Below are 122,461 nucleotides of genomic sequence, written 5' to 3' on the forward strand. Positions count from 1 at the left end.
CACAATCCTTCTCACTCTCCGAGCCTCCCCTAGGTGTTGGGTTACGGCCCAAACCTCTCTCTCTCCGAAAAAACCTCTCTCTCTCCTCCAAACCGGAGGAGAAATCACAGTGGGCTGTCTGTGGGCTCGCTTCCTATTTCACTTTGAAGTTTCCTTGTCTCTCAGGGACATGAGCCACAAAGCCCAACTGGTGTTGGGGGCTCCAGACCTCTGTGCAGGGGCTGGGGGGCTTGGAGGGATGGGGGTAGGGGGGAAGGATGGGATGGGAGGCTTGCTTGCTGTCTCAGTTGCTTTGGATTGTGGTCGGTTGAGGACTTTGTTAGCTTAGCAGTCTGAGACTGTAGGAGCCCAGTGAGATGTGTGTGTGTGTGTGTGGAGGTTACTCCCTAGTGTGTGTGTGAAGAAGGAAGGATTAGAGTGGGTGGGGCCATAGGTCACCTATGGCCCCATCCTTTCCAAGTGGATGAGCAGCCGTCACCACCAGACGACAGGCTTGGATGTATCTGACAGCTTGGCTGTTATTCCATCTTTGGCTCCCAGTGAAAATAAACCCTAACCCTCTTGCCTGTGCTTGGGAACCTGAAAGGCGTGCCTTGGCAGGCTACATCTGGAAGCACTTAGCTAATAAAAGGCACCTAGAATACTATAATAGAGGCTACATGGAATGGTGCTGAAGCACAAGGTGTTTGTGAACGTGTGGGTGGGTGGAAAGATCTTGGGTGTGGAATTGAAGGCAAGCAAACGAATGCTGCAGGAACGCTTTTACGGACTGCATGGCAACCTTTTAGCCAGGAGGAAGTCCAGGACCAGACCTTATACGGTGACAACTATTTACCAGCCTATGTACTATGTAAGGGGAGATTTAAGTAGATTTTTGGAGACGTCTGTAATGTACAGCGACTTTCTGGATGGTCACTGTGTCTGACGGATGTAGTATTTGAAAAGAAAGAAAAAATGGAGATTGAAGCACTCCCACACGAACGATCCTTTAACAAAGTGGTGTTTCTCTGGGTCCTGGCAGGTATCTGAACCACGTACGAGCGGCCCTGCCCCCAGACACGGCCGGAGGATACAACTCAGGGCTGGCGTGTCATCGAGCCATCCAGGACGCCTTCAGCGGGATGTTTCCTGCACTGGGCTGACCCCCCCCCCCCCCCATCGGGTCAGAGGGAGCACCTCCACCAGGTGTGGGGGGGCAGCTCCAACAGGGGTGGGGCGGGGGGGTGAACTGGCTGGGCTGGATTCAGAGCGCCTCCCTGCTCTGGAGGGAGGGCTGCCACATCGTGGTGTGACTGCTACCATCAGATTGTACAGATTATCGTTTTGTATTTTTTTTTCTTTTTTTATATATAAAGACAAACCATTAAAACACATTTTGTTTGTCTATGCCAGTTATTATTCAAACACAAGCATACGTATAACATGTTCTTGGCTTCATGTTGATTCACCATGACACCCAGCAATGACGCTTTATTGTAAAAGAAAAACAAGCAGTATTTAGTAACGTGGAAAAATGTACAACACGAGTTCTGTCTTCTGTGGCGTTCAGTCTGCAGTCTCTTCGCACTTCTTCCTCTTCGGCGCTGGTTCCTCTGGGGGCTCTGAGGAGAGGGACAACAAGTCGTTTAGAGAACACTCATCCTGCCAGTTACTCAGCGAGTCAGCGTGTGCTTGTGTGTTGATCCTCCATGCAGTGTCAAATGTGCTTCTTACCTGTCTGTCTGCTCTTGTTGCTGAGGAGGACCTCTTTAGGGAGGGTAAAGCTCACGCACATCATCTCCTTATTGGGCGCTACGTTCCTCACCAGATGCACGGAGCACCTTCCTTCGAGGGGGAACCCGATGCTCGCAGAGGCCCTCTCCAGCACGTCTTTATGGGGGTCGTCCTCCTTAGAGAAGCCGTAACAGTGCACCTGAGGGAGGGTTACGTCACAGGAAAGGTCCTGGTCTAACAGGCCTTTGAAAGCATCCAGGAACTCCAAGGCTAGCGCGGGCAGATTCATGACGATGTGAACGGCAGCTGCTCCCTTCAGTAAGGCAGGCAGCTCCTGCTTCAGAGGGCCCTGGATGAAGGCCCGGCCGTCCAGGTTGAACGTCCTGACCTTGCTCTCTACCTTATTCAGCTTGCAGTTGTGTTTCAGCCAGCGGTAGGACTCGGGGTTGAGGTCGTTGGCCAGCACTGTGGAGCCGCGCCGGGCCGCAGGGACGGCAAAGGGACCCACGCCGGCGAACACGTCCAGGACGACGTCCCCTCGCTTCAGGAGAGCCACCACGCGCTCGTGCTCCGTGCTTAGACGAGGGTTCCAGTAGACGCGGGAGAAATCGAACTCGTAGGTCACGCCGTTCTCTTTTACCTGCAACAGAGACGGACGTCCTGTCGTCTGGAAAGCGCTAGTTTGATAGAAAGGTGGTAAACACAGACAGATCATAGAAGTTCATTTAAGTTGATTCATCTCACTTTGGCCACCATGTTCTCTTCCCCGGCCATGACCTCCATCTTAAAGTTGCGGTAGGTGGAGTCGATGATGTTGGTCTTATTAACCACACAGGTCACCCCAGGGTTCTTATCCATTATGACTTGGCCTGCAAATGGGAGACAGCAGACAATTATACACACTGACTGAAAGCAGATGAATCAGCACTCCCTTTATCCCCTCTTATACTTCATGTATACTTATCCTTAATTGATCATCCAGGAAACCCAATCTCATGTGTGGTCAAGAGTAAGAAGTGCCTTTGATAATGGAACATTGATTATGCCAACAACATGTTTGGTCTAGAAGAAGGATACAGCTATTATGTCTCACGCCAATGATGAGGCAATAGCTCAGTGGTTGGAGCATGGATTAAATAAATAAAAATAAAGTATGCTAAATCAATACATTATTATTACCTATGAGGTTTCTGTATGGCAGCTGGTGGTCTCTCAGGTTCAGGTGAGCAATGTGTCCTACCCGGCTGAACCCCGACGTCACATCCTGTCCCTCGGGAAGCACCGCTCTCAGCACCTCCTCAGTCTTCAGGTTGTCATAGGAAAGATGCAACTCGTACTGCTGCAGCTCCGGAGCTACGTTTAACCCCTTCAGCACCTCCGCCTCAGCGTCACTGAAAGAGCTTGGTGACGACACGCTGGCCGGATCCAACAGCAGGAGACGGTATTTGCCCCCGCCTTCTCCTGTGTCCTCCACCACTCGCGTCACACCCGGTCTCTGGAGAGCCACCTTTTTGAGACTCTTCACCAGTTTGTTGAGGACTTCCTTGGGGACACGCAGAGCTGGGACAACTATAGTCTGGGCAAATGCCTCTTTATCGAGGCAGGTCATGCCGCGGACCTCAGGAGGGGCAGTGTAAAGTCTAGACTCCATGACATAAGGTTGGGGCTCGGGTATGTGTCCGGGAACACTAACAGAACACGTTTGCTCTGGACGAAAGACGCCAGAACACAGGGTGTGTCGTAGATGAAAGAACCTCACACGTTCCCGAGTTTGTACACTGTTAATTATTCTGGAAACAATCCTGCAAAGACATGCATGCGTTTTACAAACATAGAAACTACCTAGCTACTGAGTAATGTTCTTGTCATTGGAAGGTAACCTAGAAGACAAAGTTACTGACGTGGTTATCGTGTTTCAATAGTTTTTTAGAATAAATGATGCCACAAACATGTTTTCCGTTCCCTACGTCAACTTGAATCATAACAAAAAATACATTTTAAATTGCATTTGTAGCTATCATATGATCTTGTATCGTCTCACCTCAACATTGCCACCGCTTCCTAGTGCACATGTTCATACGTAATCAGTCATTGACATGTTTAGGCTAAGCCTATTGGTTGGTTAGATTTCACGGGCTTTGATTGGATAGAAGTCTCTCTACGTTGTATTGTGCGACGAGTGTTAAAATCACATGACCAACAGTCAGCTGAGAAGTTGCAGATGCTACAAAGTTTATTTAAACTGCCCGAGTCGGCAACTCCGGTAACTTTAATTATACAAATGCTGTAGCTTGCATCTAACACGGCGTAGACGTGTTGAGGCGTGTCGTTGCCCACTTCTAAGTCAGAAGTTCCAACAGCTCGCTCGGAGACAGAACACTGTAGGGAAATGAATGTAAATGGAGATGATACCAGTACCTCTGGGGACGCCGAGGGGAGCGAGAACACCCCTTTATTGGGAAATGTGAGTGAGGACCCAGAGAATCCTGCTGCGGAATGTCAGTTGGTCGGCTTTTAGATCGCGAACATTTGAACATATTTGTATTCATAAAGTGACCATTCGATCACAAATAATTATAGCCTGATTAATCGACGATAGACCTCTCTTTCAGCATCTTTATACATGTCTTCTATCCGAATGTTCATTCAAATAACTGACCAACTACCCCCCTCGTTTTGGACGTCGTCGTCAACAGATGCAAACCCTGATATCTAGAACAGAACAGGACACCCTAACTTATTTTCATTTTTCCTCCATCAGCGCTTTGCATATGTCCAGTGTGCTGGCAAATCGTAATACTCCATAATAATATGAATACACAAGACCACAAAGTGATTCTTAGTTTTCTACTGTTGGCAAAACAAATCGTTACCATAGTTGGAGGGTTAGCTGTGCTCTATTTTGTCTAATCACATCCCATTCAACAACATCAGTTTTTCTCATGTTTTTTTTTTACGATTACTGATTTATTCAGGGGCGTAGGTTTCATTCTACACATTATTTGTGTACACAAATTATATTTAACGGCCGCATCCAGTTATTTAAAAAAAATCTGTCCCACTCAGGATTGAAAACAAACCTACGCCCTTGTTTTTTTTATTTATCATAATGCGTAATTGAAGCAAAACAGGCCTTTTTTTTGAAGATCTGCGTGGAAGCGCAAATTGGACATTGCTGTCGTCTTTAATCCCATTGGTTTGGCGGTCTGACCCCAGGTTTGCCTTGTTTCAATACCGCTTCTACTATATCCCTGCATCTATATATATACATCTGCTCTGTCTTAGTGTAGTCTCTGTCATCCTCGACTTTAAATAAATCTACATCCGATCTGGAGGGCCAGGTTAATCCCTGACACTACTGTGACACTGACACCTGGGCTGGACTCAGTTCTCATCAGGATATCCCCTATTAAGAGGGTTCAGGCAGAGCCAGGCAACACTGCTGTCCCCAGTCCAGGCAGCTGCTCTGCAGCCGGGGCCTCAGATCCCTCCTCATCCTCTCCCGTGCCCCTGGTAGACCCCAAAGAGCGTTCCACTGCTGGGTTCCTCCCTCAGCTTTAAGTCATCACCACAGTTGTCCAGTGCAGCGTACGGCTTCATGACAGTCTGTTGACTTTCAAAGTCTTGGTCTGTAGCCTTCTTAAGTCCCCCCCCCCGTTACTTACCTCAGTTGTCTGCCTCTCGCTGTAGGGGGCGGGGCCAAGCAGGCCTAAAGGAGCCTCCTTCACGTCCTCTGTCTTCAACCTGATGAACGCCATCATGGGCAGTGGGGTTCTGGGTCTCTCCTATGCCATGGCGAGCACGGGGATCGTTGGCTTCTGGTGAGTATGCAGAACAGGTGTTCAGTCGCACGCACACACCTTCGCTGTAAGTCAGCTTGCTTCTCTCTTGACTGGTTTCGGCACCTAATGTAGATTACAGTGTTTTGTTGAAGTTGTTTGTCGGTAGTTAATCTTGTTTGTCGGTAGTGAATCTTTTTTGTCAGTCGGTTATCTTGTGTGATTCAGTAGTGACTGTTCTTCCTGTCTCTCGGCAGTGTCCTCCTGGTGCCAGTGTCGTGCCTGGCAGCCTACTCTATCCACATCCTCCTACTGCTGTGTGACCTAACAGGTGAGCTGTGCTGGATCTAAACACTTCCGGAAAGAGCTATGATTAAGTCAGCATTGTTTCACTTGGGGGAGTTAGATTTGGCCCGAGGGAAGATTTGACGCCATCTTGAATTTTACGGCTCCTCAGTATGAGTCCTGTTTGCACTGTGTGACAAAGGTGATCTCGTTGAAGCTGAGGAGTTTGTGGTTGCTTCGTTCATTCTTTCTCACAGGTATCACTACCTATGAAGAACTCGGAGAGAGGGCATTTCAAAAGCCAGGCAAAGTATGTTTCACTTTTTTTTAATTTTTACGACAGGCAAGAAACGGTTCCTTTGAATTATATATTTTTTCAACGTAAATTGCATCCTTTGTCTTTCTATAGATTCTGGTGGGATGTACTATTCTGATTCAAAACCTTGGAGGTAAGGTCACCATCGTTATAAACCGCATTCCATGTTCTTCGGTGGATGCTAATGTTGGATTCTTAGCAACACTGGCATCATTATGAGGTGTCATTCCTGCCATCTTGAGACAGACTTGACCTTTGTACAGTCTCTTTGATGCCAGTTCCCAGAAGTGCAGAGAGGAGGGGGGCATGGGGGAGGGTTGGGCTGGACTCTCCCGCTGTCGTCCTGCTCCCAACCCCCCCCCCCCCCCCAACCCCCCCAGTTTACAACAGAGTCCCGGAGAGCCTCCTGCTGGAGTCCACAGGGCTCTGCAGCAGCCTGCCAGGCTGGATATCCCCGAGTCACTGATAACCTCTGACCCCTAGCTGCTGTCCCCTCTGCCCCGCTCCATCTGGGCCTGAAATTAGACTTCTGCTCTAATTGATCACTGATGGCAAACCCACCCTCAAGCCTCCAAGTGTTGAGTGACCTAATGAGAGCCCCTTCCCCTCCCCCGTCCCCAACTTCCCTCCTCCAGCCCCAAGTACCTCTCCCCCAGATGGGGGCTGAGGTGATATGTCCTCCACAGTCATTAGGCCGTAGTCCTGAGTGGATTACGGCCACAACCCTCTGGTATGTTGGTGGTTTGGCCAGCATGGGGCAGTGTGTGTCGTGTGTGTGTGTGTGTATGAATGCCAGCGCTCCACCAGTGCCCCCTGTGTCTGTCCACACCCCTGGTCCTTTTATAAGAGCGCAATTAGCCCCACTCAAAGTAAACACTCTTGTGCTCTGCTAAAGGCTGATGGGCCAATTGACCTTAATTACTGTATAGCCCCTGGCTCTCCCACACACTGTGGCCCCTCCCCTCTCTCTCATAATGAAATGAAAGTGTCTCTGTCTTATGTTAAATGCTCTTCCCTGCTGTGTCTGGTGACCGCATGCTCTGAGGGGCTACTCTGACATGCTGGCTCCCCCCCCCTCCCCCATGTTCTTTGATGTTATTATTTCAAGTAGGGTGTGTATTGATTGTTACAATCTTCTTTACTTCAGGGGTCTTATGTTGAAATGTAAGTATATTCGCGCAAGGAATGTCTGCTTGGCAGTGCGTGTGTGTGTGGTAGACTTGTGCAGTGTGTGAACTTGCAGCCTCCCAGTGCATGACACCAAGGCCATGTCATCAAGTTTCATACGTGACCCTTGTGAAACTGTGTATGGCCCATGAGAAGCCAAACGCATGGTCTATAAGTAGGCCCACGTTTCCATGGTGACTGCAGACGTTGACAAACGACAGGCTACAGGGGCTGTCGTTTACGTTCCCTGTGCGGGCAGCTGAACTGGGGGTCAGCATGGTGTGAGGGAGCATGTCACTAGTACCGCTGGGCACATTTAGCTCCGTAAAGGGGAGGAAGGATGCCCCTCTATTAACTCCTCTGAATGAAGCAGCTGTTCAAAGTTGTAATGCTTGCACATAGGATGTTGGGGTTCCCCTTATACAACAGTGTGACCACCCCTGTGCTGTTATAATCACATTATACAGTGTTTGTGTTTGGCTTTGTGTCCTCTCCAGTGACTAAGTGGGTGTCCATGCTTGTGCCTGTGTGGGCAGGAGGGTTATTGGAAGAATTTTTAAACAAAAACAATTACTGGATCTGAGGGATTATGGGCCAGGGTTAGTTTAAAGGAGCCGGGAAGACCAGCCCCAGGGCTGTTTGGTCGCAGCTAACCTTGGCTCGCCCTCCTTCCTCCACTCACACCCCATAACTGTGCTTCCCTCATCCCAGTTTATCCCTCCCATCTCCCTCTCCCCAACACTAGCCCCCTCTAATGTGCTCCCTCTCTGTGTGTGTCTCTCTCTCTCTCCATATCTCTGGTATTGGTGGGCCCAGTCGGACACGCAGGAAGTGACCTAAACCCCTGTCTGATTGGCTGTCTTAGTGTGAGTTGGAGTGAGGGGGCCCACAGGAGACTGTGGCGATTTCCTGTTTCGTAGGAAGCTAGGGGGGGGGGGGGGGGGGGGGGGGGGGTGATTAGCGTCAGGGAGCATTATTGTTAGCATTCTTTCCCACTTTCCTCCGGCCGCCACCTCTTGGGCTTCTGCATTTGGAACATCTGCATAATGTCTGCCTGTCGGCGCTGAGGGCTTAGCGGGCCCTCCCTCCAGCTAGCTGCCCGCCTTGGTCACCTCAGAGAGAGAGGGAGGGAGAGACTCTCAACTTGTGTTCCTTCTCTTACCCCTGGAAACAACGTTACCTTCAATCTCGTCTGTCTGTGCTTTCACCGGCCTACCTATCAGCGTTGACGCGTGTTTTTGTTAGATTTTCACAGACAATGTCAATGTTTCAGTGTTTGTGCTTGTGTTGCTTGTCGTACAGGCGTCCATTTTGTATTTGTGGCTCTCTCCCCAGCCATGGCCTCCTATTTGTTCATCCTGAAGGAGGAGTTGCCAGCTGCCATCACCAGCTTCCTCAGTCCGGACGCCTCAGAGTACGTGCCTGGTTCTCCCCTCTCAGTCACAGTCGAATAACGCTCAGGAGAAATCCTCCAAGCTTCTCCATCCATTCACACCCCATATACAATTCCCTTCTCTGTATGCTCCAGCCGAGGATAGATTGATTTGTGTCAGTATGGCGTGTAGATCCTATGTCTTTGGCCATGGCTTTTAACTGATATAAGACTTTTCTAACCACAAGGCTTCTGGAAATGGGCAAGTGGTCAAAGAAACATATGAGAAATGCGGTGGAAGCAATCTCCCCGAACCACAGTACCCTAATGCACTGTCTGCAAGGAGCCATATTTTTAGTGAAGTGGAACAGTGAGCAGGCCAGAAGCAAACACGCGTACGAGAGAGGATCATTCATCAGCCGTCATCATCCCCCAGCATCCTCCTCCACACCACGGACGACCCCTCCCCTCAACCCCCCTGAGCGCCCCAGAAAGACGTGCGAGGCCAAGAATGTAACTTCTGTCACTTTATTATCAGTTGCACTGACCGGAGTGAGAGCTGTGTCTGGTCTCGGCCCGATCCGTCAGAAGACGAGCTTTCCCTCACAGCTGCTTTCTGTTAGTGTTCTCCTCCGCCTCAAATCTCTCACACATGTTCCTCCGGAATCAGAGCGATACAACGGGATATCGGTTCTGCCATTCTAATTACCGCTCCTGCGGCGGGAAACAAAACAGCCGGTTAATGAGTGGCTTTTGGATGGCTAGCAGACTCTGTACTCAACCCAATTAAAGGCTAAATGATTTGGTTGATTTATATTTAAAAAAGCATGTTCTCTTTACAGGCTCGTTTGTCTTGGTTTCCCAGATTGAGGTGTATGGTTGTAGACAGTCTTGGGGAGATTCCTCCTTGTTACAGGCCAGTGACAGAGCCAAGGTCACGGACAGCTGGGTTGGGTTAGTGCTGCTTCAGCCAGATTTATGCTAATCTCCAACACTTGGTGGAGATTGACTCATTGACAGGGACACAGTGGAACGTCCTGAGTCCTATCCTGCAGCTTGTTATACCGTGAAATGCACAACATTTCATGGGTATTCCAAGTATCTTATTTTTTTCCCCCTTAAGTCGAGCACTCTTAAGCTGCCCTCTGTGAATCTCAACATGTTCCTACATAACAGTCGAACCTCCTCGGTTTAACCAGAGGAAGGTTTGCTCGAATGTGAATGTAGGTTTACTGGATTTCTCTGCTTAAGTTAAGGTGTAGCGCTGGAGCTAAGGCCAGCGACCGAGTGAGAGTTGGGGTCGTGAGAGCCATGACTCGACCAGTTAAAGACCAGCCCCCATGCAGACAGGGAGACAAGGCCATCGGCTACCAGGCTAACCCCAGAGCTGTGAAACTGCCAAGGAAGGGCCAGTGGGTGTTGATGTGTCCAGAGCAGGTGCTGCTGGTTGTGGGAGCCCCATAAACAAGCCTGGAGCCAGCCCCCCGTGACCCTGTGCAGTGTTCCCCCCCTCCCCCCCTCCTTGGCACATAGTGGCGCCCCTACAGCACCCCTCACCGCGGCCAACACTCAACCTTGCTGGAGCCAGCATGCCTTCCACATGTGTCACTCTGGAGTCCCCCCTCCCCCCCCCCCTGCCTCCCTGTATCTCCCCCCTCTCCCTAACTTCCCTCTCCTGAACAAACCACCAAGGCTATCCCTCAGCAAAGGAAAATATTATTCGCCCCTAGAAAAAACGAGTAAAATGTAGCTCCGTCTGACTAAGCATCAGAACAGTTTGCATGCGAATTACATAACTGTTATGGTTTGCGAGGGCTAAAGCCCTTTAATTTATACCACATGATAAGGCTGTCTTTTTGAATTGGAGCACAAAATGGGGACACATTTCCATGGCCGGTCTATTTCCAGACAGAGTAATGGGGCTTAGGAGGAGAGAGATTCATTTCTGCGCTTCTCATCACATCTTGACAGGGGAACCGTGAATGATGTGGGGATGTTGCTGGGAAAAACAACTTGTCCGTTGTTACAAGCCTTGTCTCTTGTCCTCCTCGTCCAGGGAGCTCTGGTACGAAGATGGCAGGACGTTGCTGGTTCTGGTGACTGTGTTTGTGGTTCTGCCTCTCGCTCTGATGCCCAAGATCGGTGAGGAGATGAGGTGGTTGGGGGAAAGGGAGACAGTCATTGATATTGGACATGGATCACAAACCCCCACTCTCTTCTCACTCCCAGGTTTCCTTGGCTACACCAGCAGCATTGCGTTCAGCTTCATGCTATACTTTGCCATCGTGGTAAGCTCCTTATCATTCAACTAAAAGTTGTCCATCTCCACTCTGTGCACGTCTGCGTAATCTACACCCTCCCCCTCTCAGGTTGTGATCAAGAAATGGTCCATCCCCTGTCCCCTCCCGCACAACGCCACGATATATCACCCAGACCACACTCAGGTACGACCTCACTTCACCCCACCCTGATCCAGTCTCACCTCTGCTCTGGCTGAACCCGGGGCTGGAAGTTTGAGCCCAGAGCCACGGTCGAGAGATTTAGGTGAAATCCGGGAGATTGAGTTCCTGAACCCCAGGCTTTGGCAGCTGACTCAGTCAGTTAGACGTGATGAAGACCAGAAGTGTCCCAGAGCCTACTTCCCTGCGCTGTGTGCCACTCCTGAGGGGGAGGAAGTTCCTGTGACCTCGACTAAAACCTGGAAGTGAACCTTGACCTGGTAGAATATACAGGCAGCAAATGCTTCCCTGTGTGTAATCAAGGAAGGGGTTAAATTAGACTGTTGTTTACCTGTCCTTCCACAGCCGAGACTAGGGAAAATAAGATACTGACTGTATATTGTCTCTGTCAAACCTTGCCTCGTCTGTGCACTTTATAAATACTCTCTCCTCTCTCTCCCCCCCCACAGTTCTCAAATTCCTCTGACTCAGACTGTACGCCAAAACTGTTAGTCCTCTCCACAAAGGTATGTATGTCTCAGCTGTCTCCATCTACCCCCCGTGCTGTTTGCTCAGACTGGGTCCTGGCGGGCAGAGTTAGCGAGCACACGGCCCCTTCGTTTCCCCATGATGCATTCATTGTTGTCATGCTGCTTCATGAGGATTTCAGCGTGTGTGCAGTGTTCACGTGTGGATAAAATCGTCTAGGTTCACACTACCCCAACAATGTCCAACAAACACCAAACCTTCTACTGTTGGTCGTTGGGTTTAGAATGTTTGGATAAGATAACTGTCATTTTCACACTGCCCCCAATAAAACACCAACTGTTGGTGTTTGTTTGAGCAGTGTGAACTGGCCTTAACAGTATTAGCTGCTAAGTGGCTATGAGGGCATGTTTTGACTGATGCGGGTTGCAAAGATGGGAAATAACAAACTTTTATTTTTTACACAAATAACTGTTCTTCCTACTTATTACATTTCAAAGCCAGACTCATTACTAAAGTTTGAATCAGTATATGGTGCCTGTATCTTGCCTTTTTTAAATTTCCTGTTTCTAAAAAAGGTTTCGAAATCAGTCCTTTTGCCATCTGTGGTGTGTTGCAGAGTGCGTACGCTATCCCCACCATGGCCTTCTCCTTCCTCTGCCACACAGCCGTGCTGCCCATCTACTGCGAGCTGGACCGGTCAGTGTTTGAACAACGCTGTGGATCAAAGGCGTCTGATACAATAAGAACATTTCTGATGTAGTGCGTCAGTGTGGTTCGTCCTCCTCGCTGTTTTCATGTTGATGGGAAGAGGGATTAATCCTTCACACCCCCATATTGTGTGTTTTCAGGCCCAGTAAGAAGAGGATGCAGAATGTGACCAATGTGAGCATCTCTCTGAGCTTCCTGGTTTACCTAATCTCCGCCCTCTTTGGCTACCTCACCTTCTACGGTAAGCGGTTAGGGACACACCTTACTCTATTTCTGTAAAAATCGTGTCTTTTGAATTGGGGAGGAGGGTTTAATAAACCTTTGTTCTGGGTCTCTCTCTGATAGGTCAGGTAGACTCTGAGCTGTTGCTAGGCTACGACGCGTACATACCACGTGACGTCATGGTGATGACAGTTCGCCTGGCCATCCTGCTAGCTGTACTCCTGACCGTGCCCCTCATTCACTTCCCTGTAAGTCAAACAACCATGTCATCCCTGCTTGACTCCAGAGACCAGGGTTTGCCCTAACCCAAACCTCACCAGGTGAAACCCTTGACAGAAAAACAGGTTCCTCTCGGGGTGTGTGTGAGTTGTGTGAGATGTGACGCTGTGTCGCTGTGCCCCGCCCCTCAAGGCCCGTAAGGCCGTGTGTGTGAGTTGTGTGAGATGTGACGCTGTGTCGCTGTGCCCCGCCCCTCAAGGCCCGTAAGGCCGTGTGTGTGAGTTGTGTGAGATATGACGCTGTGTCGCTGTGCCCCGCCCCTCAAGGCCCGTAAGGCCGTATGTGTGAGTTGTGTGAGATGTGACGCTGTGTCGCTGTGCCCCGCCCCTTAAGGCCCGTAAGGCCGTGTGTGTGAGTTGTGTGAGTTGTGTGAGATGTGACGCTGTGTCGCTGTGCCCCGCCCCTCAAGGCCCGTAAGGCCGTATGTGTGAGTTGTGTGAGATGTGACGCTGTGTCGCTGTGCCCCGCCCCTTAAGGCCCGTAAGGCCGTGTGTGTGAGTTGTGTGAGATGTGACGCTGTGTCGCTGTGCCCCGCCCCTTAAGGCCCGTAAGGCCGTGTGTGTGAGTTGTGTGAGATGTGACGCTGTGTCGCTGTGCCCCGCCCCTCAAGGCCCGTAAGGCCGTGTGTGTGAGTTGTGTGAGATGTGACGCTGTGTCGCTGTGCCCCGCCCCTCAAGGCCCGTAAGGCTGTGACCATGACGCTGTGTGGGGACAGGCCCTTCTCCTGGGTCGCACATGTCTTCATCACCTTCCTGCTGCTGGGCATCGTGCTTCTGCTTGCTGTCTTCGTCCCCGACATCAGGAACATGTTCGGGGTAGTGGGTACGTGTCTAGCCCAGCCAGCGCTCTCTGGGGAAGAACTGTACAGTACTGTTTAGCTTTGTAGTTATTGTTAAGCTCCTTAGTATAAGACTTGTATGTTTGTATTTATACATTCAACTAAAGAAAAATTACGACCCGTGTATGTTTATTGTATGAACCTTCCTGCCACAGTAAATTCAGTGTTTGCCATGTAAAACTTACATGGCAATGAAAACTGATTATGATTCTGAAGGAAAAAAAAGTGTGTATGCTAGATGAATCGCTGCGAGCAACTGGGGTCTGACTGATCGTCTGTCTGCTCCAGGCTCCACCACCTCCACCTGCCTCCTGTTCATCTACCCCGGCATGTTCTACCTCCGCATCAGCAACCAGCCTCTCACCTCCCTGGGGTCTGTTGGTGTACGTGTCATCGCCTGCCATCAGCGCTCAGTTCGCTGGCTGATTTCAAGCCTGTAGCTGCCATCCCCCCTCTGCTTTACTGTCGTACTTCTATAAGAACACATCTCTGTTCCTCCCTCCTCCCAGGCTGTGGCTCTGCTGGTCTTTGGTCTGTTTGTGGGTGTCCTCAGCCTGAGTGTGATCGTAGTCACCTGGACACAGAGCCCCTGAGCTGCCCTACTGTGGAAGGATACCTGAAGGGAGACTGGATGAACACAGGGAAACAGAGCAGGAGATCAGAGACACTAGTCTACATCTGTTGGTAACAGTGCCAAACAATCATGTAGGTGACACAAATAATGTTATGATTACTGACTTATTTATTACACTCAGTGATGTGCAACGCAAGTCATATTCTCATTGACTTTACAAACTTTCAAAACAAATTCTGGTGAAATTGTTTTGTTTCTGATTATTCTCTGGCACACTGGTCAGACTCATGGATGTTATCTTGAGTAAAATCATTCGATGTTCACTAATAATTTGGTTTCAGTGCTAAATACAATCACCACACATACCATGCATACATGTATGTGAGCTGAAAAAGTGAGATTTTGATTAAAGATGTGTTATGTCATGTTGTGCTTGATGTTTATGCTCCATCCATGTGATTGTCTGCCTGTGATGGAAGGCACTGTACAGTAGTATAGAGGAATTATACACCTCAAGATCTTTATAAAGATTCATTTAAACAATGCTGGTTACAATGGCATCTTTTTTCACTCGTGACTTCAGTGCTTGTTCGACAGATCAAAATGGTTTTATCCTGTAAAAATGTATTCCAAACGTGACTGAAAGAGGAACATTTTGATTTGTATGTCCAATTTTGGTTTTTTTATTTGAGCGCTACAGATTTTTTATATTTATTGAGGAATGATAATTGCTAAAACGTGTGTGTGTGTGTCTGAGAGTGATTGACAGGCATAGTATTGACGTTGGTCCAGTCGCTCCAGACTGGAGCTGGAGGTCCTCTCTAGCTAATGAAAGCCAAACGTTTGGCCAATACGTGTACTGCTGTTTACATTGTCTTCGTGCTCCTTCTGGAACCCAGGGCCGTCAGACTGCTGCTTCTAATCTGAGGAATTAGGATGACTGGCCCCGTATCCCTCCCAAAAGCAGGGGGACCGCCCAATCCTTACACCACCTCAAAGGAGGGTCCCCAATCCTGGAAATCTCCCCAGCCTGTCTCTGTTACTCTGAGGGACTTTCCTGTTCACGAGAGATGGAATGTACCATTTCCAGCTTCAAGAGGGGCGGACTGAGTAGGAGTATTTTAGCTAGCTAGAGATTGAAGTGTGAATAATGGCTTATTTCTGTAGTTTGAATGATCATAGAGATTAAGTCGCTTTCCTGCTCGTGTGATTCATCTTCCGTGGATGCAAAATAGTTTTCTGAAAAGCGTGGGGACAGAAACACAGTTGTTAAGCAATAACAGAAATCCAGGCCTGTGTGGTTCACCACTGTTGTCTGTTCGAACATACGTTCTCTCTGATAGGGTGCTAATCAGAAACACAGCACCCCCACACGCGCACACACACACACTGATGACAGCCCTGCTCTGGTTCCCATGGGAACCAACCCGCAAACTCTACAAGGTTCAACCACTGCACAAGATCGCCACCTAGTGTTTGAAAATACTTTAGGTCACACCTGTTTCACATCCACTGGAAGTGAAGGCCAGCTTTTCAACTAATTCCTGTCCCCCCCCCATTGTTGACTTGGTGTGTTTGATTAAGCGTAAACTGCTGGAGCTGCATAAGAAAATGCCGATTGTTTTCCGAAAGCGAGATGAGGTCGAGCTGTTTTCTAATGCAGAGTGGAGTTGTTTTAACGGCCGGCCCAGCTTTGTGTTCCAGGCTGAGGGAGGGAGTGTTTTTGTTTGGTTAAACTCACTCACACCCCTGGGCCTGGGTCCAGCAGTATGACAACACTGTCTCCTAGGGGAGAGGGGGAGAGGGGCAGAGGGCCCAAATTAAACCCCCATCGACTACCCTGGCTCTTATATTATTTCAAGAGGTGTTGGTTGTGTTCTTTGAAAATTGTTTTGTGTTGTTGAAATCCAGGACACATGGTACCTTTGGTTCCTATCCCCTGTCCCAACTATGACCTTGTGTGTGTGTGTGTGTGTGTGTGGATAATAGACATGTATATGCCTGTGAATGTGTGCATGGTGTCTATTTCTCCCAGCAGCATGAACCAGATCCTTGTCTGCTTACCTCAGGTGGTGTCTGCTAGTTCCCTCAGGTGGTCTTTGCGAAAGTGCGTGTGGAGGTCTGGAAGATCACGTCTCAGCTGCTGAAGTGAAGTGCGCTCTCGCTGTCGCCCGTGAGCACAATGCAGACGCCTCACTTTGTGTTCCACGAGAGTGCGCGCGGCAGACGAGGCTCTGCAACTGTAGCACGTCTAAAAGTCTGGACAGAATCTGGTTACTGTTTACGTTTACAACCTGCTATAACCCGTGGAAGTCACTGTGACTGGACGAGAGGGTTTCGTTCGGGCCCGTTCACCTTCGCTCCTTCGCAGGGGTCGCTACAGTTGACTTGGAACTATCATGGAATGCGCTGCAGCAGCTAATATCACCCAATGTATTATCGTAGATAATGGGATCTCCCCCGATGACGTGTTTCTCTAACTCTCTGTCTTTATGCCCTGTCTTCCTTTCTCTCTCCAAGGCTTTCATCCCTCCCCCGACTACTTCTTCATTTCCAATCAATTTCCACGGTCTATCACTAACCGTGCTTTCCATGTCACAGGAAGAACATTCCTCACTCTGAAGTCTCTTTTAAGATCACAGTTGCCTCGTTCACTTACGCTGTTCCAGTCATAGAAGCAGCTTTTTCTTCTTCATGTGAACACTTACTAAAATCCGTTTTTGTAGAGTCGATCTCTCCTGATTGAATGCCCGCAACCACTGAGATTGAAAATAAATAGTTGCAACAGTGTGATAGTTATGTAACTCACAAAGCCCATAAGAGGGTATTCAAACTCGTTTTACTTGTGTGTGTGTGGTTATAGCAGTCTCTGTTTGGTCAGTGTAGTTCAATGTCAGAAAGTGTGTTATTGTCATCTGGTATTTTCTTTTACTTGAGGATGTTTGGGACTCCTGGTTGAATGACTGCGTAGGGAGCTGTCAAATACACTAAAGTTTTGAGTGACAGTGGCTTCTCTCCCCTGAAGTCTCGATTTGAGAGCCGGGGCTCAATATAGTCCTTTATAGCGCAACATCCTTATTTGTCTTCTCAAGTGCTTTACCAATGTTTACTGCTTTCTGTCAATGCTGGATTCAATAACAATTGTTGGAACGGTGTTGGGAGAATGTTTCTGCCCCTTCGTTCTCCCACCACAATTAGGGCCGGCACAATAGCAACACAAAGCACAAAACAGTCCTATGGTAACACTGCTGTCGCCATAGAGACCAGCACAATAGACCCAGACGAGGACACAGGAGGTGTCCATGCGGCGCACGTATCGTGTTGTCCTCGTGCTGTACGTCAAGGTCAACACCACCAACAAAAGCCAAGCAGAAAGTGAAGCAGAATTTTCAAACACAATTTCCCCACTAGAAGACCCCCCCCCCCCCCCCCCCCCCCCCCCCAGACAGGGAGCAGGGGGGTTCAGGGTGTGACGGGAGGTGGAGGGGGTAGGGCACGATGGTCAACCGCACAGTATGGGGCTTGGCAGGCTCTGTTTTGGAGGAGGGGAGGAGGGGAGGAGGAGGTCTTGTCTCTCCCAAGATCCCATCAGGCCAGAGCTGAGCCCTTAATGCGGCCCTGACGCCTCGCTGGCGCAGGGGCCACGCTGCCTCACATCTGGAGCCAATTACCCTCCGCCTCGCTTTGCTGTCCTGGACGGCCGGCCTCACATTCACATTCCTCTGCTTTTCACAACCCGACTCTTTCTCCATCCCCTCCGCTCCACCTCCCCCTGGTTCTTCCCAGTAAAAAAGCTCTCTTCTCCCAAACAAACTTACAAGACAGCTTAGTCAAAGCTCTCACCCTCCCCTCTCAGGCTCTCTGCCCCACTGGCAGCCTCCTCCTTCCTCCGCCTTCTCTCTCTTTACCGTCTCTTTCCTTCCAACCTGGCCCATTTTCATCTCTCCACGCATTCGTCCTCAACCTCCACGACTACGGTGTTACGTTTCTCTGTGGCCAAGTGCCGGTAATAAACACAGACTTGCGAATAAAGGGACACTTAGCACCAAATCAGCTTTTACGAGAGTTAATTTATGTGGCTGGGTTCCTTCATTTCATTTTTCTGAACTGCGGTGTGTGTGTGTGTGTGTCTCTGTTTTCCTGTAAGGGACTTAGTGAGGCTCGCTCGGGCGGGTGGTGAACAGGACTAGAGGGCTCTCCCCCCCAACTGGAAGGACTGGGGGTCCAACGTGGTCATAGGTGAGGGGCACAACAGGGGGTGGAGCTGTTGGTGCGCCAGGCCGATGAGTGATGGAGGTAATTGGGTTTGGGGTGATGCAGGAGGCAAGGCGTTGGTATACTAGCCCCTGGGGTCTACCCTCACCGGGGTCAACTTTGAGAGCTGGGAGGGGGCTTCTCATACCTGGACCATATTCCCCTTAGTCCCCACTGCCCAGTTTGGCACCAATGCTATGGTTCATTAGCTGCAGCTATAGAGTGGGCCTGGGCAGAGAGCCAGATAATAGAGATGTCCTGGGTTTCAGGAGCATAAATTGGACTGAGGACTGTGAAGGCATGTGGAAAAGCTGCAGGTGGCGGACAGTTACTCAGTCGTACAAATGAATACCCTGGACTGTGTTCCAGGAGTTCTCGGTAGCTGCCTGTCTGGTCATGTGTGCAGGCATGTTATGACCCTCTACGTCTAGGCAGAAAGACACGGTCATCACATGTTAACGTGTCACATGTCAGACATGATTGTCTATGTAGATGCGTGAGTGTGTATGTGTGTATGAGTGTGTTCACTGAGGTGTGTGAGGTTGATGATGCATACTGGCATACCGCATTCGTGACACACTTGAGTCTAAGAAGTCTCGAGATTTGCCTCTGACAACAGCTGAAGTAAGTGGACAGTGAACCCTGGAGAGCGGGGGGGGGGGGGGGGGGGGGGGAGTGAGAGGAAGAAAGAGAGAATGACAGTTGGGAAAACAGAGAAGCCAAACAAATCATCGTCCGTGATCGTAAAAATGCCATCGATGGCACCAGTAAAGTGGATGTGAGAGGGGGGGAAGACTTGCTACAGCTTCAGAAGAAATACCTCTGTCATGATGAAGAATTGGGAAAAGAAGCATTTTACATGTATACTACAATTGTTGTACGGCGATGAGATCATCGAAGGAATTTAGTAGTCCTATCCTGCCCTCTGCTGGCAAGACTTCAACAATCACAGTAAACTCTATTTAATGTCCAAACATAGATATACTGAACATATTAATGCACTAAATTAGTTACTGTCCTCCTAATTGACCATTTGGATCATCATAATAAAAGAAAGACAGGGAAATGTATCTTTTCTTTGTGTATATATATTCCTTCCTTGTCTGAAGTTACCAGACGCCAACATTGTACATTTTGTGTTTCAGGTTGTATTTTTTTGTGTTACTTTGTTCTGTGTATTATTGTTTGTTTACTGTCTGTCAGTATATGGGACTGCAATATGGTATGTGTGATTGAAAAAAGGGAATACAAATGAGATAAACATAAGTCTTCTATCTCCTATTCATTTATCCACGCTCTTCTTTTATAAGGGCAGGTTAAAGCTGTTATTTATAGGACAGACCATATCCAGGGGATGTGTCAGAACCATGTTAAAAGCTTTGGCTTTTATCACCACTTCTATACACTGGGATCTGTAGTTTGAATTCAAACCAGGTGGGGATGGAGAGGAGGTTTGCTGACATTTGGCAGAAGTGGGGTGAGAGGTCAAGTCTAACACTAATAACGTCAAGACTTTGATCGTGGCATTTATGGATGGACTAAACCCTGCCAACAGCACACCACTGAGATGGTGAAGGAGGTCTGAGAGAGAGAGAGACAAAGATAGAGAGAGAGAGAGAGAGAGAGAGAGAGAGAGAGAGAGAGAGAGAGAGAGAGGGGGGGGGGAGACAAGACAGAGAGAGAGAGGGGGGTAGAGAGAGAGGGGGGGGGTGGGGAGAGAGGGGGCGGGGGGAGAAAGAGAGACAGAGAGACACAAACACACAGAGAAAGAGATTCACTTCAGATTGAAGAGGGTCTTTTCACTGACCCTCTCCAAGGTTAAGCATTAAGTGTGTGTGTGTCAGAAAGAAATACTGAGAGGAGAGGGAGGGTCAAGGAGAATGGAAGGGGGGGGGGGGGGGAATGGCCATTATTGCATAGGTGATTTACAGCTATTTATATTATTTTGTCTGATGACTAGATTTGGTTTGATCAGTAAATTAATCAATGATTTAATATTTTGAATCTTAATATCAAGAAGGAACTGCATAGGCTATTATCTTTCATCTTTCATGTACAAACATCCTGCAAAGCCGGTAAACCCCAGCCCAGGTTAATTCGTTGATACATTCTGACAAAATCACTGATCTGATGGCAGGACTAACATTCACAGATATATTTTTGTGTCTTAATGAACAGAATATCTTTGCAACAGAATAGGGTACATGCTTAAGTTCAAATAGAATCAGGTTGTATGACGCCACATCGCCCGGTTTTATCCTCCAAAACCCCACATGGTGGCGCTATTTCCTTATCTGTTGGCTAAGCAAAGGTAAATCGTTATACCTGCATGCGCATAGCAGTGCACTACGGTCTTGAGATTTTAAAACAAAATTATATAACATTTTAACACGATTGATTGACTCACCATGTCTTGACAAGACAACGCATAGGCTATCTAAACTTAGCTGTCACGGATCAGATTAACACACGTGGGAAAGTCTTTGGGAAATATCTGACTAATTCGAAATCTTTTACTTCCTTTTTTTTTAAACGAACATGCACAGTGCTTCCTTGAAGAGAAGTTGTTCACAAGTGTGCAGTTACTTTGCGACAGTCGTAGCAGACCAGCTGCTCGCTGTATGAGGGACTTGACAGTCGCTCCAAAACCAGAACGTAGGCTACACATCGCCTGCAAATGGACAGCATGAATTCTCACGGACACAAGATTGGACTCCAAAACATTGATTTATGCTACTTCTAGTATATTGTTGTTATAAATATAGATATTTTTTATGTTGATAATTTTTTTGGTTTGTTGTGTGTCATCTTTTACGCAAAAAAATGAAGTTCAACGGGTATTTGAAACTCAGAATTGGAGAGGCCGTGGACCTCAAACCCACTAAGTTCTCTCTTCGCCACTCAATCATTTTTAACAAGCCGCCTGCCACACTAGACCCTTACATTGTGATAAAAGTGGACGAATTCAAGATTGGGCAAACCCATACAAAGCAAAAAACCAACATGCCAACCTACAACGAAGAGTTCTCCCTCAATGTTAACGATGGGAAACTAATAGAGCTGGCTGTCTTTCACGACGCTCCTATAGGATACGATGACTTTGTTGCAAACTGTACTATCCAGTTCGAAGACTTGATTAAAACTTCCAACACGGAGACTTTCGAGGGATGGGTAAGTAGGCTTTGCACGAAAATCCTATGCACTGTGGGAGCGTGTAGAGAAAGAACTACCTGTCAGTTTACAATAATCAATTTCCCCCCAGAAATAGAAAATATTCCGATCCATGACATCACTTGTCTGTCACTGGTCATTATATCTCACCCTTCACCTCTGGTCTATAAATCCATCGATAATATTAGTCACTTAACCTACAACGGACTCAATTGTTTTTACCCTCGAGCAGGGTACTGTTACCGTTGGATATTACATTTGAAGAGACAGAACAGCAGACAGGTCCAAGCACACACCTCCGCTACTAGAATAGCTGTGACGTTCCTGCACAAAGATAGAAGCAAGTGCTCCCGAAACCACTAAACATTGTCTACAGACCTGTGACTTCTCTAGAAAAACAAGCTTCTAATGCTTTATCTCTAGCTCATCTATACGTTTCATGAAATAAGAGGTGAAACAATACGATAGAAAGAGAATAACAAGGTGGTGTTTTTTTCCTCTGTGACCACATAGGTACCTCCCTATGAGCTTGTCTGCCCAGTAGTCAAAGTACACTGTTAACCAACCCAATCCAGAGTGAAAGACAGATTACACAGTAACAGTCTTGGAAATAGACTTTCTATGGGTTGAGTAAATGACTGTGACCAGTAAGTGACTTTAGTCCTTGTGTTCACAGCCTTTTTCTGAGGGCATGCAATCTTACTCTGCAAGGGATTTCGCCAGGCTGGAATCCCATTCTACAGTACGTCTCTGGAGGGCAAAAACCTACTCTCAGAGTTTCATCTCTCAGGTTTACTTTCGGTTGTGTTGAGGAAGAAACGGCTAATGTCTACAGGGAGTAACCTGAACCTTTTCAGGCCCTGGGTTTGGCAGAACGAGTATCGAGACATGCCCGTTCTCTCTGCACCTGTACCCATAATTACCTTATGCTCGTGTTTGACTTAAAACCACTGTCTCTCTCTCTCTCTCTCTCTCTCTCTCTCTCTCTCTCTCTCTCTCTCTCTTTGTCTTTAGTAAACCAATATACTTCCACGTGTTTAGGTAAAGTTCCTGCACGTGTCACGTCAGCCACAGAGTATGGAAATCAACGAGAGACTTGTTTCAGCCTGCTTGCACAGATTGACCCTCACATACACACGTCGCTTCCTAGACAGCCTGCATGCATACGTGCACCAGCACGGTTAGCTTGCACTCCTCGGTCATACATGCTGGGGGTTTGTGTGGATCTGAACGGTGGAGGTGCTTGCGTTAGCTCTTCAGGTGAAGCCCTGCGGTGGGTGCTGTGGGCTCCCAGGCAGAGACACGAGGGAGACACAGGTCTCCACATGCCCACATAACTGCTCCGGATACTTTTTCACTGTCTGACTGAAGCTGACTTCCAAGTCTCTTCCCAACACCTCTCAGGTTAGCAGGCTGTGTTGACTCACAGCCACACTGTAAACAACGACGTGAACTCTCTCCCCTTGGCTATGTCACTTGTCTCTGTCTCTGTCTCTCTCTCTCTCTCTCTCTCTCTCTCTCTCTCTCTCTCTCTCTCTCTGTCTCTCCGTGTGTCTCTCTGACTCTCTCTCCCCCCCTCTCCCTCTCTCGCTCTTTGATTAGATGACCCTGGGGAGGCCTGTCTGAGGTACACACCTGCTTCTTTTAAGGAGCAGCTACAGTTGGGAGTCCATGACAGGCTGTTTTGGCTGATGTGTTCTCGTGCAGGCCTTCAGAAGGTTCGAGTGACCTCGTAGAACGCCTCTACTGACCCCACTGTAGCTCAGCAAAACTAGCATCAACGCTTCTCTAACGCTTCTCCGACCGCAAGACAGCGGGAGCAAGCAGCTCAGAATAGCACAAGACACTCATAGCTGTTGTGTGTCAGGGGCTATGTGGTTCAGTCGCTTGTGCTGCCCACCCACACCATCCCCTTTGCGGGACACTTTCCACTGCCACACATACGCTACCCTAATTATGTACATGCAGTGTAGTGTGTTGTTAGTGACCTAAAGCAGATATTACTGTATCGGTTCACTCTCGCAGTTGGGTTTTTCACACCCCTCCTCCCCTTCTAGAAGAAGAAAGACACTTCCTTTGTCACTGTATCCCTCTCAGTCAGCTCTGTTGGTTTCTGCTTTTTTCCATTTGAATGTTTAATATTTATCTTGTCATGTCAGCATCCAAGCCAGATTTGGAATTGAACTGAAGTCATCTTACTCATATTTCGGGCTGTCTTTAGACACGAGCAGAGAGAGAGGGTATGAGGGAACTGGTTATGGAGAAAGAGAGAGAGCTATGGACATTATAATGGTAAAAGAATGAGGTTGCTGTGGTTTGTACAAGTTAATAGGTGTGGAATATATGACATTGTATGAAGATGAATCTCTGGCCTTTGATTTAGTGAGGTGGCATGATGATGGAGGGAGAGATGACCCAACAGATGCAGCAAACTCCTTTTCTAGCCCTGACCAGTCTGACGAGCTGAATGATCGGGTGACAATTGAATGATGTCATTAGAGTTGTGGGATCCCAACTTTCCATTTGGTTATTTGTGAGACATCGATGTTTCTGTCAGTTGGGCTTACCACATTCTCCATTTGGTGGTTACAGTGAAGCATCAAATACGGTGGATTCCTTTCATTATCTCTCTCTCTGTCTTTTTTAGTTTCCTTTCATTCTCTCTTTTGTTTCCTCTCTCTCTCTGTCTCTCTCTCTATCTCTCTCACTTTGTTTCCTCTCTCTCTTTCTGTTTCCTCTCTCTCTTTCTGTTTCCTCTCTCTCTCTCTCTCTCTCTCTCTCTCTCTCTCTCTCTCTCTCTCTCTCTCTCTCTCTCTCTCTCTCTCTCTCTCTCTCTCTCTCTCTCTCTCTCTGTGTCTCTCTCTCTCTCTCTCTCTCTCTCTCTCTCTCTCTCTCTCTCTCTGTGTCTCTCTCTCTGTGTCTCTCTTGGTCTGTGTCTCTCTCTGTCTCTCTCTATTTCTCTCTCACCCGGACTTTATCTTCCCGTCGGATGTCCGTATTTGTGTTTGACTTCTCCACTTCTGTGTATGAGGAGTCATCTCCAGCGAGGCATGGTGACATCAAGCCGACTCAACCAGCCAGACCAGCTCTCCATTCTGTCTGGCGTGTTTCAGATTCCCCTCGTGTCACACATCCACTGGAGCATTCACAAGCACACACCTACAGATCAGCATCACCTCTCTTTCTGTCTCTGTCTCTGTCTCTCTCTCTCTCTCTCTCTCTCTCTCTCTCTCTCTCTCTCTCTCTCTCTCTCTCTGCGGCTAGGTGGACCTGGAGCCAGAAGGCAAGGTGTTCATCCACATATCGCTCACAGGATCCTTCATCGATGGTAAGGCCCCAACGCATGTCACTGTTCACATGCACACGCTCCATCATGCCCAGGCTGCTGGGTCAGTACCCCAACCACCCGTGCCACCGTCCTCAGCCTTCAGCACTAGTCTCCTGCTCTCTCTGTACTCTCGGACAGCCCGCCATTGTTCTGCCCCTAGTAATGTCCATCTGATGTCTAATAAGACCCACAATGCACCTGAGATTACATCAGCCAGAAGCGTCGATGTCTAATACACAATGTCTAATCATTACTGATGTGTGTGTGTATGTGAGTCTAGAGGTTAGATGTGCGTTGTATTAAAGGAATCTGTGGTCACGGTTTTGTCTCTTTTGGAAAATGGGTCATAGCTTGTTTCTGTCACCTTGGGTGTCACGTCCATTGTGGTGTGGCGTGAGTGCTGGTCTCCTCCCGGCTGGGGCTTGGTCTGTCTGGCTCGTACATAACAGCCGTAGTCAGGCCCATTCCTCACCAGCCTCTCTCTTATAAGATCCTCGACCCCATTTTCAACATCCAAAGTTAAAGGCAGGGTAGGTAAAGTTGAGAAGGACTTATTGTCATATTAGCTGAAATAACTTCACATCCTGATAGCAACCAATACATCTTAAGGTTTGACAGGATAATGACATCAATCCGATATCTGTGGGCATCGTAGGACTGTAATACACACAACCAATCATTAAGGTCGGACCTGCACTAATGATAGGACGTCAGTCGGACCAAATGCAATGATTGGACGGGCTACTTGTCTGTCTGTCTACCCGTCTGCCTGTCTGCCTGTCTGTCTGTCTGCCTCCCGCAGTAGTCAGACAGCGAGTTCATATGTGTTGAGGTAGTGTCTTTCAAGGGATATTTTGATTTGAATCCTTTCAAACTCAAGTCAAAATTGCTAGGTTTGCAAAACGTACCTATCCTGCCTTTAAAAAAAAGAAGAGAAAAGGTGAGCTACCGGGGTGCCCCAACATGAATACTTTTTAGTTTCTAAGTGGCAACTGTGTTGTGTCGGAGATGTGTGTTGAAGGGGCGATGAAGAAGCAGGAAGGGGGCTTGGCCTCCCACCTCCATCCTTCAAAATGTCACCCTCAAGTTCCTCTTTTGGTACGCTAGTACAGTTCACTCAAAGGGTTCTGCTCTTTCAGGATTCGCCAGCTGATATTGTTATAGCTGTTATTTCCCCCTGTTTATGTATTTTAGCTGATGCATTTTGCGTCGCTGACCTGCATGGTGCCAGTCTATGTGTTGTGTTTGGTTTTTACACACAGCCTTCAGTGTTTTTTTGTGGCTGGATGAAGATAGCACACAAGGCAAGTCGCATGACTAAACTTGACCTTTACCTGCTGTGAGGTGATGAGGGTAGCTCAACCGGGAACTACTAAACAATGTAGTCTAGGCTATCAGGCGTGCAGACAGTGCTTTTGGTGGGTTATCAAGGCTACCTGATCACCAGGCCTGGGTGTAATCTCCCATCTGTGTGCTGTTCTCAGGGGGCGGAGGAGCCCTACAGACCAGTTTCCGCTCTGTCTGTGGTTTTCAGCGCTTCGCGTAGCCCCTCGCATGCTGCTAGCACATTTCAACTGTGCTGTAGAAACATACAGAATATGTGCAGCCTTGCTATGTTTAAGTAGCATTCCCTCTTACACATTACAAACACTCACTCACTCACTCACTCACTCACACTCACAGAAAGACACACATTTTCTGATAACTTAACAATGTTGAAAAGATTAGAAGTGCAGCTGTATTGTCATGCATGCGTGTGTTTGTGGAGCCGCTGTGACTTCACCGTGTCCTCTCCGTGTCCTCTCCGTGTCCCGTGTCCTTTCTGTGTTCCCTGCGTCCTCTTCGTGTCCCCTGGTTCCCAGACGACGCCACCGCGAAGGAGAAGCCCTACAAGCAGTTCACCAGGGAGCGCCAGGGTGCGGTGAGACGGAGGATCCACCAGGTCAACGGACACAAGTTCATGTCCACCTTCTTACGGCAGCCCACCTTCTGCTTTCATTGCAAGGAGTTCATTTGGTGCGGCGCACACACACACAGACACACACACACACCATGTACAGTATATTTATACACACGCACTCCGTGTTTTAGATTAGTGTGTTGGTGAAGACTATAATGTGTATGTAAATAATATAAATAAATGCTTTCTCTTTTAGGGGGGTGTTTGGAAAGCAGGGCTACCAGTGTCAAGGTCAGTTACCTTAAAACTCCAACCATCCTCCCCCTCCTCCTCTCCTCTCACTGTCTTCTCCTCATCTCCTCTCACTCTCTTCCTTTGCTCATCTCCTCTCTCTTCCTCTCCTCTCACTCTCTTCCTCTCCTCTCTCTTCCTCTCCTCTCTTTTCCTCTCCTCTCTCTTCCTCTCCTCTCTCTTCCTCTCCTCTCACCTTTCTTCCTCTCCTTTCTCTCCTCCCACTCTTCTCCTACGTTTGACTGGTTTAGCACTCTTTGTCTCTCCCCCCCCCCCCATTCTCTTCTTTTTGTCACTATGTTTCTTGTTTCTCACTGTGCGACCACAAGCCCCTGTTCAGACAGGAAGTCGTAGCCCTACCTCAACCGCGACAGAGCAGTGTTCACACGCCCTGGCCTTGTCTCTAATAGACGTGTTCTCCCATGTTCCTCAGCCTGGCCGCCACTTCACAGTCACTCACATTTACATTTAATCATTTAGCAGACTCTCTTATCCAGAGCGACTTACAGTAAGTACAGGAACAGTCCCCTGAGGCAAGTAGTGAAGTGTCTTTCCCAAGGACACAACTTCATTTGGCACGGCCGTTGAATCAAACCGGCAACCTTCTGATTGATAGTCCCTAACCGCTCAGCCATCTGACCCCCACTTACCTTCGACACATTGAAAACACACTTAACCTCAACCCCAAGTCACACACTCTCTAGGGGGTGGCGATGGAAAGAATGTTTGTTATTAGGATTGTTGATGTTTGTCCTTTTCTTTCTCCAGTGTGCACCTGTGTGGTGCACAAGCGCTGTCACCAGCATGTTGTGACAGAGTGTCCTCGGATGAAGAAGCCGGCCAAGGAACCGGTGAGGGCACTTAGGCATGAGCACTGTGGCGTCAAACAGCATTTACCCTTACACTGACATACACTTAACATAACACTACAGTACATTTCTGCTCTGACATATAGGCCTGCAATTTTTGAATTATTATAGTGCATTTCCCATTTGGAAGTGTAAAAGACTGTTCAAAACAAGTCAAACGACAGTACAAATAGTTAAAGTATTTAAACTATGTCATAGCCCCGCCTTTTTCAGATACTTAAGAGATGGGCAGATCATCCGTTGTGGAGTGTTGTATTCTCTGAACAGTGGCGACAGCAGTCTGTCTAGTCATATGGGCCTAGTCACACATGCAGGGCAAACTGATGTGTATCAAGAACAACAGGAACCATGTATGGGTTCCTGTTTGTGTCAATGTGTTCAACCAGGCAGAACTATGTGTTCCATTTGCCATGTGTGTGTGGGTGTGTGTGTGTATAATGTAGAGACTGAAATACACACGGGCATAGAGACTGGTCTGCAGGCTACTGTTTACTAAATCTAGGCTCCTTGCTGAATGCAGCACTGAAGCAATTATAGTTTTATAAACATAGCTGTCACAGAAGTATTAAGTGATCACTGAAGAGAAATAGGAACTAACCATTTTGACACAAGTCAGAACAACCTGTTCCTCTTAACATTGAAAGGCCCTGTGTGTAATCATGGATGCCCCCTGCTGGCCACAGGGTGTTAAACACTCATCTGTTGCTGACCGCAGCTCTTTTCCTCTCTCACACCCAGACCATCAACCAAGGCTTCAGCATCAATGTGCCTCACAAGTTCAACATCCACAACTACAAGTCTCCCACCTTCTGTGACCACTGTGGTTCTCTCCTGTGGGGCCTGGTCAAACAGGGACTGCATTGCAAGAGTATACTGCTTTTATTTGTTTATTATTATTAAGTCAAAGTCTTGTAGTGTTCGGCTCATGTTCTGTCACAGGACGGGCACTCTACAGTAGGTGTCTAAGCAGAGCTCGTTATCTGTGTTTCTCTCAAGTCTGTAAGATGAACGTCCACATCCGCTGCAAGGGCAACGTGGCTCCCAGCTGTGGGGTGAACAGTGTGGAGCTGGCCAACAAGCTGGCGGAGATGGGTCTGCAGGCCGGGGGGATGTCCAAACGCAACTCCCTGGTAGTGAGACGCGTCAACACACACACACCATCACATACATACACTATCTCACACACACACATCATCAAATACATACACCATCACACACACACCATCACACACACACCATCACACACCATCATACACACACACACATCATCGTATACACACACCGTCACCCCCCCCCCCCCCCCCCCCCCCCCCACACACACACACACACACACAGCTGCTCTGAGGCTTCCCTGTGCTGGGCTGTCTGCAGGCTAACGGTGCGTGCGGGGACCAGGTGCGGGCCTCTTCTGTGAGGAGGGAGAGCACCCAGTCCCAGCAGCACACCAGGAGGCTGGGGATCTCCGACTTCATGTTCCTCCAGGTCCTGGGCAAGGGCAGCTTCGGCAAGGTGAGCTGCACCAGACACAGCACCCATCCCAGACCAGGACTTGGGAATAATCTGAACCAGGGGGCTCAAACCTCCGACTACGTTTTTGCTCTGGCTTCTGTTGTAGCTAACCTGATTCGACACGTCGACCTTGTAATTATTAGATTCAGGTGTGCTTGCTGAGGGTTGGAGTGAAAACCCGCAGGGAGGTAGTTCTCCAGGATCAGGGCGTGGGAACGACTGATCTGGACCTAAACAGTTGGCTAATACGTGTGCGTGTCTGTGTGTACTTGTGTCTGTGTGTGTTTATCTGCTTGTGTGTGTTCTTCCTGGAGGTGATGCTGGCGCGGATGAGCGGGGGGGAGCGGGTGTTTGCTGTGAAGGTGCTGAAGAAGGACATCATCCTGCAGGACGATGATGTGGAGTCTACCATGACTGAGAAGAGGGTGCTGTCTCTGGCCAGCTGCCACCCCTACCTCACACAGCTGCACTGCTGTTTCCAGACCCCGGTAACACTCACACACACACAAACACTCTCACACACACACACACTCACACCCTCGCTCACACACATACACTCACACCCTCGCTCACACACACACACACACTCACACACACTCACACACACCCTCGCTCACACACACACACACTCACACACACTCACACACACACACACCCTCACTCACACACACACACACACCCTCGCTCACACACACACACACACCCTCGCTCACACCCTCGCTGACACCCTCGCTCGCTCACACACACACACTCACACCCTCGCTCACACACACACACACTCACACCCTCGCTCACACACACACACACACACTAACACCCTCGCTCACACACACACACACACACACTCACACCCTCGCTCACACACACACACACACTTGGGGTGGGTGTGGATCAGAAGGTTGAGAGGGTCATCCACTGATTGCAGGGTTGGTCGTTTGGTCCCTGGCTTGAGTTCAGGTAAAAAAGCGCTCGATAAAGCGCTCATCCTCACACATGTAACATATTTACATTTTACATTTAGTCATTTAGCAGACGCTCTTATCCAGAGCGACTTACAGTAAGTACACGGACATTCCCCCCGAGGCAAGTAGGGTGAAGTGCCTTGCCCAAGGACACAACGTCATTTGACACGGCCGGGAATCGAACTGGCAACCTTCAGATTACTAGCCCGATTACTAGCACGATTCTCTAACCGCTCAGCCACCTAACATATCCACACGTTGAGAATCCCAGCTCCCATGTCAGACCCACCTGCTGCAAAACACATACTGTCCTGTTGGTGGCAGCAGGCCCATGATGTCAGGCTCCCTGAATGGCAGGCTAGAGAGCGTGAGTCAGAGAGAATGAGTCTCACGTCACAGTTACTTCCCAGGCCACAGACTAATCGGCTTAGGTAGTTTGGCCTCCCACTGCCCTGTTAAAGTGGATCAAAGCAAAGCCGTGTTGATTGAGACTTCATATATAGACCTTCTACTCTTCCTCCACCGTCTCTCTCCCCTACCATGTCCCTGTGAAGCCCCGTGTCTCACCCACACCCAGACCCTTTGTCTCAGGGTACTCCTGCCTCTCTACAGCCCTGCCTGTTTACCTTCTGGAGGTTTGTTCCTGAGTCATTCTCAGGGTAAACAAGACCTGATCTAACTTGAGACCACACGCACACCACTCTCTCACGCTTTTCTTTTCCTCGTGCCAAAATTGTAAGATTGTGTGGCCAAATACATCCAAACCACTTCTCTGGAAGTGTAAACAAAGCAAATCTCCTAATCTGTGATTTAAGGCCAGATTCTGTACATCAGGCCCTGCCAGATCATCGTATTCTGTACCCATGTTCTGGAACATGAGTTTTCTAGGACCTGTAATGAGAAAAGTGATTTGTGGATCGAAAGCGTGTATTTCTACTCTAGCCTGTACCCAGCGGTGACAGTCGCACATGAATCTGTTATATGTGCTCCTGGAATTTATGAGTAATAAACAACACGTTAGACATCACCCCTGTGTGTCTGGATGTCATGGATGTTAGCATGTCCTCTGTAAGAGTACACAATGTTCCTGTCGAACACGCACACACTTCCCGTGTGTCTGGTACCAGGTAACGAGGGGGGGGGTTCTTTACGTGTCTGTGTTTTCAGGACCGCCTGTTTTTCGTGATGGAGTTTGTGAACGGAGGAGACCTCATGTTCCACATCCAGAAGTCCAGGAAGTTCGAGGAAGGCCGAGCTCGCTTCTACACCGCTGAGATAACCTCAGCTCTGATGTTCCTGCACAGCAAGGGCATCATCTACAGGTACCTCTCTCACACACACACACACACAGACATGTTAGAGCAGTGGTTCTCAACCCTGGTCCTCAGGGACCCCCTGTCCTGCTTGTTTTAGATGTTTCCCTCCTCCAACACACCTGATTCAAATAAAAGGGTCGTTATCTAGCTCTGTAGAAGTCTGGTAACGAACATGCATTTGAATCAGGTGTGTTGGAGCAGGGAAACATCTAAAACAAGCAGGACAGGGGGTCCCTGAGGACAGGGTTGAGAACCACTGTGTTAGAGTACTAAGGATATACTGTGGTGGGCCCACATGACGCAGAGCACTAGCTTGCCTTCTGCTGTGAACAGCAGGCTGTGTGGTTTCACTCCACTCTGCTGTTGAATGCATTGCATTATCCATGGTCGGATGCCCAAACTCGTACCTATGAGCTATACCAAGGTGACAGAGTCCCGCAGGATGAGTGAGAACGTGTGGTCCCTAGATGGTGCTTTGTACGGTGCCCTTATTGTCTTACTGTGCTGGAAAACACATTGAAATCTCTGCCAAAGTCCACAATGATAAAGGGACATCATGTGAGACTGGGTAAATGTTGAGTTATAATTAGAAAGCCCTTCCATGGTAGCCCCACATACATAGCATGACTGCTAACCACATGTGACTGTCACGGCCGATATACTCCAGCCCTGAAATAGTCCTGAACTTTGACTCAAATCTCTGTAGACATGACAGTATACCTACTTACCATAAGGCCACATATGTAGTCCAAGTACTTGTTTTCTCAAAACTTTATCTGTACAAATTCTACGAGGGGAGGATGGGGGAGACTGACCACCATTTTAACAACGACTGTTTCTCTATCAGCACTTCCTACACTACATTTCATAATTATAATGATTAATTTAGCAGATTCACACATCCGATTTAACCGACGAAACATTGAACGTGCGATCTCTTGATCTGCAGCCGGACGTCCTCAAACTGAGCTTCACCCTCTCATTTAAAGGAAGCTCCTATTTCCACTTATGACCTAATGCTGGGATGCAACAGGTTTCAACTCTCAACTAATCAATGCTCCGAGTCGTCATGTTACTCTCGGCCCTGCCAATTAGGAGACAGTCATTGTGAAGGTTAAGGACAGGCTTCCAGGTGTCTGGTGTCTCACCACACCCTGACCTACTTCTGAGAGATGAAAGACCTCTGTCAGAGCAGCTGACGTAGTATCGCTGTGGCAGGCGAAGACTGTCGAAACCACCTTGGTGAAAACTGGGTATTTGGTAACTCCTAAACACAATGAAACCTCAATAAGAGGAATGTGGTTTGAATCCATCTGAGGTCATTTCCTGTCTGTCTACTCCAGGCTCTCTCTCAAGCTGTCCCATCAAGAAGTTAAGATGAAAAAAGCCTAACAATTTAAACAAGGAAAAACACAACACCATGTTTTCACCTGTAAAGACTAATGACCTTAATGCTGTCTGATGTGTGTCAAAATGATGTGAATTACTCATACACACGACATGGGTTCCACCCTGATCGAACCTTAGGAGAGCGGTGTCACTCAGCTTGGCATGTCTTACAGTATGAAATAAAGGCACAATGAGGAACTTAGTCACTATTTGTCATTTAACTGGAAGAGAGCAAACCACCTTGTGTGTTGGTCTGTTTCTGCATGCTTGTCTACTTGCAGTGATGCAATCACTTGTATTGTGTCTCAACACCACACAGAGCTTTTATTGGCAGGACACACCTTGGTGACCGCATAATCCCATATTGGTCCCCCAATCTTAGATAAGCATTTACAAGGCTGGTTAATCTGTCTGTCTGATTACCAGAGGGACTGAATGGAGGAGTTAGCCAGACTGACAAGGGCCCAATTTCTAACACAGGAATTTATTTTTGAATTTTCACATGAACTTGTTGTAAATATTTGTTTTCTTAGTGACTGTGCAAAATTCTTACCAGTACAAGAGTGATCAGAACTGTAGAGTTCTAACACTAAGATTTGGTTAGTGGATCGGCTTGAAATCCTCCATGAATTTCCTTTTTTGACAGGTAAATATTGACTGTTTTGCACAAGCCCAGTCCCTCGCTACTTGAGTTCAGTTATGGGAATATGACAGACTGGTCTGGGCTGCAAGTGATCAGTCCGTCTCTTTGGTTAGGCCCTACAGAACTGTTGACTGTTGTAGTCGCCACTTTCTCTAGACAGGAAATATCTGGCCACAACAGAAAGGTGTGAAGCAAGTACTTCTCCTCACGCCTGTCAAACGATTCTCAGAACTCGTAAAAAATGTAGTTCCTCTTGATGTTAGCGACGTTAGTGGTCAGTAGGTTCCTCCTTGTTAAGCTTAGAGCAGCTGTGTGTGTGTGTCTAATGTGTGTGTTCTCCCCCCCCCAGAGATCTGAAGCTGGACAATGTGCTCCTTGATAAAGATGGACACTGTAAACTGGCAGATTTTGGCATGTGCAAGGAGGGCATGCTTGATGGTGTGGCCACGGGTACATTCTGTGGCACACCTGATTACATAGCTCCAGAGGTGAGAGAAATACTCATGTTTTTATTATGCAATATAATTTTTAATCGATCTCATCCAACTGCCAGTTATCCCACAATTAAGCCTCTCTGTGCTCCAAGATGGCATTTTACCTCAGAAACATTTAGGAAGATCCTTCCTTCAGTGAGTCGATGATGGGTCAAATGAGTTCACATTCTGAAGTATCACGCCACCTCTACAAACACAGTGACCACAGCTCATTTCTCCAGACTCTCTCAGAGTAGCATACCTATGTTGATCTGGCCAGCATTCATCTTGTTTGAGCTCTGTTTGCAGAGTCCCATCTGACTCAGTGAGGATGTCTGTGAACCTCTTTTACAGCACACACACAGACAGGTCTTCTTTGTCAAGTGAATTACATATTTTCGGTTCTCTTCTAAATGTGTGTGCTTGCACATTTCTGAATATATATTCATGGCTTGGTGGCTGACTTCAACTCAGTCTAGCCCACTGTTGAACAGCTAAATCAACAGCCTGACCAACTGGTCTTGGAGCTCTGTGGACAGTGCCAAAATACAGATCCAATATCCGCTGTGAGCTAACATAAGATCACTGCTTTACAGGGAAATGTGTCATTTGATATCAATTGTGAATTCTCAGATCCTTCAGGAGTTGCTGTACGGGCCATCCGTTGATTGGTGGGCTCTCGGCGTGCTCCTCTACGAAATGTTGTCAGGCCACGCCCCCTTCGAGGCAGAGAACGAGGACGACCTGTTTGAGTCCATCCTGAATGAGGAGATCATCTACGCATCTTGGCTAAGTGTCGATGCTGTGAACATCCTGAAAGCTGTGAGTTCATCCCCTATATTGAGTCTGTCTAAAGTTCATACTAAGTCCTAGATAACGCACCATAAAGTAACACGAACCAGTACACAACAAGAAGGTTTGAAGATCGTTCCATGTTCCACGGTCTTTGACTTTTTATTGTGTGTAAATTCCTTCTGGGGGTTTTCACAGGTTGTTTTGTAAGATTGGGATTGGAATAAACATCACTGGGCATGTTACATAAGTACTTTTGAGCGTCAGCCAGCTTCTGTTCAACTGTTCTTAACAGCATACATCTGCATTTCAGGATGAGATGGGTCAACTAGGTGGTTTGTTCCCATGCAAGTACATTTACATTTTACATTAGTCATTTAGCAGACGCTCTTATCCAGAGCGACTTACAGTAATCACAGGGACATTCCCTCCGAGGCAAGTAGGGTGAAGTGCCTTGCCCAAGGACACAACGTCATTTGGCACGGCGGGGAATCGATCCGGCAACCTTAGGATTACTAGTCCGACTCCCTCACCGCTCAGCCATCTGACTTTAAAGTACTACTAGCCATCAGCCACCACTGACTGCCATAACATGCTGTACTACAATAGACTGGTGGCATGAGGATGTACAGCAGATCCAGCACATACAGGATAGAGGGGAGTTTGGTGTTGCTAAGCAGGATAGAAAATCCCAGGCCGTGCTGTGTGCATGCAGAGGGACAGGCTGATGTACACAGCTTGGTCAGACAGCTGTTGGGCCTGTGCTCTTACATAACTATTTTAAGACATGCTCTGCTGACCAGCTCGAGTCACAGAATAGGCTATAAATACAGACTCCTCCCCACATCCTCTTATCTCCCCCCCAGTATTGTTACTCTCACATGTTTCAGGAAACATAGGTCAGGGTTTAACCCTTGGTTTGCTTCTAGGTTGTTAGGTAATGACAGTGATGTCACATCCCAAGGCTCTCGTGTGGAGATGGTTTAACATGTTGCATTGTTTACTGCTTCTCCACAAAAAGCCTGATGCATGTTAGATTCATTCAGTATTCGTTCATAGTAATTTGTTCTTCGGTTGATATGAATTGTTTTATGGTTGGCAGGTGCTGTCCAGGTAGACAGCCTTTTTGATAAGCAAATGACTGTGTGACTGCATGTGTGTGTGTGACATGAGTGAGTGAGGCTGTTGCTGTGTCATGTTTCACCGTGGACAGTTACAACCTTAATCCTGCCAGAAGAGGTGGCAAGGCCTCAATGGAATCATGGAAAAAAAGATGTCAACTCAAGCAGGATCGCCACGTTTCAGCTTTGTGGTCGGGAGAGGTAGAGGAAATTATATAGTGGATTTTCTCTTGCCTCATGAACTGGATGAACCTGTTTCAGTGGGTGTCCTGCATATCTAAGGCAGGATAGGTACATTTTGCGAACCTAGCAATTTTAGCTCGAGAAAGCGACAGGCAGTGTAGCGACAATTTACCTTCAGCGACCAAAAATTGTATCTGACGACAAATCTGACGGCTTTTCGTTACTTTGGCAATCTCCGTTTTTGATTAAGAACAGCAGAAAAACAACTAATTGTACTTCTGTTGACTCGCACCCCAACCCCCCCCCCCCCCCCCCCCCCCCCCCCATATGTCGCATATGTGATTGTTTAACTCGCATTGTAGAGGGTTGTTTTACTGTCAGACTGTCATTACTATCAGGATGTTGAGTTTATTCAGCAAATTTGACAGTCCTTGTCAACAACATTACCTTTCACTTCCCTCTTGTCTTTGCTATTGACCATCTCTTGGCTTCTTTCTGTGTTCTCTTTGACTATAAAACCACAACACGATTCACAGCAAAGTGGAATGGCGTTGCTTTGACCTCAATAAGCTTGATGTTTAATCTGAAGGTGGACTGGCTACTGAATCTGGCCTAATTTATCCAGAAAAAGGGACCCTGTAATTTGTTATTGCTGACTGAATGTCAATGAAAGCCTAAAGGCATGTTCAGACTGCTCAGCTAAGAGAAAACAGTACGACACACATTCATTTGTCTCCCTGGAATCACCCTCCAGGTAGTCTGGAGACACAGGTTTTAATTTCGTTTTGGCTTAACGTTCAGGCCTTTCTCACCCGCCAACATTGTGTATTGATCTGAGAGAAAAATGTTCATGATTTCAGTCTGGGAAATGGTGTGTTTGTTTTTCTGACTCGCATTGCCAGAAAAACCCATAGCAACCATCCTCACACCCATAGCAACCAAATAATACCCTAGCTTTGCTTTTTTGGTGTTAATACATGTGGGATGTAACATCCAGGCCCACCAACCAACCATTGCCACATCTCATGAGTGTGAGCAGAATGAAACAATATAGACCTTCTAAAAATACATTAGTTATACGTGGTATGAATCTTGGTAAATAATCTGATACTTTTGCTGTCTCTTCAGTTCCTGACCAAGAACCCTGCCCGGCGTTTGGGCTGCGTGGCTGCAGAGGGGGGGGAGGACGCCGTGACTTCCCACGCCTTCTTCAGCGACATCGACTGGGAGAAGCTGAACCGCAGAGAGCTGGAACCCCCTTTCAAACCCCGGATCGTGAGTAACCCTCACCTGGAATATGCAGGTTATAGACCCACGGGCTGAGACGTATAGGAGGAGAACCCCTTCCTGGAGGATGTTGTTTGTAAACCCATTGTGTCTTCTTCCAGAAAACATCTGAAGATGTCAACAACTTTGACCCAGATTTCACCCAGGAGGAGCCCACCCTCACCCCCATCGACGAGCCCCTCATACCCTCCATTAACCAGGAAGATTTCCAGGACTTTTCCTTCACCTCTCCGGAGCTGCTTGAAGACTAAGGGGGTCCTCTGTGTGACACGTGAACCCCACTGGCCCCCTCCAGTCCTCCCCTGCCAGATCCCTTTTTCCTGCTACGGCCCATGTGACCTTTATCTGACCTCCAGCTAACTTTCTGTGTCTTTACGTCTATTTTGAGTGACTTCCTGCCCATTTCAGAGACAAATGACTAGGGATGGAAATGATATGGACTTAGAACATAAAACAGCAACACCTGCAGCTCTGACGAAGAATAGGGTATTCCACCGTATGAGAATTGTTCACTGACTTCAGCACTTCGTGTCTGTAAATGGAGCGTATTAAACAAGTACACCCAGCTTGGACATGTCAAATGAACAGGTTGGCATTGCCAGAAGGTAACTGAATCCTTACACCTCCTCAGACGAGTTGGAGAGATGACAAAGAGGAGGATCATCTAATTGAGTTATTCCCTTCCCTGTTTCCACTTCAACAACAGGATGTGTTTTTTCCTCAGTGTTTTTACAGAATGTTACAACTGTATGAAGAAGCAGTCCCCTGCTTCTCATGCACCCAATATGATTTTAGCTTTTAGGAACTTTGGAATGAATATAAGCACTTTTTGAAAATGCGTTTTGAAATGTTTCGCATGAGTTATTTGATTGTGGCTGAGTATAATGTGGCTGCAATGTTATTGTTAAGTCAATACAAAGTGTCTGAATGACGGGTTCTCATAGTGAGTACTGTCAGTATTTACCAGAACAGTTAAGCAGTAGGTTCGAGTCCTGGAAACACTGCAGAGAGAGAAAGAGAGAGTGTTTGTGAAATAGTTTCTCAGTGATGTGGTTGTCACTCTTCTCTAAAGATCCAAAAATACACACACAAACACACATATAGAAAATGTCTGCTTTGCTTAGCATTTTATCACTGAATTTGTTCATTTTACACTTATTTAATCTAAAAAATGCCAGTTTTCTCTGGGTCATAAGTCCCTCATATGAAACAAGCTGACAAACCATATGAAGGTATGCCGCAACATTTCAATCGAACTGAGTCAAGAAATTGAGAAATAATAAAGTGTTGTATCTTGCTAAGACTTCTTGCTGTCGTCACGGGTGAGAAGGAGATAAACAGGAAACCACACAGCGTCAACGGCAGACCTTCTTGATGTACTCCGGAAGTTACAGAAAGGGGATATTACAACTTGTTGTAAGCGCCTCCGGACTTTGCCAAGTATGCCGACAATGACCCACTGGATGAAGAATCGATACCTCAGCGGTTGGTAGATGTGGTGAATATGCCCTGAATATAATCCTAACCCTATATGCCCTGAATATGATCCTAACCCCATATGCCCTGAATATAATCCTAACCCTATATGCCCTGAATATGATCCTAACCCCATATGCCCTGAATATAACCCTATATTCCCTGGACCTGTGCACAACCTTGACTGCAATAATACACTGTAATCAGATGGAAACAGTTAGACGGGAATTCTAAGTCTCCTCTAAATTCTCTATTTACTATGATGTAGAATTTTCTAGTTGACATTAATGACCTAAAATGAATATACAGTATGTGTGTATCTCAAATGGGATACAACGTGCAAGGGTCATTAGTTGAGGTCTACTTAAACGTCAGTTCAGAGTTTAAATAGGTGCTCTGATCTTTGGGCATTAGAGCAGTGTACTAATGTACTAATCTGGTTTAATCTTGCTTTAACTAACATGGAAGCCTTGTGCAATGTGAGCACAGGACATTGGCTTACAACTTGACTTTGACTTTTCTGTCTTTGTTTACCTAGTCATGTCTCCCCTACAGCTCAGAGACAGTGGATTAATACTTTTCCCCCAAAACAACTCATTATTCTGCTCTGATGATTTCCCTCAGTATGGTTGTTCCCCCCCAGCCAACATTTTAGAAAGACAAACACAACACTATTACCAGAGATTAAAATTAAGTATGTATAAAAACCAGTTGAAGAGTTATAAATCCTTTGGAAATCTACAATAATTTTCCAATGTTGAATCACAGACAGAAGTTGTTCCAATGCATAATGCTCAATTTCCACTGTGGTCAGACTGACTGGACAAGCCGTAACCAGTTTATTGCTCTGCCAGTAACTGCTACCACCAAAGATCATGAAATCATGGTTTACCAAAAGCATACAACTTTTAAGAAAACAAAAGACTGAATACCGGCCTATATAAAATATGGAGCATATTCCAGGAAAGGGCAATCTACACGGACATTTTTCTTATAATACTATTTCTTGTTAGTAAATAAGGAATATTGAAAAGGCAATGGATGGTAAATACTTGTTTACATTTTAAAGTAATTCTGTGTACAGTTACAGTTAGGCTAGAAGTCAAAGTAAATGCCCGTCCCCGTCCAGAAGCATGTGATTGCTCGTTCATGAGGAGGCAGTGGGAGGGCAAAGCTAATCTGCTAGCTAGCTTGAACATTGTTTCGTCAAGTAGGCTAACCTCTACACTGTGTGGCACTGCATACTTTTAAAGGAAATAAATCGATTCTACTCACACTTTCGATGGACGCGTGATATCTCATGAAATACATTGATGAAAGAGTCTTATGTGATAATACATTGAGTATTCGAAGAATTTGTCACGTTTAAACGTGGGATTTTGATTATCTTTCGGCGAGCGGAGGAAAGCTTTTAGGAGGCTTCACATAGGTTCTTCGTCCTGAAATGGACACAGGAATTGTCCCCGAAAAGAAAAGGTAGGGTGATTTTGTTGGTAGCTAGCCTGCTATCTAGCCTCGTGGACGTTATATTACGCTAACCTGATTATTTAATAATATTTGGTTTGGATTTATACTTTACAATAATTTGGCAGGTTGTTCGACATGCGGTTCGCTGCTAGCTAGCTCTTAGAGTCTTAGCTAAAAACTATCATATTGGCCAACGCAGTTAGTCTAGCTATCTATTACCACTGCTATACTGTACTAGCATCGTTATTCTTTTTTTATTGTTCACATGGTGACGCATTATTTAATTGATCTAGCCAGAAGTATTATGCCACGCGGTTATAATATTTTGTCCGGCATCATTGCATTGATAGCGTTTGGTGTGTGACGTGGAGTGCCTCGGCGATGTTGTTGATACTGACAGGTCTTAAGGCAAGACGCTGCTTTGTGTCGAAAAATAGTTATTAATAGTAATTTGTGCATTTGAGATTTTAACCGAATGGGGCCATTCACAAGCCTGTAGGGGTTAACTAATGGGAAACAAGTTTGGTGGGAAATCAGCACTTTTTTTATGATATATTTTTCTTCTATGAAGTTTGAAAATGGTTGCAAAATGTTGAATGCAGTCATGAATGTCAGTTTTATTTTTTGTAATGCTGAAATAACTTCCGAGTTCAGGAAAAGTTGAACTTAAATGGAATCGATGGATTCCAATGTAACCTTATCTTTATTTCAGACGCATACATCCATATAAGTGCATTCATATTTAACATCGTCTAGTTTATAGGCTAACTGTTGCTTGAAAATAAAATAAGATAATCCTTTATTTCGTCCCGCAGTGGGGACATTGCAGTTTGTAACAGCAGCAGGGTACAGGACAGCACTCAGAGTACAATTAAATATAAAAAATATAAAATATATGAGATACAAAATAAACACATTGATAAGTAATTTGGTTGCATTTCAGTTGCGAGAACAAAGTACGTCTTCAGTTAAACTATTTCCCTCAAAAAGCATGAATATGACTGTGTCACTAATGCACTCAACACACAGACCATAAGAACATTTAAGCCCAGGCCCACACAAATGCACACTTCCCCAACTATTTACATTGTTTTACAGGGCTTTTTATGAAGGTGATTTAGTCAATTATCATCTGGAATTTCAAGTTAACTGACCTCACTCACTCACTCACACTTCAGTTCACAACATACCATGTAACGATGTAGCTAGCTGTAAGCCTATAGCTACATTAGGCAGTCTGTGGGTGACCTTGTCACTACCTGATTTGCCCCTATAGGATCAATACTAGGTTGAATATTTCAATATCAGTGTTTCCCACACATAGACTAATTTGTGGCGGTGCGCCACAGAATCAACACCGGCCGCCACACATTGCGTTTCGTAAAACATTTTTTTTATCGCTATTTAGGTAAAAACACGCAGCGTATTCGTTCAGCTGCATTTCCTTTCCCTGCTCTCCCTCCGTCTCTTTCACGCACGCGTCTTTCTCACATACACACACAGTCACTACGTCAGCACACGTTAGCAACAATGCATACGCCGTTCTAGTGAGACCGACAGCTACATCAGAGAGCCTTCAGCATTAGTGCCGTAGCTAAAGGTCTAGGAAAGTTGAGGCTACTTTTCGCTAGGTACCGACGGACACGTCTTAATCGAAGGTTCCCCTTCGTTCTTTTGGTGAGAAGTTTCAAGAGCTAGCTACTTACCCGGCGTCATGGAGCCGACCAGTTAAATAGTTATTTAGCACCCTGTATGCAGCGTCACTACCTGCATATGCAGAAATTATTTGTTTGTTGTTGTTGATTTAGTGAATTATTTCGACCCCCCCCCCGCCACATATAGTTTTCTAATCTGTGGGAAACACTGAATATTAGTATCAATGCAGGGAGGACAAGCCCATTGTTTACTTCACTCTTGTGTTCTTGGTTGTATATCCCGTATTGACTATTCTCAATAGTAGCATTCTAAATCAGAATGAATTCAAAATATAACAATATTAAATTGTTCATATTATAGAGGAAGTGATATTAAGTGTGTCACTTTTTAGGTCAATGTTTTTTTTATACTGCTTGTTGTTCAAACAGTGCACTACTGTCCACTGGGGAAATTTACTGACTGAAACGAGTTACGTAACACAAGAGGCTGGGTAATGTTTACTGTCTCAGCAAACACTAGTGACAAAACCCCTGATATACTTACAGGAGAAAGCTGGCTGTCCCTAATTAGTAATTTAGTAATTAATCAAGTAATGAGATTACACACAAATAATTTTTCTTGTGAATTCTTCTACTTAAGTTCACATATTTGTGTGGAGTGAATTTTAAAAGAAAATAGTTTACATGTATAATGAATTGCATGCATTTTGAGAACACAAGCTTAGTAGCAAGCTTTTCCCATGTTTTGTACCAGAGTGTATGGCCACTGTTTGATGTCCTTTGGAGGATAGGGGTCAGTTTTGTTGTCTTTGGAATGACCTTGAAGGCCTGGTAGAAAGAAATGTACAATCGACACATTTCACCTTGTAACTTTTACTGAAAGTGAAGAAAGGTTTTGGGAGAGACGCAGCACTAGAATTGGAGGTAGGACTTTCCAGTCTGATGCAACTGCTCCACGCAGACTATAGACTGAGACACTGAGTATGGGCAGGAAGCACTTCAGTGACGAATGTAGTATTTAAATGTAAAGTAGAGGGGTTGATTCTAACTGACCTACTGACTAATCTCAGTTTGCACAAGTGAGACGTTGGTTCATCCCTGATGTTCATCATTTACATTACATTTAGTCCTTTAGCAGACGCTCTTATCCAGAGCGACTTACAGTAAGTACAGGGACATTCCCCCCCGAGGCAAGTAGGGTGAAGTGCCTTGCCCAAGGACACAATGTCATTTGGCACAGCTGGGAATCGAACCAACAACCTTCTGATTAATAGCCCGACTCCCTAACCGCTCAGCCATCTGACCCAATCATTAGAGGGGTTGGAGAGGCTGGGTGGTTATTTCTGCCACTAGAGTGTTTTCAGGTTGGGAAGTGTGCTGTTGATGCTATTCAGAAGTGGTCACGTAAGGGTCAGGATTGGCTTTCAGACACCCTGGAGAGACTGCCGTTCATGTGGTCTGTTCAGCCTGACAGAAGATAGTGTAAATATTTGGACACCACTAACCCAGTGCACTGGCTGTCTGTCATCGTGATAGAGTGACTATATGACAGTGTCTCTCTGTCTGTCAGGCTTTGGAGCTGTTAAATGTCTGTTGGATTTGAGAATCGATAGTACAATCTTTTGGGCTTCGACAAACTTTTTTTAATTTTTTCGAGAGGACATGTTTAGATGGTTTGTCTTTCCAACAGCAAAAGAGCCTTTTGATAATTACATTGCTGGAACCATAGGTCAGTTCAGTACATCAAAGTTAATCTAATTAACATTAACCAAATGCAGTTTTCTAGTGCAGTTCCTTGGTGGGCTAGGCTTTGTTGTAACTGTAGAACAGATCAATGGCAATGAGTTCAGTTGATTGTGTTTAGCAAACTAACATAATGACATCTTTGTTTTCATACCGCACTGCTATATAGAATGTCATACAGATTCACTGTGCTACGAGAAATTAGCAGGGCTGTTGGTCGGGTAATGGCAAAATCACTGCTTCTTGTGCCCCCTGCATATACAAAATTATATCCACTAAAATACAAGTATCAGAATTAAAAGGCTTGAATTGGGCAATGAACACGCTGAATGTACGGGGTTGAATCAAAGTCTTTGTGTTGGATGAATGTTCCAATGAATGTGTCCTTTCAACCTTTTGTTCTTTGTACCAATGGATTTTCGTATTTAGCACTTCTAACTAGTGATGCAACCAAATGAACATTCTGGGACAAAACCAAAAATGTAAGATACACTTGGCCATTTCTAGTTAGTTTTTTTTTCTTTCTTCGATTGGCCTAATTGTATTAATATTTAACTTTTTAATCGGCACATACTCCCTGCTTAACCAGCGCTGCAGATTACAAATTACATGACCAAAGGTGTGTACAACACGTTTCATTGTTATTGGGTTATCTAAAACCAGTTTTGGAAGTTTTAAGACTAATGAATAAAGAGCTATTGACATTTTAATACAAATAAGTTGTCACTCTGTTGTTGTTCCTTAACTGTTGGTAGAGGATGTAAGGAAACTAATGGGGAGTATCTGTCGAATATTCAACCTAAAACTATTTTTATCTCAGGCCTCTTGATAAAGGCTAGATCGAAGGAGAAATCTGAGCACTTTGGGGCGGCATATCTTTTCTGCTCATATTTTCGTCTTGTTTTCTCTTTCATCTGAAACTGCGAAAATGAAATTTTTGACGGACCAAATTTCGGTGCATCCCAAGTTTTAACATGGGTACTTACCTTGGGGCACAATTGTTTTGTTACATGCCTCTAATGACGACTGTATTGTGCTTGAGTACGGAGACAATTAGGTTTTCAATGAAAGACCTCTTAACTAGTGACCAGTGCTCTTAATTATGGAAGTGTTCCAGAAGGGTGTTCCACCAAAGCCTTTTCCCAGCAGACTGCTGGCTGGGAGCCTAGGCAGTAAATGTCAGAATGATTGGTGGAAAAGCTTGGCTGAGCACCAAGCAGGCAGGCAGACTGGATTCCCATCACAGGTCCAAGCCCCCCTTCTCCAGCCAATCACGCCAAGGGGGTTTACTGTGCTTCATCTGGTCGGCAGCTAATGAAAGCAAAGACCCAGGCTATTTATGTAAATTAGTTTGATGTGGCAAGGCGGTTGGCTCCTTGTGTGTTCCAGTCAGACCTCCTCCCCTGTGCAGTCCTGCTTAGTCTTCCCTTGGCAGAGCGCTATAGACCAGACTACAGACAAGGCGGGGCAGGATGCTGATGTGTGTCTCTGGGTCTGAAGACCAGCTGTGGGACCAGCCCCCGTCTGACCGACCTCCTGTTTCCTGCAGGGTGAGCTCCGAGCGCAGGAAGGAGAAGTCTCGCGACGCGGCGCGATGCCGCCGGGGGAAGGAGTCGGAGGTGTTCTACGAGCTGGCCCAGGAGCTGCCCCTGCCTCACAGCGTCAGCTCCAACCTGGACAAGGCCTCCATCATGAGGCTGACCATCAGCTACCTGCGCATGAGGAAGATGCTCAACACAGGTCAGTAGCCTGGGACAGGGGGGAGGGGGGAGTAGCCTGGGACAGGGACAGTGTGAGGTGGTGGGGAGATGGAGTGGAGGGTGTGCTGTGGTGGTTGTGGTGTGTTGGACACATTGAGCCAGCGGCTCTGGCAGATCTATAGCTAAACATGGAGGCTAGAGAATATAGATCTCTTGCCTGTGGCTACTCTTGTTTATGTGTCGCAGTGCCCTGCCCAACATGTATGTGCTTAAAGCTGCACGGTGAATTGCAATCCTCTGCTTTAGATTTCTAGAATGAACATGTCTTTTTAAAAATATTTTCTGGTATTCCATTCCTTTGGCTCCTTACCCCTCCACTCCCCTCCTTCCTCACCTCCACTCCCCTCCTTCCTCACCTCCACCCCCCTCCATCCTCACCTCCACCTCCCTCCATCCTCACCTCCACCTCCCTCCATCCTCACCTCCACCCCCCTCCATCCTCACCTCCACCCCCCTCCATCCTCACCTCCACCTCCCTCCATCCTCACCTACACTCCCCTCCATCCTCACCTCCACTCCCCTCCATCCTCACCTCCACCCCCCTCCTTCCTCACCTCCACCTCCCTCCATCCTCACCTCCACCCCCCTCCTTCCTCACCTCCACCCCCCTCCTTCCTCACCTCCACCTCCCTCCCCTCTACAGTCGACCCAGCTGAAGTGGAGGAGTCAGAGCTGGACTGCCAGCTGAACGGCTCCTACCTGAAGGCTCTGGACGGCTTCCTCATGGTGCTGTCGGACGACGGAGACATGATCTATCTCTCCGACAGTGTCAACAGGTGCCTGGGCCTGGCACAGGTACTGTACTGCCCTCCACCGTGAGTCTGAGTAGCCGAGCCGTGGGGGGGAGAGAACCGCTCCACGACAGGCCACACGCCGACACTCACCGGCCCAGAGAGAGAGGCTCGTGCTGGGTGCGTGGTGTTCACCGTGGTTCTCCTTCTCTGGTCTGTTGCAGTTTGACGTGACGGGACACAGTGTGTTTGACTATACACACCCATGTGACCAGGAGGAGCTGAGGGAGATGCTGGTCCATCGGACAGGTGACTAGGAACCCACTCCTGACGGTCCACATAAACACTGCCGGGAACCAAACTGTTGACCTCTTTGAGTTCTGTCAGAATCAGTCAAGCTTGTAGTGTTTTCTGACTTAGTCTTTGCTCTGTGTAACTGGTACTTCCACTTTAGCAGGACTCAACAAAGTCAGGCCTCAACAGGGCTCTGCATATTTTAGAAACCTGTCTCTCTCTCTTTATCTATCTCTCTCTCTCCTTATCTCAACTCCTCCTCATTCTGTCCTCTTCCCTCCACAGGATCTTCTAAGAAGTCCAAGGAACAAACCACTGAGCGCAGCTTTTTCCTGCGCATGAAATGCACCCTCACCAGCAGGGGGCGCACTGTCAATGTCAAATCGGCAACATGGAAGGTGAGTTTAAATACTGCCCCGAAAACCACAAAACACACAATTATTAACTAAAGAGTAAAACACTCACAAATATTCTGACCAGGAGCAGAATCAGAGGAGCAGTTTTCTTACTAAAGACCTTTGTGGAATTGAATCGTATCCTGTGGCTCAAACAGGCATTTGTGGAAACGTTAACATGCCGACGCTACGTTGTACTTAGAGAGCTGTCTCCCCCCCCCCCCCGGTCCTCTCTCCTCCAGGTGCTCCACTGCTCGGGCCACATGAAGCTGTACGAGACCCCGGCGGAGCAGGGCTCTTGTGGGCACAAGGCGCCCCCTGTGCCCTTCCTGGTGCTCATCTGCGACCCCATCCCCCACCCCTCCAACATCGAGGTCCCACTGGATACCAAGACCTTCCTGAGCCGCCACACGCTCGACATGAAGTTCACCTACTGTGACGAGAGGTAGCTCTAACCCAACCCCCACACGCTTCAATTAGTTTGTTTGAAAATACCTTTTTACGAGTCTCCTTTGAGATATTGGTTTGTGTGTGTTGCTTCCACTGTAGTAAGGAAATGACGCAAAGGTCTGCATATAATGAATGGTACAAAGGTGATATTCAACTTCCTGAATATTGCACCCGAGAGCCACCTAGTGGTCACTCTGGGGAATAGCAGGTGGCTTATGTCAAGCTGCCATTTTATGCAATCTGTTGTCTGCCCTCCAGGATCACAGAGCTGATGGGCTACGATCCAGAGGACCTTTTAAACCGCTCTGTGTACGAATACTATCACGCCCTGGACTCAGACCATCTCACCAAGACCCACCACAACTGTAAGCCTGTCCTACTGCACCCTAACACCAACACAGGCCCTTTTAATAGCATTCTAGGTTTCAGGACGACCACTGAGGTAGGAAGTGTGACAGCTCTCTGCTCTCCCTCCAGTGTTTGCTAAGGGCCAGGTCATCACAGGCCAGTATCGCATGCTGGCCAAGAAAGGAGGCTTTGTGTGGGTGGAGACACAGGCCACAGTCATCTACAGCAGTAAGAACTCCCAGCCACAGTGTGTGGTCTGTGTCAACTTTGTTCTCAGGTACAGTCAGGGATCACAGCCTGGGTTTTCATGCTTACAGTAGGACCAGCAGACAAAGATACTTTGAAGCAGCTTAAGATACTTTGATAATAATTACAACAATATTTAAATAATTTTTAGCCGCTACCATGTGGTGGAAGTCTGTAGATGAACAGGGTTACCTATGCATGGGAACAGTGTGTGTAAGAGCTGGTCTGGGAGCTGCTGATGTACTTTCATCACCCGCAGTGGCGTCCAAGAGGAGCAGCTGATTCTGTCTCTGGAGCAGACAGGTGCCGTCAGGCCTGTGAAGCAGGAGCTCGTTCAGGGGAAGGTGGAGGAGGAGGAGGCAGCTGTCGTGGAGGAGGAGGAAGTGGTTCAGGAGGTTGAGGAGGAGGAGGAGGAGGAGGAGAGCAGCAGCAGCCAGACAGATGTATCCATGGAGGAGACCCAAAGCCCAGAGCTGGATGTGATCCAGATGTTCACCCAGACGGTGGAGACCTCGTCCCTGACCAGCCTGTATGACAGGCTGAAGGGGAAGCCTGAGGCCCTGACCCAGCTGGCTCCGGCTGCTGGGGATGCCATCATCCACCTGGACTTCAGCTGCCCCGGTCAGTACTGCAGACTCACACACCCCACCCTCACCAGGGGGAAGTCATTGATATCTTAGCTGGTCCTAACTTACCCCTGGTTCTGACCCCTTCCAGACATCCATCTGCAGGAGGTTCCCCTCTACAACGATGTGATGCTGCCCTCCACCAGTGAGAAGCTGGCCCTGTCCCCTCTGCGCCCCAGCGAGCCCCTCTCTCCCCCCTCCTTAGTGGTCAAAAGGCAGGAGGACTTCCCCTTCCCAGTGTCCTCTGCTCCAGAGACCTCCAGCTCACCGGGCAGCAACAGCTTGGAACGCAGCCCCGCAGAGGTGAGAGGGACGGTGCTTTCAGAATGACCTGGAAACGGTGGTTCTTCCCTAGATCTTCAAGGTCCGCAGGTCTGACGTGTGGTTCTTATCTCCAGCCCGACAGCCCGCTGGACTTCTGCTTCTCCGTGGACTCCGATATCAACTCTGCATTTAAGCTCGACCTGGTGGGGAAACTGTTCGCCATCGACACGGAACCCAAGACTCCTTTTACCGCGCAGGTAAATATTCAGATGAACGCACGTCCACAAGTCCGTTGACGGAGAGAGGAAAGTCAGTTTGACCTTTTGGATGTTCCTCTCCTTCGCCAGGCTATGGACGACCTGGATCTGGAGATGCTGGCCCCCTACATCCCCATGGATGATGACTTCCAGCTGCGCAGCCTGTCCCCAGAGGAGCCCCTGTCCTGCAGCCCCTCCCAGCTCCTGGAGGGTTCCCCTCAGAGCCTGGCTCACGAGGTCAGCTACCCCGGCTCTCCCTTCAGCGCTCCCAGTCGCACCGCCTCCCCTGCACCCCCCTTACCCCCACCCCCAGAGACAACAGAACATCTTCATCTTGTCACCAAAACCCAGAGGTAAGACTGTCTTCACACACACGTTCAGTATTTTAATGCTTCCATTACATGTTTACAACAGGGGCGAAGGTTTTATTATATTTAAACTTTTTGAAAACGGCTGCCCCCATCACTTTTTATAAAGTATAAACCTGGTTCACAGTGTGTTACCCCTTCTCTCTCCTGGTTTCAGGGCTCCCCAGTTGGACAGTGAGATCTCCCTGAGAACTCTGGCCACCCACAACGCACAGCGGAAGAGGAAGCTGGAGACCGTGACCTCCCTGTCCCAGGTGATGGGACTGGTAAGTACGGCTGGTCTTCAGAGAAACGTCAGCAGCACCTCACCATGGCTCACACTTGTCTCAGGGCTGACGTGAGCTAACTGTTTCCCTCAGGGCACGGTGCTCCAGGGCCCGGCTGAGCAGGGGAAGAAACCCAAGGTGTCTGAAACGTGCCGGCCAGCGACGCTGTCCCACAGGACCATACTGCTCCTGCCTACAGGTAGCGGACAGCAGAGGACAGGGGAGGGATCAGCTTAGTGGGTAGAGCATTTGACCGCAGATCAAGAAGGTCAAAGGTTTAAATCCTCCTGATGTATGTTGCTTTGGATAAAAGCATCTGCTAATGGAATACACTATTTTTATAATTTGTATTATTATTATCATCAGCTTTTAAAAGGTTTCATTTTTTGTTTGCTTAAAAAAAAAGGGGGGGGGGGGGGGGGAACTTTTGTTTCTAGACATTGTGTGCTCGGTCAGGTTTTGAACCCCTCTCTTTCTCCCAGACCTTGCCAGCCGTCTGCTTGGCAGCTCATCCGAGGGCAGCGCCTCCCCCTTCACCCTCCCCCAACTCACCCGTGACGACTGCGAGGTCAACGCCCCCGTTCTGGACCGCCAGCACCTGCTACAGGGGGAGGAGCTGCTGCGAGCTCTGGACCAAGTCATCTGAGACAATGCTTCGCCTGCCCACTGCTAGACTAGACCGGACACTACAACCCCCACCCCTCTGAGCCCCCCTCCACCCCAACCTCACCACCCCTTTATTTATATCTCGTCTGTTTTGATCTGTTAAGTTTGTCTGCCGTCTCTGCACACCCTGTGGCCTCCTCTGGTTCTCCACCCTGAGGAACACCAGAGTGAGTTTGAAGCTGGTGGGGGAGGCCCAGTGGTGTTGGCCCCCCTGTTTCTCTGTGGGGGGCCATTTTCTCCCAGACGGCACACAGAGCAGCGCCTCAAAGCAGGACACCTGTCCAGGTGTTCTCCTGAGAACAAGGCGCTACTGCCAGCAGTGTATTGTAAGCTTCAGTCGCACAATGTATATTTTCTTAATAAGAATAAATATTACCAGCAATATATATATATATATATATATGAAGCCTTTTTAAAGTAGTCTAAATGGGATTTTAACCGTTTTTAGTTTTTCTCCTTTCTCTTCTTGGTTATAGTACATCTCCTAAAGTCTGTAGTTCTGAATTTCTAATTCATTGCTTAAACGTACAGTTTGAATGTTAATCTCATATAATGGTCTTTGAGATTAATGCATTTAATATGTAGCTGTCAGTATCTGTCACTTTATTATATTATTCTACCTGTGTGGAGGCCAGGTGATTGGATTTTAAGACACTTTAAGTGGACTATTACACTCTAAATTCAATAGACGCGAGAGAGTAAAATATTCTAGATGCATTTAGATTCTAGATGCAATTCTAAGAATCTAGATGCAATTGATGCTATGTTTCTTATCAAGGAAGATTGGCCACTTAATTTGATCCAACAACTTAACTGTTTTGTCACTTTGTTACCAAATCAGGCACTCCACTTAAAGTGAAGAGTAATTCATAAAGATTGATTACTTTATTATCTCATAACATGTAGATGTGTGAGTAGCTCAAGAAAACCTATGTTCTCGGTTTTAGTAAGTTGTATGTTATTGGTCTGTGTACTGCAGTGTTGGGTTTCTCACATTCATCTTGTTGCTGTCTAACAATAAATTGCTGTAATAAAAAATGTGCCATGTTGTTTATTCAGTTTCAAGTCGACTAAATGTCAATGAAATCGGCAGCTTTTGGAGAAAAAAATATTTCATTTCTTCATAGACGCTACATTACTCATGTAAACCTGCTCAACCTTGCAAAGCTTACATACAGTTAATGCGTAAGCATGCTGCAGCAAAACTACATGACTGCGTGATGCTAGACAACTAACAGAAGGGATCAACACAAAAGCATACACAAAGGAAAAAAGTAAGAATCAACCAGAAACTGGTGGACAGGACAATTAATCTTAAAACATACTTCCTTTGTGGTTTGAACGTCACAAGTTTGTCTGAAATCCCGTCATGTAGTCGCGATGACGTTCGATGATCAAGCTAAGCTAGCTGGCTAGCGAAATGTAAACGTGTGCTGGCGTTTGTATTAAGCATAACTAAAAACCTTACTTAAATACCAATTCGTAAATGATCAACTATATAAACTACATAATCTATAGGAATGGAGGCAACAAGGTATTGCAAAGAGCAGGTAAATGCGGACATTGAGGACATTCTGAGTCGCTTTCAGCAAACGGAGTCGGTGCGATATGAGCAGTTTTCGGCGATATGGAAAGAGATGAAATTCTCATCTATATTTTAGTAAGATTTTTGTTCTTATCAATATTGGTAGTGTGTTTCTGAATGCATTAAACGTGCTTACTGGTTGTCATACATACGTGTTCCCTCCTTTTCTCATCCCTTTGTTACAGTGGCAGATTGGAAGTTAATGAGACGAGAAGTTTTAGTCGCGTAATACTGTCCACAGCCTTCAGCTACCTGCTTCCACCATACACCTTTCAGATTAGAGTTGGGGGACTTTACCTGCTCTACGGGTTGTTCAACTCCCAACTGATTACTCCGAGAGAAAAGGTTTAATACTATTTTGCTCTCTAGAATCTATGCTCTATGCTGTAGGCTGCTCGCTCCACATATAATATTCAAATGTAAATTCCCTGCCCTGCTGCCAAAAGTTTGGTCAATTCTAATTCAAGTCATGGTTTGTGGTTGTCTGCAGATAAGGCTTGCACTGAGAGATTGGGAGGACATAAAGAAGTTTGAACGGGATGCAATCAACGCTCAGCACTTTGATGTTGTGTACATCTACAGGAAGCTCCTTGCAGAGAAAGCTTTCCACTTCACTGCCACTCCCGTGCCTGTAAGATATAACCTCCTACTGCTCCTATCACGTAGTCGACTGGTAACATCAAAATAGGAATGATTGTGCTGAACACATCAGCAGCGGAACTATTTCAGTTTCGGAGATGTACTTCCTGATTCAGAGACTCTCCTTGTGTGTTGCCCCCGGCAGTTGTGTTTCCAGGTGAAGAAGAAAACCAAACGGCAGGAGCTTTGTGAGGAATTCATGGACCGAGCGATGCGGCCTCAGGAACTGGTCAGCATGGATATGCTGGAGGTGAGTGGGGGTAGGGTCTGGCTGTTTTAGTGGCGCATTGATTGTGTGGACAGTTTTTTTTTTTCAGGGTGACTTTTCACCTCTGCCGATACGACACTGAACGTCGTTAGTTCTGTAGGTAGTGGTTTTGCTGTTTGCCTACCTAGCAGTGAGTGATGTCATACTGTGATGTTGTTTTGCGTCCTTCAGGAGGTGTCCAACGTGCACCAACACTATGAGCAGTTAAAGACAGCTATCTCATCCACACCTGGACAGCCAGACCCGGAACTGCGTCTGGTTAACAAAGACCTGGTTCCACATCTTCGCAACGCAGTGGTGGAGTACTACCATTGGCAGAAGAAAAGGGTCAGAGAGAGCACTATACATGGGCAGCACCTGTACAGCTGTGTTTTTGTGTGTGAGAGGAACATGTTTTGATCCTTTTTATGCCATTGTGTGACTAGGGATCTCAAGACAGAGATGATCAAGTTTACGAGGATGGCGGTGAGGGGCCTTCAGAGCAGCAGGAGGTGATTTTAGGCCAAACAACAAGCTCCATGAGCCAGTCCGAAACTCGGATCATTTTATTGGTTCCCCTTGTATCAACACATTTCAGCAGCTGTTGCCACTGTTTTTATTTCCGTTCTTGTTTTTTCCCCTCCTCAGTCTTCTAGGAGAGCTTTGCTTTTAGCATCTATCAAGTCTAAGTCATACGGACAGCAGGTGGAGGTGAGTCTTCGGATCCATTTTTGTATTAATATGATGTGAGGTCCAGTTACCAGCATGATACTAAAACAGGTATTAATAATGACTACTTGTTACTTATGTCAGAGCCCATACTACTTTACTTTAACTTGAATGTGAAATCGCAGTCAGTAGTGAAGTGAAAGAAGACCAGAGTCTTTTTAAACATGAGTATCTGTAGTTCTACTTGAGTGAAAATTGTGTGTACTCTTGCCCTCTCTGCTGAGTGGTTCGTAACGTGAGTAGGTTGACGTCCGTGTTTGAGGTCTCACCACTTCCTGCTTCTCAGGCCTCCAAGTCTCGGAGACATCGTCAGGTGGAGACGGTGACCAACGCCAGGGAGACGGAACCGAGGGTGAAAACCAGGAACACCTTCTCATGGAAGGAAAAGGAAATCAAAAGAAGGATTAGAACACTGAAACAGAAGACCTGTAATGCCCTGAAACTCACAGGTAAGGTCCAACAACTGCACCCTTCCTTTACCCCTGTAGACTTGGTCACCGGACCGGTTTAGTTTTGATTAAATATCACTGATGAACATCTTTCCAATAGACGAACAAAAGGATGACCAAAGTCTCACCAAACCAAGTGAAGCAGAAGCCAAAATTATTATGGGTAAGAAACATTGTTCAAGGGGTGAATGACCACTTACATATCCAATATCTGGTCAGGTGTTGAATGGATCAGTTGTTACGTTAGATGTATTATTCTCTGACATACTTATCAATGTTCCCTCTAACTGTTCCTTGCAGCCACGAAAAATAGAAATCGATTCCAATGGTGAACTCAGAGAAGAGAGATACAGCTTGCCGGTTTTGGTTTGCCTGAAGATCATCTATTGGACGCTCTTTCACAGGACTCTGCTAGAAGTTTGCTAGAACTCATTGTTTTCAGCTAGCCATATTCACCTAATTGGGTGTGCCCATTGCAGAGTATGTATGTATGTGTGTATGTATTTTTTTTTTTTTTGCTCTTTAAATCGTATCACCTGGCGAGCATGTGAGGGTTTCCACTGTTGTATTTGACTATGTGAATCTTTGACAACATATCTGAAATATTTTACATGCATATAGCTGTGAATCATTGTGTCATGCACTATCTGGTACTTATGTTTATTGTTGATAAAGATGTTCGGTGATGTCATATTTTCATTGTTCACTTTTGTAATAATATTTCAAAACCATCAGACTTTAAACATTTTGGTATGTTTTGACATCCCTTCTTTAAAAAAAAAGTGTCTATGATCAGTTACTGTGGGGATCTATCATACTAGTAAACATGCCTTTTTACAACCCTTAAAAATATCAGTATCAAAGTACCAAACCCTTTTTTCTTTTTTTTTTTTACCTACATCTCAGTCAAATGTTTGGAAGTAGACCTTCAAGGGCAGTATCACTTTTCAGCTGATCAGATAAAGTCACAAGGAAAATATATTTGCAGATGCTTCCTCTGGTTTGGGGGAATAATATAGGCCTACTGGTTTAGTGTTTCATCAGATCTTTTATCGGTTCATCTATGCTCTCAATTTTACTATGCTTTTATCCTCCCGTTTCTTTGATGTCAGCCAAATCCCCAGTGTTGCCATATCAATCTAAGGAAGTCATCATCTTGTGTCGCTTCTTCAGTGCCTCGACTGTGACACGTGTTAAGCCAGGGTCATTCTCCATGACCCGCTGGGTCTTCAGTCATTAATGGACACTGCGAATAGCAGAAAGCAGTTTATGGAAATGGGTTACTTCTCATTGTCTAAAGTAATAAAAATTGTTTTCCTTTACGTTAAACTTTGTGTAGTTAACTAGAATTGATCTTCACTCTTATACCACTTACTCCAATGCCGTCAGCAAACTGCGTTCTGTGAACGTTCCTGGAACTGGGAGAGGCAGCTGTGAAGGAAGGGCGCCAAGTTATCAAGAACTACTCAAGAAAGCAATAGCTCTTTAACAATTAAGACATGTATCTTTACAGTTACTTCTAGGAGCGGTAAGTGTCACATTTATCGTTTTCTAATGCAATCCTCTTGAGGTTTCTCCAGCCCGCTTTTGTATTGATCTGTAACCAAATAGCGTATAGGTCCTGGTGCGCCGAGAGGTCAGTGGTAGCCGTTGAGACAACGTGATAGGTAGAGTGGCCAGCACCGGAACAATATCGAGGAATGGCTTGTTGGAGAGGCGTCAGGAGGATGGATGGGTCCATCATACCGCATGCGGATAGAAAGAACGGGGCAACGTCGGAGGGGAGCGAGGAGCATCCCGCTACCGTATCCGACCGATTTTGATCGGCATCCAGGAAGAACAATGTTGAAACATAAGATGCGTTAGTTAACCTACGCAATCCGACCAAATCTGTTTTCAATCATGGCCTCAGACAGTAAGTATTGGAAGCACTGAAGTTATATATTTCTAACGGGGGTATGGTATTATTATCCATTGTAGTGCAGCGCCTATATGGTGTTTCTATTTTTACAATAACTGTTCTAGCATATCGCATAAGCTGCAACCAGAGATGCCTTATCTTTTACTTTATGGTGTATCCAATTGTGCACGGCATTATATTTGACTATTGTCAAAACATGTAGGCTAATAATTCATCTTTGAGTGGATTACCTGCTATCTGATCGATAAATGTGCACCAGAACATCATATTAATCGTCTGCTTATGGTAGCCTACATTGTTCATGATGCGATAGAAATATTAGCCTACGACAACATAGGTTTCAGAGGCTAAATAGGTAAACATAAGTTTGGTTTACAAACGACAGAAGACGATGCAGCCAATTGAGCCCACCTTTAGTATAGGCTAGTATGATGATCATTTGGTTTAGCAATAGTCAAATATTATAAATAGTTTACACACATTGCTGTCTTTTGACTTACGTTGTTAAATTATTTATGACGCACTGTAATGTTTTCTTTGGCGTGTTTTTGAATTTAGCATTAAAACCCACAAGTTGACGAGGAAAAATGTGAGAACAGTCTCTCACACAACAATTAAGGTTTATTTCTACACTTACATGGAATAATTAAATCTGTATAGATACTTGTTCACTGTACTATTATGACTCACTGCTGTCATGTGTTGGGATATGTGATGCAAATATCCTCCCTTCTGATTTTATCACTTTTATTTTAGAAATATGCATGCAAAGAGGACACTTAAATACCATCCAAGGCCATTAGAATCAGTAGTTTAGTTGCCTGTTATCAAACATAAAATATCTATAACATATTTTCTTTACTCGTGAGGTATAATAACAATCCAAGAAGCACTGTCTGTAGTTTACTGAATCACACCCATACCTGTCTGACCATAAGTTCAATGTCCTAAGTGGCCACTATAATTAAGCAATTGCCTGGTTTGATGGCCTGTTAGTGGTAAGGTATAGTACATGCAGTGGTGATTATAGTCACTTAGGATCTTCCAATATCCCCATGCCAACTAGTCTAGAACTGTCAAGTATCATGTCACAGCATAGCACTCAACCAAGTTCTAGGATAAGGACCACCAGTCATTAAACTGTGTCAATACTGTTAATGAAACCTCGGTTGCCTCTCTCAAGTTAAGCCCCTGAGCGAGACTGAAGATATACTGTGTAACGTCTCATCTCTGTATGTGGTCCTTAGTGGTTCAGTAGAAGGCTCATGGAGATTGTTGAGTAAAGGGATAGTTATACTCAGTCTACTGCTCACTCTGGCCTAGTTACAGTGAAGACCATGCTTAATTCATGCTCCCCTTTCCCCCTGCTGGGCTGTAGGGGATGGGGGGTGGGGTGAGGATGATGAAGGGGGAGGAGAGGATGAGGGGTGGGGGGTGGGGTGAGGATGATGAAGGGGGAGGAGAGGATGAGGGGTGGGGGGTGGGGTGAGGATGATGAAGGGAGGGGAGAGGATGAGGGGTGGGGGTGGGCTGAGGATGATGAAGGGGGAGGAGAGGATGAGGGGTGGGGGGTGGGGTGAGGATGATGAAGGGGGAGGAGAGGATGAGGGGTGGGGGGTGGGGTGAGGATGATGAAGGGAGAGGATGAAGGGTGGGGTGGGGGGTTGGTGGAAAGTGCTTATGTTTATCACATCCACTGAGGCCTGATGAGTAATATCTAGTGGAGAAGATTGAGAGTGCATTTCAGTACAAACAAATGAGCCGAATTAAGAAACCGAATCAGCCCTCTTCTTTTTCTTCTGTCGATTGATTTGCTATGTTGTTTAACCGCTCTGTATGGTTGCTAATAGCAGACATTAGCTGATGGAAATATACAGTCTGATGATTGTCTTTTAAGTGAGCAAAAATGTTCTTGTGGTTAACATGTGATATCTGAAGAACAGTTGATCATTTAACAGTTGGACAGTGTTGGGTTTAGTTGTGTCCAGGCTGAAAGGCATTGTACTTTCATCGCCTCTTGTGTTGTTGGGCCTCAAAGCGGCATTCAGGAAGGGTGTTCCATTTTGCCCAGCGAGACAGGAAGCAGGAAGAACACTAAGAATGACTGAGAGACTCGGTGCCTGGTCAGAGAGCAGAGCCAGACGCAGAGGAAAGGGGGGTTGAGAGACCAGAGACCAGTTCTGGAGACCAGAACTTGATGTGAGAGCAGAAGCTAGACTTCTGGATCCTGATGCAGGGAAAGCATGGAGAAAGAAACAGGATATTCAGACTCACAGGACACACAGACTCCTCCTGGGATCCGTAAGATGTTGTTATTATGCTTTTATTAAGAACTGCTTTAGTTAGAGATTTTTGGGGGTCTCTTTCGTAGAATTTTACGAGAGAGTTTCCTTAGAGAAAACATTTGCTTCATTTGAACTCTCTCTTAGCAACCATCATCTTGTTAGTTACATTTACATTTATCCAGAGCGACTTACACTAAGTACAGGGACATTCCCCCCGAGGCAAGTAGGGTGAAGTGCCTTGCCTAAGGACACAACATCATTTGGCACGGCGGGGAATCGATCCGGCAACCTTCTGATTACTAGCCCGACTCCCTCACCGCTCAGCCATCTGACTCCTAGTTAGTTGACCAACAAACTCGTCAACAACACCTCAGCAGATTAATTATGGAAAGATCGTTAGCCTGAAGGGTTTTGTCATGTTTATAGATTGAGAATCAGATCTGTTGGTTTTCAATGACTGAAATTAGCCAACAGGTGGAGCCATTACATTTGGTCACATTACATGTCAGTTTATGTGGAGGGTGCATCGACTGACGGTAACCAGCAGAGGGCGCTGGATATCAACATTGTGATGGTACAGCTATGATAGGCCTTATTACTATAACAGGAGTAAAAACCTTCATGATCTTAAAGCAAATAGCATGCAATCTAGCCTGTAAAGTCAGAAGTCGCATGCTGATTGTAAAAAATAAATAAACTGATAAAAATACTGCATTATCAGCAGCTCAACTCACAATCTCATAGTGATTAGTTTGTGTCTATAGAGACAAGATTGTTATGGTCTCAGGCTGAACATGTGTATTGTTCCTAAGAGTCAATCCCAGTGAACCCAGGACAATGACTCACCTCTGTCACTTGAACCTCCTCTTCCTGTCCAATCAAGGCAGGACTGACAGCGCCATGGTAACATGGGTCCTTTATGTGTGTGGGCAAAGGAACACACATTATTATCTCTTAACAGAGCCGTTGGGCAGTTTCCAAGGAAACCAAGTGTGATTTTCAGGTGTGTGTGTGTGTGGTGGCCAATGGGCTTGAGGTTGTGGACACAGAGGAAAGCACATGCAACCAGGTCCAGTTTGGCCGCTTTGACCCCTGTGATTCTGTTGACACAAACACATCCACCTGTTCATGCATCACAAACGCTTACCATTGTGCCACGATAAATAATCAGCAGTATATTTTTGTAACAAGGATTAGACTTGGGGGGAGGAAGGTGCACTACATTCATATTCTCACCAACACACACACACACATACACACACACACACACATACACACCTGTATCTGTGCCTGGCTTGCGCCACACCTGTGCCCTCAAACAACAGGCTCACTCATACTGAACAAACACACAACATACCAGAGTTCTCCAGGCCCTGCCTCTCTCCCAGCTACACACCTGTGTTTGTCTGAGTTTTCTCTCTCCCGAGCCTGGCTAATGAGTAGAATTCACTGCTCCATCAAAAGGACTCTTGTTCTGAAGTGTTTTGATTCGACTTAGGCACGTACAGGTGAGTGTTGATCTGTCTCTGCTGTGTCTCCCTGTGTGCTCGAAGCCAGAGGGCAGAGAGTTGGCTGGGGATGGGAGATTTCTGTTGATGGGCGTTGGGATGCGTCTGAATATTAATGCGTGTGCGTGGTCCCGTTTTTTAGTATTCATCATGTGTCACGACGTGAGGTGGGGTTGGACCCAAATGCAGGGGAGTACCGAGGCATAGCGAGGAACACAGGTTTAATTCTCAAAACGGGAAACAGACAGGGCACACGCAGGGACAAAGGGTAATGCTAAGACAAAGACTGGACACAAAGCAGGAACCTAAATACACAGAAACAAAGACACAGGTGAACACAATGAAACTAACGACAACTGAATGACACAGGTGACGACAATGACAGGGAAACACTAGGGCAGGGCAAAACCAAAAACAATAGGGGGGCACGGCTGTGGCCGTGACATCATGTGCATGACTGCCAGGGTGTCAGCGTGCTTATGTGTGAATATTACAATAGCTTGATTATTATGCTGCTGACTTCTCTACCCAGCTTTGAAGTCAAACTAGCGAGTGGAAAACTGATAACTCTTTGATGTGTTTCCATACGCGGGGGGGGGGGGGGGGATCGGGGGGGAAGAGAAGAAATGTCCAGTACAAGAGAATAGTCCAAATGACGGCTCATTAGTCCATGAAAGTTATTACAACACAGAGCCGTTTAAGGGATGTGATTGGTGTGCGAGAACAAAGGGGCTTGGTGCTGCCTGCCTGTCTGCTGTAAAGTCATTAATGTGGGTGATTAGCTCCTCTCCTCTGGGCTGCCCCTGCCCCACTCTGGGCATCCCTCATCTGCCCCTCGCTTTCAAAGGCAGCTTTTGAAGTTCCACCACTTTCTGACTCACATGGCAGTGAAGGTACCTCTGCCTGTGAGGTCCGCTGTGATGCGTTAGCTCATCTGATACGTGTGTATGTGTGTGTGTCTTTCCGTGGTTGTGTGTGGGCTCGGCGCGCGCATGCGTGTGAGCGTGTGTGTGTGAGTGTGTGTGAGTGTGTGAGTGTGTGTGTGTGTGAGTGTGTGTGTGTGAGTGGGCTAGATGGCAGATTGCACTGCTGCGGGCTCTGTAGGAGTAGCAGGTGTCTGGCCAACCCCTGACCCAGGACCATTTCCTGTCCATCTGCAGGCAGACACAGGGGGCTCTGAGAGGGGGATAGTGAGGTGTCTGTCTGTGTGCAGCTCCGACGGGAGCCCCACATCGCTTGTTTTGGGGTCACACTACCAGTGTCTGCTCTGCTCAGTGCATGTTGATGTCAGTGCGGGAATACTGGAGTAGTCTGTGCCTACACGGCTTGAAGATCTACACAGACGTGAACACAGAGAGAGAGAGGAATACGCCCACCCAACCACACACGACACAGTGGAATAACAAATGTGGACCTTGGGGGTTTAGGAAGAGGCTGAGAAGTGCTGCAGAGAATTCAAAAGACTTCAAGGAGAGAATGATGGGTTTAAGACATTGACAAGGGGATTGTAAAATATGCATCAGTGTCTTTTGCATGAGAATATACACACAAATAGGGGCATTCACCCACACACACCTACGCTAATCTGTTCTTTAGTGTTGACATGATGCCAGTTGGGACAGTTGTTTCCTCAGGGCATGGAGTCATGGTAAACCCCTCTTTTTTTTCTTTCCATTGATTCAAATCCACTTTGGAGGTTGTCGTGGAAACGACCAAACACGGCACCCTCTTGTTTGTGTATTCATCTGCTGGAGAAGGGTCTGTCTGCTCATTCAGACTGGAGTGCTCTCTGTCTCTCCTCCTCTCCCTACATGACTCACCCTTTCTCTCTCTCTTCTCTGTCTCTCTTTCTTCTTATCCTATCTTGTTCACTGACTCCTCTCTCTCTCTCCTCTGTCTCTCTTTCTTCTCCTCCTATCTTGTTTACTGACTCCTCCCTCTCTCCTCCTCTCCTGTCTCTCCCTCTCACTATCTCTTCTCAGTCTTGTCTCTCTTTTCTTTCTCTGTTTACACAAGTCCCACTCACGGTCTTTCTAGGACAGTGGCCAGACCCTTTACCCAGGACACTAAACAAGCCCTAATAAGGGGAGGATTGTGAAGATGAGGACCACAGCTTCTCTGCAGAATCATTTCACAATAAATGAAGCGGCTTCTCAGTAGAAGGGATGTTACAAGAGTTGGACTATGCATTGTCTCTATGTTACTGACTAAAGCATAGTCACCATCACCCATCCCATCAAATTTCATATGATTTGTTTGTTTACAAGTTCACTGAATGTAATACTAGCTGATACAGTTCAGCCAACAAGTGTTTTAGATCAAAACAAACCACTTGATGCAGTATCCAGAAGCATGTTTGTTAACCCAAACATCCATTTTTTTCCTCTCATGTTTATCAAATGATTCTTGTAGCTCTGATAATAAAAGAACTTCCCTTTCTGTCTGTGTGTGTACCTTGTGTGTGCCTGCGTGTGTGTGTGTGTGTCCAGACTGTCTGTTTGTGTGGTCTGATCAGTGTGTCATCGTGTGTCCTCTGTCCCTCACAGTCACCCCCGAGGCCATTGGCTTCCTGTCGGCCGTCGGGGTCTTCGTGGTGGTCCTGGCCGTCCTTTTCCTCTTCATCAATAAGAAGTTGTGCTTCTCACGCGTCGGAGGGCTGCCCTGCCTGGAGCAACACGGTCGCAAGAAGGGCTCTCGTAGCCGGCCTGGGATCCGCCAAGGGCTGGGTGAGTGGACCGCCTCTGGAGGGGGTTGGGGGGGAGGAGAGGGTAGAGGGAGGAGGAGGAGGGGGTAGAGGGAGGAGGAGGAGGGGGGAGGAGGAGGAGGAAGGAGGAAGGGGTAGAGGGAGGAGGAGGAGGGGGTAGAGGGAGGAGGATGTAGGGATTCTGGACAACTGTGGGCGATGGGCGGTGGGGTTGGGTTGGGACTGCCATTGAAGGATACTAATGTAACATCACTGCTCATCAGTATTGATCCAGTCAGTGCTCTTTTATTATACCAATATATATATCTCATCACGTATACCAGCTTCCTGCTAGGCTTACTTAGCTTGGAGAAATTGACTATAATGGCATGACTAATATAATATCCTGGAAAGGTATGCTCAGTACAACTTATGACACACGTCATCCTTATCTGTCCTGTCAAACACCTCCCTTAAGCTAAAGGTAAACCACGAGCTCTCTGCGAAATCGTAGCTGCTTAGGACTCTTGCTTTTCTAGATAGTTCCTTAAGCAAACATCTCCACTGAGACATTAGTGTGTTAGGATGCCTTGTTACACTCAATTCAGTGAAGATTTGAGCCATTACATGACAGCTCAGGTCAGATTCTGATGTAGGTTTTTGGATATCAGTTTTGGAATTGAATGTTTGCTCTCTCTCAAACACAAACATCCAGTGTACCCAGAGCTGTTATCCTACCTGTCCAGGATACTTCCAGGATAGGAACATTACTGTAAACACTGTTCAGGGCTGCTTGGAAACACACACATACACGCATGCATGCACACACACACACTTAGCACTACCCACACACACACACATACATTACAGATACAAGCTTACAGGTTCACACCCACATACACACACAGATACATTACATTTACATTTAGTCATTTATCCAGAGCGACTTACAGTAAGAACAGGGACATTCCCCCGAGGCAAGTAGGGTGAAGTGCCTTGCCCAAGGACACGTCATTTTTACACAGCTGGGAATCAAACCAGCAACCTTCTGATTATTAGCCCGATTCCCTAACTGCTTAGCCACCTGACTCCTACATACATAGATACACACGTCACCCTTACAATGATTCCTTGTTCATCGATTAGCTGTAAAATGACAAGCTCTTTGAGTGTTACCTGTCAGGTCTGTGGTCTGGAAGGACCATTTCAGTCGGGGGAAATGGTCCAACCTCTTCTGAGACAGCCAGCTGCTGAACATGACATCTGGACTGTTGTCTCGACAACCTTTCTCATCACCTCGGAAACAGCACAGCGGTTCCTGAAACATTGAATGAAACACTTCACTTCACACATACCTATTCTTGAGAGAGCATTGTGCCTGCATTAGTCACATTGAGCGTAGCCAGCTTTTAAAACGCGGGGCTTTGAGAAAGGCCGTCTTGATAAGCCCTCCTGGGTGAGCTGCTGCCACGGTTGCATAGGAACAGAGAAGCCTGACAGTTCCTGAAGGTCAGCACAGGTGTGCTGCTCCTGTAGTCAGGAGAGTTATGGAGATTGAAGCCTAGTCTTTCCATGCCTGCTGTGTGTTCCAGAAACCTTTTTTTTCGAACACGTGGCGCTGTACTGTACGATCGAAGTTCATTTCGTCTGAATGCGCTCTCACTGTGATTTGGTTGAGGTTCTGGCGAAATGAGGGGGGCATCAGTGTGCGTGGTTATTGAGGCGTTGTGTATGGGTTCAACGTGGTCTTTGTGAGACGACAAGGTCTTTGAATGATGCTCATGTGAAAGGGAAGCGTTTTGATTACTAGCATTCAAGTGATAATAACGGAGTTAGTAGGAATAGGATCAGCAGACGACTGCAGGTTAGACAGCGCCTCAAATGCACACACACACACACGCGCACAGACACGCACACACACACACACGCACACACTCACTACGTTCCTGGAGACGTGTCAAGCACCAGAGGTGGGCGGGACCGTGGTAAATCAATCAGCTGCCATTCGCCCACTCACCGGCGCTATCCTGTAACCATGGTGATGGCTCAGGTAAAGAGGTACATGTCATGCTTGGTGACCTGCTCTGATCAATGAGACGGGGGTGATAAGACACAGATCTCTATTAGAACGTCAGTCTGTCTGTTGTCAGCCAATTATAAACTCAAGATGCTAGTCTGCTAACCAGGCTGAAGATTTGAAGATTACAGTAGCTGTTACTCTATATTGGCTTTGTGATCTAAACATGGTTCCTCTCACTTTCAGATCCTTCATAGCAACTGCGTTTGGCAGAGTTCAGAGAGCTTTATTTGTGTTGATTTGCTTTTCTCTTTTTTGTCCTCTGCTTTCCCTCTTGTTACTTTGCAAACTTCATCCATCACCTCTCCTCTCTGCTCTCCTTTCCTCCTCTCCTCTCTTCTCCTCTCTCTTCTCCTCTCTTCTCCTCTCCCCTCCTCTTTTTTCTCATCTGTCCTCTATCTGTTTTCCTTCTCTGCTTTCCTTCCTTCCTCTGTGCTCTCCTCTCTCTGCTCCTCTCACCTTTCCTCAACTCCTCCCCTCATCTCCTCACATCCTCTCCTCTATGTTTGAGTCCTCAGTAACTTCTGCCTGCTCTAGTCTCTCCTCCCCCCCGCATGAACCTTTGTATGTCTCTGTGTGTGTGACCCCTACAGTGAACAGCTATGGGGATGACGAGGATGACTCCAGCTCGTCTGACAGTGAGGAGGAGATAGTGAAGCAGTTTGAGATCTCAGTGTCGCGATCCCAGAGCTTCCGCTGCACAGCCACCTCCGAGGCACTATCCCAGCCTGCACCGTGTCAGCGGCCCTTCACCCGCCTGCTGTCGGACCAGGAAGAGGGTAGCACAGAGCCCTCCGACTTTGAAGGTACCGGGAAACACACACACACACACACTCATTCACATGCTCACAGTCACATGTGCACTCACACACACACCCCACACACACACATACACACTAACACACAGTGGTCACTAAGATAAGCATAGATACCTAATGTAATGCTCAGAGGGCCCTAAAGAGCAACCACTGTACATTCATTTGACACCACAAAACACAAAACTGACATATGGACACTTGTGTGTATATAGTTGTGATCCAGCAGGATGATTCAACCTACTGACCTGAATCCCAAATACCATTTTCAACACGGATTACTGTCTGTAAAGAGCTTAGCTTGATTGGACCACTCTGTTGCCAGATCAACATAGGGCAGATAGATAGCCCCCTGGGTCTTCTGATTCATTAGGAATGTATTGAGATGGGCTTGGGGTGTCTTAAACATGGTATTAGAAGGATCAGATTATAGTGACTGCCTACCAAGGCAACATTATACATATGGTGGGGATACTGAAACCAAAGGGAAAGAGACTTATCCTTAAGACATCTTCTCAATCCGTACTGAATCCTCACTTCTCACACACACACACACACACAGATATTCACACTTACACTGTCTCCTCTGGATCCTGTGGTGCCGTGAGATTCACAGCAGCTTTTCCTCGGCCATCCCATGTTGTCTCTAGCATGTTCTTCCCTTCAGCCAGCATGTGAGAGCCTGAATGACATAATAGCCAATCGAAACCCCAGGACACGCTCTGATGAGTCAATGTTGCCATGGTGAATACTCACTTACAACAATGACATAATGAGATACTGAATTGGAGTTAATTGTCATTGATCAGACTGAGGTACAGTTTGTACCAACCCAGCTCTGAATGGGCCATAAAGAGTTGCATAACAATATAATTGTATGTGCATAAGTGGGCCAATCACGTGGTCTGTGGATGAATAGGGATTCAATTACTTTGTGGTTGCTTGCAAACGTACAGCACATCGCCAGGCAACCTGCTGACATAAGATCCATCGATCGTGGATGTGTACATAGTTGCAAATCACCATGTCACAATCTGTGTCCTTCCCCAGATATGGATGCCCAGAGCAGGCTAAGTTACCAGGACCCCCTGGATTCCCAAGGTCCCAGAGTCCAGGACCCCCTGGACGCCCAGGGTCCCAGAGACCCGCTGTCTCAGCAGGGCGAGAGGCCTGGCTCCGTGCGCTCCCAGATCGTGGACGAGGCTCTGGATGGCCCCCTGGGGGAAGGCTCGGTGGGCAGGGGGGTCACAGAGGCCAGCCCGGCCCCCGGCATGAGCCGACGGGACACGGAGGGAAGCCTGGAGATGGAGACGGCCGTAGACGACCAGGAGAACAACGACACCACAGACAGCTCCTCCACATGGAGCCCCGAGGTACTGCAGATGAGAGGCCCAGTCACCAACACGAAGCCCAGAGAAAAGTTATGTCTGAAGACTAACAAGACCTGTATCTGCATGGGACTCTGAGTTTCATCAGGGGTCACAGTGGTGAGGGATTTGTTATGGAAAGAAAAGGAAGACAGGGTTGAGTCAGAACTGACAGTTAGAGACTTGGAATTTTTATGAGACATATTTTTCAGCTGTGTTTTCCAACCTAACTGAATTTGGGCACACCAAGACAAGCGTGGCGTAACCCCCCCTCAGGCTGTCTGTACGATACACGACTCCTTCCTCAAGCCTTGTGTAACAAACCTCATGAATATGAATCTGACGTTTGGAATAGCAAAACCCAGCCTGTTAAACCAAAGGGGTCTGTGTGTGTTGCTAATGACGACGCGCGGTGTCAGTGTGTTACTGTGCTAAAGTACTAATGTGTCATGATTGATTATCGGCCTAGTTAGAGAGAGGTGATAGTGAGTGGGTGGGAGATGTTGGCCGGCGTCATCGGCACTGGGCCCAGTGCTTACCCGAGCCCAGACGCCCACAACAGCTTGTTGGTGTGCGATGGTGTGTGTTTGTTTGTGTGTGTGTGTATTTGTTTGTGTGTGAGTGTGTGTGTGTGTGTTGATGTGTGTGGTAGCATAAAAGTGCCTCTTAGCCGCCAATCCACACAATAGAATTGGGAGCAATCCGTGCTTAGAGCAGACCCCACTTGTTTCATCATCTTCACATGGAAATGCGAGGCGTCCGTCATTCTGCTGTGAAGATGACCATCATCATTTCGAGATTTGTGGAGCCAAAGATCTGTGGTGCTTGATGCCCGATACGCAGCTTGAAGAAGAGCCCTTCACCTGACATGTGCTGTACGCTCTGCGCGGACGACACTGTGATTATCTTATCTTATCCGCGGTCGCCGTGCCAACGCCAACACTTCTCCCGCTCTGTCAACATGGTGACACGATCGCCGTGGTGTTTGTTGACCCTGTTAGGTGCTGCTTGGCTGAGGTCAGACTTAGGCTTCATTGCATTGATCTCCTTCTATTCAGGTTCCATGTGGCAAATGTTATCATTCATGTGATTACTGTCATCAAATGATGATAATGCCCTATTAAAATGCACAGCGTTTCTAGTTCGATTATCTCATTGCCATCCCGGTAGATCTGTGTTGAGTTCATAAAAATCCCTTTCGTTTTGCAGGCGCAAAGCGTCATACAAGAGGTCGGGATTAGAACCTGCAACCTCTTAGTCTGCAGTCAAAAGCTCTGACCCGCTGAACTTCCTGTTTTCTCCCTCCCTCAGCAAGAGCATCCCCCAGGGGAAGGGTCCTCTGCCGCCCCTGCAGCCCGCTCCCGCCCCCCAATCCCCAAATGCGGGGATCTCATCATCGCCCTGGAGCACAAGGCAAACGCGGAGAAGCTGCTGGTGACCGTGGTGGTGGCCAGGGACATCCCCGACAAGGAGCGCAGCGGGATGGACTCCTGGCAGGTGCACGTGGTCCTCCTCCCAGCCAAGAAACAGCGGCATAAAACCTCCGTCCAGAAGGGGGCGCTGCCCCACTTCAACGAAACCTTCCGCTTCTCCCGCGTGGAGCAGGCCGACCTGGCGGTGTCGGCCTTGAGGTTCCGACTGTACGCCCTGGGGGGGCGGATGTCCCGGGAGAAGATGATGGGGGAGAGGGTGCTTCGTCTGGCGGGTTTGAACCCTGAAGGGGGCGTGACTGAGACCACTCTGGTGCTGGAGCCTCGCAGCAACATGAAGGTAAGGCCACAGCTGGTGGGTGTTGCTCAGCGGTTAGAGCATTTGACGGCAGAGGGAGCGAGAGCTCACAGGTTCAGATTCCCCCTGTGTGTCTGACCTGTTTTTATGAAAGCAAACTGCTTAATGAATACATGATTATTATTACGGCTATACCATGACAGCACAGGCTCACTGGAGCATCGCAAAGTTTATCACCTTCTCACCTTCGATATTCTAACGTTGTCATGGTGTCCGTCAGAGTGTGGACTCTCAGCTGAGCCTGTCTGGGGTGTCCCAGAGCGACAGTGCGTCTTCGACTCAGTCTCTGACTCACGGGGGGGTCCCAGAGCTGCTGGTGGGCCTGACCTACAACGCCACTACAGGACGCATGTCTGTGGAGCTCATCAAGGGCAGCCACTTCCGCAACCTGGCCATCAACAGGCCCCCCGGTAAGCCCCCTTAAGCACACACACACACACACACCAAACACACAAAAACACACACACGGAAACACACACACCACACAGAGACACTCAGACCACAGAAACACACACATAGAAACACTCACACACGCACATAAACACTGTCATATTTCACGACATGGCGCCTCCTTCCACTCTGGTTTCCGACAGACACGTACGGGAAGTTGACCCTGCTGAACTCGGTGGGCCAGGAGATCTCTCGCTGCAAGACGTCGGTGCGCCGAGGCCAGCCCAACCCCGTCTACAAGGAGACGTTCGTCTTCCAGGTGGCTCTGTTCCAGCTGTCAGACGTCACCCTCATGGTGTCCATCTACAACCGGCGCAGCATGAAGCGCAAGGAGATGGTGGGCTGGATCGCCCTGGGCCAGAACAGCAGCGGAGAAGAGGAACAGCTACACTGGCAGGACATGAAGGAGGGTCGCGGCCAGCAGGTCTGCCGCTGGCACGTGCTTCTGGAGGCCTGACGACCAGGGCGGGGTCAGGAGAGGTGGACAGGGAAGAATGTAGTCCCCACAACCCTGTTGGTTTACTCTCACACCTGTCTCTGGATGTTACAGGGCTGTTGGTCTGCTCTCACACCTGTCTCTGGATGCTACAGGGCTGTTGGTTTACTCTCACACCTGTCTCTGGATGTTACAGGGCTCCATCCTCTCATTCGGCTGCCCCAGACGATGGTTTACATTATCTGTGGGCGAAGTTTTGTAAAAACGGACAGAGCAAAGAAATCAGGTGAAAAAAAGAAATCATGCAGTCATGATGACTCAGTTTTGAAAGATCTTTACGTTTAAACCTGTGAAATGAATAATGACAAATGATCACAGTGGATCTACGTTTCACTGTCAAATATCTAGTTATTGTAAGTAGTGGGAGAGTAGTCTGCACCGACTACAGTTTGAAAATGTCAAAGATTGTTTGGGCAAAAGTACTGTTATGTAAAAATGTTGGTTCAATGATGGTTTTATAGATTTCGGAATCAAAGACTCGTTCACCTTCCCCACATTCAGTCACTAAAATACTGGTCTGCTACCTCCCTGTTCTCAATCCTCTGCCCCCCCCCCTCCTCCTCCTCTGTCTCACCAGAAGGACTGGCAGCTCAGCAGACCTTGCCCTCATTTGACGAGAACATCTGCCCTCCCTGACAGTCTGTGTATCAGACGAGGTATGATGAAGCAGTAGGCCCTTTCTTAGCGCCTAAGCAATGTATTCCCTGGGCAAAGCTTATTTAAACACCCATCAATGCTGAGCTGAAAAGAAGCTTTAAATATCTCAGTGCAGCTGTTAATAACATGCGATGAATTACCCTGGCAGTGTGTGATTTTTGGGTGGTAATTGGTGCTTACGGTCCTTGGACTCCACAGCCTGATGATGCTAATGCTTCGGCTCTTGGCCCAGCTTCTCTTGGCTTCATTGAATCATATGGCAGCCGTTGCACTGAGTGATTACATTTGTTTATGTAGCTAGTCAACCTCCAACCCCCCTAGGGTCATCGTCACAGTTTAACACGGAGGAGGATGCTGAAGGGGTTCTGTACTGGAACAGCAGAGGGAGGCAAGGTCTGCTGCCCCTTTTTAAGGAATTGAATTTGCAACCTTTAGAATTGATTTGATAAAGTAGGTCAATCAAATGACTCGATTTACTTTGAAATGACCCCCGTATAGAACCACATGTGACCCCTTACCAAGTTAATTTCCAACGATTAATCACTCCACCTCAAAGTGATTGGCAGGGATTGCTTTGACAAATACTTAATTTATCTTTGATGCTGCTGAAACCTTCTTTGAAAAGAGGGGGGAGCAATCGTCTGTCAATGTTTTCATTCCTATCCAAGATTAAAACTACTTAATTCATCTTCAAGTGAGAACAACATGCCACCATTTTTTGAGTGTGCAGAGATTTACTATGCCCGTAATGTTCATCAGAGTGAGACCACTGTATGTAACAGATGTCATGCTTTTACAGGAAGAGCCTATGTTGTTTTAATGACTTGATAGTTAATAGTTGTTCCCCATATTCACAAGTTCAATTTATATATTTGATTGTTATGTACTATATTTAATACACATATTTTCATGTATTTATGCATGTCGAGAGTTGCTGTACATAATCCTTATATATTTTTGAAACGCTTAGTGTACCTGTAATAAACCAGTGAGTTTTACTGCATGCTTATCTAAAACTACAAGTCTGACAGTCTGATGAAGTTAAGTGCCTGTAATGTAAGGATGATGTGTATCCATTTATGGAGGGAAATCTAGCATGTGATGCCTATACTTTGGTGTTCCTCTGAATGCAGTTGTAGGATTGCAATTGCATGCATAAACATTTGATCTTTTAATGTTTACATGGTGCTTGGAAAACGCATGTAAAAAAAAAAGAGGCACAGATCACTTTTGCACACAGGTTTGTTCTTGACAATAAAAGGATTGCTGTTATGTTAGATGTCTGACCGTTTGCTCTTTGAATCTCACTCAGCTTCAGCCAAGTGTTGGATTTTTAGTTCTAATAGGTTGGCCAAAATGCTCCAAGGAAATCACAGACACACGATTAGAGGCGATTAAGAATACAATCTTGCGATTCCAAGGATGAGTAGATCTGACATATGCTTGATTGGGTTAATTCCGGGTATTAGCGAAATAAATATGAGATGCAGCTGCCCATGTTTACCAACATCAAATCGTGTGTACAACTGCTTTCCACAAACGTGGGTGATTTAATTGATTTGATAGCATACACCACTCGTCCAGAAAGATGTCGATACAGGTTTTGGCTCCAACACCGCGCCAAACGTATAGTGAGGTTTGGAAACCAAGGAGAGCATTGAGAGGATGCAAGAATAATGGAGCCTGATGATGAGGCGTCATCATTGCCTAGTGACTCTCCTAGCAACAGGAAACATCTGCTTCTGTGAGGACCAATGAGGTTTCAGAATGAATGGTGTTATTGCTTGTTGCACAGGGATATTTTAAGACCCAGGAGTCTGAAGGGATTATTAAAACGGAGATACGGCGACTGGGTGTGAAGCACAAACTTCAGGCAAAGCTTGGAGCGGGGATAATTGGCACAGACGGTAAATGTCGCACAGAAGGAAGGTCACTCATTGGACAAGTAAAGAGCGATTCTCACGGGCAATGTTGAATAGAGCTTTTACCGACTAATTTGGAACGCATTTCATCTGTTGAACATCAGTACTTTAAGGTAATTATCCTAATCGAAATACATTGCTTGCATTTGAATGTGTGAACTGTAAACATGTAACCAAATAGCGACCAAAAAAAAACATTTTTTATTAGAAAATGCGTGTCACTTTATTACACAAGTGCGCTAATAAAGCCAACTTATCAGTTATTTTTGAAGACGTGCCATTTTACTGTTCACTGCAGGAGCAATTGATTATTTGTTTACAGGTGTGTGTGGGATCAGAATTCCCTATTGAACGCACATTAGGCATGTGCTTCCCACGCACGCACTCACTTAACCCAGTTTTAAGCGTTTTCAGATCCCCCAAACCTGCCTGCATTTGGCTGTATCCCAAGATATCTTATCTTCATCCTTTATGAGCGCCCGTTTTTTATATGACAGCTAGTTTGGTATATGCTGCAGCTACTACAGGAAGCCTATTTGTGGAATACAGTTGTGAATGAACCTAAATGTTTCCTGTATGGCCTGACACAAAATGTTATCTATCATATCTGGATTGTGTCGTTATTCCAATTGGTCGTCTCTCTCCATTGTTCTTTTCAATTTAACTCTCAAAATATTCAAATGTATGCTCACCTACTCTCTTTTCTGATCGTGTAGGGGCCCTGACGGCAATGTGTGAGGCTCAGAAAGGAGTAGCCCAAGCGATCAGGACTGCAGATAGAGAGCTCTTTTGTGGCTTTGGACAATCATCATCAGGTAATGGAGCGTGGATGGGACTCCACCACTGGCTGTGGTAGTTGCGTAATATTTTGTCATTCCACTGATCGCATCCCATGTTGCAATTGTATGAGAGAGATTGTAATTGCAATGTTTCTGATTGTGCATTTGAAACAGTCCATTCCTACTAAGAGAGATCAAACCATTCAACAACGTCGAAAGTTGCTTACTTCAAGAGGAAATATGCGGAAGAGGAGGATTTACATGGAGACCTACATGGATATTTTCAAAAAGTACGGACGATGGCTTTGTGATAAAGATGAGTCGATGCTATTGTTCTGTTCCTCAGTCGGTCATCATGTCTGAGATGGCTAAGATAACGTGTCTGACAAGGTTTCCTTCTCTGACACACGTATTCACTCCTCTGCGTCCCCTCCCTCCTCCATTCGCAGCACCTGATACTACAAGAGGATCGCAGCTGCATCCTCAAAATCTCCCTGGAAAAGCTGAGGTATCTGGAGGATCCGGAGGCGTACCTGCGACGCTCGGTGCTCATCAACAACCTCCTGAGAAAGATCCACCATGAGGAGGAGGAAAAGAAGCAAGGGGCTGGCACCAGGCCGCCCACAGGGAAGAGACTTCTCTACCCAGACAGGAAGCGGGTGAAGGTGGTGGTGGCAGACTGCTGTTCTCCATCCTTTGGGCTGGAGGAGATGCCACACTATCACCTGGTGCCATACCCCTCTTCAACCTGCCTATACAGTCTAGGCACCTGCCCCAGCATCACCCCCAACCACAGCCATCAAGTTCTGATCTATAAACTGGATGACAATGGGTGACTGTTTTTTTAAATGTTTTTTTATTGCTTGAATAGGAAGCTGCTCATCAGTGCAGAGTGTGGTTTACTGTGATTTAACCTTCAATTTCACACATAGATGAACCGCAGCCTGAAGGCTTCCCCTTGTAAGATTTTCCACAGGTTTGGTCAAGACAGTCGAAATCAAGGTCTGTTGTCCTCAAAGGACGTTTTATTACAGCTTCACTGCCTTTATATGCTGATGTAGGAGACTCCATGCAGAACTTTGTTTTTATTGTCGATGCTCATTAAAAATGAGCCTATTCAGGGAAACTCACAGTACAAATAATGCATCTTGCCTTGTTTCGGAAGGTTTGTATCTGCTGGTATGTTTCTTTTATCATCAGATATGTTCTTGTATATTTATGGAATAACATGTGTTTCTCTAAAATGTCCTAATTCAGAGTGTCATCACAAAACCCTCAATTTTGAAACATACATATGCAGAGGTACTGCCGGTGCAATTTAGCTCTTTTGTGTGTGGTGTTTCGCTCTCTTCATAACCCTTTGCTGCCCTCTGCTGGTCCAGAAGAAGATTTGACCGCATTAGAGATGCTCATCTCATTCATTAGTTACCAAGTTTGAACAGATATGTTTGAACCTCACAGGTGTTTTACTGATTTATTAACCTGTGTTAAGAAAAGGTTGCAAGTGTTGTTGCTCAGACTCTAATTGCATGCAGTGCGGTAGCTTTGAACTACCTTATTTACCTTATTTATTTACCTTATTTACAAAAGACTCAGTGCTCCTGTAATGATAACATTACTAACCAGTTATCATGCAGGCTTGCATGATTGCCCAAATCTCATTTGGTAAAAAAATATGTTTGTTTAGGTTGGCAGAAGACATGCTATGTCAACGCTGACCCAACTGAAGTTTTAATCTAAATGAAATCCTAGCTAGGATGAAAAATTGCTCTTTTTCTATGTGGATTCAAGATTTTGTCTCATTTTTCTGTATTTGAGTGAAATATATTCAGTGGGAGAATTGTTTCTTTGTTGCAGATTAATGTGTAATAACAAAGATCCTTACTGTAAAATAACCTTTTGATCTAAAGGAAAATATTTTACAAGAAATTATATTTTGAGAAAAATGGGCATGTCCCACATACATGGATGTCTATTTTGTCAAAACTGGAGAAGATGGCACCGTTTATCTTTGCTGACAATTCATAAATAAAGTATGTCGATCCTGTCATGTTTTGAATCTCAAATCATATAGCAGGATACTGTTTCATAATGAAAACCGTTGTTGTACTGAGGAACCAACATGAGTTCTCTTCATTTTCTACTATAATTCACAATAGGAAACGGTTAAGCAATGAAATTCGTATATGTATGCTACAGTTCATTACCTATTAGTAAGACATTTTTGTGTTTACACCCTTCAAAAACAATGCACAAGCGCGGCCACGTTTGAATCCTGAATGCGTCAACCAAGCGTGCGCGCCACTGAGCATTTCATAGATCTGTCAGTAACCGGATACTACTAACGTTACTGAAGATAGCGGGGCGACACAAATTGAATCTCGTTAGCTAAGTAACGTTGGACACTAACGTTAGAATTTACACGGAATTTACACGTTATCATCTGAAGGAACGGAAAATACCTGGATTCGAAAGGAGCATACGCTGTATTATACCACTCTTGTTGAACGTGTGTTATGGGAACTCGCTCAACTGAGCACTTTCTGCCATGATGCACGGGTTTCATGAATGCTTGGCAGGCTAGCTTTTGGTGCTGACTTACACTATTTTCTGACGAAAAAGAAGCTCGATCTTTCATACTACCACCAATGATGGCAAAAACCACATTGTCGCAGGTCGTAGAATTGTTCCATTATTTGCAAGATCCGCACCATGTCGCACGGTTTCAGCAGATCTGCGGGGTGCGCGGGACGTTTTCTAAGAACTCAGCGGAGATCAAAGACACTGAGCGGACTCATTTGCACAACAACGGCGTCTCCATCCATCCCACCAGTGAAAGTGACAAATGCACTCTCAGTGGTGGCGGAGAAGGAGAGGAGACAGAGGGTCTTCGACAGAGGATCTCGAGCGGACTCTCTTTAAAACCAGAGGGACTTGGAAATGTTCCTCAAAATGGAGCAGCGGTCACACCGGGGTCTGAAAGGTCGGGGCATAGCACGGGCGAAACCGGAGCCCGGGACAGCGTGGAAAATGTTTCAAATAATGTTAATCCGTCTGAGGTGGAGATTGGACCTCCGAGTGTCGGTGGAGGGAACCCAAGTGTCTTAGAGAGCACAGTTAAACCCTTGCGTAAGAATTCTCTAACAGGTGATCTGGGACAGGAATTCATCATCGAGAACACGTTTTTGTACTACCTATTCACCTTCGGAACCGAATTGGGAAACGAGCTGTTTTATATCACCTTTTTCCCGTTCTTCATATGGAACGTGGATGCATATGTTAGCCGGAGACTGGTAGTTGTATGGGTTTGGGTAATGTACCTTGGTCAGTCAACCAAGGATGTGATTCGGTGGGCCAGACCAGCTTCGCCGCCTGTGGTCAAGGTGGAGATGTTCTATAACTCTGAGTACAGTATGCCCTCTACGCACGCCATGTCGGGAACTGCCATTCCCTTCTCGCTGTTCCTGCTGACCTACGAGCGTTGGGAGGTATGAGTTCTCTATGTTATCATCACAACAAACTAAGGGGGTTTACTTTTTTCAGTTAGGAAGATGATGAAGTAGGTTTAAAACGACTTCCCCATTTGGCTTCGGGTTTTTTTCCCTCAAAAAATGAAACTTTTTAAATTGACACTGACTTGTTTCAAAACTGAACAAGGTTTCTGTTTGATACCTTGTCACATGCAGATATAAACACATTCTTTATCAGAAGGCAAGCATCCAGCCTCAGCTTTAGATGCCCAGTGAATGCAACAGTCCACCACTGTTATCTGAACTCCCCAGTCATACCATTCTTTTGTAACAGAATAGTTTTATCTTGACAAAAAGCTGCTACTCGAATCACGCCTTGAGTCCAGGGGAAGAATAGTCATCCTCAGCAGTACTGGCTTGTATCTACCGGTGTGGAAGATAAGAGAATAGCATGTCTCCTGCAGGGCTGCTGATAAGCTACTGGAAGTTAAAGCTTCTCTCTTCTGTGAACCAGAGACAGTAAATCAGAGTCTGTGCGTCTGCTTCAGGGTGGACAGTTTGACAGTTGGTCAACTGGATGTCGGCCACCGATCTCACCACATGAGTTTTCCAAATGTGGCTGGGACCCGTTTTTAAACATTCAAATTAATTTAAACAGTCTTGGACTTCAAATAGTGAAACCAACTGTGATGTTTGTTTAAAGGAGACTCTTTAACCTCATGTAATATCAGATGGTGCTCACCACTTGACCATTCTAGTCCAAATGCCCTCTACTTCCTACACAGCTGTGCTTGACAGATGTGAGAGGTGTGTGCAGCTGCAGGGTGTGTCCCTCAAAACCCCTCCTGCTTGCCGTAGCCATGCTGAATAACCACTGCTGACTTGCCTGAACAGAGCAAGAATTTGGGATGTTTCACAGATGCCTCCCACTACACACACACACACACACACACACTCTGGGTCTGTGTAGGATAGTAATAAGAGCCAGATGGTTCTCTGAGGGCTCTGGAAGAAGAGCATTACTAAAGGAAAGGCAAAGACAGCTCTCAGAAACGTAGCATGGCTCTCTACCCCTGGGATTTGTGTACAGGCAGGATCGATCACAGTCCAGCTACACAAACGTTACCAAGTTGAATTTGCAACACTTGATCGCCAGAAGTAAAAACAATGTTAAAGTTCTGCTCAGTGAAGGGGAATGTGAGAATCAGAAAGTAAGAACTAGATGGTCTAAAACAGTGGTCTTTAGCCCTGGTCCGAGGGACCCAGTGTCCTGCATGTTCTAGATGTTTCCCTGCTGCAGCACACCTGCTTCAAATGAATGGGTCATTATCCAGGCTTGATGACCACTGGTTTAAAGTGCCAGCTATCCAGAAGACCACAGAGGACACTGCATATCTGGCATGCAACGCTTGCCAATTAGAGGCTAGAGGCACGAGTCGACCTCACACAGCCTCCTAGAGGCTAGAGGCACGAGTCGACCTCACAGCCTCCTAGAGGCTAGAAGCACGAGTCGACCTCAGACAGCCTCCTAGAGGCTAGAGGCACAAGTCGACCTCAGACAGCCTCTTAGAGGCTAGAAGCACGAGTCGACCTCACACAGCCTCCTAGAGGCTAGAAGCACGAGTTGACCTCACACAGCCTCCTAGAGGCTGGCACAAGTAGACCTCAGACAGCCTCCTAGAGGCTAGAAGCACGAGTCAACCTTAGACAGCCTCCTAGAGGCTGGCACAAGTAGACCTCAGACAGCCTCCTAGAGGCTAGAAGCACGAGTCAACCTTAGACAGCCTCCTAGAGGCTAGAGGCACGAGTCGACCTCACAGCCTCCTAGAGGCTAGAAGCACAAGTCGACCTCAGACAGCCTCCTAGAGGCAGGCAAGAGTCAACCTCACAGTCACGTCAGCAGAACAGCTGGGGAAGTGGACGTCCAGCCAGACGAGCATGCCAGCACAGCTGACTCTTCAGGGTCACTCCATCTCTGCAGATAGGCTGTGTTTACCCCCACTGCTCATTTGGTCTGGGTTGCCAAGGATACCCAGTGGTTACTCCCTTAAAGGCAACACAGGGCATCCCTTACACCCATATTGACCGTGAGAATTTTGGAAACGTTCCGGGAATATTCTCTGGTCCTCTGTCTGAAGATGAGTGACTACGTTGCCGATCACCCTCCATGAGTCACAGCGTACAAACCTCAATGTCTGTACAAATGCTTTCATGAGTCGGCGAGCCTTGTCCTTAGGCAGCTGATTAGAAGTCAGGATTAACATGCTGTGGATCACTCAGCTCCCGATTGGCTTTGATAATTTAGAGCTGCATGCTTGAAGCATGACCGAGTTTTATCCACTCTTCATAGTAAGGCTGTTAGTGTGGTTTCTGAGTGGACAGACAACTAAATATGCTCCACTGGTATTGGTCTGTCACCACTGTACACCTGTGTTTGAGCTCCAAACCTGGGTAAAAAAAACATCAAGCCACCATAATTTCCCCTCCAGGTCTGGGCGTCATCAGAGGAGCGGCGGAGCAGGGTAGTGGGGGAAGGTTTCATTCGATTCTCTGCTGTGGGAGGAAATTTGAGCTATTTCAAAACACTAGAGCCACAATGAAGAGAGGGAACAAAAGGGTTTTCTTTTCCCCAGTGTGCAAACCTCAGCAGTCTCTCTATCTCTCTCTCTTCCTCCCTCTCAATCCCCCATTGGTTCCTACCTAGCTCTGTAATCGAATAAGGAAATGACTGAAGGCCAAATGTCATGCTACATCAAAAATGTATCATAACCGTGTTTGTGTGACTGTGCTCCGTGTAGTTAGAACAGCCCAAAGGCTTATGTTCAAATATTCATAGAATATAAAATGCAGTCACCAGTATATTGGCTTGGAGACTGAAGGCTGTTGCTAGTGCTATATCCTAGACTGACATGACTCCTTTTTCTCCTTCCTGCCTGCTCTCTTGTGTGTCCCCAGTACCCCTTCCAGGTGGGCCTCTCGCTGGCACTGTGCTGGTGCATCCTGGTCTGCATCAGCCGGATCTACATGGGCATGCACTCCATCCTGGTGAGTCTGTGCCACGTCACCAGCGCCTACCTGTCATTGTGACCGTGCTGTGCGCAGTCCTGTTAGCTGACAGGAGTCAGTGTGACTGTGCTGTGCGCAGTCCTGTTAGCGGACAGGAGTCAGCCAGTGTGACTGTGCTGTGCTGTGCTGTGCGCAGTCCTGTTAGCGGACAGGAGTCAGCCAGTGAAGTCAGGGCTGGCCAGTGATCCCCTGTTCGGACCGCCCTAGGAGTGTGAAACCTGACCTCGCTGTAACAGTATCTAAACGGTAATGTCACCTTGTTCTCAGCTCACAGCCAGATACCAGGTGTCGTGTCCTTGTTCTGGGGCTTGCGGCTAGCTTGCTAGCACAGCTGAGGACTGTGCTGAGGTGAGGCTGAAATCCTTTGGTTGTGACAGACTTGTGTTCCCGCTGCGGGCTTGTCACGTGACTATTGGAGGTAAAGAGCCTGTGGCTTATCTGACCCTCCTCTGATAGGAAGGCCAGGGGGAACTTGTGAAGTTGTTGGGTCGTTCGATTGTTCCAGAGTCACCTTTGTCCTTCCTCTGTCTTTTGTCACAAAGGGACCTCGTCCCCCTTGTCTCTCATCGTCCTGCCGTTTGTCCAGGATCGGTCGGCGTCGTGGCCGGACCTGTTTAGTGCTCACAGAACAGATGTGGTCTTGGACTGTAAACGTGCTCTTCCTATTCCTGTGATTGTCTCAGTGTTGCCGCCCTCTCTCCTACTAAACCTGATTTAGCTTGTCCCAGACTCATAAATCCGTGGCAAACCCCATAATGTACCTGGTTAGGCTGACATGTTTAGGGTGGTGCTGGGCTTGGGATAGATAACCATAGACGATAATAGTCTTTGCATTCTGGCTAAGGTTTTATAGACACTGTTCTGTGGCTGTCCTATGCTATGCTTAGTATTACAGACATCGCAAAAAAATGAGGTAAAACAAGCATATTTCTTTTGAGAGAAGAGTTATGTGATTTTGGCTTCAAACCCCCTTTGTATAAACGAAAATATGTCACTACTCTTGCCATTATTTCTGACCTTTTCATTCTGGAAAATGTTTCTTTGTTTACGTAAGACATAAGAGCTCTATCAGGCCCTGCTGTGGAGCAGGGACTGAGGGCCAGTGACTGAGGGCCAGGGACTGAGGGCCAGTGACTGAGGGCCAGGGACTGAGGGCCAGAGACTGAGGGCCAGAGACTGAGGGCCAGGGACTGAGGGCCAGGGACTGAGGGCCAGGGACTGAGGGCCAGAGACTGAGGGCCAGGGACTGAGGGCCAGGGACTGAGGGCCAGGGACTGAGGGCCAGGGAGGGGGAGACATGCTGTCCTATAACTGGGTCTCCTCCTGGCTTGCCCTGTAGATGACTACAAGACCCAGAGATACAGTACATGATTGGATCTGGGCCTGTGCATGTCCGTAACATTTAGCTCCGAGGGCTAATGTTGATGGTTGGCATGCTGTCATAAGTCTGGTTGCAGTGTTGAGTTTGATTGGCGGTCGCCAGGGTAACTGTTACTGTGGTGATGCCTGTATCATGTCTCAGGGAGGGCCAGACTGCTGAAGTGACACCCAGAGTATTGACTCAGTTACCCTTTATTGCCCAAGCCCAGACAGGAGTCATCTCCCTCTCCCTCTCCCTCTCCCTCTCCCTCTCCCTCTCCCTCTCCCTCTCCCTCTCCCTCTCCCTCTCCCTCTCCCTCTCCCTCTCCCTCTCCCTCTCCCTCTCCCTCTCCCTCTCCCTCTCCCTCTCCCTCTCCCTCTCCCTCTCCCTCTCCCTCTCCCTCCCCCTCTCCAGGCTAGGCCATGAGAGCTCACATTCTGTCTGTAGCAGGACCTAATGGTTCTAATGCTATTAATGGGGTCTAATGCCCTGTCTGGTTGGAAGTCGTATCAGACCAAGTTTGTGAGTGGTGTTCCAGAACATTCATTTGTGGTTTGTATTGCCTGGCCTGGCTCTCTGTCAACTGTAAACTCACGCCCAGTGAAAACACTTCCTCCCTTTTGTCAAAAAACAAGCTTTATATCCTACTGGAGCTATTGTCTACATCATGTTTCAGTTTTCTTCAGCCTGTAGCAAGCTAACATGGCTTCATTCCCCAGGCCTGTGTCTCATTAGACCAGGGATATACAGTTATCTGAACTAATGAGGCCTGATTGCTGATCCTATTAAGTCATTAGAGATCTCCAAGGTAGACCCAGAACAGATGGTAACTGGTCTGCAGGACAGGGAGTGGACTGGCTGTCTTTACAGACTTTTCTTTCTTTTCAGCATTTCAAGCCGAGTTGTTCACGGTAATATCCGTACCGTAACCAACGTTACGACCACGCTGTAGCTGTCCTTCCTTTAATCAGTAAAAGTGTAGTACTAAAACATTATAAGGGTATTGATAAGGAGCCCTATTTATGTCACCCAGGACTTTCAGTTCACTAGAGGGAAAGACTGAACCTTTGGACCAGCAATAACCAACTCTGCCGGAGTTGTAGAGGTGCTGGGTAGGCAGGGCCATTGTTAAAGTCAAAGATATTGTGGTTTTGTCTTCTAGTAGTCAGAAGCCTAACCCTAACCAAAACTTTTATTATCCTCAATTTTACATGGTGGAAAATGAATCTAAAATGTCTTGTTCAGTAGCTCTAACAATGTCTGTTCAGGCTACTTTGATGTAAAAGCACAGAACTCTCCGTGGTTGCTACAGGACTCCAAAAGTGTTTGTCCCGGATAACAGTGGACATGGAAGTCGATTGAAGTTATACATAGCCCTGTCTTACCTGTGGCCTGGCCTCTGGACTGTGGGGGTACTCTACAGGGCCCGGAGATAGCTGCATGTGACCTCACGTTGGCTGGAACATGTGATCTTTCAGCCCCTCCGCCTACCGACACGTGAGCACCCCTGGGTGTCCTGCCCCGTGACATGGCAGGTTAATGACTGACTGGCAGCATAGACGGTCCTGGGAGCCTGGAAGCGTGGGGTGAAGGGTGAATGGTTCGCTGCACTTTTGCGTTTTGTACTGCTCGGTGTCTAATGCTCACTTGCACACGGACACTGATTAGTCATCCCTCAGCGCCCTTCCTCATGCAATCCTCCTTCCTGTGAGCACACTGAAAACCCAGAAGGGGGAAGGCTATAGGATTGTGTGTTTGAACTGTGGAGGAAATTGGATTTCTTGGAACTTTTCCACACACTCTGCAGGGAAGTTGTTCTGTGGCTTCCAATGAATCTTTTACGGAGAGGTGAAGTGATTTGAAACACAAAACACACACACACATAAACAGGATTGAGTCACGTGTGCTTGTTTTCTCACCGTCGATGCTGTCATCTAGTTTTTGTATGAATGTAGCCACTAATGCACATTTGTATGTTTTCCATCCAGGACATAATCGCTGGCGTGTCGTTCAGCGTTCTGATCCTGGTGGTGTTCCAGCCAGCCCTGGACATGATTGACAACTTCTACCAGACGAACCACTACGCCCCCTTCTTAATCATCACCCTCCACATAGGCATGGGCCTCTTCTCCTTCACCCTGGACACCTGGAGCACCTCCCGGGGCGACACTGCCCAGATCCTGGGCTGTGGAGCTGGCATGGCCCTGGGTTCCCACCTCAACTACCGCCTGGGCCTGATGCCTGACCTCCCCCTGACCCAGCTGCCCCTGTCCCCTCCAGACCTCAGTGTCTCCCTGGTGGCCGTGGCCCTGCTGAGGTTGAGCCTGGGAGTGCTGTTGCTGCTGGCCACCCGCGCCCTCATGAAGGCTCTCACCATCCCGCTGGCCTGCCGCCTATTTGGCATCTCCAGCGGGGACACCAGGAAGGCCCGGCAGCACATGGAGGTGGAGCTGCCCTACAGATACATTGTGTACGGGACGATGGGCTTCAACACGCTCTTCCTGGTTCCTCTGCTCTTCACCTACCTGAAGCTCTCCTGATGGTGAGGGGCTCTGTTTTCAGCTCCTGGCCCTCATCCTGCTCATCCTGGCCCTCATCCCGACCCTAATCCTCAGCCCTCATCCTAACCCTCATCCTGCTCATCCTGACCCTCATCCTGCTCATCCTGACCCTCATCCTGACCCTCATCCTGCTCATCCTGACCCTCATCCTGCTCATCCTAACCCTCATCCTGCTCATCCTGACCCTCATCCTGCTCATCCTGACCCTCATCCTGCTCATCCTGACCCTCAACCTGCTCATCCTGACCCTCATCCTGCTCATCCTGACCCTCATCCCGACCCTCATCCTGTGCCTCACTCTACACAGCACCCTCAGGACCGCACCACTTATTCCTATTCCAGACAAACCGAGCGCTGCCACTTGGTCCTCGCCCCGCACGCTGGTCACGGATGACACTTTGAAGCAGGGGCGTCAAAAGGACTGAGCCAGCCGGATACCACTGATCTAGTTCCTGTAATTAACCTGTGTCTTACTATTCAGAAAAAAAACCTGGATAATTCAGGCCTGTTCTCAACCTTTGATTTGATGGTGATCTCAATTATATCTTACTTACTTGCCACCCCTCAGTAAATGGTAAAAGTAAATGGGAATTAATTGTATTTTATTCTTTTTTTCTTTTTTTTAAGGGCTAAATTTATGTATTTTTACATAATTAATGTAGTTTTTTTTAATTTATTTGATTGCATTTGTTAGTTTCACTTCAGACTGATGGGAGAAAAGCCATTACTGGGCACATATGATGCTAAAGCATCACCTTTTCACTGTGGGATGTGTACTATATGTAGATTATAGGGTTTCAGGTAATACGAAGATATGCATGTTCTGTCAAGTCGTTGAAGGGGATCCCCCTTACTCCTATAAATGATCTGACGTGGTGTCAGAGGAGGAAAGGTCTGTTCCAGGAGACGAGGGAAGACTATCAGAAGACTGTCAGAAGACTATCTGTCTCCTGTGTCCCTCCTCTAGAAACTCAGAGGAACAAACACAATGTCCCTTACTTCAGTGTACCTCTCTGTTCCTCTTCCTCCTTCCTTCCTTCCTTCTTTCTTGATCATCTTCCTTGTTTCTCTGCGGTAGTTGGACTACAGTGATGAGTATGCTATAATGAGGGGGCTTATACAACGCTACCCGCTTTCGCTGCTCTAATGTGGCACGTTAATTTACTACGTCAAAGACATATTAGCATGTTATTGCTTCAATCGTCTCACCTGCTGAGGCAACCCTACTTTGTAACCCGAAGCATGCCATTGGCTTTCCACTAGCAGGCAGTTTACTGGTTATTCGGTCCCCTGTGTTGTGTATATAGTAATGGTAGTACTGTGCAGTACTGTATTGTACAGTGTTCGTCTAGACGGGACTGTATTTGGCTCTGTTTGGGCTGGACTTGTGTGTTTGTCGTTTCAGAAACATGCAGCAACATGTAACTATGATTTTGGACCGAGAAAGTCCTTAGACCTTCTGTCCCGAGACAACTTTAAAACGGCCTTCACTTTCCTCATTGTACAGGCTTCAACTCCCATGATCAATTTGTAAGTAGAGTGAGATGGTACTGTCCTGATAAAAATGCACTGACCTTCATATTCCATTCATTGTGGTTTTGCTGACTGGCAGAGGTCAGAGGTCAGACACAGCTGTGTCTGGGGTGTGTTTAGTTCACATCCTGTGGCCTTGTCTTGTGTGTGTGTGTGCGCGCTTGTGTTTGTTTCATGCATTTTTAGGAAGGTTAGGGTTTGGTCCAGTTTGGTTAGTGTTGAGTCCATTGACGGGACCAAAATTGTGAACACAATTCAGATTTTTTTGAAGTAGACAACTGGTGGTGTAGCTGGTCTGTTTATTAAGCACTATCCTTCGTATTTATTCGTAGCAGGAAAGTCTCACTGCAGATGGGGGAAACACAAGGAAATGAGATTGATAAGGCCAATAAAACCAAACATCCTGGTGTTGATGGCTTCTTTTGTTTTTCTTGTCAAGTCCCCAGTGCGTTGAGTGAATTTTCACCGCACACTCATGGATTGCCCAACTCAAAATATTGTAGACTTTGTACAGACATAATTGTTGGATATGTTTTAAAAGACTTTTGTCTGGTTATGTGCTCTTTGTAATTGGTCAATTTAACAATGATGTTTTGCTGTTCTTCCAGGTGTTCTAATGCTATCTTAAATCTCAGAAAATATTAATTTTCTATGTGGATGATCACTGTTGTTTTTTTAACTTTTTGACCAAATGAATTTTCCTGTCTAGCTGTTCTGTAGCTTATTGTACTGTGTCTGAACACCCTAGTGCCTTTACTGTAGTTCAGGAAGGATTGAGAAGGTTCCATGTCTTTCAGGGTTCATGCTTGTTAAAGTGTTTCTGGGTCCAATCTATTTCTTTTTGATAACTGTGTAACAGTCTGTCATAACTACACAAGTTTTTTTTTTATTCAAACAGCCACCTTGTGACTTGAGTTACTATCCGAATAGCCTTTTTTAATTGTCATTGTTTGTTTAAATGCATATCAATATGAGCATGACAGGATTTTATGTTTTGATAAACGATTCGTGTCTTCAAAAAGGCTCAATGTGCTCAAGTTACCTTTTCACAGACCAAATTAAATCTGTACTGGTTTTTAATCAATGTATTCTTTACAATGTGCAACTAGGATATGTTCCTGTATGTCAAGTTAACAATACATTTGTTGTAGATCTATGTTAGATAAGATGTGAAAATAAGATAAATCATTAAGCACTTTTCACACCTTGTTTTTCTGTAGATTAGAGTTTGATAAAAGATGCTTTGACATTGTATCATATTGTTTAAGTGAAATGTATTTTAAAAAAGATCAAAGAAATCTGTTTTCTCTTTAAATTATAAAATAAAGATATTGTTTTGGTCACTACGGGAGTGGTTTTTGTTATTTTGTATGGCATGTTTTTTTTTATCGTTTTTTATCCTTGTGTCATCTGTATGTACAATGTTTTCTTTTATTGATGTGATGCATATTTTTTCCAGACATGCACTGAACTGTGTGTTTGCCAGAATAGGTATAGTACACAGAACACAGGTCCAGCAAAATACATTGCACCCTGTATCAAGATATGGGGACTTTTACTTTGCCGAGTGGCAGGATATAGGCTTTGATCAACCTTGATAATTGTTTTGGGAACTTCTGACCCTGGCCTGGCCTAAACTTGCAGTCTACTTGGCCAGTGGCCACTTGCAACAAGCTGCACATAGGTTCTCAATACAGCAACAGGATGCAACACACGCACACTTAACTTGATTGTGTTTCGCCAGGCATCGGGAGGAGCTGAAATGACAGCACCTTCTGTTTGTCTGACAATACCAGCCGTGTCACTTTATCCACTTGTTCCTCTCTCGCCCACCTGGTCTTCACATACCAAAGCTTTGTGTTTTTCTCTCACTCTCCATGTCCAGCCCTTTCATTGTCCGTGTGTGAGAGTTCACTGCTGTTCAGGAACATCGTTGAGATAAAAGCTCTCTTTTCTACTGAAATCTCCAAACACTCAAGAAGTAACTGCGCGTCAACCTGGTAGGATCTACTTCCACCTGGTGGTCAAATTCATTAAACAGGATTTTCAATGATCTACATTCAGATAATTTCGGAGACATATGTTTTAGAAAGATTTTGCAATATTTCACGATTCATGACTTGAATGAAAACATTGGTGAGAATTATGCTCACTTTTTATCGTTCCGTTACTCGAAACTTCCGTTAATTCTAATGCGGAACTTATTTCGAAGATATGAGTTCCTGTCGGATTATAAAAACTAAAACACCAAGACAGAACGTGCTTTTCAAAATTCGTAAAATTATATTCTTGTTAGTGATTGGATAATTCTTGTATATCTTGTGAAAATCTTTCGTTTCATACAATTGATTCGATCAACTGAAAAGCGTAAGTTACATGGTTTTAATAACGGGTTGTTTATGGGTCTAAGAAGTTGCACTTATGCCTGTGGTGCTTGAATGGGAACGGGAATACCTTTCTACATTTTAGATGTTACGCTAATAAATATTTTTCACGTCCTGTCTCTCTAGCAAGGGGTAATTGCAGTATATTGCCATGGAGAGTGTGGAGGAGAAGTTTAAAGCTCTGTCCATTGCTCGGCGTGTCCAGCCGCGTGAGCCCACCTATCTGCTGGACATGTCCGTCCAGAGAGTCTCTGGTCCAGGACCAGGACTCCTGGCTGTGTGCTGCTCCAACCGCTCCATCCATCTGCACTGCAAGGACAACCTTAGCCTCCTTGGAGAGTACCAGGGCCATGGAGGTCCACTCTGTGGAGTCAGCTTCGCCCATCGGTCTCCTGATCTGCTGTTCTCAGGCTCGGCCGATGGCACAGTCAGGACGTGGGACGTTCGCAGACCTGGGTCCGAGGCTGTTCAGGTGTTCAGGAGTGATCCCTATCACCACTTCTGCAGCTTTGACGTGAGCTGCAGTGACGAGGTCCTGTGTGCTGGCACTGAACAGGTGGATGGAGAAGACAGTTTTTTGGTTTTCTGGGATGGACGCATGACCAAGGAGAAGAGTTGTGGGGTTCTCGGGGTGTACTCTGAATCGCATAGTGATGACATTACACAGGTGCGCTTTCACCCCTCAAATAAAGACCGGTTGGCATCAGGCTCCACTGATGGCCTTGTCAACGTTTTCGACCTGAGCCAGGGTTCAGAGGAAGAGGCCCTGATGGCCACTTGCAACAGTGGCTCTTCTGCCAGCTCTGTCTGCTGGTCGGGGAAGGACTTGAACCAGCTGCTGTGCCTCAGTCACGATGAGGGTATGCACCTGTGGGACCTCGGCCAAATAGACACCAATGAACCCCTCACGGTCTTCTGCACTCCCGATGCTCGAAGCTTGACCCCACTCAGTGATGGGAGACCCCTAGATTACCTAGTAAGTGGTATGTGGCTGGAGGAAGAGCAGTGTTTGCTGGTTCTGGGGGGAGAGAACCATGGAGATCTCCATGTGCTTGAGTGCAGCGGTAAGGGCTTGCGTCTGGTGAAGTCGCTCCGTGGGGGTCATTCTGCCATGGTGCGTTGCTTCGTGTGGGACACAGAAGGAGGGGCCCTGTTCACAGGTGGAGAGGATGCCCAGCTGCTTCTGTGGAAACCTGGGACCCGGGAGCTTACGTCAGGGAAGAGGGACACCTTAAAGAGTGGCTCGGCAATCAAATTAAAATCTAGACCACATAAAAAGCACGGGTACCAAAAAAGAGAAGAAGCGTGACAAGCTAGAGGTGTGATTTGAAATGTTAAGTGAGGAATGGGAGTGTTAAACAGATTTTTACAGTTTTGTACAGAAATACATTTCTAGATGGGAGATGTATTCATTATCTTCATAATCACTGAAAACTATGATGAGACTACATTTAGTAGTCTATACTCATACTATTTACTTACTAAGTAGTACTTGATCAACCTGCATGAAGCTATGGTTTTACACTACAAGGTTTTACATAAATGTGTATGCTTGTTTGTAATTCTGAGATAAGTAGTCCACCACTCCTTCATAAACCCAAAGTAGAACATTTAACACATTTAAAAACATGTTATATTTATAAACGGAATGATTGCTCATAGATATGAAAAAAGTATGCATTTGAAGTGTGTCAGTTAGGAACCATCAATAAGTTCGATCTGTTCATAAATACTTAATTACACCTAAATTATGTGTAAAGTATGTTTGTTACCTTACATCAAACAGTAATTTTCATCATATGTATTAAATTAATTTCTTCGGAATTATGCATCCCTGTTTTCTGGTTTTCCCTTCATCAAAGGCTTCCTCACAGGTTTAACCTTATTCCCACGAATCACTATTCATGTATTTATTTAGCAGACGCTACTATAGCAGTCCTCTATAGTAACGAAAATAATGTGGTCATAAGAGTTACACATTTTAGCAATACTACTGTTGTTATTATGTAACTTTGCAATGGGCTAGCTAGTAGTACATTCTGAAAAGGCGATCCTTTAATCTCTGATTAAATAGAGCCAGCTGTTATCTGAATCCTAGGTCCTATCCGTTATTCTGATGTTTTTATGCAAACAATTGAGACTATAAGCATTGAACACAAAAAAATCCTCTGAACATAAATCCGAGTGAGAATGAACGGCATAACCAGGGTTGGGTTTCGAACAGGTTTAGCCTCATTCCATACGGCGAGGATAGCTCCTTCTGTCCAATCTCTTTCCTACTCCCTACTCTGCAACCTACCACTTTTATTCATCTCTAGGAGCGTCTCATTTCGTTGTTGACTGACGTTGGTGAACATCCAACCCCATGGCCTAAATCTCTCTACTCAACCAATCACCATCGTCTATAGGTCCAAACCAAGCAGCACTTTCAGTGTACCTCTGTTATGTGTGCCATGGACTCAGCCCAGTAATAATGACAATAGGGTGAAAAGATATAGCCCCAAATTAAACACTGTCTAAAGATAAATAACAAAAACACAGGGGTGAGAAGTAAGCAAAATATTGAATCAATATCTAAGGAATGTGATTGATTCAGTTTCATCGTTTTATACATCCGTATTTTGTTATTAATGGAAGTCGGAGGATTATTTCGTTAGAAGGTAAAAGGTACTCGTGGGTTTGGCTCTGAAAAAGGCCAAGATAGCCTTTTCTGCTGTTATTGCCGCTGCTAGGGAAGGCTATTTGCAAAGGATTGGGAGCAGCCGAGTTTATATTTTATCTAATACAGGATAACTCCTTGCCACCGTCTTCGTTCTGAATCACAGAGGATCAAGGTAAAGTACGAAACGGCTCACTCGCGGTAGTTCGAGTGCAGCTTCTTTCAGACTGACGTCGCGAGCTAGCAGGCTAGCTTGCTTGGAGGCTAGCTACAAGCTAGTTGGTGGGGTTGGCTAGCTATCACCCAGCAGCAAACAGGCTAGCATGCTAGCAAGTAACCACATTCCGTACGAACTAGAGATGTGTGATTATTTATGTCCAACCAGGTATCTTATGCACACACGCACAAATGAGATGTGCAACTATTCATTATAATTTGTATATATATTATAATACAATGGTTTTGGTTTGCTAGTTTCTTACCTCCAAGATAATCAGTTTGATGTCTAGCTAACGTTCGAGTTAACTTTGACAGCTAACCCGCGATAACGCGAGCTAGCTAGATAACAGGCTAGCTAGCGAGCTCGTTAACTGTATTCAGTTATGATATTTTACATTTATAATTCAGTTATTATATCTATAAACATGATCATTATATGTTAAATGTTAATATAAAAGTATCCCTCTCAGCTAAATACAGCTAACTAACGAAACACACAATGAACATAATGTTATGCTTATTTATGGAAAAATCGTTCAGCTTGCTTTCTGGCAAGGTTAGCTAGCTAGCACTACTGTACTAGCAACACTAGCATAGGAACCCGCACCACTTCACTTGACTTATCGCGCTGTCAAGTTTAGAGCGATCTAGCTATCTAAGCTAGGCCCAACAATTGTCAACCTGAACGAGAACGATAACATTAGACAGCCAGCAAGTGTTATTTAGGGGTCTTATTTTTTTTATTTTTTTTACGAAACCTAGCTTCAGACAGTGTACTGTAAAGATGAGGCAGCTTCCATTTCGTTGCTCTTGAGCAGTTTTCAGTGTAATGCAATGACTGACATATTTTAATGTTAGCGGAGGAATTCGAGATTGAAAATGCTTTATCAAGTTGTAATGATCTAAGGAAGAACATCAGGATACACATAACAAAATATGCATCATTGAATCAAACTAGCCTCATTGGCGGTATTTTTGCAGAACATAATCTAGTCTAAAGGTTCCTGGTGAGTTATTAACCACCGTCCCATCTACATAATCATTTTGATGGATACTGACTGTTACAATAGTAGTTGGTCTCCTGGAGTCTTGGCAGAAATAATGTAAATTTCATAGCAAATTCATGTTTTTGGTTGTTTTAGTGATCTATAGATATTGAAGGAGGATTAGGTCAGGATGCTCTTTTGTAAAATGGCTGTCAAGTCAAAAACGTAATTCAACACTACACTGCAACCAGAGGTGTTAACTACCTTTGATTTTGAAAACCAACCTGACCATCCTTCCAGCCATGCAGAAGTGGAAGCGCTGTGTGTGTGTGTGTGTGTGTGTGTGCTTCTCTGGTTGTGCCTGGACACAAGTTGCATGTGTCCCACAGGCTAATTTTCAAGGTTTTTGAATGTCACATTGAGGAAGTGTCCTGTTCCAGCCAAGATAACTCAGCATCCAAAGTCCTCTGTGTTCATGATGGAAGAGAGTTATAGCCCAGGACTAGTCAGTGTTCCACTTGTCTTATCAGCCCTAGGTTTGTCATCCTCGATTAGTGTGTACTGGCATTGCCTTATGGTATGTGATATGCAGGTAGATCTGACTTTTGGCATTGGTCAGTGATTATTCATCATCATTATTATTAATTAAACCAATGAGTTATGTGGAGTTCTAAGGGATTGAATGTATGGTGTGAATGTAGCAGTTTTTATTGAACGCAGCAAAACTGTGTTTACACACCCCCATTTAATGCTTGGTTTTTGATGATTCAGACACTTTTGTTGTGTGGACTCCGTCTCCTAATCTCCCTCTATCTTTCCCTCGTGTTTTATATTTTATTTTACTCCACCCCTTGACCCCTTGCTTGTTTGAGAGAGAGTCTGTGTGCGTTGGTGAGTAATCCTGTGTGTGTGTTAGGTGTGTAAATCTGCTGCTGTTCTCCATCCAGTTCCCTCTACTCCGATTGGCCTGTTTGTTGACTTCCTGTTCTTGTGACTCTTCTCTTCCTCCCCTTTCAATCTCTCCTTTCTCCCTCTCTCTCAAGCTTTCTCTGGTGCTCCCCTCCCTCTCTCTCCCTTTTGCTCTCCTCACTCTCCCTGTTGCACAGTCTCTCTCCTTTTCTCTCTGTCTTTAATCCACCCCCCCCACCCCCCCACCCCCAGCCTGTGTGGTTGTCATCTGGTCTCTTATGTAAGAGGAATGGGAGGGGAATGGCTTTGTGTTGTGTGCCGTATGCCCGACCAGCCATGCACTGGCCCTCATGTGCAGCAGTGACACCCGAGCCTGTACCATTAGCATGTTTGTCCGGTCAGTCAACCAGTAAGAAGGGAGTGATTAAGAACTGATGGTGATATGTGTGGATTCTAGTGCCCTTGTGCACAGGTGAGTGTGCGGAGTTTCTCAAACTGCTACGTGCTTGGATTTTCGCGAGAAATGTAGCTGGTGTGGGTGCAAGTGTTACTTTTTTATTGTATTGTCATCATGCTCAGAGACAGGACTTTTGAAACATGGACGAACATGGATGAATGCAAGGACCAACTTTGTATACAATTTGAATAGGCCTTGGAATCGTTTTGAATGGCAAAGTATCACAATAGTTGTCTGGTTGAAGTGTTTGTTAAGCCTACAGGAAGTCAATGCTGAAAAGCTGTAGTTGAATAGCCTATCTGGCACACTGTATTCCTCCTCTGCTACACGGCTCCAGAAAGCGTTTTAGGCATATGGAGACGGAAGGAAAAAAGTCCCCTCTCTGTCTCTGTCTCTGTCTCTGTCTCTGTCTCTGTCTCTGTCTCTGTCTCTCTCTCTCTCTCTCTCTCTCTCTCTCTCTCTCTCTCTCTCTCTCTCTCTCTCCCCTCTCCGTCTCTGTCTCTCTGTCACTCACACATTTTCGGTCCATGTCCACCGTCTCTGTTCTAAAAAGCTGAAAAAGGGCAGAAAATATATCTAATAAAATGACAGTAACATGTTTGTTCTTTTCTCGTTGTCTTGCAGCAGGGCTATGTCCTCAGCAGCCACCACTCCTCCTTCTGTGGACAAAGTGGACGGATTTTCACGGAAGTCTGTCAGGAAGGCCAAGCAGAAGCGGTCACAGAGTTCGTCCCAATTCCGGTCTCAGGGCAAACCCATAGAGCTCACGCCGCTGCCCCTTCTGAAGGGTAAGGATGACCCTCCACCTCTCAGCCCAGCCTCAGCACTAACCTGTCTGTGTGTAGTACTGATTAGAGTGTGTGAGTGTGCCTGGTTCCTGCTTCTCTCTCTCTCTCTCTCTCTCTCTCTCTCTCTCTCTCCCTCCCCCCCCTCTCTCTCCCCCCCCCCCCCCCTCTCTCTCTCTCTCTCTCTCGCTCTCTCTCTCACAAAACCCTAATCCTCATAAAAGCCAAGACTGAGCCTAACCCCAACCCTATGTGTGTGGGTCCATCAGTGCGTGTGTGTATGTGAGAGTGAGACACTTGCAAGTATGTACAGCAGTATTCATGCTTGTTTTTCTTTGTGTGTGACCTGCATGCCTAGACAAGGAAGCCAACTGATTCATGTTAAGGTCAGTCGTGCTGGTCTCTCTACATTAAGAGACCAAAGCAGAGGTGGAATGCAGCCTGACAGGAACCCTGAGCCCGCCAGCTCCCTTCCTGTTCCCAGACCTCAGACCCAAACCTGGGTGTGACCCTCTTTTCAAATGGGCGTGGCTTCCATTCAACTCCCCGAGTGGGCGGGGCCTCCGGTATAGTTTCTCCAGGGTAACCCCTGGCTTCACGTCTCTACTGGAGTTTGTGGGAGGAGTGTTTCAATGTCGTGGGGACACTTTGTGTTCCTGTGAGTCACGCCGTCACCAGTGCACCAGCTACAGAGCTAAAGGGCGAGCAAGCCTGCAGGTCATTGACTCCCTCAGTGTCTCTCTCTCCTCTAAGGTGGCAGAGGAGGCTGGGGCGCGTCGCTGGTGATCCGAGGTTAGTCATAATGACAGCCTGGAGTCACGAAGCATGTCATTCTTCTGTCTCTCTGTGTTCATGCACCAGTGCAGAGGAGTGTTCTGGGCAGTTCTGCCACACCTTATGCTCCAGGTATCCTGTCCTTATAATTAAACACCTACGCGATGAATCGGACCTGCTTTGGTGCACTGTTATTTCCCGCACCCTCACTCATTGCCTTATTGCGGTGGTAAAAATGCAGGTTATTTGATTTTGGGCTGGATAGCATCTGAGAGTCATTTGATGTGTGGTGGTTCCATCTTAGTGACAGCTTTAATCTCCGTGCCATTTTAGAACTCCTCAAAGGAGCATGCCGAGAAGATGCATATCTCCGTGTCTTGTGATTTATTAACTAGCTGGGAGTGTGTCTCCTAGGTTGTGGGAATGGCTGAGTTAGGAATGCACTCTCACCGCCATGGATGCACACAGTAGCAGAGGTTAGATGTGCAACTGCACAGACCGCCACTCACAGGCTACGTGCTGATGTATACACGCTTTCTCTCCTCCATCTTGCCCATTGGTCATTTCAGTCACATGACTTGGCTTGATTGGTTGAGGTAATGCATATGTTAAAGAGGGGTGGAGAGCTTGTCACTGGCTATATTCTTTCTATATATATTTTTTAAATATACATTTATATATAATACCTAAGGCCAGGGAGAAGGTCAGAGGTCGGAAGGGAATCCAGATGTTTTTGTGAGTTGATCTAAGGTCACAAGGTCGTATCCTGGTGGTGGGGACGTTTCGGTACTGACTTCTACACAACCATCCATTATGGGATTATAAATATAGTTAACCAATATAGTTGGTTGGTTTTTTTGCTCTGTTTTGCCCACAGTAAACATTTGAATGTTGTTGTGTAAAATATGTTCTTTGTCCCTCTCTATGAACGTTCATATTATATATTCACTTCCTTCACTATTTGTAATTTCCCTTACGTAAACTATGCATAAACACTAGGGCCCAGTTTCCCAGACATGGATTAAGTTTAGCCCTAGACTAAAACCCTTTTCAATGGAGATCGTCATTAAATCTTTCTCTTACTGTAGGGCTCGTCTTTACTACTAGTTGTGGTACTAGTTAGGTCTTGTTACCTGGACACGGGGCTGCTGGACTCAAATGCAAATACACACACTTCTGTGCATGTTTAGAGCTGAACATGTACATGGCTATACTGTACTATTTTGAACACTTTTGTATTTTTAAGAATAGACAAATTCACTGGATACAGACTTTTAGGAAATATAGATAGGAGATTTTTTTTTTTCTCTCCACATTTAATGAGTGAATCTCTAAAGAGTGACTCTCTAAAGAGTGAATCTCTAAAGAGTGAATCTCTAAAGAGTGACTCTTGAGCAAGTCTCCTATCTTATGGACGTTTTCCAAGTGTTCCCTCAGTAGGGAGATGGAGAGATGAGGGTGGGATGATGAGGGAGAGTGATGGAGAGTTAACATGAGCCTGGCATGGAGCCTGGAGAAAAGATTAGTTAGTCTTAATGATGGAGGAGGAGGAGGAGATCTGGATAAACTCCTTCATCTCATCTGTAACGTTGACCACATTGTGGAACAAGGAATCCCTTCTCAGCCTAGTGACCTGCACATCCATGGAGGAAAACAAACAAAAACTAGTCTTGGGGCAGCTGCTTCCTCACAGCAGACAGATCCGCACAGAGTCGTCTCCAAGACTCCCGTCTACTACGCAACACTGATCTGTCTCTGACCTCGTGAGCAGAATGTAAAAAAAGAGGGGAGCAGAAATAGAAAGATGTAGGGAGAGCCGCTCGGACAGTCGCCCCTCCCCGGTTTCTCCTGGAGCTGCGTTTGGTCAGTGCTGCCCCCCTCCCCCTCCCTCCCCCCCCCCCCCCCCCCCCTCCATGCCCTCCCTCCCCCCCTCCATGCCCTCCCCTCCCCCCTCCGTGCCCTCCCCTCAGGGGTAACACGATCCCCGAGGTGTCCCTTTACAGACTTCCAGCCCCACTCGCTCTAAACAAGCGGCCGGGCGAGCATGGGCCCACTACAACAAACCTTTTTCTACCCGGACGTGCTGAACAGAACTCGCCCCAAGTGAATGTTTTTAACGCTGGTGGACGATACCGAGAGTCGGATCCCCGATCGAGTGAGTGTCTGAGCTCCGTGGTGGAGGTGGGAGGACTGGGTGATAGTTGGGTTGCAAAGGGGGCCCTCGGCAGGCTGGGCCTAGCCTCTGTGTGGATATTTCTGTGTGTGGGTGTGTGTTGAGGAGAGGTATAAATGGACGGGAGATGGTCATGATGCATGTTTTGCTGGGGCTGATCCGTGGCGGAAGCAGGTGTTAATCCTCCAGAAGGTTGATGGGACGGATCGTCTCGTGGGACATCTCTGTGTGAAGTGGAGACGAAGCTCACTGAATGTCAGCCTTCAGTCAGGGTGGACTGCAGACGGGGTGGGCTGCAGGTGGGGTGGGCTGCAGGCGGGGTGGGCTGCAGGCGGTGTGGGCTGCAGGCGGGGTGGGCTGCAGGCGGGGTGGGCTGCAGGCGGGTTGGGCTGCAGGTGGGGTGGGCTGCAGGCGGGGTGGGCTGCAGGCGGGGTGGGCTGCAGGCGGGGTGGGCTGCAGGCGGGGTGGGCTGCAGGCGGGTTGGGCTGCAGGTGGGGTGGGCTGCAGGCGGGGTGGGCTGCAGGCGGGGTCCGGGTCTGTGGTGGTAGAGAGCTTCAGGGCTTCGTAGTAGAGTAGTCCGTTGTGTTGTCTGGGAAGCCGCAGGTGTCTCTGTTAGCGAGCGCTCTTGTAGAGCAGTGCGGAGGGTGACGTCCGTGCCAGGTGGAATGCCTGCTATGGGATTCCTGGAGGGATAATGCTGGCCTTCTCACCTGGCTCGATGAACAGAGGCTTTGTGTGGATCAGCCTACATCACCACCACTGCTTTGACAAAGTAGCTTCTGCTCGTCTTTTCTCTCCAAACCATACGGTGGCAGTGACCTTCATGAGTCAGAGAAGAAACTTGACAGTCTCCTTGCTGCCTGAGCCACCTCTGTGTCCTTAGAGGTGCTGTGAGTTCAGCCTGCTCAACAGCAGTAGGCGGACCACCGTATAGCAGAGAGCAAAGTTTGCATAGAATGATATTAAACTTGTCGATGATTGACAGCGCCCTGCCGGTGTCGGGCATAATAAGATGGCTGTGGAGGACTCTCAGGCTGGGGGATGATGAAAATGGGACTGTCTCGGTATTCTCTAGATGTCTGTTGACCGGGTAACTTTTCACCAGATTGTCTGAGTTGTTTTGCAACGAGTCTCTGGAGGATTGCGAGGACAGTTAAGGATGTTTTGCAAGTCTCGTTGTGGTTCAAAATGCTAAATAACCCAAGGGGGTCATTGGAGCTCAATCTATATTCACTACTCGAGCACTCTGGTAATGTTTAACGTTAGATGCGATTGCAACGCTGGACATTTATCCATTTTCGGGCCGTAGTTCGATGTCACCATCTCCCTCTCCCACTCACCACATCACAGATGACCTGGCCTGCTTACACAGGTTCACACACACATTCATGAGAGTGGGTGGGACTGTGTATGTCTGTATCTGTGTTGTTTGTGATGGTGTGTCTGTGTGTGTGTGTGTATATACATACAGTACATATCCTACATATCGACCTTCAGGCGCTGGCACAGTGTTGACCCGCTGGGCCCATCTGTCGGAGAGCCTCACTCTCTCCTACCGTAACCCAAACCCGGGCGGCCGGTCTCACTCGCCTCTTTTATAGAGTGGGGTTTTTCCCCTGACACAGGCAGGTTTGCTATGCGTGTGTCGGCTACTCTTAGAGACGTGTCGTTACCCTACACCGTCACTTCCTGGATTTGTGTTTCTGCTAAACGGAGAAAGGCACAGATCCATAACGCCGTTATCCAAAGAGCGGTTGGCGACTGTGGACGTCTCGAAAGTCCACGGAGGACGTGAGAGTTGCCGCGCTGCCAAGAGCTTCAGTTCAAAAGCTCAGACCTGGCAGGACAAAGTGCCGACGTTACTTTCAAAAGAATTTCAACTCATTGTGTCGGTTAGCTTTAGCATCACTGTTAGCGAGGTAACTGGCCAGGGATCTCCTGCAGGCTAGGGGCCTGCCTCTAACCCTTCAGCTCAGGAGCTGCTCAATCCCAGTCTAAGAAGGTCCAGTCGACCTCATTACCAAAGTAGGAAAGGTCCACATTGTAGATATTGTCATTTGTCGGTGCCCCTTGTAAGTGAACGCCTACTAATCGTCCTTGTGATGATTTGTGAGACTGTGGTTGAACGTCAGATGTGTTCAGGACGGTTGTTAAACGCTGTACAGTTGTTTTGAACTTGTTGCTGAGAGGATGAAGACACACGGTAGCCTGAGCTGTCGTGTTAAAGGGGCACATGCATGAGGTCTAGGTTCTGATGTGTGGTAATTAAGTAGACGACCGTTGGGCCCCGAGTCTCTCTGGTCTGTCCCAGGGGCTTCAGTCTCTACAGAGTCCTGATCGAAGGGCCTTGGTAATATCTAGATGAAAAAGCACCGTGTGAGTCTGGACCCCAAACCCGCTCAATGGACTTTGATGATTCAAGTGATTATGAAATTAACTTTGAACATTTCTTGTGGTAAGCCTTTGAACGTCTCTCGCTTGCTCTCTAAGTCTCTTACTCTCTCCATCTCTCGCTCTCTCCCTCTCCCTCTCCCTCTACCTCCCTCCATCTCTCCCTCCCTCTTTCTGTCTCTCTCCCTCTGTACCTCCTTCACTCTCTCTGTGTCTGAATATGTCTCTCTCTCTTCTTCTGAGATGCTAAGCCTTCTTCACATTAATTAAGCCCCAGTGTCTTCATATTCCCTGCCAAGGGAGCTGTGGTGAGGCTATGCCGTCCCCTGGCCCCTACTCCAAATGAGGGGGCTGGGCTAGAGGCTGGCCTCAGCAACGCCTGGCGCCTCGTATCAGAGGACACGCTGTAAGAATTCCATGTGTTGTCCCTCTGCGGTGGATTGTTTGGCAACATTCTTTAACATTCACGCCAATAAAGCACATGGAATTGAATGCTCTGGTGTTGCCACTGATGTTTGGATTGCGCTATGGAGCTATGGAGCTATGGAGCTATGGAGCTATGGAGCTATGGAGCTATGGAGCTATGGAGCTATGGAGCTATGGAGCTATGGAGTTGGGTTTGCTAATCAGTTCCATCGTGGCCGGGCATGGCCTGGATGGACAGGATGAGGATCTGCAGCAGCACCAATGGCTGTGCCATTGGTCCCTCGGCCCTGAAGGATTTCCAGAGGAGCCTCCAGTGGTTGTGATGTGGCGCGAGTCCTGCAGATGGCTGGGCTGCCCTCTCGTGTGTGTGAGACGGAGAGATCCTCGGCCCTGCCCCGGGGCTTCCTGACGCTGTCACACGGAACGTGATGTCATGCGCTCCGTCGAACAGGACGTGGCGAGGGGCCGTGATGTCACGCGCTGGGCGTGTTGGCATGCTTGCGGTTGTCGGGGGCCTGCAGGAGAGGAGCTGTGCTGGGCCGGGCCGTCCTTTGACTGCCCGGAGGGATTACCCTCTCCTGTGTGATTATCTGCTCTATGAATAGCTTCCTTTAAGACTTCACATACTCCTATAGAAGCAGAGACTGAAGCATAAACATCACCAACACTGTCATTCTATTTACCAGGGAAAAAAGGACAAGGACCGACCACAGAACCACACACACACACACACACAAGTCTTGTTTAACAGAAGAGGTATTGTAGTGGTTGTTGGTGGGCTAGCCTTTATTCCCTGTGGTCGGATGGGAGCAGGTTGGAGCTGGGTTTGGGAGTCTGTCTGTGGGGAGCAGTGCCTATTGAACTGCTGGAACTCAGGCCTGCTGCTTCACCCTATCTCTCTCTCTCTCTCTCTCTCTCTCTCTCTCTCTCTCTTTGTCTCTGTCTTTCTTTCCTTCTGGTTCCCCCCCCCTCTCTCCCTCTTTCTGTCTTTTTCCCAACTTTTCTCTCTTTCTTTGTCTCCTTCATTCTTTCCCTCTGTCCCCCCCTCTCTCTCTTCCTCCTGTTTTAGCCTCAGCCATGCTGGCTGTTGAGGTGCGAGGTGGCCCTGGCTGGTCTGCTGTGCTCTGGTCTGTGTTATGTTATGTTGACAGACACTTGGCTGAGGCGAGCATGGAGACTCCATGGCCAGAGCTGGCCTGAGGATGTCAGTATTATCAACACTCTCCCGTGTGCTTCCTAGCACCTGTTTACATGGAAGACGTGCCTTGTCGCACTGCTCCGCCAAACAGCACTGTCAAAAAAGGGCCAGACGAGGCCTGCCCGGGCTCCTCTCCCCCCTCTCTCCCTCAGCGAGCCATTTCACAAAGGCAGAATCCCTGCTTTTCTGCCGCACTGTCAGACTATCTCCAGCCATGACATAATCAAAGAGATTTCATAGGAAGAGGGACTGGCTTTGAGCAGTCCCTTCATAGAGCTCAGGTGTTCCTATGAGATCTGTGTTTACCCTGTCAGCATGTGCCTCTACCTGTTGTCCTGTCAGCCCAGTGGACTGATGCCAGGCCGGATCCATGGAGATGGAATGATGGGTGACCTTTAGGGTCAGAGGGATGATGGGCCGCAGGTTCTATAGCAGCTTAGCTCTTATGTAATACTTGCACGCTCTTCGCTGGGCTACATCAGCAGGGCGGTCTGTGTTCAGGATCACAGGGGTGGCGAGAGTGAGCGGAGGGGGGGGGGGGGGGGGGGGTGTGCCACTTACTATAAACTCTGGGTAACCAGAGTCTGGTTGTGTGTGTTTGTAGAGCCAGCCAGGTGTCAGGGCTGTGTGTGTGTGTGTGTACAGCCAGCCAGGTCTCAGGGCTGTGTGTGTGTGTGTGTGTGTGTGTGTGTGTGTGTGTGTGTGTGTGTGTGTGTGTGTGTGTGTGTGTGTGTGTGTGTGTGTGTGTGTGTGTGTGTGTGTGTGTGTGTGTGTGTGTGTGTGTGTGTGTGTGTGTGTGTGTGTGTGTGTGTGTGTGTGTGTGTGTGTGTGTGTGTGTGTGTGTGTGGAGCCAGCCAGGTCTCAGGGCTGTCTTTCATCAGGGAACTACGATTCCTAGGGTTTCGTTGGCAGTGGTGTGTTTAAGACATGTTTAAGTTTGTGTTTTGTCTTCTTGACCTCGTGTCATGGTGTGACATCACACCATGACAGCTCTGGGCTGTTGCATTTATGATCCTTGACCTTATAGTCTGTACTGTGTAGCTGTCCTAACTCTCTCTCACTGTCTCTCTTGCTCTCTTTTATTTTCTCTTTTGCTCTCTCATTTAGTCTTTCTCACTTTGTCTCTCTTTTGCTTTCTCTTTTGCTCACCGTGTGTGTGTGTCTATGTGTGTGTCTGTGTGTGTGTGTGCGTGCAGACGTGCCAGCGCTGGAGCAGCCGGAGCTGTTCCTGAAGAAGCTGCAGCAGTGCTGTACTGTGTTTGACTTCATGGACACGCTGTCCGACCTGAAGATGAAGGAGTACAAGCGTTCCACCCTCAACGAGCTGGTGGACTACGTGACCGTGAGCAGGGGCTACCTGACGGAACAGGCCTACCCGGAGGTCGTCAAAATGGTGAGAACACACACAGACACACACACAGACACACACACACAGGGACATACACACAGGGACACACACACAGAGACACACACAGAGACACACACTCACACGCAGCCTCTCAGTCTCAGTCATTATTGAACCCAATTGACTGTTCTGTTCCTCGTCACCCAGGTCTCTTACAACATATTCCGGACCCTTCCGCCCAGCGACAGTAATGAGTTTGACCCGGAGGAGGATGAACCCACACTCGAGGCGTCATGGCCACACTTACAGGTAGTTACACAGGATGGAGCTAGCCTGGCCCTCCTCCCCTCTACCCTCCCTGGTGTCTCGGGTTCTGAGTAATGTGCTCACGGTTGCCGGGGAGACTGCCCTGGTTTAGGTGCGTTGAGTTCTTCTCAGCTGAGGAGCAGGTGTAGCAGCAGGTGCTCTCTCTCTCAACCCCCTTTTCTGTGTACCTGCTGCCTCCCAGGACTCCTTTAGAAATGAGATGCATATCTCAAGGAGAATCTTCCTGGTAAAACCTTTTTATTTTATTTTAATTTCTTCAATTGATTGATTTTATTTTCATTACGTTTCTCCCCCCCCCCACTCCCCCCCCCCCAAAAAAAAACGACAGAGCCAAACTCATTCGACCACATCTTTAGATTTATCCCTACAAGTCATATGCCCGTTGCCCAAGCCATTTGTTACCCTGGTTACTGCTACTGGCGACCCTATGCCGTGCCTTCTGTGAACTTTGACCCCTGTGACCTGTTGTCCTCCCAGCCCACTATCAAGTCTTTCCATCACCCCACATGTGTTTGTTTTAGTGTGTCCAGATCTTAATCTCTCTTCCTGTCTGTCACTGTGTTGTAGCTGGTGTATGAGTTCTTCATACGATTCTTGGAGAGTCAGGAATTCCAACCCAGCATTGCCAAAAAGTACATAGACCAGAAATTTGTCCTACAGGTAAGCACTCATTCTTGATCACTTGATGATAAAAAATACATATATAATAATACCAAAGGTGTACTTTTGAAGGTGTACTTTTCAGGGCCTGTACTTGTTTGATGTTGACCTCTGACCTCTGTTGTCCTGTGTCCTCTCCTCAGCTCCTAGAGCTCTTCGACAGCGAGGACCCTCGGGAGAGAGACTATCTGAAAACAGTCTTACACAGAATCTACGGGAAATTCCTGGGGCTGAGGGCTTTTATACGAAAACAGATCAATAATATTTTTCTACGGTAAGCGAACATTCCAGATGCTTAATATGTCACCTGACTGTGGCGGCACCTTCTGTGTTTCACTAACGTCTTTCTTTCTCTCTCTCTTCCCTCCCTCCCTTCCCTCCTCCATTCTGTCCCTCGTTAAGTTTTGTTTATGAGACAGAGCACTTCAACGGGGTTGCTGAGTTGCTGGAGATCTTGGGGAGGTATGTGGCCCTACCCTGACCCGTGCGTCGACACCAGCCTCCCCCAGCCTCCCCCAGCCTCCCCCCTAGCTGTGTACTAGCTACCCTCCTCTCCGATACCGCTGCGGCCGTGGCCATAGAACCCATTCGTTCCGCTCCATCATTTAGGCACCTGAGTAATTTACGTCGGCCTTGATGGCTAATTCATGTAGTCCTTTGTGCTTAGACCTTGTGGAAGCAGCGCTCAGACTGAACGGCTTCTTTGTGCATGTGTGATGTCCCCTCCTGGCTTAGCAGGGCTTCTGTGTGTTCTCTTCCACAGCATAATCAATGGTTTCGCTCTGCCCCTGAAAGCGGAGCATAAACAGTTTCTGGTCAAAGTGTTGATCCCGCTCCACACTGTGAGGAGTCTTTCCCTCTTCCATGCACAGGTCTGTCTCCTCCAAGCTCTCAGCTCCCTTTCTGGAGAAATGATTTCAGTTTGTTTTGTTTGACGTTCGTAAATTGTGATATTTGTCCTCATCGAAATGTTTGGTCTGTTTTTTATTTTTTCTCTGCAGTTGGCGTATTGCATTGTACAGTTCCTAGAGAAAGACCCAGCATTAACAGAACCGGTAGGTGTTCCGTTCCTCCCCCCCTCCCGGGTCACAGCAGGATCGCCTGATCACGATTCGTACCGACTCACTCTCTGCTCTCATCTCCCCTCTCTCTCACAGGTCATCCGAGGCTTGCTGAAGTTCTGGCCCAAAACCTGCAGTCAAAAAGAAGTGAGATACACCGAGATACCGCCTGTCTGTCCTGTTAGCCTTGACCCCATCCCTGACCCTTAACCCTGATCCTTAACCCTGACCCTTAGTCCTGACCTGACCCTAGTCCTGACCTAGATCCCGCTTCCCACAGGGTGCATAGTCACTGGTAAATATTGACCATGTGACCTCAGCGTGTCATTTCCCTCCTCTTGCTGTCACCCATGGATGGATTAGTAAGAGGATGAGATGTGTGTGGCTGAGAGGGTGAGATGTGTGTGGCTGAGAGGGTGAGATGTTTGTGGTTAGCAGGGGGTTAACTATGAGAACACTCTGCTCAGGTGATGTACCTCGGAGAGCTGGAGGAGATCCTGGACGTGATTGAGCCCACACAGTTCATCAAGATCCAGGAGCCGCTTTTCAAACAGATCTCCAGATGCGTGTCCAGCCCGCACTTCCAGGTCAGACGTCCGTGCCTCACTGTGCACGTGTCTTGTGTTCCACACGCTTGTGTGCGTGTGTCGAGCTTGAGTTGTTGCTGGCGTTGTTTGTTATTCGTTGATGCGTTGCCATTAGAGAGGTTTATTGACGTGCTCTAGTTAGCTGGTGTTGTTTATTGACGTGCTGCCGCTGGTACTGCAGGTGGCGGAGAGGGCTCTATACTACTGGAACAATGAATACATCATGAGTCTGATCGAGGAGAACTCCAGTGTCATCCTGCCCATCATGTTCGCCAGTCTCTACAGGATCTCCAAAGAGCACTGGAATCCGTGAGTAGTGTCTCTCTGCCCCCCTTCCCCTGAGTTCCCAGGAACATAGCCTTCAGTTCCTGCCAGAAAAACAGCTCGTTTTTTTATTTGTTGTCATTTTTAAAGGTTGGATTCGAAGCTCAGGTTTATGTTGTGCTTCCAAATTGTTTTCTAATGCTTACACAACCTGTCGACTTACCTTGACATTGTTTTATTTGCACTTGCAGGGCAATAGTGGCGTTGGTTTACAATGTACTAAAAGCCTTCATGGAGATGAACAGTACCTTGTTTGATGAACTCACAGCTACCTACAAGTCAGACCGCCAGCGGTAAGATGAGACATCTGGGGGATAAAGAGCTCTCGTATTATTGGATAGTACAGTTAGTTTACACACGTACCGAAGACTAACTACAACTCACACACACACATACACTCTCACAGACAGATCTTTCCCTCTCAAACAAACGTAACAATTGTGTTCAAAATAAAAACTTTTTACGAGAGCTTCTGATTGGTTTATTCGCCAACAAGAGTTGTGGTGTACAGTCCAACTGTAATCTCTTAATAGTCTTGTTAGTCCTTTAGAGAAGGAGGCTCGGCTCCGCCCTCCTGACATGCCCCACCCCCTGACATGCCCCGCCCCCTGACATGCTCCTCCCCTTCTGTGCAGTGAGAAGAAGAAGGAGAAGGAGAGGGAGGAGCTTTGGAAGAAACTGGAGGACCTGGAGTTGAAGAGGGGCCTTAGGAGCGACGGGATCATTCCCACTTAACGAAGCGCCACGCCTCCCATCCATGTCCTTACCGGAGCAGCGTGGGTCCACACAGCCATCTGGAAACACATGGAGCGTCATCGTGGATTTTGTTTCTTCTTTTTTTTCTCAACATTTTTTTTTTCCTTTTTTTTTTTTTTTTTTCTGTATTGTGCGACTTACTTTACGGTAGATTCACACGTCTGTTTCATTATTTCAACAGCACTGTAAATAACTTTTTTTTCTTTTTCCCTTAAACTGATATTACTGCGAAAGAAAAATTAAAATAAAAAAGGAAGAAAAAAAAAATAGAAAACGAGAATGAAAACTTGTGTGGGAGGGGGGGGGAGGGGGACTTTGGACAGTAGGACATGAAATGAACTCTCCTTGAAAAAAAACAACAACAAAAAATCTACAGAAAAAGAAAAGATAGATTGTTTTATCTTCCTCCCATCCCCACTCTTCCTGAACACAAACCTATGACCACCTCTGGTTGTTCTCCCTGCTCCCTCCTCTCCTTCGATCCCTGTCTACCTATGGTGTTTGGGACGTCCTGACAGAGGTATGCGGGGCCCCTGCCGGCCCCTGCCGAGGCCCACCCTGACCAGGAAGACGCCCCACCCTGTCTCCCGGACCACCCTCCAACCCCTCCTGCCTCTCCATGCTGAAGCTAAGCTAGTTGTAATGGACCCTGATAGCCACGAGGATATTGATTAAACCCCCACGTCTCCACCCCTCCTTCAAGAGACAGTAATGTTTGGGGCCTGTTTGTACAGGGGAGTAAAGAGAACAGAGAGCGAACGGGATTAAGAAGGTCTTTTAAAGAAGGACGCCCCCCCACACCTAACCCAACCTCCTTCACCCTCACATCATTCTCGGCACCCCTCCTCCCCTCACATTAAGCTCACTTCTCTGTCTGTATCCAGCTCCCCAAAAAGATTGATTGGTTTCTGTAAGGTCAGTTCTATCTCTTTGTTTTTTTTTTGTGGACTTTGCCCCCCCCCCCCCCCCCCCCCCCTCCGTACAGTACCAGGCAGCTTGGTATCAGTCTGGCACTGGTACCGTCCAGCCACACAGAAAAGACAAGCTAACGTAAAAGAGTGTTGTGAGACGGCCGCGTCATTTTCGGGCCCGCTCCTCACAGTATTACAAACCTGTATATTGTTATTGAATGCAGTACACTGATATCTTGTATCTTGTAGTAATTTAGCCTATATTTTTGCTTAGGAACCGTCGAGGAGTATCCAGTATAACAAGAGGTATTATGGAACAAGACTTCCTGGTATTTATGATAGTGTTTCCCCCCTTCTTTTCACTCTTGTTTTTTGTTTCCCCTTCTTGGTTTTTATCTCTCTCATTTTGGATATTTTGATTAGGTTTCTTTGACCATCAGATTGTTTTTTTCTTTTGGAGTTGGGGAGGGAGGGAACGGCAGGGCGGAGCAGAGAAGGCAGGCATGGAGAGGTTGATATCCTGTTCAAATTAACAGTAAATTCAGCATTGTTGACCCCCTTACAGAATTAATGTGTGCTTTAGGATGGCCCGGATATAATATGATTAAAAGAAAAAAAAAGGGTTGGAGAAATACAAATGTTTAATTATTTTAAAAAATAAAGAGATATTAAATTAAACCTGTTTTGTGATAAAGCCCAGATGCTGGATTGCTTTATTTTTAAAGTTTGTAAGTGTGTTGCCGGGTGCTGTGTGGAGAGAATGGATGAGATGGAGAAACATGTTCACTGTCGTTGCTTAGTTACTCTGGAGTGTTGCCATGTATTCCACGACTGACTGATCTCTGTTTTTACTTGGCTGGCCATGCAAGCCATCATCGGGTGTACAATGACCTGTAGCTACCTCACTGCTGTCATTGGAATGACTTGTTGCATAGGATAAGTGCACATTATTTCTGTGTGTTGGAAGTTGTACATTATATTATAAATAATTATTCATATTTATACATAAACCTAAGGTTGATAAGTTACAGCCTTCGAGATGATCACATGAAGAACTTTATGCCACAAGGGGGCAGCATGACCCCAGTTGTCCAGACAGCTTCCATTTAGAGTCTAAATGTACTCCGTTGTAATCTGTCATTTAAGTCTTTTGTCATGGTAAAATCTCAGTGAAAATGCACCCATCTTCACCTGAGTTTACTAAAACAAAATCCCTGTGTTCTGATATTTGATTGAGATTCTCTACTGTCCCTGTGTAGGGATATATTTATTCCAGGAAGGGGGGGTGGGGGTAATGATAAGGTCCACTCCTGTGTTGGTTGGATGTGACAGACCTAAACACAGAACACGCTACTAGGTTTGAGGCAAAGCTTAAGATAGTTTCCCTCCGTCTTCTCTGTTGTGCACTGCCCTGGTTGAAGGGTGTGTGGAAGCAGTTGGCCTTGTGATTGTGATCTCATCTAAGTGGGGCTCTTTGAGTTTCCTCTCAGTCACATGGGCCATGTTCAACATGTTCAGCCACGGAGCTTTGCTCTCCTGGCCTTATCCAGAGGGAATACTCTGGATGTTAGTCCTAACTGGCAGTTGAGGAGAGAGAAGACGGTTTGGGCTTAATGTCCAGGGACACAACGTCAAAGCTCCGGTTCCCCTGTTTGGGTCTGACGAGGTAATGCCCTCAGAGACACAGGAGAGCGGCAATTAGGGTGGAGTGGGGGAGGGAGGAAAACGTTTGATCTAATTAGGATCACCCGTCAAGCAAAGATTTGGTATTTCCCACAGTTTCTTAAAGACTTATCCACCTTTTTTCCTGTTTTGTCAAACCAATTACTGTGAGTCCTCTCTGGTTCTTCACCTCTCAGAGCGCACTTGACCTAAACCCCAGAACGACTGACACACTGAGGGCATTGTCATAAGTAATTACAGTGCTGATGATACACACCACTGATCTTACCAGTTCTCTTCTTGACCTTGTTTCCCTCAGTAGATAACACAACATGACACAACATCATCTGCTGCGAGAAGGATTGGTAGAAACAGACACTGCATTGTTCACACCAAACAAACCCTCCCAGTTTTATCACAGAGTTCTTCCCTGGCTTGCTGTGGATGAAGCTTCTCTTTGCCGCGTCGGCAGTGTGCTGTAGTGGACGATCTTCACCAGAAGGGGGAGACCATCGATCGTGAGGACCAATGGGGTGCCGCACAAGGAGGTGGGCAGGGAGGGAGGAGGTGAGAAAGGGACTAAAGGCTGTTCTGTTTCAGGGGTTCCTAAGGACACATGGCCTCCGCCAGTGGAAGGTCCTTGAGTAAATGTCTCCCTGCTAAGGGGACATTTGGCCCTGCTGAAGAGGAAGGGTTTTGATCGATAGACGGAAGTTGGAAGTGCTTGTCTACTTAGTTTTTATTTATTTTTTATTTTGGTAATAACCAGGAACCAGGTCTAAAACAAGAGATGTAAAATGGGTTGTGTGTTATTATGATCCGTTAAAGAGTACTAGTTCAAGCCGTTTAAAAAATATATTTAAAACAAATGTTTTCAACCTTAAAAAAAAATATATATATTTGTACTGCGTTACTTCCCATCTCTGAAAACAAATATAATTCATTATCATCCCTCTTGTGAGCAAGCAAGATGTTTCACCACTACTTTTCATTGTGCTTTTTACAGATCATTGTACCCTGCCCTCTGATCCTCTCTTCACCTCTTCGCTGGCATTCTTTTATCTGTCTCCTTTCCCCCTCTTCATCACTTCACCTTCACTCCTCCCTTCTTTCTACCTTTCTGTCATTCATTTACATTTAGCAGACGCTCTCATCCAGAGCGACTTACAGTAAGTACAGAGACATTCCCCCGAGGCAAGTGGGGTGAAGTGCCTTGCCCAAGGACACAACATCATGTGGCGCGGCGGGGAATCGATCCGGCAACCTTCTGATTACTAGCCCGACTCCCTCACCGCTCAACCATCTGACTCATTCGTCTCTTCCTCTAGACCTGCCAGAACATCAGAGCCCTCTCTTCTTCATGACTGAGTTTGGCCCAATTTAACATGTAGCACGTTCTTCTGCTGTATCCTATAGTAGGAATATCCAGACAATTGTTAGTTATAGGGCTTGGTTCAAGCCTTCCTTTTTAGTTAGAAGATACAGGCTGAATCTGTTCCATGGGAAATGTTCCAATGATCTTAACGCAATCCTGTTAATCCCAAGTTTTTCCATCTACCGTATATCTTAACATATTTCTTTAAATACATATTATAGGAACATCTGTCAGGATTTACATCTACATGAAGATTTTAACAGATATCAAATATTCAGTTGAGAGGATTTCACACTGGGCAAGAAAGGATGAAACAGAAACTAGAATTGATTCCATTAAATCCATCAGTTGACAGAGGACTGGGTGCCTTGTATTCTCAATGGACAAAACTTTTCTAATACGCTGCAGCCTCCCACTGAAAGCCGTAAATAAAACAGAGAACCCACTAGCCCACACACACACCCTTGGCAATGCGTATCCATGAGGTAGGTAGCTAGGGAAACCCAAGAGCGTGGAATAGCACAGCAAACCCACTGTTCTTAGCGAAGCTGTAGATGTCTTTTTGTTTAGAAATGGCTCCTTGTTATTCTGACAAAATCCGAAAGAGACAAAAATACATTGTGATTCTGGAGTTAATGCGAGAAATGTATTTTAATGTTAATGTGTTATAACGGTGCAGTTATATTTATTTAGCATGGCAAATTGACAGAGGATGTTTGCTTTGCCAGCTATGGCCGTCGTCGTCGTCGTCATCTGCCGCTTGTCCGGGGATCGGGTCGCGGGGGCAGCGACCTAAGCAGGGAGGCCCAGACTTCCCTCCCCCCGGCCACTTCCGCCAGCTCTTCCTGGGGGACCCCAAGGCGTTCCCAGGCCAGCTGAGAGACATAGTCCCTCCAGCGTGTCCTGGGTCTTCCCCGGGGCCTCTTCCCAGTGGGACGTGCCCGGAACACCTCACCAGGGAGGCGTCCAGGAGGCATCCTAATCAGATGCCCGAGCCACCTCAGCTGGCTCCTCTCGACGCGGAGGAGCAGCGGTTCTACTCTGAGCCCCTCCCGGATGACCGAGCTTCTCACCCTATCTCTAAGGGAGAGCCCGGACACCCTACGGAGAAAGCTCATTTCGGCCGTTTGTATTCGCGATCTTTGCCAGCTATGGCCTCAAAACAGAAATATATGACACAGAACATCAACAAGATATCTGTGTTTGTCAAGTCGCTTTGTTGTGTTTGCAACCTGCCAGTCTCAACACTTCACATGTTTTATAGACTAGAGTACAAATTTCTTCAAACGTGGGATGAAACATGTCACAGCCTATGACAGAGACATCCAGATTCCTTGTCGAGTTTATGATCTTCTCTGATGTGTAGCTTGACTTCATACTTCATTGTCTTCTTTTATTTTGTTTTTTTTCAGCTTTTTTAAGTTTCTAACTGCAGTGTGAGAGAGAATGAAGAAACTAATGCCAATTATTTCATTGCTGGGTCCCAGCCTGATTGTGAACACCGAGGTGAGATATACAATTCAAATACATTAAAATATCAACACTTCGCCTAGAGGTAAGGAGAGGGGTTCACATAGATGTTTCATATTTAGCCTAATTTGTGAGAAGAAAATTCACCTGGGGCTTTTAAACTGCAGTTAGGCTTTGCAGATTAATATTTAATGGTACTCAATGCACTATGATGTGAAACAGTCAATGACATATAAACTCAGTCTGTTTTCCACCCTTCCACACTCAATATGTTGGATGGAAAGGCTAGCCACTAGCCCTCTATCCTCCCACTACTGGTGTTGTACACCCTCCGGTCATTCAAAGAAGTCTTTTCTCAGTACATCTCAGAAGGTTTAGTGATTAAAATACAGCACTCTCATAGTGTACCTTCGGCACAATCTGAAACTACATAACTCTGCTTTTGCTCTTGCTGCTGATCTTTAGATCTGTGTTCCTGCACAGTGATATATGTTTTCCCGAAGCCTTATCTCCACAGGGCCCCATGTGGTGGTGTGTGGGGGCTGTTACCAGGTTGGGTTTGGGGCTGTTGCCAGGTTGGGTTTGGGGCTGTTGCCAGGTTGGGTTTGGGGCTGACTCACTAAAATGCCGCAGAATAATGGACCTTAAATAGGCTCCATGAACTGTTTGAGACTAGGAGACTGTAATTAGCGGTAACAAGTAACAATGGATCAGTGGCAAGATTCCTCCGGCTTCCTGCAAATACGCCGGGCTGGTCCAGGGGAGAGAGAGACACAGAGAGGCAGAGAGAGGCAGAGAGAAGCAGAGAGAGACAGAGAGAGGCAGAGAGAAGCAGAGAGAGGCAGAGAGAGGCAGAGAGAGGCAGAGAGAGGCAGAGAGAGGCAGAGAGAAGCAGAGAGAGGCAGAGAGAAGCAGAGAGAGGCAGAGAGAGGCAGAGAGAGGCAGAGAGAAGCAGAGAGAGGCAGAGAGAAGCAGAGAGAGGCAGAGAGGCAGAGAGAGGCAGAGAGAGACACAGAGAGGCAGAGAGAGGCAGAGAGAGGCAGAGAGAAGCAGAGAGAGGCAGAGAGAGGCAGAGAGAAGCAGAGAGAGGCAGAGAGAAGCAGAGAGAGGCAGAGAGAGGCAGAGAGAGGCAGAGAGAAGCAGAGAGAGGCAGAGAGAAGCAGAGAGAGGCAGAGAGAGGCAGAGAGAAGCAGAGAGAGGCAGAGAGAAGCAGAGAGAGGCAGAGAGAAGCAGAGAGAAGCAGAGAGAAGCAGAGAGAGGCAGAGAGAGGCAGAGAGAAGCAGAGAGAGGCAGAGAGAGGCAGAGAGAGGCAGAGAGAGACAGAGAGAGGCAGAGAGAGGCAGAGAGAAGCAGAGAGAGGCAGAGAGAGGCAGAGAGAAGCAGAGAGAGGCAGAGAGAAGCAGAGAGAGGCAGAGAGAGGCAGAGAGAGGCAGAGAGAGGCAGAGAGAGGCAGAGAGAGGCAGAGAGAGGCAGAGAGAAGCAGAGAGAGGCAGAGAGAAGCAGAGAGAAGCAGAGAGAGGCAGAGAGAAGCAGAGAGAGGCAGAGAGAAGCAGAGAGAGGCAGAGAGAAGCAGAGAGAGGCAGAGAGAGGCAGAGAGAGACAGAAAGAATTTACATAATTTGCAACCCAATCAGAGAAATCCAATTTCAAGTAACCAATTTAAAAAAGAGATTGGTGCTTTTGAAGTGGGACGGACTTACTATGATATGACACCAGGATTCACTGGGGTGTCCTATAGGATACGGTCGTTTGTACATCCAGTGATGTTGTGGTACTGTTCATATTGACCAATACAGGAATTCAAATCCCCCGGACAGGATTAGTGCCCATACTACAGAGAAGACAATGCACTCTGAACAGAAAGAATCCCTATGCACTTACCATACTTCTTTTTTTTACCCTCCAAACCCCTTGCAACTTTCAGAGATGAACATTGACTTGTGCAGAGAATCGTTTTTCTATTTCAGTTGAGATGGGCCTTCTGGCGCTGCAATAGAACGGGGCACGAGGGGCTTTGATATCGGACACCCCCTTTTAGACCAGAGACGGGCCCATGTACCCTCGACTAATTAATTCTGAGATCAATGGAGAGGAATGCAGACAGAGATTGGATGTTGCTCCAGATGTGCTGCATTGATTGGTGAAGAGGCTCAATATTTATCCCCATTTTCGAGTCTCCAAATGAGGCATCAATGTCATCCACTCGTCTCTTTGATCTTTCTGTGACGCTACAGTTGGTGCTCAATAGGGATAAAACACGGTAGCATACATTATTTCTGAGATGCAGCAAAAGTACTTCTTTCCGTAAAATATATAATTACGGATCAGATTGTATTCATTTAGTAGACGCTTTACTCACAAGCGACATACAAATTGGGCAAATAGAAAGTATAGCAGTGATATAGGATAGTGCACAGTTCTGATTTTCGGTAGTCGAGTAAGGAACGGCCTGTAGTCTTCCTGAAGATGTGACTGAGGCACGTATGTACTCTGGGTGTTCCTGCACCGTCTGTGGAAACTATGCAGTGTTAGTCCTGAAATATATTAGTCAGGCACGACGTTTTGACGATTTCTTGACTGTATCATTTGAACAATGAGCGTCCTGCTGAATCCTGATTGGGCGTAATTGGTGGTTAGTGAGGCGCTGTAATTAGAGTGATTACAGTAATCAAATCCCTACAGAGCTATCCCGAGTGTCCAACCAACATGTACCTTTACAGTTTCTAAAGCCTATTTTAGTCATTAATAAGTTCAGTAACTCAATGTTTTATTCAGAGTGGGCTTACAGTTCATATTACAATCTTGACTAGTGTAGACTAACATTGTCCTGCTTCATTTACGAAAATGTCACGAAAATGTGAATTGAGTGACTGAACGTTTGAACTGAACGTGTGCATACTGCACATTTTTTATAGTTCTATTTGTACATATCTGAGAATAATATTTTGTCATATGAGCCACGTCCCTCAAAACGACTGCGCACTTATACCGTGCCTATTATAGCGAGGAAGGCAGCTGTCCAACCTGCGCTGTCACATATGCTTGATAGTTTGTGATGCAAGTGGGCCAATTAAGGCCGTCCTGAGGGAACATTTGGCAGAGAAAGCGCGCATTTCCTCACTCAAGCTTTCTCATGCATTTATTTTGATACTTTCTCTGAAGTGCTTCTGACAGACTTAGATTCGGAGATTTAGAATCAGGGCACAGGGTGTTAACATACAAAACATAGTAACACACTACTTCTATTGAACTGATTAGTAAGCTTACAGAAATGAAACACGAGGAGGGAGGGGGGGGGGGGTGTAATTATTGATGCGCAAGGACTGTTGTTTGGAGAACAGTTGTATGTTTTAGGACAGTAAACTACGGTAAAACCTATTTTACTAGACGTCTCTATGAACTCAGGCATTTTCACCGGCAACGGTAGAAAGCGTTTCGTTACGTTTTATAATAAATAATAGGCCTACCAGGCAACTTATTCATATTAGGCCATGTTGTCGACAAATACCATACTACGCCAGTGCACGAAAAAAAGTGACAGTCATAAATTTGACAGCCCGTACAGCAGAGCCTTCATGGTACACCAACTGCCATTGCTTCAGTTGGGAATTAATTCCCCTTGGGTCCCATCAGCCTATTCAAGCTGTGTAATTAGCATTCAGTTGGGATTTGGAGATTGGAGTATTCGGTTGGGTTTTAGTGTTTTATTTACTGGAGGTGAGTACCCATTTAGATACTCATTGCACACTCCAGTGTCGGTTTATCATTATGAATAACCTGGTGTTATTGGCCAATTCGAACGTTGTTCAGGACCACGCTAACTTTGCTTCCGTAACTTTTTTCATTGATAGAAGGTAGGCTATTAATAAACTGAAAACACATTTCAAATGTAGGCTATCCCTACAATATATAAAAGTCGTAGTTACTAGTATAACTAAAAGTTTCACCTTTTGATGCGAAACCGTGAGGATCCTCCACCGTCAGACTAGAGATGTGCAGTGATACGCATGCGTTCTGGAAAAAGCAGAGAGCCTGAAGCTTGCAACGCTTCGGAGGCGCGCGCTTGTGCCACAGTGCGCTCTGAGCTGCCAAAGCGCAGTGTTACAATGAGCTTCACCATCCAGCCGGCTGATACCCACCCACAACATCGCCTTTTGACCACCACCACAGACGTCCACAACCCTGACCACCCCTGCCTGTCCGCAGAATGCCCGGGGGAAAGAGAGGGCTGGTGGCACCTCAGAATACTTTTTTGGAGAACATTGTCCGACGCTCAAGTGGTGAGCAATCTGTCCGCGTTTCGAGCCATGACTTGTTTAGATGAATGTTTGTTTACAGTTTTGCTCTGATGTAGTTTATAACGTCATCCGTGACTGCAGCACTCAAAATTGCTGCCTGCAAAGTTTATTCCACACGACGACCTCACTTGGCTTCTTAGCATGAGCTAATGCACGACAGATTTCAGAAACAATCACGTTTGTCACAAATTTTAATTAACCATGGGTGCATGCGTGCGTCATTGAATCGCTCCGTCAAAGTTATTATTTACTTTTTGTAGGTCTTCCTTTTTAAAATTGTTATTATGCACAGTTGCTATGCAGTTTATCGCTTTAGTGCAGCCACTAGTTGAAAATGATTTCGATTTGTTATTATTTTAAATTGTTTTAATTTAAACATACACGTATCCAATATTTTTCACATCAATTTGTTCTTGAGCGCTAAATTTTCTTTAATTATACAAAAGCTCCTTTACATGGCCTTAAGAAGGTGAACTGCATCATGTTACTGCAATGACCACGATGAAGAATGTATAAAACAAAATATATCCCTCAAATTTTTTGAGCAACATTTAGGTTTTATTTTCTCAATTAAATTATTCTCTTGATTTGATCTTCTAAATTAAAATAAATGCATGCAGCCTAATCATTCAGAAGGTGTTTTTACAGTTTTTCAATGCTGCTACATCCAGTCCAGACTGTCTTCAGTAGTGTCTGGCACTGACCAGCATCATAGTGGAGTAGTTCCATGGACTGTGGCTAATCTGCCACGCCCACCAGCAGTGGATGGGCAACCATGTGGATGAGGCGAGCATTAGGACACACACTGAGGACGCTCCTTGACCTGTCTCGTATTCATCCTTCCCCCAGAAACCAGCTTTCTCCTGGGGAACGCCCAGATCGTAGAGTGGCCTGTTGTTTACAGTAATGACGGATTCTGCAAGCTGTCCGGCTTCCACAGGGCTGAGGTGATGCAGAAGAGCAGCACTTGCAGGTACAGGTGCCATGTTTCACTACACACTGTCCCAGCTCATGTTGTCGTCTCTACTCTATGGAACGCTTGTCCTGCGGACGACAGCAAACGGCTCAGAGAAGTGTTTCCTCAATGCCAAGACAGCATCTAGTATGCAATGTCCAAAACACTCATGTTTTGTAAACGTAGCTGCAAAGTCACATTGCACATTTCTCAGCACCTGGCGCCACCCTCGTACCGAAGCAGAGTCTGACTGCTGCACAAGCTGACTTTCAAATGGATCCCATTACTGTTGCCAAGGGGAACCAATCTAACCCAGCGTGAAGCAGGTCGCATGGGCTCCTGTCAGTCAAGCGGAGAAAAACACGACCCTGTAGGGCTCCTTACTTAAGGTTCCTCTGGACCTGACACAGGGCTCAGAGCTTGTTAAACCAGCAGCTAACTTTTTATTTATGTCTGTGAGGGGAGTGGTCTAATCATCCTCACGTCCAGGCTGTGTCTGCCAGGCTGGGGCCTGGCCTTTGTAGTCGCTGAAATGAAGGGATTAGTTGAACAGGGCTTCCACTGGTCATAGTCAGTGTCCGGATAGTTCCTGCTCTGTGTGCAGACAGGACAGCAGGTGGGATGTCCACAGCAAATCAAAAGTAAGGGAAGTAAGTGCATGGACCAGGTAATTGATACAAAAAGCGGAATCACCGTCAACTGTTAAAGGCTTGTGTGCTAGACTTGTACTGTACATTTGAAATGTTGATCATTAGTTGATTGTTCTTTCTGTTTTATAGTTTCATGTACGGAGAACTGACAGACAAAAAGACGATAGAGAAAGTCAGACAAACCTTTGATAATTATGAGTCCAACTGCTTCGAGGTTCTGCTGTACAGGAAGAACAGTGAGTACTTCTGCTTTTAATGTCAATTCGTATTCAAACGTTTTGGTATCCACTGACACTGGCTGGCTGACAAGCATTTCTGTGAAAACATGCAAATTTCTATTATTTTACTTGACATAGTAATTTTCTTACTAAGAGCTGGCGACTCACCAAGTGACCCAGTGAAAGTGTTCTGGTGCTTAGGCATAAATTAGATTTGATTTCTCTTAAAGTTTTTTGTACAGTTTCTACTGCACAAAATAACTTTTATGACTTTGTAATGGCTGTGGTCCTGGTTTTGCGCAGGGTCTCCTGTGTGGTTCTACATGCAGGTGGCGCCCATCAGGAACGAGAACGACAAGGTGGTCCTGTTTCTCTGCACCTTCAAGGACATCACCGTCTTTAAGCAGCCCATCGAGGACGAGACCACCACAGGTGAGTGACCCAACTAGACTAGCCTGTGTTCTGCTCCTCTCTTTCACCAACCGTCTCTGGAGGAGGGGATCCCTCATTGAATGCTCCTCCCAAGGTTTCCTACATTTGTTCTCCTCTAGTGAGTTTTTCTGGGAGTTTTTTTTCTTGTCTTCCTTGAGGGTTTAGGGTGGTTTAGGGGCAGTTCTATGGGTGTATATGAAGCTCTTTGTGACATTGTTTGTAAAAAGGGCTATACAAATACATTTTGATTTGATTTTTGATTTGATGACTCCCTCTGTCACTGTACTGTACACCATCTCAATGGGGAAAACCCGGAGCTGTCAGATTGTGTTGGACGTGTTCTGACGTGGTCACAGACGTGACCCTGTGTGATTGACAGATGCCCCCTGTCAGGTCTGTGCCCAGGGCCCAGTTTTTGGCAGCATTGACTGGGCCTGTTTGCCCTTTCACGAACCCCCACCCATGCCAACCTGCTGGGAAGTCATGGTTCATGTGGTTTGTTCATAACACATGACTAACGTGGGCTGTGCACGCTATTCGTTTTGCTTGCCAGTTAGCAGGTGGAACAGAAACATCATTGTCACAGAGGTTTAATCATGGGGAGGGATTTGTGCTACCCACTTGTGGGTGAAAAAGTGGCCTGCATTGTCACAGCCTTCCTTCAAGGCCTCCAAGGCCCACTCATGCTGGTCATTGTTGCTGGCAGCATCCCATGCTGTAGATCCATCTGCGACCTCCCACAGCTCAGTCGCTCTTGTGGACAGAGGGTTCGGTAGGTCTGAATGGTTCCAGCGATGACCTTACCATTCACTGCAGTAATTATAGTTCCATCTGACCCACAGGATGGTTGGGGGAGGGTTAGTGACTGGCAGAGATGCTAGGGGCATGCCAGCAAGCAGAATGCTCATGCTAGGATACAGCTGGACACCCACGGCTGGACCCGTCACAGAGTATCCCCGTCAGCCGAGCAGGAAAATGTCCACTCCCAGTCTGTCCACACGCAGCCTGTCCACTCCCAGCCTGTCAACTCCCAGTCTGTCCACTCCCAGCCTGTCCACTCCCAGCCTGTCCACTCCCAGTCTGTCCACTCCCAGCCTGTCAACTCCCAGTCTGTCCACTCCCAGCCTGTCCACTCCCAGCCTGTCCACTCCCAGCCTGTCCACTCCCAGTCTGTCAACTCCCAGTCCGTCCACACACTACTGTCCACTCCCAGCCTGTCCACTTCCAGCCTGTCCACTCCCAGTCTGTCCACTTCCAGTCTGTCCACACACAGTCTTAATCTTTGTAAAAGTATTTCCTCTGGTTGTGCATCTGTTCTGCCCTTGCCTATTTTGAACTTTTGCCAAATTTGCCTTCATTGTGTCTTGGTCTGTCAGTGAGACAGGGTGTTCTGGAACTCTCCTTGTTGTGTAGGTACAGTAGAGTGCATTAGTCCAGGCCCTTCTGGGCTGTGTTACAGTAGAGATGATGGTAACTATGTTGTGGAGTGATGCTCTGGCCCTGGGGACCCACAAGAAGTTACACAACTGGTGACTCTCTTCCCCTCAAGGGGAAGGTCAACTGCATCGCACGGGGGTAACAGAACATCGGAAGCCTTTTTGAATCTGTTGCCTGCCATTATGAGGAGACTGTGTGGTGCTGGGTGCTTGTCCCCTTTCACCCCAGTGCATTCAGGGTTAAATAGATTCATTTACCCCCATCAGGAAGAATTGGAAAGCGAGTCACTTTGAGACCCTGGGGTGGGAGACTGGTCAAAAGCTTTCTGTATTTGTTTGTTGTAAATGTGTTGTGCGGGCCCCTCAGTGGACAGAGAAGGGATGATTTTGTGGGTTTCATAGAGATGAGTGGAGAATTGGACCCTCTGTATTTGTTAGTGTTATGATTTAAGTGTCAGGAAACTGGTTTGAGACATCCAGGTGATCCAATTTAGCTCAAGCATTTCGATTTGGGGGGTGTGGTGTATGCAGAATTGTGCTGGGTAACAGTAAGGGGCAGCCGTGATTGACGTGTCGATATGTTTTATTTGGCAGGATGGACCAAGTTTGCTCGGCTTACTCGAGCTTTAACCAACAACCGCAACACCCTGCAGCAGCTCACCCCCATGAGCAAGCCTGAGGTCACTCACAAACACTCACGTCTGGCAGAGGTAAGTGGTCTGTCACGTAAACATACACACACACACACTCTCTCACACGCACATTTACCAACACTTAACACCTACCACAAACATGCTAGCTAAGCAAATTTGAGCTCTTTGGCACAAACGCTGAACGCCAACAGTCGATGCTGTGTTGCTGAGACATGAACATACATGGGTCTTTTTAAACACACACCCACTCACAATGAAGTTCCATGGAAGGCTGCAGTCGACACAGTGAGTGGTGCGTTCCATCCTGGGAACGATGCGCTCTTGAGCTGTGGGTGTCATTAATATTTCATGCCTGGTAGAGAGACAGAGGCAGGGTTCCTTGGGCACTCTCACAGACTATGTTTGCTGGAGATCCACAAAAACAGCTTCAGGGATGGTCTTTTAGTCATCTTAGCCCCGTCTCAAAGACAATAACTGGCCTTTGCTTCATCCGCGGTAGCCATGGGAGTTTAGTACAGTCTTCTCTGCAAACTTAAATGTCACAGGTTTTCTTTAGAATCAATATCTATGTTTAGATCACCCTGAACACGGCTAATGTTGCAATTGTCGTCAGGTAGGTGTTTTTTTCCGCACTGGTCGCACACCCACACACACGCACACACACAAACACACACACACACACATACACATACCCAGAGGCCTGTCAAAAATAGGAAAGGATGAGCTTTACCAATATCCATTCCAATTTCACAGCCCAGCACCAGATATCTTGGGGTTCATATTATATCTCCGGAACATTCAATTGATTACGCAGGTGATCCATCTGCTCCGTGTCCTGAAAAGCGCAGCTGACGTGCTCTATTGAATACGCAGAGCGTCAGACACGCTGCCATTCCTGCTCGAGTGCCTCTGTGCTCCTAATTGATGTTCTCAGTTTTTGTGCTGTGCCATCGTCTTGACCAGGGCCTCAATGATTGGCAGATCTGATCATGAGAATTAGATGAGAAACCCAGCAGCTGTTATGAATCTTTGTGTTCTCCTTCTATAAAATAGATTCCAGCCGTTCCTTTACTGTGACGCATTACTTGAAGCATAGCCATTCCTCCCTATAGTACAGGCATTGAAAGAACATAAAATAAACTCAAATGGAGGGGTTTTCAGTGACAGTGAATGTTTGATTTTGGTCTCTCTCTCTCCTCCACATCTAACCCACTCTCTTTCCTTCCTCCCTGCGTCTAGGTTTTACAGCTGGGGTCTGACATCCTTCCTCAGTACAAGCAAGAGGCACCCAAAACACCTCCCCACATCATCCTCCACTACTGCACCTTCAAGACCACCTGGGACTGGGTCATCCTTGTCCTCACTTTCTACACCGCCATCATGGTGCCCTACAATGTCTCCTTCAAGACCAAGCAGAACAACATTGTCTGGCTGGTGCTGGACAGCGTGGTGGATGTCATCTTCTTGGTGGACATTGTCCTGAACTTCCACACCACCTTTGTGGGGCCGGGGGGCGAGGTCATTTCTGACCCCAAGCTCATCCGGATGAACTACCTGAAGACCTGGTTCGTCATCGATCTGCTGTCCTGTCTGCCCTATGACATCATCAACGCCTTTGAGAACGTGGATGAGGTATGACATGGTGGCTTCTAGTCGGGTTTGCTTGCAGATTTGCTCGTTGGCTATACACTGTGGAAAGGGACGCTTTAGGGTTGAGATGCCTACAGGTCCAGTCTGAACTCCCACAGACACAGACTAGTTAGACAGTCCATCGGAATATTGATTGTCTATAAGACCTATAATTGAGGCACATAGAAAGTAATTTTATGCATGACTGGACCCTGAATCAGTTGGACCTCAAACTAAAAGAGATGGCTTACAAAAGTGTCTACACCATCTAATTTCCAACCAGATATTCAGAAACTAACCAAATCTTGAGACTGTATGAGTTAGGCTCCTGCTGGTAGTTGGAAGTTTGTTTGGAGGAGTAAATCACTGGTGGTGTTGGTGACTAGTGAAGCGGAAATGATTGTCCCTTTGTTGAGTGTTAGTCTTGGCCAGTGTGCTCCTCAGGTCTCAGCAGGGCTGTAATAGTTTCACCGGACCCTGCTGGGATCTGGCTGTGCGGTCCACCCTGTAGTCGAGGAAGACAGGGATGAACAACAGCGAACTACACATAGGAAATGAATGCAATTCCCATCCACTTCTCAGTCCAAACAGTTCTGTCCATTCTGTAATTTCCTCTCACCAAAAGGGGTAGATTTGTGCTTCACTTTTGTAGAAAGTCAATGTGTGATACCGGGGAAGGAGTCGCCAGGGTCTCACCTTGGCAGGGGACTCGTAAGGCCAAAGACAAACCGTTGGTTTTTGTGTCCCAACACAAAATGTTGGGATGAAGGAACACGCAGATGTTTCATACACTTACCAGGAGTGAGAGGTTCAAACGTCATGTTGGTGAAATGCTGCTCTGTAATCCTGCAGTCCCGGGTGTGGCTGGTTTAGGAGGCTCTCAAGGGAGAGATGAGGGAGGAATGATTGAGAGAGGAGGGAGGAGGATTGAGAGAGGAAGGAGAGAGGAGGGAGGGAGGATTGAGAGTGGAGGGAGGGAGGATTGAGAGAGGAGGGAGGGAGGATTGAGAGAGGAGGGAGGGAGGATTGAGAGAGGAAGGAGAGAGGAGAGAGGAGGGAGGATTGAGAGAGGAGGGAGGGAGGATTGAGGTATGAAGGAAGATTGAGGGAGGAGGACCTGGCAGGCCTGTTCCTGGCATGGAGGGTCCTGGAAGTACACATGGGTGCTCCTGTCTGCGGGGTGCCACAGCAGAACAGCCCTGGCTAATCCAGCGTGACCTTTTAGTGAGGTATGAGCGTGGCACCAAACAACAGAACAACACTCCTGTGGGACTCTGCTGTGTG

At 46.9% G+C, this 122,461-nt stretch overlaps 11 protein-coding genes across 30 annotated transcripts in view; 10 read left to right on the top strand and 1 right to left on the bottom strand.

The window, feature by feature from the left end:
- The window catches only part of mnat1 (MNAT1 component of CDK activating kinase), a 30,936-nt gene extending 29,483 nt beyond the window's left edge, over window positions 1–1,453 (top strand). Inside the window, exon 7 of one of the 2 annotated variants that reach the window (XM_047049535.1) lies at window positions 1,022–1,453. In XM_047049535.1, coding sequence (XP_046905491.1) covers window positions 1,022–1,453 — 432 coding nt within the window. The remainder of the gene's footprint in view (window positions 1–1,021) is intronic. The other variant, XM_047049543.1, reaches the window with a different exon arrangement.
- trmt5 (tRNA methyltransferase 5) lies at window positions 1,422–3,790 on the bottom strand. 2 transcript variants are annotated; one of them, XM_047049099.1, is made up of 6 exons: window positions 3,755–3,790; window positions 2,893–3,515; window positions 2,458–2,582; window positions 2,114–2,353; window positions 1,714–1,888; window positions 1,422–1,601 (listed from the first exon to the last, which is right to left on the bottom strand). In XM_047049099.1, exons 1-6 carry the CDS (start codon window positions 3,760–3,762, stop codon window positions 1,546–1,548), a joined length of 1,227 nt encoding a protein of 408 aa, XP_046905055.1. In that variant the 5' UTR covers window positions 3,763–3,790; the 3' UTR covers window positions 1,422–1,545. The 2 variants fall into 2 exon arrangements, with proteins under 2 accessions (XP_046905055.1, XP_046905048.1); XM_047049092.1 differs by having other exon boundaries at window positions 1,456–1,601; window positions 1,714–2,353.
- A 101-nt stretch (window positions 3,791–3,891) lies between these two features.
- Window positions 3,892–14,715, top strand: slc38a6 (solute carrier family 38 member 6). Of its 5 annotated transcripts, XM_047049272.1 has the most exons (16): window positions 3,892–4,177; window positions 5,404–5,534; window positions 5,750–5,823; window positions 6,035–6,087; window positions 6,187–6,226; window positions 8,596–8,674; window positions 10,689–10,774; window positions 10,862–10,920; window positions 11,002–11,076; window positions 11,541–11,597; window positions 12,176–12,255; window positions 12,408–12,508; window positions 12,613–12,737; window positions 13,446–13,590; window positions 13,895–13,989; window positions 14,116–14,715. In XM_047049272.1, exons 1-16 carry the CDS (start codon window positions 4,103–4,105, stop codon window positions 14,197–14,199), a joined length of 1,359 nt encoding a protein of 452 aa, XP_046905228.1. In that variant the 5' UTR covers window positions 3,892–4,102; the 3' UTR covers window positions 14,200–14,715. The 5 variants fall into 5 exon arrangements, with proteins under 5 accessions (XP_046905228.1, XP_046905236.1, XP_046905245.1 ...); XM_047049280.1 differs by lacking the exon at window positions 13,446–13,590; XM_047049289.1 differs by lacking the exons at window positions 13,446–13,590; window positions 14,116–14,715 and having other exon boundaries at window positions 13,895–14,109.
- Window positions 14,716–20,783: 6,068 nt separating this feature from the next.
- On the top strand, window positions 20,784–38,965 carry prkcha (protein kinase C, eta, a). 4 transcript variants are annotated; one of them, XM_047048290.1, is made up of 15 exons: window positions 20,784–21,605; window positions 22,282–22,347; window positions 24,870–24,933; window positions 26,796–26,949; window positions 27,090–27,124; window positions 27,893–27,975; window positions 28,732–28,861; window positions 28,990–29,123; window positions 29,365–29,502; window positions 29,814–29,990; window positions 31,632–31,786; window positions 34,162–34,300; window positions 34,919–35,107; window positions 37,510–37,656; window positions 37,770–38,965. In XM_047048290.1, the coding sequence occupies exons 1-15, from the start codon at window positions 21,258–21,260 to the stop codon at window positions 37,917–37,919; spliced, it is 2,109 nt and encodes a 702-aa protein (XP_046904246.1). In that variant the 5' UTR covers window positions 20,784–21,257; the 3' UTR covers window positions 37,920–38,965. The 4 variants fall into 4 exon arrangements, with proteins under 4 accessions (XP_046904246.1, XP_046904254.1, XP_046904263.1 ...); XM_047048298.1 differs by having other exon boundaries at window positions 20,785–21,605; window positions 29,817–29,990; XM_047048307.1 differs by lacking the exon at window positions 22,282–22,347 and having other exon boundaries at window positions 20,785–21,605.
- A 1,330-nt stretch (window positions 38,966–40,295) lies between these two features.
- Window positions 40,296–50,973, top strand: hif1aa (hypoxia inducible factor 1 subunit alpha a). Its single transcript, XM_047048160.1, has 15 exons — window positions 40,296–40,620; window positions 45,559–45,749; window positions 46,413–46,564; window positions 46,725–46,809; window positions 47,080–47,192; window positions 47,432–47,634; window positions 47,898–48,004; window positions 48,117–48,264; window positions 48,493–48,854; window positions 48,951–49,162; window positions 49,258–49,380; window positions 49,471–49,733; window positions 49,906–50,014; window positions 50,108–50,213; window positions 50,497–50,973. The coding sequence occupies exons 1-15, from the start codon at window positions 40,589–40,591 to the stop codon at window positions 50,658–50,660; spliced, it is 2,370 nt and encodes a 789-aa protein (XP_046904116.1). The 5' UTR covers window positions 40,296–40,588; the 3' UTR covers window positions 50,661–50,973.
- Window positions 50,974–52,037: 1,064 nt separating this feature from the next.
- snapc1b (small nuclear RNA activating complex, polypeptide 1b) lies at window positions 52,038–55,022 on the top strand. The gene is made up of 10 exons (XM_047049567.1): window positions 52,038–52,340; window positions 52,451–52,610; window positions 52,756–52,896; window positions 53,050–53,154; window positions 53,344–53,499; window positions 53,598–53,663; window positions 53,800–53,862; window positions 54,167–54,329; window positions 54,430–54,492; window positions 54,630–55,022. Exons 1-10 carry the CDS (start codon window positions 52,201–52,203, stop codon window positions 54,659–54,661), a joined length of 1,089 nt encoding a protein of 362 aa, XP_046905523.1. The 5' UTR covers window positions 52,038–52,200; the 3' UTR covers window positions 54,662–55,022.
- A 1,007-nt stretch (window positions 55,023–56,029) lies between these two features.
- syt16 (synaptotagmin XVI) lies at window positions 56,030–75,090 on the top strand. 9 transcript variants are annotated; one of them, XM_047048660.1, is made up of 11 exons: window positions 58,393–58,551; window positions 62,590–62,769; window positions 65,397–65,609; window positions 66,669–66,991; window positions 68,297–68,755; window positions 68,994–69,183; window positions 69,367–69,945; window positions 70,297–70,375; window positions 73,015–73,113; window positions 73,252–73,367; window positions 73,527–75,090. In XM_047048660.1, the coding sequence occupies exons 1-7, from the start codon at window positions 58,494–58,496 to the stop codon at window positions 69,678–69,680; spliced, it is 1,737 nt and encodes a 578-aa protein (XP_046904616.1). In that variant the 5' UTR covers window positions 58,393–58,493; the 3' UTR covers window positions 69,681–69,945; window positions 70,297–70,375; window positions 73,015–73,113; window positions 73,252–73,367; window positions 73,527–75,090. The 9 variants fall into 9 exon arrangements, with proteins under 9 accessions (XP_046904677.1, XP_046904616.1, XP_046904651.1 ...); XM_047048695.1 differs by having other exon boundaries at window positions 70,300–70,375; XM_047048686.1 differs by lacking the exons at window positions 73,015–73,113; window positions 73,252–73,367; window positions 73,527–75,090 and having other exon boundaries at window positions 69,367–69,736; window positions 69,856–69,945; window positions 70,297–71,687.
- A 314-nt stretch (window positions 75,091–75,404) lies between these two features.
- sgpp1b (sphingosine-1-phosphate phosphatase 1b) lies at window positions 75,405–86,413 on the top strand. Its single transcript, XM_047049047.1, has 3 exons — window positions 75,405–76,565; window positions 79,503–79,592; window positions 82,962–86,413. The coding sequence occupies exons 1-3, from the start codon at window positions 75,726–75,728 to the stop codon at window positions 83,511–83,513; spliced, it is 1,482 nt and encodes a 493-aa protein (XP_046905003.1). The 5' UTR covers window positions 75,405–75,725; the 3' UTR covers window positions 83,514–86,413.
- Window positions 86,414–87,284: 871 nt separating this feature from the next.
- Window positions 87,285–89,235, top strand: wdr89 (WD repeat domain 89). Its single transcript, XM_047049477.1, has 2 exons — window positions 87,285–87,434; window positions 87,578–89,235. The coding sequence occupies exon 2, from the start codon at window positions 87,603–87,605 to the stop codon at window positions 88,758–88,760; it is 1,158 nt and encodes a 385-aa protein (XP_046905433.1). The 5' UTR covers window positions 87,285–87,434; window positions 87,578–87,602; the 3' UTR covers window positions 88,761–89,235.
- Window positions 89,236–89,881: 646 nt separating this feature from the next.
- On the top strand, window positions 89,882–107,098 carry ppp2r5eb (protein phosphatase 2, regulatory subunit B', epsilon). Of its 3 annotated transcripts, none has more exons than XM_047049118.1 (14): window positions 89,882–90,285; window positions 93,306–93,469; window positions 101,625–101,821; window positions 101,981–102,082; window positions 102,668–102,760; window positions 102,904–103,034; window positions 103,163–103,222; window positions 103,524–103,632; window positions 103,762–103,815; window positions 103,918–103,968; window positions 104,289–104,408; window positions 104,590–104,717; window positions 104,924–105,025; window positions 105,368–107,098. In XM_047049118.1, the coding sequence occupies exons 2-14, from the start codon at window positions 93,313–93,315 to the stop codon at window positions 105,465–105,467; spliced, it is 1,404 nt and encodes a 467-aa protein (XP_046905074.1). In that variant the 5' UTR covers window positions 89,882–90,285; window positions 93,306–93,312; the 3' UTR covers window positions 105,468–107,098. The 3 variants fall into 3 exon arrangements, with proteins under 3 accessions (XP_046905074.1, XP_046905067.1, XP_046905083.1); XM_047049111.1 differs by lacking the exon at window positions 89,882–90,285 and adding an exon at window positions 92,479–92,696; XM_047049127.1 differs by lacking the exons at window positions 89,882–90,285; window positions 93,306–93,469 and adding an exon at window positions 96,251–96,395.
- Window positions 107,099–115,111: 8,013 nt separating this feature from the next.
- Window positions 115,112–121,186, top strand: LOC124488650 (potassium voltage-gated channel subfamily H member 5). Its single transcript, XM_047051381.1, has 6 exons — window positions 115,112–115,186; window positions 116,054–116,177; window positions 116,939–117,045; window positions 117,331–117,459; window positions 119,490–119,605; window positions 120,788–121,186. The coding sequence occupies exons 1-6, from the start codon at window positions 115,114–115,116 to the stop codon at window positions 121,184–121,186; spliced, it is 948 nt and encodes a 315-aa protein (XP_046907337.1). The 5' UTR covers window positions 115,112–115,113.
- The last annotated feature ends 1,275 nt before the right edge of the window (window positions 121,187–122,461 follow it).

The sequence above is a fragment of the Hypomesus transpacificus genome, chromosome 3, assembly GCF_021917145.1.
Source record: "Hypomesus transpacificus isolate Combined female chromosome 3, fHypTra1, whole genome shotgun sequence".
NCBI classification, from domain to species: Eukaryota; Metazoa; Chordata; class Actinopteri; order Osmeriformes; family Osmeridae; genus Hypomesus; species Hypomesus transpacificus.

Excerpts from the sequence above, each read along its gene's own strand:
- trmt5 (XM_047049092.1), bottom strand. Across the intron at positions 2,354-2,457 it reads AAGAGAACATGGTGGCCAAA|GTAAAAGAGAACGGCGTGAC; the intron begins GTGAGATGAATC and ends TCTCTGTTGCAG. Across the intron at positions 1,602-1,713 it reads CAACAAGAGCAGACAGACAG|AGCCCCCAGAGGAACCAGCG; the intron begins GTAAGAAGCACA and ends CCCTCTCCTCAG.
- slc38a6 (XM_047049272.1), top strand. The coding sequence starts at position 4,103 with ATGAATGTAAATGGAGATGATACCAGTACCTCTGGGGACGCCGAGGGG. Across the intron at positions 5,824-6,034 it reads ACTGCTGTGTGACCTAACAG|GTATCACTACCTATGAAGAA; the intron begins GTGAGCTGTGCT and ends TCTTTCTCACAG. Across the intron at positions 13,990-14,115 it reads CCTCCCTGGGGTCTGTTGGT|GCTGTGGCTCTGCTGGTCTT; the intron begins GTACGTGTCATC and ends CCCTCCTCCCAG.
- prkcha (XM_047048290.1), top strand. The coding sequence starts at position 21,258 with ATGAAGTTCAACGGGTATTTGAAACTCAGAATTGGAGAGGCCGTGGAC. Across the intron at positions 21,606-22,281 it reads CGGAGACTTTCGAGGGATGG|CCTTTTTCTGAGGGCATGCA; the intron begins GTAAGTAGGCTT and ends TTGTGTTCACAG. Across the intron at positions 27,976-28,731 it reads AGAAGCCGGCCAAGGAACCG|ACCATCAACCAAGGCTTCAG; the intron begins GTGAGGGCACTT and ends TCTCACACCCAG.
- hif1aa (XM_047048160.1), top strand. The coding sequence starts at position 40,589 with ATGGACACAGGAATTGTCCCCGAAAAGAAAAG. Across the intron at positions 45,750-46,412 it reads GAGGAAGATGCTCAACACAG|TCGACCCAGCTGAAGTGGAG; the intron begins GTCAGTAGCCTG and ends TCCCCTCTACAG. Across the intron at positions 48,855-48,950 it reads CCTGGACTTCAGCTGCCCCG|ACATCCATCTGCAGGAGGTT; the intron begins GTCAGTACTGCA and ends GACCCCTTCCAG.
- snapc1b (XM_047049567.1), top strand. The coding sequence starts at position 52,201 with ATGGAGGCAACAAGGTATTGCAAAGAGCAGGTAAATGCGGACATTGAG. Across the intron at positions 53,155-53,343 it reads TCAGCATGGATATGCTGGAG|GAGGTGTCCAACGTGCACCA; the intron begins GTGAGTGGGGGT and ends TGCGTCCTTCAG. Across the intron at positions 53,664-53,799 it reads GGCCTTCAGAGCAGCAGGAG|TCTTCTAGGAGAGCTTTGCT; the intron begins GTGATTTTAGGC and ends TCCCCTCCTCAG.
- syt16 (XM_047048660.1), top strand. The coding sequence starts at position 58,494 with ATGGAGAAAGAAACAGGATATTCAGACTCACAGGACACACAGACTCCT. Across the intron at positions 66,992-68,296 it reads CCTCCACATGGAGCCCCGAG|CAAGAGCATCCCCCAGGGGA; the intron begins GTACTGCAGATG and ends TCCCTCCCTCAG. Across the intron at positions 69,184-69,366 it reads GGCCATCAACAGGCCCCCCG|ACACGTACGGGAAGTTGACC; the intron begins GTAAGCCCCCTT and ends GGTTTCCGACAG.
- sgpp1b (XM_047049047.1), top strand. The coding sequence starts at position 75,726 with ATGATGGCAAAAACCACATTGTCGCAGGTCGTAGAATTGTTCCATTAT. Across the intron at positions 76,566-79,502 it reads TGACCTACGAGCGTTGGGAG|TACCCCTTCCAGGTGGGCCT; the intron begins GTATGAGTTCTC and ends GTGTGTCCCCAG. Across the intron at positions 79,593-82,961 it reads TGGGCATGCACTCCATCCTG|GACATAATCGCTGGCGTGTC; the intron begins GTGAGTCTGTGC and ends TTTTCCATCCAG.
- wdr89 (XM_047049477.1), top strand. The coding sequence starts at position 87,603 with ATGGAGAGTGTGGAGGAGAAGTTTAAAGCTCTGTCCATTGCTCGGCGT.
- ppp2r5eb (XM_047049111.1), top strand. The coding sequence starts at position 92,659 with ATGGTGATATGTGTGGATTCTAGTGCCCTTGTGCACAG. Across the intron at positions 92,697-93,305 it reads TCTAGTGCCCTTGTGCACAG|CAGGGCTATGTCCTCAGCAG; the intron begins GTGAGTGTGCGG and ends GTTGTCTTGCAG. Across the intron at positions 103,223-103,523 it reads TTGCTGGAGATCTTGGGGAG|CATAATCAATGGTTTCGCTC; the intron begins GTATGTGGCCCT and ends TCTCTTCCACAG.
- LOC124488650 (XM_047051381.1), top strand. The coding sequence starts at position 115,114 with ATGCCCGGGGGAAAGAGAGGGCTGGTGGCACCTCAGAATACTTTTTTG. Across the intron at positions 116,178-116,938 it reads CAGAAGAGCAGCACTTGCAG|TTTCATGTACGGAGAACTGA; the intron begins GTACAGGTGCCA and ends TCTGTTTTATAG. Across the intron at positions 119,606-120,787 it reads AACACTCACGTCTGGCAGAG|GTTTTACAGCTGGGGTCTGA; the intron begins GTAAGTGGTCTG and ends CCCTGCGTCTAG.